The sequence below is a fragment of the Bombina bombina genome, chromosome 6 (assembly GCF_027579735.1).
Source record: "Bombina bombina isolate aBomBom1 chromosome 6, aBomBom1.pri, whole genome shotgun sequence".
NCBI classification, from domain to species: domain Eukaryota; kingdom Metazoa; phylum Chordata; class Amphibia; order Anura; family Bombinatoridae; genus Bombina; species Bombina bombina.
The window spans coordinates 341068801-341197200 of record NC_069504.1 but is presented as its reverse complement, the minus strand read 5'-3'; the positions used below and the strand labels follow the sequence as shown (position 1 = coordinate 341197200).

The window sequence follows — 128400 nt, the reverse complement described above, 5'->3', positions numbered from 1 at the left end:
TGATCCCAAGAGATGGAGTCGAAGGCTTTTTCTGCATCGATTAAGATTAGGGCAGCATCCGATGTTGGGTTTTTATGCAGACAGGACTGGTTTAGAATTAGTTGTAATTTCCGTAAGTTCCGTGTAGCAATCCTGCCTGACATAAACCCAACCTGATCCTTATGTATCAAGAGCCCGATAAAAGATTTTAAGCGATCAGCAATAATACTCATCAGGATCTTATAATCACAGTTAAGGAGCGATATCGGTCTGTATGAAGATATCTGCTCTTTGTCCTTACCTTTCTTAAGGATAAGAACTATTTGTGATGCGGCAAAGTATCTAGAACATATTTTTTTATCCAGATAATAACTGTTAAAAAGAGAGGCCAAAGTTTGTCCAATGTCATCTGACAGTATTTTATACAATTCTATAGGAAGCTGGTCAGGCCCAGCAGCTTTGTTAGATGTTGCTTTCTTTATTGCATTTAGTACTTCATTAGGAGTAATTGGGGCATTCAGCATTTCTCTTTGGTCATCCGATATTTTAGGTGTTTTAATCTTGTGCCAAAAATTATTTTTACTCAATGTATCTATTTTCTCTTCCGAATAAAGATCTTGAAAATAATTTATAACTAAGCTGGAAATGTCCTCACTTTTAACAGTTCTACCAGAAGTAGATTTAAGCGCTTCAATCATGGATTTCTTTTCTTTTGATTTAGTTAGATTAGACAAGAATTTCCCTGCTTTCCCTCCATGTCTATAATAGAAAAACCTGGATCTAAGTGTATCTTGAGCGCTTTTTTGTGTTAGAAAGATTTCTCTTTCTTTTTTAACAACTTGATACGCTTCCCAGAATTTTCTTGATGGGTCACTAATGTACGTATTATAAGCGTTACGTAACTGGTTAGCAAGTTGGTTATCCCGCATTATACTTTTCTTTTTTTGGATAATTAAGTATGCTTTAATCTCGCCCCTAATTACAGCCTTAAATGATTCCCATAATGTTTCAATGTGTATATACGGGGAGACATTTATATAAAAAAACTCTTTCCATTTTATTTTCAACCATGCTTTAAATTTAACATTGTCTGCCAGATGTCTTGGGAAGAAAAGTCTGTTGTTAGACGGAAGTTGGATCTGCTTTAATATGATAGATAATGTTAAGATCGCGTGATCCGATATAACTATTTCCTTAATATCTGTAGTCATGTCTAGGCTTAACATATTTTCAGATACAAAAAAATAATCTATTCGAGACATTGTTTGGTGTGCTTTGGATTCACATGAGAAGCGTCTTACATCTGGGTTATGAATGCGCCAGATATCCTTAATGTGAAGTAGTCTGATAAAGTTTTTGAAAATTTTAGACTCCTGTTTGCTATTTTTATTCAATGAGGGTTTAAGCCTGTCTAAGGTCGGATAGACAGTTAAATTAAAGTCCCCTGCAATAATCAGATTTTTTGAGTAAAGATGCAATAATTTCCTCTGGAGATTATCCCAGAAATTTTCATCCAGGTTATTAGGGGCATAAATATTGCAAAAGTTAAAAAGCGTACCTTCTATCGTTACCTGCATAATAAGGAATCTTTCATCTGGGTCTAATTCGGAGCTTAAGATGTTATATTGCAATTTTTTATTAAAAAGGATTGCCACACCTTTTTTCCTGGCTTTACATGGGGTACCCACTACTGCACCTATCCATCCTACTTTAAGTTTAGTAAGTTCTGTTTCTTGTAAATGTGTCTCCTGTAAAAACACTATGTCTGGCTTGTATCTATTTAAATGAGAGATTATTTTTTTTCGTTTTTGGGGTGATGTGATACCGCCGACATTCCATGTTGCTAGATTAAGTTTAGGAATCATTAAAGTAGGGGTCTAGGGTGTATAAAAGGAGAGAATGCTGGTCCTGACTCCTCCTTGACACACGTGGCGCTACGTTTCGCAGGGTTGTGGCCACTCCCACGTGATGCCACTTAGTACCGGGAAAATGACTCTGAGTGAGACTGAGAGAGAGAGAAGATTTAAGAAGCAAGCTGCCACTGTGTCCCTGGAGCTTTATATGCAAAGGTAAAGCACTTTAACCAGCACCTGAGGTTTATTATAAGTAGTATTAAATTAGAAAGAAAATATATACTAAGGTTGGGATTCACAACCTTAGTATATCTTTTCTTTCTTATTAAATAATAGGAAAGGGAGAATGTGTAGTGTGAATAAAGTTAGTGGCTTGTCAAGAGACTGCTAGCGATATTGGGTGATGTTATGGAATAAATAAAGTCTGAGTGAAATACTGGATGTGTATCTGCATCTGTAAAATAACACACAGCACTATACAAAGACACAGAAGTGACACTGGCACATGGGTATAGCCAGAGGAAGGCTGGATATAGGATCAGTGGTATCTGTATCACCGTATAATAAAATCCAGCGCTATGTAATGACACAGTAGTGACACTGGCATATGGGTATAGCCAGAGGAGGGTTGGTTATAGGATCAGTGGTATCTGCATCAGTATAATAACACCAAGCACTATATAATGACACAGTAGTTACACTGACACATGGGTATCGCCAGAGGAGGGCTGGTTATAGGATCAGTGGTATCTGCATCAGTGTAATAACATTCAGCACTATATAATGACACAGTAGTTACACTGACACATGGGTATAGCCAGAGGAGGGCTGGTTATAGGATCAGTGGTATATGCATCAGTATAATAACACCCAGCACTATACAAAGACACAGTAGTGACCCTGGCACATAGGTATAGCCAGAGGAGGGCTGGTTATAGGATCAGTGGTATCTGCATCAGTATAATAACACCAAGCACTATATAATGACACAGTAGTGACACTGGCACATGGTTATAGCCAGAGGAGGGCTGGTTATAGAATCAGTGGTATCTGCATCAGTATGATAACATCCAGCACTATATAATGACACAGTAGTGACACTGGCACATGGGTATAGCCAGAGGAGGGCTGGTTATAGGGTCAGTGGTATCTGCATCAGTATAATAACACCCAATACTATATAATGACACAGTAGTGACACTGGCTCATCGGTATAGCCAGAGGAGGGCTGGTTATAGGGTCAGTGGTATCTGCATCCTTATAATAACACCCAGCACTATATAATGAATAACACCCAGCACTATATAATGACACAGTAGTGACACTGGCACATGGGTATAGCCAGAGGAGGGTTGGTTATAGGATCAGTGGTATCTGCATCAGTATAATAACACCAAGCACTATATAATGACACAGAAGTAACACTGGCACATGGGTATAGCCAGAGGAAGGCTGGTTATAGGATCAGTGGTATCTGCATCAGTGTAATAACATTCAGTACTATATAATTATGTTTTTAAGCTGAAGTCTCATTTAGGATCTCCTGAATGAAACTCTGTCACTATGAGTTTGGTTTGTTGTAGCTGGGTGGCAATGTAATTGCCTATTTTGATGAATTCCATTGTTAATACTGGGAACCTCCCTGTGATTGGAGAGAATTATCTGGCATAGTTCCCAACTGTCCTGTTTTTCCCAGGACAGTCCTGTTTTTTGGCTCCCTGCCTTTTAAGTGTGTCCCTTATTCTATTTAGTCTGTATTTAGTTAAAGGGACAATCTGGTCAAAATTTAAATGCACAAGATGAATAACATATTTGAATAGAAGCATATTTGCAATCTATTGGGGAAATGCTTCTATTAAACAATATCAGTGTTTTAGTGTTAAGATTTTTTCTGCATGATATTCTTAATGTACCAGCATTTTAAATACTACAGCTGCTCAGAGCACCAGTGGGGTCTGTATCATATCAGCAATTAATACAGGTACCTTAGGCTATCTGTGCTTAAAATGCTGGTGCACAGTGCATACTTAAATACACTTTAGAAGCATTTTTGCTCATACATGTATATTACAATAATGCTTCTATTCAAACTGAAATGCATCCATGTGGATTCCAATTTCGGCTGGAATGTCCCTCTAATGTTGTGTGTAGTGCAGTGCTCCTACCACAGAGGGTGCTGTGACATGATTTAACTTCATTGTCTTTAGTCTAGTTTTTATTTAACCTTCTTTATCTGTGCTGAGTGCTTATCTGTTATACTGAAGTTTAACAATTCACAAAAATACAGATTTACTGTGGCATTTCTATGTCTATTAACCCATTGCCCACAATTACTGCAGCAGCAAAGATCAAAAGTGATTATTTACCTCATTGTTTACCTTTGAAAAAACCACAATGGCGAAACGCATCAGTGGCGTCTCTGCTCTCTCTTTTTAATGATCAAAAACTAACTCTATGACTTATTTAGAAACCTTTTAGAGGCATTTAATGATAACTTAAAACAACTTTTCACTAACATTATTACCTATAGTCATCCTATGCACCTTAATTTGATGGTTTATACATGGAGATCATAAGGTTTTGATTCTCATATCCCTTACCATATTTGCCTCTAATCTCACTTAGAGTACGCTTTTGTGTTTTTAATTTTCACTTAATTTTATTGTTATGCCTAATAAAGGTTAAAGGAACACTGAACCCAAATTTTTTCTTTTGTGATTTAGATAAAGCATGACATTTTAAGCAACTTTCTATTTTACTCCTATTATCAATTTTTTTTTCATTCTCTTGCTATCTTTATTGGAAATAGAGGGCATCTAAGCTAAGGAGTCAGCCAATTTTTGGTTCAGAGCCTGGACAGCAATTGTTTATTGGTGAGTTGCAAGTTGCCAGAATAAAATCAGCCAATATAATTTCAGTAGCTCTCATTCTATTGGCTGATTTTGAATGTCTGATGTCTTCAAGGATGGACCCACTCCGCACCGCTGGGATGAAAATAGAAGACGCCGCCTGGATGAAGATAAAAGATGCCACCTGGATGTCCGGACTTCAGAAACTGTGAGTGGATCTTCGGGGGTTAGGATTAGTTTTTTTTTAATCTTTTTGGGTGGGTTTGTTTTTAGATTAGGGTTTGGGCTTTATGTAAAAGAGCTGAATGCCCTTTTAAGGCATACAAATGGGTAGCTTAGTTTTTTTGTTAGAGTTAGGTTTTTTATTTTGGGGGGTTGGTTGGGTGGTGGGTTTTACCCACCACCCAGGTAAAAGAGCTGATTTCTTTAGAGCAATGCCCTACAAAAGGCCCTTTTAAGGGCTATTGGTAGTTTATTGTAGGCTAGGGTTTTTTTTTTATTTTGGTGCGGGCTTTTTTATTTTTATAGGGCTATTAGATTAGGTGTAATTGTTTTTATTTTTGATAATTTCGTTTGTTATTTTTCGTAATTTAATATTTTTTAATTTTTTGTAATTTTAGACTTATTTTTTTTAGTAGTGTTAGGTTTTTTATAATGTGTAATTTAGTTTTTTTAATTGGTAGTTATTTTAATTTTAGTATAACAGTTTAGTATGATAGTTTTGTTATGTTAATTGTTAGTTTAAACATAGGTTTTTTTAATTTCACAGCTATGTTTTTATTTATTTTAAGATAGGGATATTGTAATTTTAATTTAAAGTTAGGGGGTTGTTAGGTTTAGGGGTTAATAGTTTAATTTAGTTTTTTGCAATGTGGGGGGCTGGCGGTTTAGGGGTTAATAGGTTTATTTAGTGGCGGTAATGTGGGAGGCCAGAGGTTTAGGGGTTAATAACTTTATTTAGTGGCAGCGATGTTGGGGAGCGGCAGAATAGGGATTAATAGCTTTATTATAGTGTCAGCCATGTTGGGGTGCAGGGGAATAGGGGTTAATACCTTTATTATAGTGGCGGCGATGTCGGGAAACGGGGGAATAGGGGTTAATAGCTTTTATTAGTGGCAGTGATGTTAGAAGTGGCAGATTAGGGGTTAATAACTTTATTTAGGTGTCGGCGATGTCGGAGGCGGCAGATTAGGGGTGTTTAGACTTGGGGTTTATGTTAGGGTGTTAGGTTTAAACTTAACTTTTTTTCCCCCATAGACATCAATGGGGCTGCATTACGGAGATTTTCATTCCACGATCGCAGGTGTTAGTTTTTTTTCTAACACTCTCTCCCCATTGATGTTTATTGGGAAAGCGTGCACGAGCACGTCAAAGCAGCCTTTGGATTTTGTGCGGTATGGAGCTTATCGCAACCATATCGCACACACAAGGAGGCTTTACAGAAACTTGTAATGGCAGTGCTATGGAGAGTGAAATAACGCAACTTTTTTTGCATTCATTTTGCACTCTCTATAGCGCAACACTCGTAATCTAGGCGAGTATGCTTTATCATTTTTAATAATTTTAATTTTATTTTTTAAAAGATTTTATATGTAATATTTTAATAAAGCACCTTAAGAATAGTAACGGCTAGATTACGAGTTTTGCGTTAAGGTAAAAAAGCAGCGTTAACAGATCCTAACGCTGCTTTTTTACGCCCGCTGCTATTACGAGTCTTGCAGGTTTAGGGGCACCGCACACTTCTTTGGCCTTACCGCAAAATGACTTACGTAAACTTTGTAAAGTTTTTTTTCTATGGGACTTCCATAGCGCCGGTATTGCGAGTCTGTCCTGGGAGGCCAAAAAGTGAGTGGTACACCCTCTACCTCCAAGATCCCTAACGCATTCTAAAGTCAGTAGTTAAGAGTTTTATGGTACAACGCTGTAGCATAAAACTCATAACTAAAGTGTTAAAAAGTACTCTAACACCCATAAACTACCTATTAACCCTTAAATCGAGGCCCTCCCGCATCACAAATACTAAAATAAAATGTTTAACCCCTAATCTGCTGCTCCGGACATAGCCGCCACTATAATAAACATATTAACCCCTAAACCGCCGCACTCCCGCCTCGCAAACACTAGTTAAATAATATTAACCCCTAATCTGCTATCCCTAACATCTCCACCACCTACCTACATTTATTAACCCCTAATCTGCCATCCCCAACTTCGCCGCCACTATATTAAATGTATTAACCCCTAAATCTAAGTCTAACCCAAACCCTAACACCCCCTAACTTAAATATAATTTAAATAAATCTAAAGAAAATTACTATAATTAACTAAATTATTCCTATTTAAAACTAAATACTTACCTAAAAAATAAACCCTAAGCTAGCTACAATATAACTAATAGTTTCATTGTAGCTAGCTTAGGGTTTATTTTTATTTTACAGGTAAGTTTGTATTTATTTTAACTAGGTACAATAGTTATTAAATAGTTATTAACTATTTAATAACTACCTAGCTAAGATAAATACAAATTGACCTGTAAAATAAAACCTAACCTAAGTTACACTAACACCTAACAATACACTATAATTAAATAAATTAACTAAATTAAAAACAATTAAATTAAATTAAATTAGCTAAATCACAAAAAACCCCACTAAATTACATAAAATAAAAAACAAATTACAGATCTTTAAACTAATTACACCTAATCTAATAGCCCTATCAAAATAAAAAAAGCCCCCCAAAATAAAAAAACCCTAGCCTAAACTAAACTATCAATAGCCCTTAAAATTGCCTTTTGCAGGGCATTGCCCCAAAGTAATCAGCTCTTTTACCTGTAAAAACAAAATACAAACAACCCCCCCAACAGTAAAACCCACCACCCACACAACCAACCCCTCAAATACAATACTAACTAAAAAAAACTAAGCTCCCCATTGCCCTGAAAAGGGCATTTGGATGGGCATTGCCCTTAAAAGGGCAGTTAGCTCTTGCAGGCCCAAACCCTAACCTAAATAAAACCCACCCAATACACCCTTAAAAAAACCTGCTCCGCGTCGGAAGGATGAAGATAGAGCTAACTGCCCTTTTAAGGGCAATGCCCATCCAAATGCCCTTTTTCAGGGCAATGGGGAGCTTAGGTTTTTTAGTTAGTATTTTATTTGGGGGGTTGGTTGTGTGGGTGGTGAGTTTTACTGTTGGGGGGTTGTTTGTATTTAGTTTTTACAGGTAAAATAGCTGATTACTTTGGGGCAATGCCCTGCAAAAGTCCCTTTTAAAGGCTATTGATAGTTTAGTTTAGGCTAGGGGTTTTTTTATTTGGGGGGGGGGGCTTTTTATTTTGATAGGGCTATTAGATTAGGTGTAATTAGTTTAAAGATCTGTAATTTGTTTTTTATTTTCTGTAATTTAGTATTTTGTTTTTTTGTGATTTAGCTTATAATTTAATTTATTTATTTGTTTTTAATTTAGTTAATTTATTTAAATGTAGTATAGTGTTAGGTTTTATTTTACAGGTCAATTTGTATTTATTTTAGCTAGGTAGTTATTAAATAGTTAATAACTATTTATTAAAGGGACAGTCTAGGCCAAAATAAACTTTCATGATTCAGATAGAGCATGTAATTGTAAACAATTTTCCAATTTACTTTTATCACCAATTTTGCTTTGTTCTCTTGGTATTCTTAGTTGAAAGCTTAAAGGGACAGTCTACACCAGAATTTTTATTGTTTTAAAAGATAGATAATCCCTTTATTACCCATTTCCCAGTTTTGCATAACCAACACAATTATAATAATATACTTTTAACCTCTCTGATTATCTTGTATCTAAGCCTCTGCAAACTGCCCCTTTTTTCAGTTCTTTTGACAGACTTGCAGTCTAGCCAATCAGTGCCTGCTCCCAGATTACTTCACGTGCACAAGCACAGTGTTATCTATATGAAATATGTGAACTAACACCCTCTAGTGGTGAAAAACTGTTAAAATGCACTCTGAAAGAGGTGGGCTTCAAGGTCTAAGAAATTAGCATATGAACCTCCTAGGTTAAGCTTTCAACTAAGAATACCAAGAGAACAAAGCAAAATTGGTGATAAAAGTAAATTGGAAAATTGTTTAAAATTACATGCTCTATCTGAATCATGAAAGTTTATTTTGGCCTAGACTGTCCCTTTAACCTAGGAGGTTCATATGCTAATTTCTTAGACCTTGAAGGCCACCTCTTTTCAGAATGCATTTTAACAGTCTTTCACCACTAGAGGGTGTTAGTTCACGTATTTCATATAGATAACATTGTGCTTGTGCACGTGAAGTTATCTGGGAGCAGGCACTGATTGGCTAAAACTGCAAAAGAACTGAAATAAGGGGGCAGTTTGCAGAGGCTTAGATACAAGATAATCACAGAGGTTAAAAGTATATTATTATAACTGTGTTGGTTATGCAAAACTGGGGAATGGGTAATAAAGGGATTATGAATCTTTTAAAACAATACAAATTCTGGTGTAGACTGTCCCTTTAACTATTGTACCTAGTTAAAATAAATACAAACTTGCCTGTAAAATAAAAATAAACCCTAAGCTAGCTACAATGTAACTATTAGTTATATTGTAGCTAGCTTAGGGTTTATTGTATATGTAAGTATTTAGTTTAAAATAGGAATAATTTAGTCAATTATAGTAATTTTCTTTAGATTTAGTTAAATTATATTTAAGTTAGGGGGTGTAAGGTTTAGGGTTAGACTTAGATTTAGGGGTTAATACATTTAATATAGTGGCGGCGACGTTGGGGACGTCAGATTAGGGGTTAATAAATGTAGGTAGGTGGCGGCGATGTTAGGGATTGCAGATTAGGGGTTAATAATATTTAACTGTTTGTGAGGCGGGAGTGCGGTGGTTTAGAGGTTAATATGTTTATTATAGTGGAGCGGTAGATTAGGGGTTAAAAAATATAATGTCTGTCAGGGGCGGCAAATTAGGGGTTAATAAGTGTAAGATTAAGGGTGTTTAGACTCGGGGTTCATGTTAGTGTGTTAGGTGTAAACATAAATTTTATTTCCCCTTAATGGGGCTGCGTTACTGAATTTTACGCTGCTTTATTGCAGGTGTTAGACTTTTTCTCAGCCGGCTCTCCCTATTGATGTCTATGGGGAAATCGTGCACAAGCACGTAAGACCAACCCACCGCTGACTTAAGCAGCACTGTTATTGGAGTGCGGTAAGGAGCACAATTTTGCTCAACGTTCACTTTTTGCCTTTTAACGCCGGGTTTGTAAAAACCCGTAATACCAGCGCTGCAGGTAAGTGAGCGGTGAGAAAAAAACTGCTCGCTAGCACCGCATAGCTTCTAACACAAAACTCGTAATCTGGCCGTAGTTTTTTATGTGTGCTAACCCAACCGTGTTAAGAATTGAGAAACGCAATGCGCAAAAGCATATTTTATATTCCTATGTTCTTCACATAGAATATAATGTTTCTTTTATTATTAAATATATATTTCTATATATATATATATATATATATGTATGATACTGTTCATGTAAAATACACACACACACACACATATATATATATATATATATATATATATATATATATATATATATATATATATATATATAGGAATAGATATGCAGGTATGGGCTTATGAATGATGTGATGTATTCAGAAAGAGCACAATAGGTGAATAGTGTCTGGGCTGCTGTTGTCAGATATATGAACAGGGCTGCTGACACATTTATATGCATTTGATAGAATAGAAAGCAGAATGCCATACAGATTTAAATTACTGACTGTTTGGATGATCTTGATCTTTTATTCTTATTTACACCAAATAAACACTATGGAAAGTAAATTTACATAGATGTTTTTGACAAATGAATACACAAGTCTCACAGTTTGATTTTATTGTATGAAACTATATGGGTCATGTTGTTTATATTACTGATCACCATGGTAACCACCTTTTGGCGCAATTCTTTTGTTGGGGTGGGGTTTATTATGCTATATATTGTTTGTATTCTCACTGTTCATTTGGTCTGAGGAATGGGCTACAGGCTCTGAAACCTCACTATATAAAAACTTTTCATTACAAATCTAGTGAGTGCGGATACTTTATTTTATGGATTAACTTTCTCTTCCTGACACCCTGGCAGTTGACTCCTGAGGTGAGAGTGCAAATCCACTTGGGACTTTTATATATAGAAATAGAAAAAAGGACATTCCTGCAAGGATTGTTCCTGCATATGCTCACCTTGTTCCAGAGACCAAGCATACTTACCTTGTACCTGCATATGCTCACCTTGTTCCAGAGACCAAACATACTTACTGGATACCTGTGTAGGTTCACCTTGTTCCAGAGACCAAGCATACTTACTTTGCACCTGCGTATGCTCACCTTGTTCCGGAGACCAAGCATACTTACTTGATACCTCTGTATGCTCACATTGTTCCAGAGACCAAGCATACTTACTTTGCACCTGTGTATGCTCACCTTGATCCAGAGACCAAACATACTTAACTGATACCAGTGTATGCTCACCAACCCTGTTCTAGATTCAAAGCATACTTACCTTGCACCTGTGTGTGCTCACCTTGTTCCAAAGACCAAGCATACTTATCTGATACCTTCGTATTTTCCCCTTGTTCCATAGACCAAACATACATACCTTGCACCTGCATATGCTCACCTGCCAAGCAGACTTGCCTGATACCTGTGTATGCTCACCTGGTTCCTGAAGCTGTACCTTTCTGGTATTCTGTGACAGTCTCAACAACAGTACCCGCTGGGTATCCTGTGTCTGGTCAGTATCCTGTGTCTACTAAACCCTCGTCAGCCTTCCTCAAATCAGCTGTGCCTGATGTACTTACTTGGTACCCAGTGACAGTCTTACCAACAGTACCTGCTTGATATCCTGTTCCTGCTGAGAAACCTGTGTCTACCATACCAGTGACAGCCTTCTTCAAACCAGCTGTACCTGCTGTACTTATCTGGTATTATAAGGCAGTCTCACCCTTTACTGCTAAATTCAAGCACCCAGTGTCCATTTGGCTTTGTTACGGCAACCTACTTAATTATTCTGAACTTTGAATAGGACTTTAGTGTTCTGCATTGGGCCTGTGTTCAAACTAACAGTTTCTGTGACATTCAAATTGAACTACTAACTGTTCTTTTGCATGTCACTGTACTTTTAAATGTATTTTTGATTTTTTTTTTGTGACACTTTTTATTCAAGCGTAACAGTTAAAGGGACATTGTACACTAGATTTTACTTTGCATAAATGTTTTGTAGATGATCTATTTATACTGTATAGCCCATCTGGTAGTGTTTTTGAGAAAATGTAAAGTTTGGCGTATTTTTTAAGAACATTGTGCTGATTTTCAAACTCCTAATCAAGCCCTACAGTGCCAGATGTATACACTCGTTTACAGAATCCTGCAGGCTCCTGTTTATGTTATCTGTCTTTACATATGCAGGGAAGGGGGAAGGGGTAGTGTCTGCTCTTCTTGTTTGCCCACCCCCTTTCAGTGGGTGTCCTATACTACCTCATCAACAAAACTGAACTGGGATCTTTTAAGTACATTTTTTTTTTTTTTTGAGGTAGCAATGATAAACTTACAATGAAGTAAGTACATACAAATAGCAATATGCCTATACATATGCAGTACATCTAATGTCAAACATCTAACAAGTGTAATATGTGAGACCAGAGCTTATTTTAGTAAGTCCAAACACAATAGATAGCGGTCTCTAAGTGTCCACTTAAGGAACCTCTTTTAACAAGCAAATTCAAGAAAAACAAATAATTAAGACTATTAGGCCTCTGCAACATCCTATGGCCCTGGAACCCCCCAGGCCAAGTGGGCTGGTGTAAACCAAGGTAAGTTACACTAGTCGTTCTCATACTAAGTGATACTAACCCACGCATCGTCCTCCTTTACCCCCTTCCCAGCTCTTAAACCCAATGGGATTAGCACAAATTCGGAGTTGGGAAATAGGCTACAGTTACATTGACGATATATCATATAGCTTTTAATGAAGGCCCTAGAGCCTTAGAAGTCCAGGGAACTAGAGAAAAGTCACATTATGATTAACTTATATTTTAGAAAATTAGAGGTAATAATTACACACCATCCAAAAAACCCAGAGGGGCCCCAGGGCACAGAGAGACCGCAGGGTTATAATGAATTATTGGTAGTATGGAGGGTATTCTGAGGTGACAGAGCAAATATATAGAGAGAAGAAGAAAAAAAAGGGGGGAGGAGAAACCCCCCTCAAGTTATATTTAAACAGTTAGGGAACAGTTTACCTTTCCCGATAGATAGAAAAATATTTATTCTGATGAAGCTTGTGCTAAATATCGCCCTAAGGATTCCAAAAGAGTTGTGAGAAGCAATGCAGGCAGCACAACTGGATGTAGTAAAATGTAAAAAACTTTTATTCCATCATCTAAAAATAATTGTACAAGCACAGATACAAGTGTTACCCAAACACACAGGGGAAAGACTGCCTTCCGACGCGTTTCCTGCTCAGACTGAGCACTTCATCAGGGATGGCAGGTGTCTCCCTTACACACTATTTATTGGGCTTGAGCCACTTAACCCTTAATAGGTAAAATTCAAATGTTCAGTCTTATCTCTTCAACAAATGTTGTTACTGAACAAGGGCAAAATGTGTTCAACTCCAACAAATATTACAAATTCTAACATAAGTGTTACATAGGTTACTTCAATATTTACATTACATACAATTTATTTGTTATTTAAACAAAGAGGGAAATTGCAGAACAAAAAATCATAAATACTCTAAACTTTTCTCAATTTTACAAAGAGAACTTTTGAAATTAGAGGAAGATTTTCATAAAGAGTATGTTGATATTTACCCTCCCTGCGGTGAGTAGGACCGGGATAACATTAAGTTATAGTTTACTATTACTTCAACATTCATTGTATTACCGGTGTGGGTACTGTGTATTGTGGTTTCATTGCTGGCCATCTATGCTATTGGGAGCATTCCAATTCTGAAAATACACGCTGATATAATGGACATCACATCTGTTATTATACTATGGTAGTGGGTGCCGTTCTTTTCAACGAGGAATCGCTATTAAATTGATTATACTAATCTACCATTGTGTTGCACCACTGGGGATTACCCATATTCATAGTATATGGTGATTACACCTGTCTTGGACATTGTTGAAATATCAGTTACACATTACTCCATAGGATCCATTGTTGTTGCTTTTTAGAGTTTGGTGTATGAGTGTTGGTTGTTTTATACTAAATATCGCCCTCTTTCCCACTCCTCCCAAGCCACAACCACACCAGTCCATGAAGTCCCAGTCGACCTTCAGATTTTAAAGAACATTCTTCCATTTTATGGATATACTCCACTACCTCTCGTACCATCCGAAAGGAGATCTGAGTGGCTCCCAGCCAATTCCTTGCTATGACCAGTTTTGTGGCCAGGAGGATAACAATACACAATATCCTATCCGGTTGAGTTAATTTCCCTAGTCCTAAATGTTGTGTGTCAGTCTTTGGACAAGGTTTAATTGGACCAATACCCTGGCCACCTGCTCCCAAACCATCCTCAGCTTACTACAGCTCCACTAAGTATGTATGTGGAACCCCTTCAGTCCACATCCTTTGACCTCTTGGGAAAAAGTTTATGTAATTTGACCAGGACCCTGTGCCAGCGCAATAGCAATTTAATGAAAAGCTCTTATAGAGTGATACAGTAAATTGCAGTTTTCGTAACTTGTATGGCTTTCTGCCATTCTATCTCAGCATGAGCATGCCCCATTTTCTTCTCCCACTCCAGAATATGATACGATTTCACGAACCCCTCAGAATTCAGCAACACTTGATAGTGTAATGTTAGAGCTCTACCAGCAAGCCATCTACTTTCCCATTGTGTCATGTCTCTTAGTTGTTCATTCAGGAACCCCCAAGCCAGTATCATGGATATTAGTCTAAAATATTCAAAATGGTGTTTCTTGGGTATATCAATATTTATGAGTCTCTGGGCTGAGGTCACTAATTTCCCCCTACAAACAAGTCCTGGATTTTTTCTAGGCCCCACGAGGCCCATCCTCGGGGGGGGGGGGGTGAATCTGGGAGACAGCACCTTAATTGAATCGGCAGGGGATGGTTGCAGTGCAACTTTTGCTAAATGTCTAAGTTCCCTCCAACTCTTAAAGCACGCTTGAAGAACAGAGTTATCTATTCCCACTAGAACATCTGCGTGTTGTGGGATCCAAATAAGATCTTCCAGAAGCTTGTTCAAGCTGCCTCCATCTTGTTTCCTCTGATGGTTTCCACCATACTGCTATGTGGGACAACATTGCTGCTTTATAATATGTATGTATATTAGGGGCCATGAGTCCCCCACTTAGGATAGGCATCTGTAATTGCTGCATCGCAATCCTTGGAGGCTTGCCATGCCAAATAAACTTATTAAGTACAGTTTGGAAATTATTTAATATATAGCTTGGGATCAACATCGAGATGCATCGGTCGGAAAAGGTAAGTCACCTTGGGCAACAACATCATTTTCACAGACTGTATTCTCCCCATCCATGATACCTCGAATCTTGACCACTTATTAGTAAGGACCCCAAATTCCTTAAGAAGTGGGTCATAATTAGCTTGTATGACCACTTTAGGGTCAGAAGAGAGGAACACCCCCAAATGTTTCAATTGACTAGTAGACCATTTGAACAGATAGGACTTCCTTAAGCTCGATAATTGAGTCGGAGAAAAATTCAAGGCCAGAGTCTCTGTTTTTGTGTAGTTGAGCTTATAATAGGACAAACCCCCGAAAGAATTGCAAAGACTGCTGGCAAGGATGTTTCTGGGTCTTTAACAAACAGCGTGAGATCATCTGCAAAGTATCATGTATCAGCAGACCCTGTACAGCATCAGACTCCCTGATTTTAGCTGCCAGTGGCTCTATAATCAGTACAAAAAGGAGGGGGGACAATGGCCAGCCTTGCCTGGTCCTGTTCATAATGTCAAATGGTTGCAAACAGAATCCCCTACCTCTAACCTTAGCTGAAGGGTTTTAATATAAAGCCATAATTGCCGTAATCAGGTGTGTCGGAAACCCAAAGGTTCTTAACACTTCTTCCATGTACTCCCACTTCACCCTGTCAAATGCTTTTTCAGCATCTAAAGACAGGGCGACCAGTGGGAGCCCCAGGGATGTTGATTCAGCAAAGATATTTAGCAATCTATGTGCATTGTCCGTTCCCTGTCTGCTTTGGGTAAAACCCACCTGGTCTAGGTGTAGTAATGAGGGAAGAACCCTACTCACTCTATTTGCCAATATCTTTGAATATATGTTTACATCAATATTAATCAATGATATTGGTCTGTAACTCTCGCATAAACTCAGGTTTTTACCTTGCTTAGGGATGGTCACAATTTCGGCTTCTAGGTATTCTTTGGGGAAATGTCGTCTGGAAGGCCAAATTAAAAACTTCACCTAAGGTGGGGCTGATTACCGTTGAGAATTTTTTAATAAAAAATGGAGGTGAAGCCATCTAGCCCTGGAGCTTTGTGTAGTTTCTATTCTTTAATCGACTGAATCACCTCTTCAATGAAAATTGGGGCAGATAATAAATCTCCTGCCTCATCCGGGACCTTGGGTAAATTTAGATCATGTAGAAAGCTCACAATGTCCTCCTTAGAGGTAATCTGTCTCTGCTCTGAAGAGGAGATCTGATATTGGTGGATATAATAATCCGCACAAGCATCTCTGATATCTCTGGGAGAGTATCATCTCCCTTCTCCCCTTTAGATATAAGCAATCCTACTCATCAGAGTCCTCTGACGTAGTCTATTTGCTAACATTTTTCTGTACTGTTTCTTCATGGACTGTAGTTTATCTAGTACCGAGGGGGCAGGGCAATTCTTCATAAGCTTCCTAATGGCCGTATATTGACTATATAGTTGAGCTAGGGTTTCACCCCTGTTCTTCTGTTTCTCTCTTAAGTAAGATGCCTCTCATGTAGGCCTTGAAGGCCGACCATACTGTTTGTATTGATATTTCTCCATCTACATTTATCCTTAAGAAGTCTTTCACTTCTTTAGTCCATTCAGGCATGTAAACATCTTGTAGCAGGTGTTCCTGCAAATGCTATCTCCTAGGCCCCCCCATGGGTAGCTGCTTGATCTAGGCTAACCATGACGGCATCGTGGTCTGACCACATACACTGTAAAATATTGGAACTATGTACCTTCTGTAACATCCATGGGTCACAAAAGACATAATCCAATATGGAAAAGGAAGAATGTGGGGTGGAATAAAACATATGATCACATGCATCTGGGTGTAAGGCTCTCCAGATATCATAAAAATCAAACTGGGTCATTAGTTTTCTAAATCCCTGTGACATAGCATCCCTGTTTCTTTCTCCCGCCTGAACTTCTGTGCTCCTCCTATCTTTCTTGGGGTCCCACAACATATTAAAATCCCTTGCCATAAAAGCACAGCCTTGTTGGACCTTGTCTACTATTTGAAGCAATTTCCTGAGGAAGCTAACCTGATTTGTGTTAGGGAGATAGACGGCAACCAGGGTATATAGTACACAATTTAAAAGGCACACACATATCACATACCGTCCAGCTGGGTCGCAGTCAGTGTAGATATGATCATATGCTTCTTGAATCCCAATTAATATTGTTACCCCCCCTAGCCTTTTTATGAAATGTGGATGAAATATAGACTGGGTAAAAATTTTATTTAAATCTAGTTGCTCCCTCATATATCCAATGGGTCTCTTGGAGGTACGCTAAGTTAACATACTGTGTTTGGAGATACTTTAGGATCAAGCTCTTTTTAGTTGGTGAATTTAGGCCCTTGGTATTTAAGGTTTCATGATGGGGTCAGAAGGGTGGGGAGTCCGGGAAGAAAGAAAGAAAAAAAAAGGGGGGAGGGGGAAATTAGATATAACTATAAAAAGTTAATAAAGTGGAAAAGTCAAAAGCTCTGTCGTCTCGGATATGGCAGAGACTACCTAATTCTGCCTTTATATGCAGAGGGCTTAAGAAGTCCCCTAACTGCAGCTTTGTACAATGGGGGAGGGTCTTAAACTGATCCGAACTCCCCCCCCCCTGGAAGAAATAGAAAAATTTAAAACATAAATATGGCAATAACATAATAATAGATATATGCAATATAGTGAATAGACAGTCAGATATAATTCTAAACAGTCTATATATATTAAAGACAACATACATTATAACAGTCATAAAGTGCAAAACCATTTCTTCTCCTATAACCTAGTTTAATATCTGGAGATATCCTCGAGGGACAGCCCCATGGGCCCACCAGATTGGAGAAGGAGTGTTCACTTCCTTGAAAACTTGCTCTAGCCATAAAATTCCAGGTAAGCTTCCCCAAGCCCACCCCAAAGGACATCAGCCTCTAACTGGTGTACAGTCATATCGTGTATAATATCCATTTTTACTGCAGTGCCATCACCTGCCCAAGGAGCACCCCCACCCCAAGGGCAAAGGTATTAATCATAGAAAAATAGAACCATCAGTCCCTAGTAGCGATCCACGAGCAGGCGGCAGCACCCAGAAAAATATTGGCATATAATCTAAGGTTTTCTGCCTTCTGCTAGCTTCAGTTGTAATTCTTGACCAGTCTCTTTGCAAACTCATAATATATGTGCAGAACCTATTGCAAACAATACCTTCTGAGATTAGCTCGTCAGTGTTCCCACCCAGACACCCAGCATTGCTCTCCCAATTAACAACTGCATGTTATCAATCTTGGCCAATTGGGGCTTGACATCTCCAACAACATGTGCCCCCAGGTTGAGACACCCAAGCATCTCCTAACCTAAACCTCAACTGGAGGATAATGTAAATAACTAATCCACCACCTATCCAGGGTGTATCCACCCAAGAAGTACAGGGGCAAGGATTATTACAGTCCATGTCCAGGTGGCGGCACACAATACACTACTAGCACATATTATTTGAAAACTACTAGTATAGGTATAAAACATAGTATACAAACTTAAATTCACATTTATGATTAATCTTTTTGTAAACTGATAACACATGTGTAAGGCACAGTAAAAAGTAGATCTGGAGATCATGTCATCAGTACTTCCTCCCGGGCACATGGTGCCAATCCCCAGAAAAGCAGAGATATAGAGCCCATTTCGCACAATGGGAGTTAGACACTACCAGCATCATGTGTTCCTGGGCGCAAGCACACGGCCAACTATCATCATAATCCTCAACTGGAGGATTGCAAAAGTAACCAGTAACAATATCTAACTATATTAAACTAAAACCTTTCAAGCGGTAACTTGATCATGGGACGTCCTACACATGAGTCATAGGATAACGGAAGTACTTCTCAGGGTACCAAGTACCATTAGCCTTCTAATGTCTCATCACCTTCAGGAATTTAAATGTAGGTTGGCAGGGTTCAAATCTGGGGTAGCTGCTCGTAGTCCAACATTTGCTCCTTGCTAAGGGTTTGGAATGTCCGGACCATTATTAGGTAACCCAATGTTGGGCCTTCTTGGAGAGTCTGGGGGATCATGCTCTTGTGGACCTAAGTGTCAGGTTTTCAAGGGCTCCTGCCCTTGACTGGGGGTCAAGATGGCATGTTGGACCCCATCTTTGGTGACAATCAGCTTGGTTGGGAACCCCCATCTGTATCTAATTTGGTTGTCCCTCAGAACTCTACTGATTTCAGAGAAGCTCCGCCTCTGCAGCAAAGTAAACAAGGAGAGATCTGGAAATCTGGAAACAAGGATACACCTCTAAACTGTCCGTTTAGTTGCGGGTGATCGCAGCATAGCTCTCATTAATTTATCTTTATATGAGAAGTAATGAAGGTGAGCAATGATATCCCTTGGCTTTCCCTGGGGGGAGATTTCTTGATCTCGCAGTTCTATGAATCCAGTCTATCCTTCCAGTATCACCAGCAGCTCGGCCCAGAATGGTCTGGAATAGACGCATAGCATACTCTTCTAGCTCTTGTGGAGGTATTGACTCCGGGATTCTTCTTAATCTAACGTTGTTTCTCCTGGAGCAATCGTCCAGGTCTGCTAGTTTCTCTTCAAGAGAGGAGACTTGGTCTGCTAAGCTCTGTGTATGACTAATCCAATTAGCATGGTCTACCATGAGGTCCTCCTGTTTCCTTTCTATTATGTCAGTACGTTCATTAATAGTGGAAATGTCTCTCCTCAGGTCCTCAAATGACCTCTCTAGCTTGTCTAAACATCTCATAAGAGTCTAGTTTTGATTCTCAAACATGTGTTGTATAGAGTCCAGAAGCAAAACAGAAGCCTCTCCCTGGCTTCTTCCATGGGTGGCTAAGTTTGGATGCCTGCCTTCAAGATGTTCCTCTGAGATATCTAGCAGAAAGGAAAGTTCATCATCAGATCTGTTGCTATCATGGTCTCTATGAGACTGAAAATTGTCCATCACAGTCTTTTTAGCCCCCAAACTTCCTTTCTGTTTTTTTCTTGCTTGTTACGACATATTTGTAGGGAGATATTTGCTATAAAGGTGAGCAATCTCCAACAAAGGGCTGAAGGTATTACAATTTTATCTTCCTTTCAAGACTGCTACAGAGTAGTGCCTGACTGTCAGCTTCGGCTCCAGGAGGTGGGGGAACAGGACACCTTACATATCTAGCATTTTAAGGCAAGGACACAGCACAGTACCACAATGTTAAATGGGCCTGATATAGACTTGTCACATATCCCAAAGTTATCTACTCACTGAGTAACTTGTCTCTTCTATGGTGGTCACGATTGGGTAGATATTGTGTCTCTCTCCTGGGGAATGTGTCACCTTATGACGATGTGGGAAAAGGGTAGTGGGGGTATGACCCACTAGCTGCCACCTAGCAGGAAAGGGAGAAGAGCAGACACCATCCACAGCTTGTGGCGATATAGCTACACACAGTATGTTTTTATGTCGCTTCTTGGTATTATGTTTTGCAGGGACAGTCTATGTAAGCAGGGGAAAGCCTAGCAGAGTACAGTTTTTTTTAGTACCATATACTTGGCACTGTTTCTCAGTATGAGGCCCACAAGGCCTATATATAGCTTACACAAGCTGTTACTAATATAGTGATAAAGCTGAGGGAATTGTAAAGCTGCAGAGGTAATATGTCAAATGCACATACACAAAGTCATTCATGAATTTTTTGCTTATGGTGGCAAAAGTCCTCCCAGAAAGAGTATCTCCTAAGTGTGTATGCAAGTTAAGGCAGCGTGGATGGGCGTTGGCCTTTTCAAATTTTCAGGCCTTGGTGCGCCAGTAGTACAGGGGATATCTGCAGTGGCTAATAATATCCTAAGTATATGCCCCCATTAGCATCTAAAATGCCCCTTCTGTATACTCACTGCCCGGAGGCTGAGTGCAATCTTGTTGCTGCTTATGGTGTTATTGGTCTCCCTCTCAAGGCTCTGCTCCTCTAGGCCTCACCTTACGATAGCCACTCTATCTCCTGCTCACAATAAGATTGCAGGGCCTACACTTGCAGTGGAGTGGTGAGAAAAGCTTATCATCTGCCCGCACTTTCGATCACATATTCTCCTCACGATACCGACCCAGCTCTGGAGCGGAGCCCCGACCCTCCAAAGCTAGATCACTATTGATGTCCAGACCTTCCGTGAGTTCGATATGCTGCCACACAAACTAGCGGTATTTGGGAAGGACTGACTTGTACCTAGGCTATGGCAGCGTAAATCACTATAGAGACCAGTCTAATCCTCCGTTAGGCAAGGCTGTGTCAGCAATGCAACAGAGTTTGGCTGAGTAGCATGTAGGGCCATCTACTTATTGCCTTGCACAACCTAGTGTCATGACAGGGAGAGGATTACGGCTCAATGTCACTACCTTAAACCTTCGGTCTGATGATCTGAGATGCACATGATGTTGATATGTCTCTAGGCTTATAAGGTGGGTCAAGACCCTTTCTCTTAATGTCTATCTTGTGGTTCAGGATGCCATGTGGGTAGAAAGATGGTCGCTCCCCTCTTGCATAAAGTAGGAGTAGATAGTATAATTGAGAATAGAAGGCTCCACTTGCCAATCTCGGACCTCTTCTTGCTAGCTGACCCTGATGTCGTGTCCCGGAATATAGTAGTCACAATCAGCTAAATATTTAAAGGGACAGTCTAGTCAAAATTTAACTTTTATGATTCAGATAGGGAATGCAATTTTAAACAACTTTCCAATTTACTTTTATCATCAAATTTACTTTGTTCTCTTGGTGGTATTTTTGAAAAGCTAAACCTAGCTAGGCTCAAACTGATTTCTAAAACCGTTGAAAACTGCCTTAGCTCAGAGCATTTTGAAAGTTTTTCACAGTTAGACAGTACTAGTTCATGTGTGTCATATAGATAACATTGTGCTCACTCCCGTGGAGTTATTTAGGAGTCTGCACTGATTGGCTAAACTGCATGTCTGTCAAAAGCACTGAGATAAGGGGGAAGTCTGCAGAGGCTTAGATATGAGGTAATCACAGAGGTAATATGTATATTAATATAACAGTGTTAGTTATGAAAAACTGGGGAATGGGTAATAAAGGGATTATCTATCTTTTTAAACAATAAAAATGCGGAGCTGTATAATCGTGCGACCGATCAGACTCACGGTTTGCTCCGCCCCCCCCAAAGTTTTAAAAAGGTTTAATACTGGATTTTTAGATCAGCATCTGTGCATACTCTTCTTTATAGTAGAGTCTATTGCATGCAGTTATATGAAAATTGGTGTATACTGTCACTTTAACCAGAGCTTTGAGGTTTTGATATCCCAAAGTGCGTTAAATGCAATTGCACTCAAGTAAATGCATTTACTTTCAATTTGTAATACGCGTGTTACATCTGACTTGTGCAAACACTTGCGATTAGCCCAATATCGCTCATGTGCAACAGTATCAGGCCCATAGTAACACTATGGGGCATATTTATCAAGCTCCGTATTGAGCTTGATGCCCCGTGTTTCCGGCGAGCCTGCAGAAGTTGTGAAGCAGCAGTCTAAAGACCGCTGCTCCGCTGCTACATAACCTGTCCGTCTGCTCTGATGCGGTGGACAGACATCGGCAGAAATCAACCTGATCGAATACGATTTGGTTTGATTGACACCCCCTGCTAGCGGCTAGCAAATCTGCAGGTGGCGGCATTGCACCAACAGTTCACAAGAACTGCTGGTGCAATGATAAATGCTGAGAGTGTATGCTGTCGGCATTTATCGATCTGCAGCAGACATGATCCACAATATCGGATCATGTCCGCTCGCACAATAATAAATAGGCCCCAATATGTTTAAATTAAACTTAAATTGACTGGATAGAGCATGACAATTAAAACAACCAATTTACTTCTATGATCATTTTTGCTTAGTTCTCTTGTTATCTTTTTTTAAAGCATAACCTAGGTGAGCTCTGGAGTGTGCATTGTCTTAAGCCATCTGGTAGCAATGTGTTAAATAATGTTTATAGCAATGCTATACATAGTTGCAAACACTGCTGTCATAGAATGCTACAGACACTCTATGACAATTATATATAATATTGTTATAAACAATGTTATAGTTGAAAACACAGTTGCCAGACGGCTAATACACATACTAACACATAAATATACGTATTTGTATATAAGCATATACTGTACATATATATAAACTGGGAACACACAGTTCCCATAGAGCACTATTCACTGCTGTTTTTTTCTAACACCCACTCCCACCAACTTTAAAGCCCTAAAACTGCCTACTGCAGTTTTTTTTATTTAAAAAACAAACCCTTCACATTATTTTAAAATAAAAAACTATAATGTCCTCTATTTTGAGGGCATTTGGGGCACTTTTAGAAAATTAACCAGAGATTGGATCTTTCGTTAATTTTCGGAGTGCAAATTGTTACAGCGAGCTTGTGGTAGCAATAATCAGCCACTTGTAATGGCTAGTTAATTATTGAGCTTCCGCAAACGGGCAAATAATTTAGCGCTCCACTTGAAATCTAGCCCATGGTTTTTGGTTTTAGAAAGCTTTACAGATATTATGGGTTATATAAACTATGCAAGACCAAATATTAGTCTAGGGGAAGGTGATTCTATACATGAGAATAAAGCAGATTTACCTTATTCATTCACCAAATGTTACGCATTCACTACTAACAGATAAAGTATATTAATAAAAGAAAAATCTTTTTTTTTGTATTCACTAAACAATATAATTGTTATATTATGTTATAAAATATGCAACGATAATATGGAATGATACACCATGTAACAAAAAACCATAAATGCCAAAAGTCAATTAACACTAACATTTGTCTTAAAGGGACATGAAACCCAAACATTTTATTTCATGATTCAGATAGAGAATACAAGTTTAAACACATTTCTAATTTACTTCTATTATCTAATTTGTTTCATTCTATTAGTATCATTTGTTGAGGGAGCAGTAATGCACTACTGGTTTCTAACAGAACACATGAGTGAGCTAATGACAATAGGTATATATATGCAGCCACCAATCAGCAGCTAGAACCTAGGTTCTTTGCTGCTCCTCAGCTTTCCTAGATAAACCTTTCAGCAAAGGATAACAAGAAAAAGAAAGCAAATTAAACAATAGAAGTAAATTGGAAAGTTGTTATATTCTCTATCTGAATCATGAAAGAAAATATTTGGGTTTCATGTCCCTTTAAGTACCAAATGGAATTACAAAGTCTCACACTTTATGATCATTTCAATATACACCCCAAGCCTTCCTTTGTAGTGTCAATGCAAAATATGAACTTAAAGGGACATGAACCACCTCATTTTTCTTCCATGATTAGGATAGAACAAGGAATTTTAAATAACTTTCCAATTTACTTCTATAATCAAATTTTCTTTGTTCTGTTCATTAGTGATGTCCCGAACTGTTCGCCCGCGAACGGTTCACAGCGAACATAGCTTGTTCGCGTTCGCGTTTGCGGGCGAACACATGGCGATGTTCGATTCGCCCCTATGTGTCATCATTGAGGAAACTTTGACCCTGTATGTCACAGCCGTCTGACACATTAGAGCCAATCAACATCAGACACTCCCTCACAGACCCTCCCAGCTACTCGGAATCCGCCATTTTAGGCTCATAACGACCTTGCTTTCTTAATGAGAGGACGTGTTGTGTTTTTGCTCCTGACATTAATAGGAAAAACATAGCTAGGCTAGTGTATTTAGTGTCCACTACAGTCCAGAAGGACTCCACTCATCTCTGCTGCAAGGACAGCACCCCAAAAAGCCCTTTTTAGGGCTATATTTCGTGCCGTTTTTTTTTTTTTTCGTATTTTTTTTATTAGCATTTGCCTGGCTTTCAGCCTGTGTGTTTAAGGCTCACAGCATATGCTGTGATTACTGCCACCACTGATATCTCCCTAACAACATTAGTTTAAATTTAACTAACCAAAAATTTTAATTATTTTGCTAGTGTAATTTTTTTTCATTTTCTATCAGGCCTGTGTCACAGAGCATATACTCTGGTTCATTGCTCTGTGCCAGCCACCAGTGTTAATATCCGTTTATAACATTATTTTAAATTTAAAATTTTTTATTTAAATCATTTTTCTAGTGTAATCTAATTACATTTTCTATCAGGCCTGTGTCTGTCAGGCTCACTCAGCATTAATATACCTCTTTTTTTTTTCAGTCTTTTGGTTAATTGGTCTGTGCCAGGCAGCCACCACTCATATCTTCTTTACCTTAATTTAAATATAAAAAGGACACTAAATATTTCTAAGGACACTAAAACTAGGACATCTGGTTACCCTGTACATTATAAGATCTATGTATCTTGAGTTAAATATTGTTAAAGGAGCAGTATACTATAAAAAATGTTCTCTTAATGTGTCAATTTGATAACTGATGTTTTAAAGCACGTTATTGCAAACAATTTGGCAATGTTAGTTGATTTAGGCCCTTTATGGGTTAAAAGCAGACTCTGCATAAACTATGTAATTTTCCATGGGAGTTTTGACATGGATCCCCCTCCAGCATGCCACAGTCCAGGTGTTAGTACCCTTGAAACAACTTTTCCATCACTATTGTGGCCAGAAAGAGTCCTTGTAGGTTTTAAAGTTCGCCTGCCTATTGAAGTCACTACTGTTCATATCCTTTGTTGAAAAGCAGGAGCATAAGCTCAGAAGTGTGCACATGTCTGCAGCACTATATGGCAGCAGTTTTACAAGAATGTTATTCATTTGCAAACAAAGAATAGCATGAGAAGAAAGAAAAGTTGATAATACAAGTAAATTGTAAACTATTTTTAAAAAAATTGCTCTAAATCAAAAAAGAAACATTTTAGGGGCGAGATTACATTTACGGCGCAAGCTTCAGCACAAATGCTGAAACCCGCGCTGCCCGTTATTTCACCTTGCACATCGGTGTATTACATATATGGCGCTGGCAGTTCATAAATAAAATACAAAATTTCTGGAGTCGCCAGTGACTTACGGCACTTTAGAAACTGCCGGCGCCTAAGAAAATAAAAAAAAACAAGCAAATCTCCTGTAAAAGTGTAACAGGCATCCCGACACATAAAACCCCTATATCCGCCATCAAACCCACATAGGAACTAATTATAAAAGTATTAACCCCCGAAACCGACAACCCCCAAAACGCAATATGCCTAATTAAACTAATGAAACTATTAACCCCTATATCCACCATCAAACCCACATCGCAACTAATAATTCAAGTAATAACCCCTAAATTAACCCCTAAATATGCTAACCCCAACATCACAAACTACCTAATAAATGTATTAACCCCTAATCCGCCATCAAGCCACATAGCAAAGACCCTATTAAAACTATTAACCCCTAATCCGCCATTAACCCAAATAGCAAAGTCCCTATAAAAACTATTAACACCTAATCCGCCAAAACCCACAATGCAAATATCTAAATAAATTACAAACAATTAAAATAAAAAAACTAACATTACTTTAAAACTAAAAAAATTAAACCTAATCCCTATGAAAATAAAAAAGGTCCTCAAAATAAAAACACCCCCTAATCTAATGCTAAACTACCAATATCCCTTAAAAGGGCTTTTTGTAGGGCATTGTCCTGAGTTAAACAGCTCTTTTGCAATGAAAACAAATTATAAGTCCCCCCCCCAACAGTAAAACCCACTACCCACCATGCCCCCCAAAATAAATTAACCTAACACTAAAAAACCTAAACTACCTATTGCCCCTAAAGGGGAATTTGTATGTGCATTGCCCTTAAAAAGCTCTTTTACTGCCCTTAAAAGGGCATTCAGCTCTTTTAAGAAGGCCCATAACCCTAATCTAAAAAAAACAAACCACCAAAATTAAAAAAAAGCCTAAATCTAACCCCCAGGTTGGTACTAACGGGTACTAACGGTACCCGAAGTCCGGCTTAGAAAGTCCTGTTCCAGGTGGTGAAGTCTTCTTCCAAGCGGCGACTGGTTCCTGAAGTCCGGCGGTGAAGCCTTCTTCCAAGCGGCAACCGGTTCCTGAAGTTCGGTGGTGCAGTCGTCTTCTAAGCGGGGACCTCTTCTTTATTCATCTTAGACCAAGCCGGAGTGAAGCGGAGATGAGCGCTGAGCAGGACCGGTGACCGCAGAGTCATGGAGTGTGGAGGATCCTCTTTGTACGATCGCCACGTACACTAAATAGTGAATACAAGGTACGCGATTTAAGATGGCGTCCCTTGAATTCCTATTGGCTGATTTGATTCTTCAAATTCAAATCAGCCAATAGGATGAGAGCTACTGAAATTCTATTGGCTGATTTGAACAGCCAATACGATTTCAGTAGCTCTCATCCTATTGGCTGATTTGAATTTAAAGAATCAAATCAGCCAATAGGAATTCAAAAGACGCCATCTTTAATCACGTACCTTGAATTCAGTATTCAGTGTATGGCGGCAATCGTACGAAGAGGATCCTCCATGCTCCATGGCTCCGCGGTCGCCGGTTCTGCTCCGCGCTCATTTCATCTCCGGCTTGGTCTTGGATGAAGAAAAAAGAGGTCCCAACTTGGTAGAAGACTTCACAGCCGGACTTTAGGAACTGGTCGCTGCTTGGAAAAAGACTTCACCACCTTACTTCAGGAACCAGTCGCCGCTTGGAAGAAGACTTCACCGCCTGAAACAGGACCTTCTCCGCCGGACTTCAGGAACCGTGAGTACCAACCTGGGGGTTAGATTTAGGCTTTTTTTTAAATTTTGTGGGGTTTGGTTTTTTTAGATTAGCTTTATTCTTAATGCCCTTTTAAGGGCAGTAAAAGAGCTGAATGCTCTTTTAAGGGCAATGCCCATACAAATGCCCCTTTAGGGGCAATGGGTAGTTTAGGTTTTTAGTGTTAGGTTTATTTATTTTGGTGGGTTCGGTGGGTGGTGGTTTTTCTCTTAGGGGGGGACTTAGAATTTTTTTTCACTGCAAAAGAGCGGTTTTACTTAGGGCAATGCCTTAAAAAAGCCCTTTAAAGGACTATTGGTAGTTTAGCATTAGATTAGGGGGTGTTTTTATTTTGGGGGGACTCTTTTATTTTCATATGGATTAGGTTTAATTTTTTTATTTTGGGTAATCTTGTTTATTATTTTATGTACTGTTAGACTTTTTTTAATTTCTGTAATTTTAACTTAATTTAAACTTAGTTTTATTTATGTTTAAAGTAATGTTAGGTTTTTTATTTTAATTGTTTGTAATTTCGTAATATTAATTTAGGTAATTGGGTTTAATTTAGGGGGTGTTAGGTTAGGGGGCTTAGTAATTTAATAATTTTAATTTAGTAATTTAATTAGTTTACGTTGTGGGTTTTGGCGGATTAGGGGTTAATAGTTTTTATGGGGACTTTGCGATGTGGCTTAATGGCTGATTAGGGGTTAATACATTTATTAGGTAGTTTGCGATGTTGGGATTGGCGAATTTGGGGGTTATAACTTTAATTATTAGTTGCTATGTGGGTTTGATGGCGGATATAGGTGTTAATAGTTTAATTAGGCATATTGCGTTGTGGGGGGTTGTCGGATTTGGGGTTAATATTTTATTATTAATTATGATGTGGGTTTGATGGAGGACATAGGGGTTAATATACTTTATTAGTTATTGCGGTGGGGGATTGCGGTTGACAGGTAGATAGATATTGCCCATGCGTTAGATGTTAGTTAATATTTTCAGGCAGTTACAGGAGTTACGGTGCTCACATACTCAGTGCAAGGCTTGCTGTGGCTGCCTTTGTGTGGCGAGGTGCAAATGGAGTCAAATTTCTCCATTTTCGCCACGTTAGTCCTTGCGCTGAATATGTGATACCGATTTGCCAAGCGGTTCTATGTTAGCCTATGTGAGTAAAAATTGCGGCCGACGGGTGAAATATACGTGCTGTATATGTGATACCAAAATCGCGTAAAAACCGACGGCGACGGCTTTTGCGCGGCGCCGCCGCATATGTAATAGAGCCCTAGTTCTCACTTCCCTTTAAGGCACTTCAATGTTTTTTGATTATCAACACTGCCAGATAACCTTACTTAAAATCTACAAAATTAGAAAGAAAAAAAACAGCCAGAGATACGCAATGAATAACTAAAATAATTCACAGTATTTTAATTACCTTATGATTGTTAAATTAAAGCATTACCATTTGCTATGTAATTGAGACACTGAACATTATTTTCACATAATTTATGCTTCGAAATGCACTTTTTCTCTCATTTTTTTTCCACTCTAAGGTCTATCAGTGACATCTTTCCTTTCATAGTTAAGCAGAAAATTGTCCACTGCACTGCACAGATTGTCCAGCTCATCTTTTATGTTATTAAGTGTATTCTTGATTTTTTGTGGGGAATCCAGAACTTCGACACGGCAAGTGAAGGGATCATAATGGAGCGAGAAGGATTTCTTCATTTTCATTGCAAATTGCCTTTACAAGGAGAGAAACAGAAATAAAAATGAGAAGCTGATTTTCAATCAAGTCAATTAGCTGTATCAAAGATTACTGCATGAAACCATTTCCTCTGCCCTTCAGATATGTGACACAGAGAATGCTGAACTCACAAATCTTAAAATGAAAATAAATTGAACTTTCCTTTTAAAGATCCCACTGCATTTTTATTTGTTCTCTTGCTATCTTTTTTTGAAAAAGAAGGCATCTAAGTTTATATTTTAAACAGAACTCTGGACAGCACTTTTTTATTGGTGGATGAATTTATCCACCAATCAACAAGGACAACCCAGGTTGTTCACCAAAAATGGGCCGGCAACTAAACTTACATTCTTGCATTTTAAATAAAGATACCAAGAGAATGAAGAAAATTTGATAATAGGAGTAAATTAGAAAGTTGCTTAAAATGTCATGCTCTATTTGAATCACGAAAGAAAAAATTTGGGTTCAGTGTCCCTTTAACTAGATCTAGAGATATATTCTAGTTCATTTGAATAAGTGTGTAAATTGTCTCATATTGCTTTGCCCTGCATTAACATTGTATTTAGACAATTGGACTGTGGTATCCAAGCACACCAGAAAACGCTGAGAGAAGATTTTTAAAATACTTTTTGGACTTTTCAAATTCAACAGCTTTCACAACTTGAAAACACATTTTGTTGTTTTTCAATGTATCTAAGCTGTTTGAATGGCTTATTTCAAAGTTAAAGATTTTTATACATGCTCAGGTTATAAGTTAATAAAAAGAAAATATATATCAAGTCACACTATGAGAGTTGTACACATTTAAAATGTTTTATTACAATAAAATGCTTTGATTTCAAACGATAAGTAGAAAAGTACAAATAAAATATGAAATGGTTAATTGGATAAGTCAAATAAAGCATTAAAACAAACCAATGTGATTTTCCTATGCTTCTTTTGAGGCAAAAAGGCAACTTTTGTAACATGCAAATCCTTTAAATCAAATAGTTGTTTTAAGCAGCAAAATATATAACCTATAATTTTAACATGCTTCCTGCATTCATTAAGAATTATACAGAGCTAGATTAGAAGTGAGGCGCTAAATATAAATTTGATGAAAGCAATATTTGTGCTCCACTGTGTAACACTGTGTAATACCAGCGCACGATAATGTGTGCTGGTATTACAAGTTTTCAGCAATGCAAACGCAACCTCGCGTTAGCATAACTGGGTAGCATTGTGCTCACGAGAGCGCACTTCTATAGGCTCCTATGGGAGCCTAGTTCTGATGCCGTCAGAGCACGCAAATGGAAAATGGATCACTTTAGGGCAGTACCCTACAAAAAGCCCTTTTAAGGGCTGTTGTAATTTATTTTAGTGTTAGGGTTTAGGTGGGTTTTTTTTTTTTGATTTGTGTTAGGTATAATGGTGGGTTTTTTATTTTGGATACTGTAATTTACTATTTTTTTGTAACTAACGGCTAGATTATGAGTTTTGCATTATGAGGGGTGCGGTACTAACTTGCACATTATTGTCACCGCTCACTTTCCTACAGCGCTGGAATTACAGGTTTTTACAAACCCGGCGTTAAAAGGCAAGAAGTGAGCATAGAGCATAGAGCTCCATACCGCACTCCAATGCCAGCGCTGCTTAAATCAGCGGTAAGCTGGTTGTATGTGCTCGTGCACGATTTCCCCATAGACATCAATGGGGAGAGCCGGCTGAGAAAAAGTCTAACACCTGCCAAAAAGCAGCGTAAATCTCAGTAACGCAGCCCCATTGATTCCTATGGGGAAACACATTTTATGTTTACACCTAACACCCTAACATGAACCTTGAGTCTAAACACCCCTAACCTTACACTTATTAACACCTAATCTGCCGCCCCCGACATCGCCGACACCTGCATTATACTTATTAACCCCTAATCTGCCGCCCCCGACATCGCCGACACCTGCATTATACTTATTAACTCCAAATCTGCCACCCCAACATCGCCGACACCTGCATTATACTTATTAACCCCTAATCTGAAACCCCCAACATCGCCGACACCTGCATTATACTTATTAACCCCTAATCTGCCGCTCTGGACATCGCCGCCTCTATAATAAACATATTAACCCATAAACCTCCGTACTCCCTCCTCGCAAACACTAGTTAAATATTATTAACCCCTAATCTGTCGCCCCTAACATCGCCGCCACCTACCTACATATTTAACCCTTAATCTGCCGCTCTCAACGTCGCCGCCACTATACTAAATATATTAACCCCTAAATCTAAGTCTAACCCTAACTCTAATACCCCCTAACTTAAATATAATTAAAATAAATCTAAAGAAAACATACTATTAATAACTAAATAATTCCTATTTAAAACTAAATACTTACCTTTAAAATAAACCCTAAGTTAGCTACAATATAACTAATAGTTACATTGTATCTAGCTTAGGTTTTATTTTTATTTTACAGGCAAGTTTGTATTTATTTTAACTAGGTAGAATAGTTACTAAATAGTTATCAACTATTTACTAACTACCTAGCTAAAATAAATACAAATTTACCTGTAAAATAAAACCTAACCTAAGTTACACTAACATCTAGCCTAACCCTACAATTAAATAAATTCCCTAAATTAAATACAATTAAATAAATTTAATACAATGTCCTAAGTTACAAAAACACCTCACTAAATTACAGAAAATAAAAAACAAATGACAAGATATTTAAACTAATTACACTTAATCTAATAGCCCTATCAAAATAAAAAAGCCCCCACAAAATAAAAAAAACCCTAGCCTAAACTAAACTACCAATAACCCTTAAAAGGGCTTTTGCAGGGCATTGCCCCAAAGAAATCAGCTATTTTACCTGAAAAAAACAACCCCCCAACAGTAAAACCCACCACCCACACAACCAACCTCCCAAATAAAACCCTAACTAAAAATACCTGTGCTCCCCATTGCCCTAAAAAGGGCATTTGGATGGGCATTGCCCTTAAAAGGGCATTTAGCTCTATTGCGGGCCAAAGCCCTAACCTAAAAATAAAACCGACCCAAAAAAACGGCTAGGATTGAGCCAATAGGATTGAGCTTGCATTCTATTGGCTGATTGGAACAGCCAATAGAATGCGAGCTCAATCCTATTGGCTGATTGCATCAGCCAATAGGATTTTTTCAACCTTAATTCCGATTGGCTGATAGAATTCTATCAGCCAATCGGAATCTAAGGGATGCCATCTTGGATGACGTCACTTAAAGAGATATTCATTCTGGAAAAAGACGTCGATTGAAGACAATGCTCCCCGCCAGATGTCTTCAAGATGGAGCTGCTCCGTGCCGGATGGATGAAGATAGAAGATGCCATCTTGATGAAGACTTCTGCCCATCTGGAGGACCACTTCTCCCGGCTTGGGTGAAGACTTCTCCCGGCTTTGTTGAGGACTTCTCCCGGCTTCGTTAAGGTTGGATGTCGGATCTTCAAAACTGTAAGTGGATCTTCAAGGGTTAGTGTTAGGTTTTTTTAAGGGTTTATTGGGTGGGTTTTATTTTTAGGTTAGAGCTTTGGGCCGCAATAGAGCTAAATGCCCTTTTAAGGGCAATGACCATCCAAATGCCCTTTTCAGGGCAATGGGGAGCTTAGGTTTTTTTAGTTAGGGTTTTATTTGGGGGGTTGGTTGTGTGGGTGGTGGGTTTTACTGTTTGGGGGGGTTGTTTGTATTTTTTTTTCAGGTAAAAGAGCTGATTTCTTTGGGGCAATACCCTGCAGAAGCCCTTTTAAGGGCTATTGGTAGTTTAGGCTAGGGTTTTTTTTATTTTGGGGGGGCTTTTTTTATTTTGAAAGGGCTATTAGATTAGGTGTAATTAGTTTAAATATCTTGTAATTTGTTTTTTATTTTCTGTAATTTAGTGTTTGTTTGTTTGTTTGTTTTTGTAATTTTGGTAATTGTATTTAATTTAGTTAATTGTATTTAATTTAGGTAATTTATTTAATTGTAGTGTAGTGTTAGGTGTTATTGTAACTTAGGTTATGTTTTATTTTACAGGTAAATTTGTATTTATTTTAGCTAGGTAGTTAGTAAATAGTTAATAACTATTTAGTAACTATTCTACCTAGTTAAAATAAATACAAACTTGCCTGTAAAATAAAAATAAAACCTAAGCTAGGTGCAATGTAACTATTAGTTATATTGTAGCTAGCTTAGGGTTTATTTTATAGGTAAGTATTTAGTTTTAAATAGGAATTATTTAGTTATTAATAGTAGGTTTTCTTTAGATTTATTTTAATTATATTTAAGTTAGGGGATGTTAGGGTTAGACTTAGATTTAGGGGTTAATAAATTTAGTATAGTGGCGGTGACGTTGGGGGCGACATATTAGGAGTTAATAAATGTAGGTAGGTGGCGGCGATGTTAGGGGCGACAGATTAGGGGTTAATAATATTTAACTAGTGTTTGCGAGGCAGGAGTACGGCGGTTTAGGGGTTAATATGCTTATTTTAGTTTAGAGGGGGGTTAGGTGTTAGTGCAGTTCTAGTTTGCATTGGGAGGTGGCGTTTTAGGCCTTAATTTATTGAGGCACCTAGGGATACCACTTGTTAGGGGGTCCTACCTTCTGGGAGGAATGGGAGACCCTTAAAATCTGCTCCCCTATTCCTCCCAGAAGGTAGCACCCCCAAACAAGTGGTATCCCTAGGTGTCTCATGAAATTGTCTGCAAGATACTAAAAGGGCGACTTGATCCCCTGCACTCTGCTTGATCGGCACCCCTTTTAAGAAGCGGCGGACCGGGACTCAATTCCGGTGATGAGTTCTAGAAATTTTTATTTCTGTGTCCCTTTAACCTCAAAATTTCTCCTGTAAAACACAGACTGTCACCCTCCTAACTGCACAGTCTCCTCTGATTGGTTAAACAGTAGCCTGTGGTATTTAGAGCTGTCCTCAAGTCCCGCCAGCAGGCCAAGTCTTCAGCAGGGTTCCATCAATTTGATCAAACCACCTTTGTTCAGCAGGTATATTCTAAAATCCCAGCCTGTTAGATGAAACTGATGACAAATTTTATCACCATTGAAGGAACATTGTTAATTTTATGACATGTTACTCACCTGAGTTTAGCTTTGGAATCTTCAAAGCTTTCAGATACAAAATAAACTGGTTGAAAGGAATTGTCCTGATATGGCTGAATTGCGGCTACTTCAGGGTCAAAGGGCTTAAGTTCTGGCTTGTTTGATAATGCATACTGTAATCAAATAGATAATTTGTGTTTATGCTCACAATAATAACATAATATTTTTTGAGAGTTCAGTGGCTTCACATATGTGATGTTTTGCATGTTATATATGTATGCAGATCACTGTGGGCCTGATAATCTGCTCTGGCGAGATTATCTAAGAGGTTTTGTCCATACTGTGAGGTCCCTCAAATAATTGTAGAAAGGCAAATTTAGCTTGAGAGCTGTTTATTTCCTTATACAGAATTCTGAATATTAAAATAATGCTCAAATATGAGCCCAAAAAGATTTGCAAGATTTCTCTCCATGCCAGCGGGTTTTTGGTCATCAGATTAAAAATTTTGAATGTTACTAGCAAACTACATTTAAAGGGATGTGCATACGGACTATTTTAGTATATAAACATGTTAAATATATGTTTTGCATGAGGAAAGTTTAGATCATTTTCGGCTAGATTACAAGTTTTGCGTTACGGTTTTAACACTGAAAAAATGGCCTTTCAGCATATAAACAGTAACGCAGCCATTACAAGTCATGTCGGTATAGCTATACCGCAAGCATTTTAGCCTGTAACACAACGTCAATCCCACACTCAAAAAAATTATGTTTTTGCGTGGGATTTCCTTAGCGCCGGTATTACAGGTTGTGCGGTGAGGCTAAAATGCTTGCGTTACAGCCTATACCGACAAGATCCATACCATCATCTGAGAGCAGTAATTATGAGTTTTGTGTAACAAAAATGTTTCACAAAACTCATAACTAAACTGTTACAAAGTACACTAAAACCCATAAAATACCTATTAACACTTAAACCGAGGCCCTCCTGCATCGCAAACACTATATTAAACCTATTAACCCTTATCTACCGCCTGCCCACATCCCCGCCACTAAAATTATTAACCCCTATTCCGCCGCTACCCGACACTGCCGCCACTAAAACGAAATTATCAAAAATAAAAACAATTACACCTAATCTAAAAGCCCTATAAAAATAAAAAAAGCCCCCCAAAATAAAAACACCCCCTAGCCTACAATAAACTACCAAAAGCCCTTAAAAGGGCTTTTGTAGGGCATTGCCCTAAAGAAATCAGTTCTTTTAACTTGAAAAAAATACAAAGACCCCCAACAGTAAAACCCACCACCCACCCAACCGCCCAAAATAAAAAACCTAACTCTAACAAAAACCTAAGCTACCCATTGTTCTGAAACGGGCATTTGTATGGGCATTGTCCTTAAAAGGGCATTTAGCTCTTTTACATTGCCCTGAAAAGGGTAATCCGTTTTTAAAAAAATGCCCAAACCCTAATCTAAAAAAAAGAACCCACCCAAAAATGTTAAAAAAAAAACTAAAACTAACCACCAAAGATCCACTCACAGTTTCTGAAGTCCGGGCATCCATCCTCATCCAGGCGGCGAGAAGTATTCATTCAGGCAACATCTTCTATCTTCATCCTGGCGGCGTTTTCTACATTATCCCACAAAAGTGAGTACACCCCTCACATTTTTGTAAATATTTTATTATATCTTTTCATGTGACAACATTGAAGAAATTACACTTTGCTACAATGTAAAGTAGTGAGTGTACAGCCTGTTTAAGAGTTTAAATTTGCTGTCCCCTCAAAAAAACTCAACACACAGCCATTAATGTCTAAACCCTTGGCAACAAAAGTTAGTACACCCCTAAGTGGAAATCCCCTTAGGGGTGTAGAGCTTTTGAAATCCTATTGGCTGTTCAAATAAGCCAATAGGATGAGAGCTACTAAAATTCTATTGGCTGATTTGAATAGCCAATAGAATTTCATTAGCTCTCATCCTATTGGCTGTTTGGAACAGCCAATAGGATTTCAAAAGCTCTCATCCTATTGGCTGATTTGAATTTCAAGAATCAAATCAGCCAATAGGAATGCAAGGGACGCCATTTTGAAAAGGCTCCCTTGCATTGAAGATCCAGTGTACGGCTGTGACCGTATGAAGAAGACGCTCTGCGCCGGATGAAGATAGAAGACGCTGCCGGGATGAAGAGAGAAGATGCCGCCAGGATGAAGATAGAAGATGCCGCCTGGATGAAGACTTCTTGCCGCCTGGATGAAGACTTCTCGCCACCTGGATGAGGATGGATGTCTGGACTTCAGAAACTGTGACAGGATCTTCGGGGGTTAGTGTTAGATTTTTCTTTACTTTTTTTTATGTTTTTTTTTTTAGATTAGGGTTTGGGCTTTTTTAAAAGAACTTAATGCCCTTTTCAGGGCAATGTAAAAGAGCTGAATGCTTATACAAATGCCCTTTTCAGGGCAATGGGTAGCTTAGGTTTTTTTAGAGTTAGGTTTTTTATTTTGGGGGGTTGGTTGGGTGGTGGGTTTTACTGTTGGGAGTCTTTGTATTTTTCAAGGTAAAATAGCTGATTTCTTTAGGGCAATGCCCTACAAAAGGCCATTTTTAAGGGCTATTGGTAGTTTATTGTAGGCTAGGGGGTGTTTTTATTTTGGGGGGCTTTTTATTTTTATAGGGCTATTAGATTAGGTGTAATTCTTTTTATTTTTGATCATTTTGTTTATTTTTCATAATTTAGTGTTTGTTATTTTTCATAATTTAGTATTTTTTATTTTTTGTAATTTCAGACTTAAATTGTTTTAGTAGTGTTAGGTTATTTTTAATGGGTAATTTAGTTCTTTTAATTGGTAGTGTTTTTAATTTTAGTATAATAGTTTAGTATAATAGTTATGTTAGGTTAACTGTTAGTTTAAACAGGTTTTTTTAATTTCACAGGTAAGTTTTTATTTATTTTAAGATAGGGATATTGTAACTTTAATATAAAGTTAGGGGGTTTGTTAGGTTTAGGAGTTAATAGTTTAATTTAGTTTTTGCGATGTCGGAGGCTGGAGGTTTAGGGGTTAATAGGTTTATTTAGTGGTGGTGATGTGGGAGGCCAGAGGTTTAGGGGTTAATAACGTTTAAAGGGGTAAATTAATGTTTGTCCCTTTAAGCTAAAACGTATTAATTAATTTTTTTAACTAACACAAAGTGCCTGTTTTTGCTCAACTCATCCCTGTGCCCAGAACACACACGGACTTATTAGGAAAATGCCTTCAGCTCTGTTGATGAACAGTGACACACCACCAGGAACAATTGTTTTACTATGCACAGAAACATATTTAAAACATTAAAAATTACCCCCCCACACACACACAATATGGATATTATTTTTTATCGTTTGCCAACCTTTTCTGTAGTTGTCCAATGTGGGCCAACCTAAGAAGATGCTGTATATTTTAGAACTCTGACCTGACAATATGCTACCAAGTTAAAGATTGAGCATTGCATCAGACCTTATCTGGCCACAACAAAGGAGCAAAGATAATTAAGAGGAATGAGAGAGCCAAAGCAATGCATTTACCCTATGAATATGACAATATTTATTTTTATACAAATCTTTTGTAATATATAAAAGTATATAAAAATGACGTTAATGTCCCTTTAAAAACAACACACACTTGTGGCCATTGTATTTATCTTGACCACAAGGTGGCAGCCATGAACCATTTAAATGGAATCTTACAATGAACATACCTTGTAAGATGCTTCACACAAATGGGATCCCCCCCCCCCCGTTAAACAGATGTAACAATCTTATTTTTTTCCTTTTAGGATAAAATTTAATAAAACATCTTATAAAAGCTTGCATGTTTTTGTGATACATAAATACAAATATTTTGAAGGTGTGTTACCTTAGTTATAATTAGGCATTACAGGGCCTGGATACACCAACTGGTTATTTTTTAGTTGAGTTTGCAAACAGGAAACTATGTAGAAGGTATGAGAAGACAGAACTGAACAAAGTAATGAGCTATAAGTAAAAGGTTTTTGTGCACGTAGTGCGTTTGTATGTGTGTAGTGTGTAGTGTGTGTGTTTGTTTTGTGTGCAGTGTATATGTGTAGTGTGTGCTTTTTTTTTTAAAGTGTGTTTGTATGTGTGTAATGTGCTTGTATGTGGGTAATGTGTGTGTTTTTGTGTGCACTGTCTGTTTGTGTGTGTAGTGGGCTAGTATGTGTGTAATGTGCTTGTATGTGTGTAATGTGTATATTTTGTGTGTAGTGTTTGTAAGTCTGTAGTGTGTGTGTGTGAACTTTGTCTTTAGTGTTTGTGTGTGTAGTGTGCCTGTGTGTGTGTAGTGTGTTTGTATGTGTGTAGTGTGCTTGTATGTGTGTAATGTGTTTGTGTGTGTAGTGTGTTTGTATGTCTGTAGTGTGCTTGTATGTGTAATGTTGTGTGTGTGTAGTGTGCTTGTATGCTTGCAGTGTACTTGTATGTGGGTAGTGTGCTTGTATGTGGGCAGTGTGATTGTATGTGTGTAACATGTTTGTGTGTGTAGTGTGTTTGTATGTCTGTAGTGTGCTTGTATGTGTAATGTGTTTGTGTGTGTAGTGTGTTTGTATGTGTGTAATGTTTTTGTGTGTGTAGTGTGCTTGTATGTGTGTAGTGTGCTTGTATATGGGCAGTGTGCTTGTGTGTGTGTAGTGTGCTTGTATGTGGGCAGCGTGTTTGTATGTGTGTAGTGTCTTTGTATGTGTTAAGTGTGTTTTTGTGTGTAGTGTTTGTGTGCGTGTAGTATTTGCACTTGTGTGGGCATCTAATAGTATAATTAATGGTCAATACCCTAAAACATTGCTTTCTTTTGTAAGACCCTGGATATATATAGGCTGATTTCGGATGATCATGAATGGATTTGTAGGTTGGAGCTGGGCCCTTTCATTTACACCATTTCATTGTAAATAACTATGCTATAAATAAACATTATTATGATGCACAGGCACATATCTTAATTTATAACCAGCAATAATAATGGCTGATAACTCAGATGTACCCTACCAAGAACAACATACGCTAAAACATGTATAGGGCTATTACCATGGCTGAGTAGGGTACATAGCACAAGGTAGGTTACATAGCACAGGGTTGGGTACATAGCACAGGGTAGGGTACATAGCACAGGGCAGGGTACATAGCACAGGGTAGGGTACATAGCACAGAATAGTGTACATAGAACAGGGTAGGGTACATAGCACAGGGTAGGTTACATAGCACAGGGTAGTTTACATAGCACAGGGTAGGTTACATATGACAGAGAAGAGTATATAGCACAAGGTAAGTTACATAGCAAAGGGTTGGTTACATAGCACAGGGTATGGTACATAGCACAAGGTAGGTTACATAGTAAGGGGTAGAGTACATAGCACAAGGTAGTTTATACAGCACCGGGCAGGGTACATAGCACAGGGTAGGGTACATAGCACAGGGTAGGGTACATAGCACAGGGTAGGGTACATAGCACAAGTTAGGATACATAGCACAGGGTAGGTTACATAGCACCAGGTAAGTTACATAGCACAGGGTTGGTTACATAGCACAGGGTAGGTTACATAGCAAGGGGTAGAGTACATAGCACAGGGTAGTTTACACACCACCAGGTAGGGTATATAGCACAGGGTAGGGTACATAGCACAAGGTAGGATACATAGCACAGGGTAGGTTACATACCACCAGGTAAGGTATATAACACAGGGTACGGTACATAGCACAGGGGAGGGTACATAGCACAGGGTAGGTTACATAGCACAGGGTAGTGTACATAACACAGGGTAGCCTACATAGCACTGGGTAAGGTACATAGCACTGGATATGGTACATAGCACAAGGTAAGTTAAATAGCACAGGGTAGATTACATAGCACAGGGTAAGTTACATAGCACAAGGTAGGGTAAATAGCACAGGGTAGGGTACATAGCAAAGGGTAGGGTAGATAGCACAGGGTAGCGTACCTAACACAGGGTAGGGTACATAGCACAGGGTAGAGTACATAGCACAGGGTAGGGTATATAGCACAGGGTAGAGTACATAGCACAGGGTAGAGTACATAGCACAGGGTAGGGTATATAGCACAGGGTAGAGTACATAGCACAGGGTAGGGTATATAGCACAGGGTAAGTTACATAGCACAGGGTAGGTTACATAGCACAGGGTAAATTACATGGTACAGGGTAAGCTACATAGCACAAGGTAGATTACATAGCACAGGGTAGGGTACATAGCAAAGGGTATGGTATATAGCACAAGGTAAGTTACATAGCACAGGTTAGGTTACATAGCACAGGGTAAGTTACATAGCACAGGATAAGTTATATAGCACAGGGTAGGGTACATAGCAATGGGTATGATGCATAGCCTGCAGAGGGTAAACATTTACAGTAAGATAAGTCTGTGTGCAGCAGCTACTATGTATAAATATAGCTACAGAAATCACTTGATAACCTAGTTTGCCTATGTCACAAAGCTTACTTGTTATTACTTTGTATGCTCCTAACACTGACTAATAAGAAGATTTAATGCATCAGAACTAAACTGACTCCTTTATTATGGTGACACTTAACCTTTGCAGTAAGTTAGACCTTTAACCTATATATATCACAACAGAAATGGGCATCTTGTCATACGTAACCACAGTTTAAAACACAGACCCTTATGACCTGAAAATAAGCAAATACGATCAATGCAATCTATAAGTTATTTAAAGCTGTAATCAAAATAAAGCAGAACAGAATAATCATTTACATATAGAAAATGACAAATTTACATTAATGCTTTAATTCAAGTTCTCAAGGAAATATATATATATGAAATATAAAGTATGTATGTGTCTGTGTCTGTGTATCTCTTGTGCATTGGTAACACTGTATATGGTTTTTTTCTGGGTAAAAGCTTCCAGTAGTGCATTGCTACTCCTTTAACAAAGGATACCAACAAATTAACAAATTAGATAATAGAAGTAACTTGAAACGTTGTTTAAATTGTATGTTATATTTCAGCGTTTCTTAAACTTTCCTTGGGGTCGCTTACAATTTGTTTGGGGTTCCAACAAGATTTGATAATATACTGTGCATAGTGAGACAGGAGAGCAGGAGGGGCTCCTAGTACAAAGGCTAAGTTGCAATTACTAACCAGTGCCGAACCTACTCAACAGAGGGCCCGGGTGCAAAAATTGTTTGGGCCCTCATAAAGTACCTCAGTAATAAGCAATAATAATAATATGCATAATGTTCTGTATTATGATTCTGATGATAGATAGAACCTGCACTAATAAAATGCTTCTCTGTATTAGCAAAGGACACTTTCTGTACATGCGTATGAGTAGACTCACTGCTATGGCCCCCCTCTGCTGCACCAATGGTAGTTTCTCCCCTGTTACTAACCAAACAACAGTAGTTGGTACACTTCTGCTTGTTCAAATGTAGGTTTTGTTTGGCTAAACGTCTTCAGCTCTTCACACAGCCTTGCGCATAAAATAAAATGAATGCAGATACAATATTTATGTGACACCCAGGCTTTGTGTGTGTGTGTGTGTGCTACAGATGCTTAGGATGTGTCACTTGTAATAGTCTGACAACTTTACAATTGTTCTGTTATCTCTACAAGAACAAAAACTTATTTCTGAGACTAACATGTACCACTACAACATAGTTTACCTCCACCATTGTCCATGTGGGCGGTTCTACGTTGGAAAAACAGTTGATGACCTGAGAACACACGTGGCCAATCATAGAATGGCTATTAGAACGGCCATTGAAAACAAGGCTTCCGAACAACCTGTGGCAAGACACTTTATAGAAGTAGGACAAGGTGTCTGATTTAAGGTATACAATCATAGATCATGTGCCAGTTCCATCGCGTGGTGGTGACAGGGCAAACATTTTATTACGGAGTAAAGCAAAGTGGATCTATACCCTGAGTACTCTGGTGCCCAGAGGACTGATTACTCCTCCCCCAATAAAAACACCCCCTAACCTACAATAAACTACCAATAACCCTTAAAAGGGCCTTTTGTAGGGCATTGCCCTAAAGTAATCAGTTCTTTTACCTGGAAAAAAAAATCAAAGACCCACCAACGGTAAATCCCACCACACAACCAACCCCCCAAAATAAAAAAACCTAACTCTAACAAAAACCTAGGCTACCATTGCCCTGAAAAAGGCATTTGTATGGGCATTGCCATTAAAAGGGCATTCAGCTCTTTTACATTTCCCTGAAAAGGTGTGAGGACTTTGGTTTACTTCCCCTTTAAGTCTGGTTCTCTCCCTATATAAGGCTTCTCCTTCTATCTGCCTTTGCTGGTAAATTGAGTTAGTAGTTTTCAAGCTACACCTCGGCAGCTCTCTTTGTTTTGTGGAGGATCTTTGGGAATCTCACCTTCTCATCAGCCTGGTTCCTCAACTTGTCCCCCTGGTTTGGGTTCTCAAATCCTGCAGCCGTATACCTCTGGATTCTCTCTAACACAGTAAGTCTCATTGAGACCGTTTTCGCTGACGTCATCAGCTACAGCCAGTACCGCTCACAAATTACACTGAGCTTCTCACAGAGCAAGACGCTTCCAGCTTGCAGCGTGCAGACCGCTTCACAAGGTAACAGATTGTTTGCATAATGCTGCACATTGCTTTATGTAATCACTTGTCAGCGTAACAAACTGTTATAATAACTGCTTCTAAGGTAATCGCTTGTCTGCAAAAACGGACTGTTACAAATTGCCACAAGTAAAGTTCCGTTCAATATATATCTCTGTATATCTTGAACTTTTATTTTGGCAAATAGCAAGTCACACTTGTATCTGAGGAATTTTCGAATCCGGTTACCATTGTGACACATACCAACCTTTTCAGATTGTTAACCTTTTATTAACTGCCATAGTATTTACAGCATCTCTTAAAGTGGAATTAATCTCTACAAAGTTATTCTTTACAAAAGGACATTCAGCTCTTTTACCTAAAGCCCAAAATCCTAATCTAAAAATAAAAAAACACCCAACATTTTTTTTAAAAAAAAACTGAACACTAAACCCCTGAAGATCACAGTTTCTGAAGTCTGGACATCAATTCTTATCCAGGCGGCGAGAATTCTTCATCCAGGTGGCGTCTTCTATCTTCATCCCTGCAGCGCAGAGCGGATCCATTCTTGAAGACATCTGGCGCGGGGCGTCCTCTTCATATGGTCCCCACTATACACTGGATCTTCAATGCAAGGGAGCCTTTTCAAAATGGCGTCCCTTGCATTCCTATTGGCTAATTTGATTCTTTAAATTCAAATCAGCCAATTGGATGAGAGCTACTGAAATCCTATTGGCTGTTCAAATTTTGGGGGGCTTTTTTATTTTTATAGGGCTATTAGATTAGGTGTAATTGTTTTTATTTTTGATAATTTCGTTGTAATTTTAGACTTAAATTTTTTTAGTAGTGTTAGTTTTTTTTAATCTTATGTTACGTTAATTTATAGTTTATACTTAGGTTTTTTTAATTTCACAGTAAAGTTTTTATTTATTTTAAGATACGGATATTGTAATTTTAATATAAAGTTAGGGGGTTGTTAGGTTTAGAGGTTAATAGTTTAATTTAGTTTATGGTGATGTGGGGGGCTGGCGGTTTAGGGGTTAATAATGTTATTTAGTTGCGGTGGGCTCCGGGAGCAGCGGGATAGAGGTTAATAACTTTATGTAGGTGGCGGCGGTGTAGGGGGCGGCAGATTAGGGGTTAATAAGCATAATGTAGGTGGCGGTGGTGTCGGGACGGCAGAATAGGGGTTAATAACATAATGTAGGTGGTGGCAGTGTAGGGGGCGGCAGATTAGGGGTGTTTAGACTCGGGGGTTATGTTAGGGTGTTAGGTGTAAACGTTACTTATAATCTCCCATAGGAATCAATGAGATATCGGGCAGCAGCGAACATAGCTCTCGCTGCTTTCAGACTCCCATTGATTCCTGGTATTTTTTGTAATTTTAGACTAAAATTTCTTTAGTAGTGTTAGTTTTTTTTAAATGTTATGTTAGGTTAATTTATAGTTTATACTTGGGTTTTTTTAATTTCACAGTAAAGTATTTATTTTAAGATAGGGATATTGTAATTTTAATATAAAGTTAGGGGGTTGTTAGGTTTAGGGGTTAATAGTTTAATTTAGTTTTATGCAATGTGGAGGGGCTGGCGGTTTAGGGGTTAATAGGTTTATTTAGTGGTGGTGATGTGGGAGGTCAGAGGTTTAGGAGTTAATAAATGTATTATAGTGGCGGCGTTGTCAGGGAGCGGTGGAATAGGGGTTAATAATTTTTATTAGTGGCAGCAATGTCAGGGAGCGGTGGAATAGGAGTTAATAACTTTTTAGTGGCGGCAATGTTGGGGCGGCAGATTAGGGGATAATAACTTTATTTAGGTGTCAGCGATGTCGGGGCGGCAGATCAGGGGTGTTTAGACTTGGGCCTCTATTTATCAAGCTGACAACCGCAAATACGCTGGAATTCCGCAGCGTATTTGTGGCGAGCCTGATTCGCCGTAGTTATCAAACCCTACAGACCGGCAAAAGTAGAATTTAGTGACGTAACATAAGATCCGCCGGACTCAGTCCGACACAGATCGATGCTTACATCACTACAGATGTTCCGAACGCAAGTTCGGCACAATCTGACTACTTTTGGTAGTCTACCAAAACAACCAGGTACACTCGCCACTATTCCGGCCCAGCGTACCTGGTTTTAAATCCGCCGTCCTGGAGGCGGCGGATGCCATAGGAATGAATGGGAGTCGGAAAGCAGCGAAAGCTCATGTTTGCTGCTGCCCGATATCCCATTGATTTCTATGGGAATGTATACACCTAACACTCTAACATGTACCCCGAGTCTAAACACCCCTAATCTTCACCCCCCTACACCGCCGCCACCTACATTATACTTATATCCCATAAACCGCCGCTCCCGGACCCCCCCGCAACTAAAGTTATTAACCCCTAAACCGCCGCTCCCGGACCCCACCGCAACTAAATAAAGTTATTAACCCCTAAACTGCCGCTCCCGGACCCCACCGCAACTCTAATAAATGTATTAACCCCTAAACCACCGCTCATGGAGCCCACCGCCACCTACATTATACCTATTAACCCCTAATCTGCCGCCCCTATACCGCCGCCACCTACATAAAGTTATTAACCCCTATCCTGCTGATCCAGGACCCCACCGCAACTAAATAAATTGTTTAACCCCTAAACTGCCGCTCCCAGAACCCACCGCCACCTAACTTATATTTATTAACCCCTAATCTGCCCCCCTACACCGCCGCCACTATAATAAACATATTAACCCCTAAACCTAAGTCTAACCCTATCCCTAACACCCCCTAACTTAAATATAATTTAAATTAATCAAAATAAATATTCCTAGCATTAAATAAATTATTCCTATTTAAAACTAAATACTTACCTATAAAATAAACCATAAGATAGCTACAATATAACTAATAGTTACATTTGTATCTATCTTAGGGTTTATTTTTATTTTACAGGCAACTTTGTATTTATTTTAACTAAGTACAATAGTTATTAAATAGTTATTAACTATTTAATAACTTCCTAGCTAAAATAAATACAAAAGTACCTGTAAAATAAAACCTAACCTAAGTTACAATTACACCTAAAACTACACTATAATTAAATAAATTACCTAAACTAAATACAATTAAATAGTTAAAAAAACACTAAATTACAGAAAATAATAAAATAATTACAAGAATTTTAAACTAATTACACCTAATCTAATCCCCCTAATAAAATAAAAAGCCCCCCAAAATAATAAAAATCCCTACCCTATACTAAATTACAAATAGCCCTTAAAAGGGCTTTTTGCTGGGCATTGCCCCAAAGTAATCAGCTCTTTTACCTGTAAAAAAAAAGACAATACCCCCCAACATTACAACCCACCACCCACACACCCAACCCTACTCTAAAACCCACCTAATCCCCCTTATTAAAACCTAACACTACCCCCTTGAAGATCACCCTACCTTGAGATGTCTTCACCCAACCGGGCCGAATTGCTCCACGAAGCCGGGCGAAGTCTTCATCCAACCGGGCAGAAGAGGACCTCCAGACGGGCAGAAGTCTTCATCCAGGTGGCATCTTTTATCTTCATCCATCCGACGAGGAAATGCTCCATCTTGAAGACATCCGATGCGGAGCATCCATCCAGACCAACGACTACCCGACGAATGATGGTTCCTTTAAATGACATCATCCAAGATGGCGTCCCTTGAATTCCGATTGGCTGATAGAATTATATCAGCCAATCGGAATTAAGGTATGAAAAATCCTATTGGCTGATGCAATCAGCCAATAGGATTGAGCTTGGATTCTATTGGCTGTTCCAATCAGCCAATAGAATGTGAGATCAATCCTATTGGCTGATTGGATCAGTCAATAGGATTGAACTTCAATCCTATTGGCTGATTGCATCAGCCAATAGGATTTGTTCTACCTTAATTCTGATTGGCTGATAGAATTCTATCAGCCAATCGGAATTCAAGGGACACCATCTTGGATGACGTCATTTAAAGGAACCGTCATTCGTCGTGTAGTCGTCGGTCTGGATGGATGCTCCGCGTCGGATGTCTTCAAGATGGACCCGCTCCGGATGGATGAAGATAGAAGATGCGCCTGGATGAAGACTTCTGGCCATCTGGAGGTCCTCTTCTGCCTGGATTGGATGAAGACTTCGGATCGTCTGGAGGACCACTTCTGCCCGGTTGGGTGAAGATGTCTCAAGGTAGGGTTATCTTCAAGGGGTTAGTCTTAGGTTTTATTAAGGGGGGATTGGGTGGGTTTTAGAGTAGGGTTGGGTGCGTGGGTGGTGGGTTGTAATGTTGGGGGGTATTGTCTTTTTTTTACAGGTAAAAGAGCTGATTACTTTGGGGCAATGCCCCGCAAAAAGCCCTTTTAAGGGCTATTTGTAATTTAGTATAGGGCAGGGCTTTTTATTATTTTGGGGGGCTTTTTTATTTTATTAGGGGGATTAGATTAGGTGTAATTAGTTTAAGAAAATTGTAATTATTTTTTATTTTCTGTACTTTTGTGGGGGGGGGGTTTGTACTTTAGTTAATTTTATTTCATTTAAATTAATTTTACTTCATTGTAGTTAATTTATTTAATTTATTTAATTATAGTGTAGTGTTAGGTGTAATTGTAACTTAGGTTAGGTTTTATTTTACAGGTATATTTGTATTTATTTTTACTAGGTAGCTATTAAATAGTTAATAACTATTTAATAACTATTGTACCTAGTTAAAATAAATACAAAGTTGCCTGTAAAATAAAAATAAACCCTAAGCTAGCTACAATGTAACTATTAGTTATATTGTAGCTAGCTTAGGGTTTATTTTATAGGTAAGTATTTAGTTTTAAATAGGAATAATTTAGTTAATTATAGGAATATTTATTTAGATTTATTTAAATTATATTTAAGTTAGGGGATGTTAGGGTTAGGGTTAGACTTAGGTTTAGGGGTTAATATGTTTATTATAGTGTTGGTGGTGTAGGGGGGCCGATTAGGGGTTAATAAATATAATGTAGGTGGCAGTGGGCTCCGGTGCTTATCGCTCCGTACTTGGTGTGTGGCTTTTTGACAGCTTTTTTGATAATTTTGGAGAGCGTATTCAGGTCCGCGGCGGCAATGTTAGGCGAACTTAGGCGAGCGTATTGGTGCCGTCGAATGCAAGAAAGTCGATGGCTTGATAACTAAAGGCCTTGGGGTTTATGTTAGGGTGTTAGGTTTAAACGTAACTTTTTGTTCCCCATAGACATCAATGGGGTTGCAATACGGAGATTTTTCATTCCGCGCTTCAGGTGTTTTTTTTTTCTAACACTCTCTCCCCATTGATGTCTATGGGGAAAGCGTGCATGAGCACGTCAAATCAGCCCTTGGATTTTGTGCGGTATGGAGCTTAATGCCACCATATCACACGCGTAATGGCAGCGCTATGGTTCGTTTTGCACCTTCTATAATTTAGGTGACTGTGTGCTGTGCATTCTGTATATATCTTCTGAACATATAAGATGAGTCAGTTAAGTGTGAGATAAGCAGCACTGACCTAAGTTGTGTGTACACTAATTATTTCTCTGAATACTAGATCAGCAGTGTATACCAAGGGCTTACTGAGGGGGGGGTAGGGGGGCAATTGGCCCCTGGCCCCATCTATAGACAGGGTTGTTGCTTTTTGCTTTTTTTTCTCCCCCCAGTCACCATGCCGTATGTAATATAGTTAATTTAGTTCCTAGTTTAATGTAATTTTAGCATAATAGTTAGGGTAGGTTAATTAATATTTTAATATAGTTTATTTTAATTCTAAAGGTAAGTTTTAATTTATTATAAGATAGGGATGTTGCAATTTTAATGTAAAGTTAGCGAGTTGTTAGGTTTAGGGGTTAATAGCTTAATTTAGTTTATGACGATGTGGGGGGCTGGCGGTTTAGGGGTTAATAGGTTTAGTTAATGGTAGTGATGTGGGAGGCCAGAGGTTTAGTTGTTAATACATTTATTTAGGTGGAGGCGGGGTCCGGTAGCGGTGGGATAGGGGTTAATAGTTTTATTTAGTGGCAGCGGGGTCCGTGAGTGGCGGAATAGGGATTAAAAACTTTGTTTAGTGGTGGCGGGGTCTGGGAGCTGAGGGATAGGGGTTAATACATTTATTTAGTTGCTGCGGGGTCCGGGAGCAGTGGAATAGGGGTTAATAACATTATGTAGGTGGCGGCGATGTCGGGGCGGCAGATTAGGGGCTTATGTTAGGGTGTTAGGTGTAAACATTACTGGTTTTCAAGCCTAGAAATCAATGGGATATCTGGCAGCATCGAACATGAGCTTTCACTGCTTTCAGACTCCTGTTGATTCCTATGGCATCCGTGGCCTCCAGGGTGGCGGATTGAAAACCAGGTACGCTGGGCAAGAATAGCATACTGGTTAACTATTTGATAACTTTGAAAAAGTGTCAAATAGTGCCGAATGTGTATTCGGAACATCTATAATGACGTAAGCATCGATCTGTGTCGGATTGAGACCGGCGGATCATATGTTACGTCACAGACTTTAGGCTTTGATAACTAGGTCAGATCAAGCTTGCAACAATTACGCTGCAGAATTCCAGCGTATTTGCGGTTGATGGCTTGATAAATTTCCCCCTTAATGTGTGTGAGCAGCTTAATGTAAAAAGAGCTTAATGTACTAAATATCACCTAAACATCAATCAATTGCCTTGAAACTTGGCACAAACTCAGTTTTTCACTTTACAAACCTATCCTACAAGTTTCATGGATTTTGGTTTCCCACAAGGCAAATGAATGACATTAAGCTTGTTTTATGGGGAGCTTAATGTGGCTTAACGTACAAAATTGAACTTAGATGTTAACCCAAACTGCTCACAATAGATTAATCTTTCTATTCAAACATATTCTGAAAATTTAAGGACATTTGATAAAACGTACCAAAAGTTATTCACATTTAACAATTTTCTCACAATCCAAAAACATTTAATGTCAGCAGCTTAATGTAAAAAGAGCTTAATGTACCAAAATGTGCCTAAACATCAATAAATTTCCTTGAAACTTGGCACAACCTCAGTTTTTCTCCATCAAAGTCTTTCCTAGAAGTTTCATGGATTTTGGTTTCCCACAAGGCAAATGAGTGACATTAAGCTTATTTTTTGGGGGGCTTAATGTAGGTTAGCGTAGAAGAATTAACTTAGATGTCAACCAATTTCCCCAAAACTTCACAAAACACAATAATCTATCTATTCACACATATTCTGATAATTTCAAGACAATTGGTAAAACATTCCAACATAAATTTACATTTAACTATTTTTTTACAATCTTAAAACATTTAATTTTAAACGGCTTAGCATAAAAAGAGCTAAATGTACCAAAATGTGCCTAAACATGAATCAATTGCCTTGAAACTTAGCACAACCTCTTTTTTTCACTATCCAAGCCTATCCTTGAAGTTTCGTGGATTTTGGTTTCCCACAAGGCAAATGAGTGACATAAAGCTTGTTTTTTAGGGAGCTTAATGTGGCTTAACGTACAAAATTGAACTTAGATGTTAACCAATTTCCACCAAACTTCCGACAATACAATAATCTATCTATTCAAACATATTCTGATCACTTCAGGACATTTGATAAATCAAACCAAAAGTTATTTACATTTAACTATTTTTCTACAATCCTAAAACATTTAGGGGCCAGTTTAGCAAAGCTTCAACTGATTATACAATGGAATCCACTAGAATCTTGCATTATATCTGACACAAATTAAATCCACCATAATTATCAAAGCGTCAAGATCGTCAAATGTTGAAATGTTTGACATAATATACGCTCCCGCGATCTCAATCCGATGCAGATTGATGCTTGCGTCTTCCCAGATGTTTAGAATACACATTCGACTCTATTTAACCCTTTTTCCAATTTACCAAACATTCAACAACGGAATAGACGTAAGCATACCTATCGTTCAAACCGCCACCCTTGAGGCTGCGGATGCCAGTCTGAATACACAGAAAGGTTATGTTCGATGCTGCAAGACGATGAGGCATATTAGATAATAAAAGTAAATTAGAAACTTTATTAACATTCTATATTCTTTCTAAATCAAACAATATTATTGCTCCAAATTTGGTGCAAAGCAGTGTTAATTTTGACGGCAAATTTCAATTTTGTCTTAGTTTTAGTCTTTTGACTAAAATGACATTTTAGTTTTAGTCGTATTTTAGTCATCTGAATTGTTTTAGTTTTAGTCTAGTTTTAGTCGACTGAATCTCCAGTAGATTTTAGTCGACTAAATCTCCAGTAGATTTTAGTCAACTAAAATCTAAGGGGTTTAGTTAAAGTGTAATGCATTATTTAAGCATTTCTCTATCATTTGCAAACTGATTACATACTCCAGGAGTAAACATAATACCTGTTATTATTTATGGTATTAAGGTTTAAACCTGCAATACAGACATAGATTTAGCCGTTGTGATATGTAACATCTTTATTAAACTTAAAATTAAATAAAACCAAGTTTCATAAACAAACAGAAGTGCAACTTTAAAATATAAAAAAAACAAAACTGTAAACTGTATTGGCTGTATTGCACATATTACCCAATATAAAAACTTTAACAGTTCTCTGTTAATAATTAAAACAAGTATCAAGTAACTTAACACAACAAAAAGTTTCTGCAGCTAGCACAGGCACAGCATAACTTAAACTCATATTCGTGGGTTATGCTTATTTCAATAGGAAGAATCAATTGATTGTTCACAGATTCGAAAAAGTTTTGGCAACAATATTAGCACTGCTCTAGAATTTCCAAACTCATTATATACTCCTGGAGTAAAGGTTTATTAACCTGTTTTTATTTATGGTATTAAGGTTTGAGCATGCAATACAGATTTAACAGATTTAACTGTTGTGGAATATAACATGTCTATTTATCTTAAAATTTAATAAAATTAAGTTTCGTAAATTTTACAAAAGAGCAGTAATTGCATATGGATTGATTATAACAACTTGCATAAAATGTTTTTGTCAGCAAATTTTGATTTAGTTTTAGTCATGTCTTTTGACTAAAATGTCATTTTGATTTAGTTTTAGTCATAGTCTTTTGACTAAAATGTCATTTTAGTTTTAGTCGTATTTTAGTCATCAGAATTTCTTTAGTTTTATAGTCATTTTAGTCTAGTTTTAGTCGACGAAATTAACACTGGTGCAAAGTATTGCTTCAATTTTGATGCACTAGTAGATATAGGGATAAAAATTAAATACATTACTCCTAATGAATTATGTTACATCTTTGTCTATCATTACAAAGCAAGGAGACAATATTATTGCTCCGTACTTGGTGCACTAGTAGATACAGAGATAAAAATGAAATAAATACATAACATAATATAGCTAACTTCCTTTTATATTTTTTTTATTTTTGGATAAATCTATATGCACCATGTTTAACCCCTTAATGACCACAGCACTTTTCCATTTTCTGTCCGTTTGGGACCAAGGCTATTTTTACATTTCTGCGGTGTTTGTGTTTAGCTGTAATTTTCCTCTTACTCATTTACTGTACCCACACATATTATATACCGTTTTTCTCGCCATTAAATGAACTTTCTAAAGATACCATTATTTTCATCATATCTTATAATTTACTATAAAAAAAAATATAAAATATGAGGAAAAAATCGAAAAAAACACATTTTTTCTAACTTTGACCCCCAAAATCTGTTACATATCTACAACCACCAAAAAACACCCATGCTAAATAGTTTCAAAATTTTATCCTGAGTTTAGAAATACCAAATGTTTACATGTTCTTTGTTTTTTTTGTAACTTATAGGGCCATAAATACAAGTAGCACTTTGCTATTTCCAAACCATTTTTTTTCAAAATTAGTGCTAGTTACATTAGAACACTAATATCTTTCAGGAATCTCTGAATATCCATTGACATGTATATATTTTTTTTTAGTAGACAACCCAAAGTATTGATCTAGGCCCATTTTGGTATATTTCATGCCACCATTTTACCGCCAAATGCGATCAAATACAAAAAATCGTTCACTTTTTTACAAATTTTTTACAAACTTTTGGTTTCTCACTGAAATTATTTGCAAACCGCTTGTGCAATTATGGCATAAATGGTTGTAAATTCTTCTCTGGGATCCCCTTTGTTCAGAAATAGCAGACATATATGGCTTTAGCATTGCTTTTTGGTAATTAGAAGGCCGCTAAATGCCACTGCGCACCACACGTGTATTATGCCCAGCAATGAAGGGGTTAATTAGGGAGCATGTAGGGAGCATTTTGGGGTAATTTTAGCTTTAGTGTAGTGTAGTAGACAACCCCAACTATTGATCTAGGCCCATTTTGGTATATTTCATGCCACCATTTCACCGCCAAATGCAATCAAATAAAAAAAAAAACGTTAACTTTTTCACAATTTTAGGTTTCTCACTGAAATCATTTACAAACAGCTTATGCAATTATGGCACAAATGGTTGTAAATGTTTCTCTGGGATCCCCTTTGTTCAGAAATAGCAGATATATATGGCTTTGGCGATGCTTTTTGGTAATTAGAAGGCCGCTAAATGCTGCTGCGCATCACGCGTGTATTATGCAGGGTTAATTTTAGCTTTAGTGTAGAGCTCAGCCTCCCACCTGAAACATCAGACCCCCTGATGCCTCCCAAATAGCTCTCTTCCCTCCCCCACCCCACAATTGTCCCCGCCATCTTAAGTACTGGCAGAAACTCTGCCAGTACTAAAATAAAAGGTATATTTGGGCTTTTTTGAGTTTTTTTTTTAGCATATTTACATATGCTGCTGTGTAGGATCCCCCCTTAGCCCCCAACCTCACAGATCCCCCACCAAACAGCTCTCTAACCCTCCCCCTCTGCCTTAATGGGCGCCATCTTGGGTACTGGCAGCTGTCTGCCAGTACCCAGTTTAGAACAAAAATGTGCTTTTTTTTTAAGAAAAATCCCTTTTTCTGTAGTGTAGCTCCCCCCACACCAAGAACAACCCCCCACCCCTCCAAGATCCCTTTTACTAAAGTTTATTTGTTTTTTAATTTGTCCCTTTTCCCCCACAGTTACAATCTAATTTTCTGTAGTATAGCGGTTCCCACCCGCTCCCGCCCCGTGCACGCGCCCGCCCGCCACCCTCTGTGCACGCGCGCAGCGCCCGTGCGCGCCCCCGTCAGCTCCGGCCCCGATCCCGCCCCCCTCCACCTTATACGGCCCATCGATGGCCGCCCACCCGCCTCCCAAGTCAGCTCCCACCCACCAACGTTACCGGCCACCGATGTCCGGTGCAGAGAGGGCCACAGAGTGGCTCTCTCTGCATCGGATGGCCATGCAGGGTTATTGCAGGATGCCTCCATATCGAGGCATCACTGCAATAACCGGAAAGCAGCTGGAAGCGAGCAGGATCGCTTCCAGCTGCTTTCCACACTGAGGACGTGCAGGGTACGTTCTCAGGCATTAACTGCCTTTTTTCTGAGGACGTACCCTGCACGTCCTCAGTCGTTAAGGGGTTAAGGCATCTAATACAAGTCCCACTCTCTACTTTGCACCAAATTTGATGCAGCACTTTTCACACAAAATATGACGCAATATTCCTAGACAACCCACACACTAGTGAATTTTTCCACCACTTTTTATTGGGATATGCATAATCACATGATTTATTACATCAGCCAATCAAATTTAAATATACATTGTATAGTATCACTAACGAATAAAATTGCTCGCTACTTGTGTCATTGATCACTCATCAGAACTTGTAAGTGCCATTTGTTACATTGTGTATTATAGTTTGAAATTATGTATATGTGTAATTAGTATTAAAGATAAACATTGATGCTGAGATTAGGACACACAGTGGAATATTTTAGACAATGATTTTAAAATTTGAATGATGTTTGATTCAATATAATCTTAAACTGATAGCTCAAAGGGATAGCCCACCTAACATTAAACTGTCAAGTATCAGATACAGCAAAAATTAAAATCACCTCTTTACTGTCATGCTATTTTCAGTGTATTTCTTCCTTCTCTTGAATTTCATTTTCATTAAGAAATGTCATCTTATATGCCAGCCGATTTTATAACAACTGTGTAGGGGTGGTTTTTTAAACTAGATTGTAATCAGGAGGGGTTTCACAGGTACAGAGAGAAAACTGGCCCAGCTCTTAAAATATCCATTGATTGTAAATAAATACATATGATACCCTGATGACATGTTATATTCGCAATTACAATATTCCTGCTCAGAATAATAATAAATTTACACTATATATATATAGTGGTAGAAATAAACACAGAGATATGAAAGACAACATTGTTTAGAACAAAAAAAGGAATTTAGGGACATGTAAATATGTTTGCAAAAGATTTCTGACATAATACAATACACATTAATTTATGTGAAAGTATCATATAACAAATAAATATAAAAATAACTTTCTATGAGATATGGTTTGTTGAGGTATAAATCAAGCTATTTCTGAGACATTAACAGATGATAAATAAAATATTAGCTTTAGAGAAATGTGCTTGTTCATAAACAGTAATGAAATGGTATAAATAAAGTTGGGAAAAAACAGAATAACCGCAACATTGATGATTGTTAGTTAACAACAGTCCGATCCTCATCGCACCGTACTTGATGCACGTGTTTTTGACATGTTTTTTGATAAATAAGGGCATAGTATGTTGATCCGCGACAGCGATGTCTGGCGATGTTTGGCGAGCGTATTGACGCCAGCGAATGCACCGAGATTGACACTTTGATAAATAGTTAACTGCGAATAACTTTTGGTATGTTTTATCAAATGTCCTGAAATTTTCAGAATATCTTTGAATAGATAGATTATTGTATTGTGGGAAGTTTGGGGGAAATTGGTTAACATCTAAGTTCAATTTTGTATGTTAAGCCACCAAAAACAAACTTAATGTCACTCATTTGCCTTGTGGGAAACCAAAATCCATGAAACTTCTAGGATAGGTTTGGAAAGTGACAAACTGAGTTTGTGCCAAGTTTCAAGGCAATTGATTGATGTTTAGGTGAATTTTGGTACATAAAGCTCTTTTTACATTAAGCTGCTCACATTAAGGGGCCTACCTATCAAGCTCCGGATGGAGCTTGAGGGCCTGTATTCGATCGGATTGATTGACACCCCCTGCTAGTGGCCAATTGGCCGCAAATCTGCAGGGAGTGGCGCTGAACCAGCAGTTCACAAGAGCTGCTGGTGCAATGCTGAATGCGGAGAGCAATTTGCTCTCCGCATTCAGCGAGGTCTGTCGGACATGATCCGCGATGTTGGATCAGGTCCGACAGGCCTTTAATAAATAGGACCCTATATGTTTTAGGATTGTAAAAAAAATAGTTAAATGTGAATAACTTTTGGTATGTTTTATCAAATGTCCTTAAATGTTCAGAATATCTTTGAATAGATAGATTAATGTATTGTGGGAAGTTTGGAGAAAATTGGCCACATTAAGCTCCCCAAAAAACAAGCTTAATGTCACTTATTTGCCTTGTGGAAAACCAAAATCCATGAAACTTCTAGGATAGGTTTGGAAAGTGAAAAACTGAGTTTGTGCCAAGTTTCAAGGCAATTGATTGATGTTTAGGTGAATTTTGGTACATTAAGCTCTTTTTACATTAAGCTGCTCATATCAAGGGGTCCATTTATCAAGCTCCGGATGGAGCTTGAGGGCCCTTGAAACTTGGCACAAACTCAGTTTTTCACTTTCCAAACCAATAGGATTGAGCTCTCATCCTAGTGTTAGATTTATTTAAGGTTTTTTTTGGGTGGATTTTATTTTTAGAGTAGGGTATGGGTATGTAAAAGAGTTAAATGCCCTTTTAAGGGCAATGCCCATACAAATGCCCTTTTCAGGGTAATGGGGAGCTTAGTTTTTTAAGATAGGCTTTTTATTTGGGGGTGTTGGTTGGTTGGGTGGTGGGTTTTACTGTTGAGGGGTGTTTGTATTTTTTTTTCCAGGTAAAACCGCTGATTTCTTTGGGGCAATGCCCCGCAAAAGGCCCTTTTAAAGGCCATTGGTAGTTTATTGTAGGCTATGTTTTTTTTTTATTTTGGGGGGACTTTTTTATTTTGATAGGGCTATTAGATTAGGTGTAATTCATTTTTATTTTTGATACTGTGGTTTGTTTGTTTTTGTAACTTATTGTTTGTTTTTTGTAACTTAGTCTTTGTTTGTTTTTGTAATTTAGTATATTTTAATAGTAGATTAAAATAATTTTAGTAGGGTTAGTTTTTTTTTAATATGTAATATAGTTAATTTAATTGCTAGTTTAATGTAGTTAATAGCTTAATTTAGTTTATGGCAAAATAAGGAGGGGTTAATAGGTTTAGTTAGTGGTATTGATAAGGGAAGCCAGAGGTTTAGGGGTTAATACATTTATTTAGTTGCGGTGGGGTCCGGAAGCGGCGGAATAAGGGTTAATACTTTTATTTAGTTGCAGCGGGGTCCAGGAGCATCAGAATATTAGTTAAATACTTTTATTTAGTTGCGGCGGGATCAGGAAGCGGTGGAATAGGGGTTAATACTTTTATTTAGTTGCGGCGGGGTTCTGGAGCGGCGGAATAGGGGTTAATAACTTTATTAAAGTTGCGGCAGGGTCCAGGAGTGGCAGGATAGGGGTTAAACACTTTAGTATAGTCGCAGCGTTTAGTGACAGGGTATAAATAAAGTTGGTAAAAAGCCGAATAGCAGCGAGATCGATGACTGTTAGTTAACAAAAGTCCGATGCTCATCGCCCCGTACTCGGTGCGCGGCTTTTTGCTGGCTTTTTTTTAAAATATGAAGAGCGTATTCAGGTCCGCAGCCGCAATGTTAAGTGAGCGTATTGGTGCCGTCGAATGCAACAAAGTTGACGGCTTGATAGATATCCCACTAAATGTTTTAGGATTGCAAAAAAATTGTTAAATGCGAATAATTTTTGATATGTTTTATCAAATGTCCTGAAATTTTCAGAATATGTTTGTAAAGATAGATTAATGTATTGTGGGATGTTTGGGGGACATTGGTTAACATCTAAGTTCAATTTTGTACATTAAGCCACATTAAAGGGCCACTAAACCCAAAATCTTTCTTTCATGATTTAGATAGAGCATACAAATTTAAACAACATTACAATTTACTTCTATTATTTATTTTGCTTCATTTTTTTAGATATCCTTATTTGAAGAAAAAGCAATGCACATGGGTGAGCCAATCACATGAGACTTCTATGTGCAGCAACCAATCAGCAGCTACTGAGCATATCTAGATATGCTTTTCAGCAAAGAATATCAAGAGAATAAAACAAATTAGATAATAGAAGTAAATTAGAAAGATGTTTAAAAATGCATTCTCTTTCTAAATCATGAAAGAAAAAATGTGGGTATCATGGCCCTTTAAGCTCCCCAAAAACATTCTTAATGTCATTCATTTGCCTTGTGGGAAACCAAAATCCATGAAACTTCTAGGATAGGTTTGGAAAGTGAAAAACTGAGTTTGTGCCAAGTTTCAGGGCAATTGATTGATGTTTAGGTGAATTTTAGTACATTAAGCACTTTTTACATTAAGCTGCTTACATTAAGGGGTCTATTTATCAAATGTCTTGCGGACCTGATCCGACAGTGCGGATCAGGTCCGCAAGACAGCGCTGAATGCGGAGAGCAATACGCTCTCCGTATTCAGCATTGCACCAGCAGCTCTTGTGAACTCCTATTGCAACGCCGCCCCCTGCAGACTCGCGGCCAATGGGCCGCCAGCAGGGGGTGTCAATCAACCCGATCGTACTCGATAGGGTTGATTTCCGGCGATGTCTGTCCGCCTGCTCAGAGCAAGCGGACAGGGTTATGGAGCAGCGGTCTTTAGAACGCTGCTCCATAACTTGTGTTTCTGGCGAGTCCTCAGACTCGCCAAAAACACGGGCCTTCAAGCTCCGTTCAGAGCTTGATAGATAGGCCCCAAAATGTTTTAGGATTGTAAAAAAATTGTTAAATGCGAATAACTTTTGGTATGTTTTAGCAAATGTCCTTACATTTTCAGAATATGTTTGAATAGATAGTCTAATGTATTGTGGGAAGTTTGGGGAAAATTAGTTAACATCTAAGTTCAATTTTGTACGTTAAGCCACATTAAGCTCCCCAAAAAACAAACTTAATGTCACTCATTCTACTTGTGGGCAACCAAAATCCATGAAACTTCTAGGATAGGTTTGGAAAGTGAAAAACTGAGTTTGTGCCAAGTTTCAAGGCAATCGATTGATGTTTAGGTGATATTTGGTACATTAAGCTCTTTTTACACTAAGTTGCTCACATTAAATGTTTTAGGATTGTAAAAAAATAGTTAAATGCGAATAACTTTTGGTATGTTTTAGCAAATGTCCTAAAATTTTCAGAATATGTTTGAATAGATAGATTTATGTATTGTGGGAAGTTTGGAGAAAATTGGTTAACATCTAAATTCAATTTTGTACGTTAAGCCACATTAAGTTCCCCAAAAAACAAGCTTAATGTCATTCATTTGCCTTGAATGACTCATTCTACTTGTGGGCAACCAAAATCCATGAAACTTCTAGGATAGGTTTGGAATTTGAAAAACTGAGCTTGTGCCAAGTTTCAAGGCAATTGATTGATGTTTAGGTGAATTTTGGTACATTAAGCTCTTTTTACATTAAGCTGCTCACATTAAAGGGCCATAATACCCAAATGTTTAAACACTTGAAAGTGATGCAGCATAGCTGTAAAAAGCTTACTAGAAAATATCACCTGAACATCCCTATGTAAAAAAGAAAGATATTTTACCTCAAAAAATCCTCAGTAGCCACCTCCCATTGTAAAGGATTTCTAAGCAGCATATTAGTGTGTCTGTCCCGGGACAACTGAAGGGATGAGCATTGTGAACTCTCATATTATTTCACCAATCAGGTAAAGGAAGCTTACTATGAAATCTCATGAGAGTTAAGTCGAATCTCATGAGATCACAGTAAGAGTGCATGACCTCAGCACTGCTGATGCTGATTGGCTGCTGTTCATTTCTTCATTTTTTTAATTTTTTTACCTGCAGCTGGGAGCAGCTGAGTATAACTTTTTACACAGAACTAACTCTACTGAGCTGAGGAGATTGTGAGGTAAAATATCTTCCTTTTTTACATAGAGATGCTCAGGTGATATTTTCCTGTCAGCTTTTTACAGTTATACTGCATCAGTTTCAAGTGATTTAGCATATGAGTATTATGTCCCTTTAAGGGGCCTATTTATCAAGCCGTCAACCGCAAATACGCCGGAATTCCACATCGTAATTGTGGAGAGCTTGATTCCCCTTATTTATCAAAGCCTACAAACTGGCAAAAGTTGAATTTTGTGACGTACCATACGATCCGCCGGTCTCAGTCCGACACAGATCGATGCTTACGTCACTACAGATGTTCCAAATACAAATTTGGCACTATCTGACTACTTTTGCTAGTTAACAAATTCCTAGCAGGTACGCTCGCCACTATTCCGGGCCAGCGTACCTACTTTTCAATCCACCATCCTGGAGGCGGCGGATGCCATAGGAATCAATGGGAGTCTGAAAACAGCGAGAGCTATGTTCTCTGCTGCCCGATATCCCATTGATTCCTATGGGAGATTATAAGTAACGTTTACACCTAACACCCTAACATAACCCCCGAGTCTAAACACCCCTAATCTTCCGCCCCCTACACCGCCGCCGCCTACATAAAGTTATTAACCCCTATCCCGCCACTCCCGGAGCCCACCGCAACTAAATAAAGTTATTAACCCCTAAACCGCCAGCCCCCCACATCGCCATAAACTAAATTAACCTATTAACCCCTAAACCTAACAACCCGCTAACTTAATATTAAATATTAACTCATCCCTATCTTATTATAAATTTAAACTTACCTTTAAAATTAAACTATATTAAACTATTAATTTATCTACCCTAAATATTATACTAAAATTACATTAAACTATATTAAATTACTAATTAATCTACACTAACTATTATAATAAAATTACATTAAACTATGTTAAAATAAAAATTAATCTACCCTATTATACTAAAATTACCTTAAACTATATTAAAATAATAATTAAACTACCCTAAATTTTAAACTAAAATGACATTAAACTACAAATTTAAATAACTATATTCTATATTTAAACACCTAACCCTATATAAATAATTTAAATCTACACTTAAAAAATTACTAAATTACAAAAAACTTACAACTAAGTTACCAAATATAACAAAGACTACACAAAAAAGTAAACACTAAGTTACAAAAAATAAAAAAGAAATGATCAAATATTTAAACTAATTACACCTAATCTAAGGGCCCTATGAAAATAAAAAAGCCCCCCCAAAATAAAAAAAAATCCTAACCTACAATAAACTACAAATAGCCCTTAAAAGGGCATTTTGATGGGGCATTGCCCCAAAGAAATCAGCTCTTTTACCTGTAAAAAAAAATACAAACAACCCCCCAAACAGTAAAACCCACCAGCCACACAACCAACCACCCAAATAAAAAGCTAACTAAAAAAACTAAGCTCCCCATTGCCCTGAAAAGGGCATTTGGATGGGCATTGCCCTTAAAAGGGCATTTAACTCTATTGCGGCCCAAAGCCCTAACCTAAACATAAAACCCACTCAATAAACCCTTAAAAAATCCTAACACTTACCCTTGAAGATCGACTTACTGTTTTGAAGATCCGACATCCATCCGAAGCCAGGAGAAGTCTTCATCCAAGTGGCAAGAAGTCCTCCAAGAAGCCGCCGAGATGTCTTCATCCAAGCCCGCAGAAGTCTTCACCACAGACGGCATTTTCTATTTTCATCCATCCAGCACGGAGCGGGTCCATCTTCAAGACATCCGACGCGAGCATCCTCTTCTTCCAACGCACTAACGAGGAATGAAGGTTCGTTTAAAATGACGTCATCCAAGATGGAGTCCCTTAGATTCCGATTGGCTGATAGAATTCTATCAGCCAATCGGATTAGGTAGAAAAATCCTATTGGCTGTTGCAATCAGCCAATAGGGATTGAACTTCAATCCTATTGGCTGATCCAATCAGCCAATAGGATTGAGCTCGTATTCTATTGGCTGATTGAAATAGCCAATAGAATGCGATCTCAATCCTACTTGGCTGATTGCAACAGCCAATAGGATTATTTCTACCTTAATTCTGATTGGCTGATAGAATTCTATCAGCCAATCAGAATCTAAGGGAACCTTCATTTGTCGTTAATCTGTCGGAAGAAGAGGATGCTCCGCGTTGGATGTCTTGGAGATGGACCCGCTCCGCGCCAGATGGATGAAGATAGAAGATGCTGTCTGGGTGAAGACTTCTGCAGGCTTGGATGAAGACTTCGGCCGGCTTGTTGGAGGACTTCTTGCCGCTTGGATAAAGACTTCTATCGGCTTCTGGATGTCGGATCTTTGAAACTGTAAGTTGATCTTCAGGGGTAAGTGTTAGGATTTTTTAAAGGGTATATTGGGTGGGTTTTATGTTTAGGTTAGGGCTTTGGGCCGCAATAGAGCTAAATGCCCTTTTAAGGGCAATGCCCATCCAAATGCCCTTTTCAGGGCAATGGGGAGCTTAGTTTTTTTTAGTTAGCTTTTTATTTGGGGGGTTAGTTGTGTAGGTGGTGGATTTTACTGTTGGGGGGTTGTATGTATTTTTTTTTTACAGGTAAAAGAGCTGATTTCTTTCGGGCAATGCCCCGCAAAAGGCCCTTTTAAGGGCTATTTGTAGTTTATTGTAGGCTAAGGTTTTTTTTTTATTTTGGAGGGGCTTTTTTATTTTCATAGGGCCCATAGATTAGGTGTAATTAGTTTAAATCTTTGATAATTTATTTTTTATTTTTTTGTAACTTAGTGTTTATTTTTTTGTGTAACTTAGTATTTGTTATTTTTAGTAACTTAGTTGTAAGTTTTTGTAACTTAGTAATTTTGTAGTGTAGATTTAAATTATTTAAATAGGGTTAGGTGTTTAAATATATAATATAGTTATTTTAATTTGTAGTTAAATGTAATTTTAGTTTAAATGTTAGGGTAGATTAATTATTATTTTAATATATTATACTAAATTAAGGTAATTTTAGTATAATAGCTAGTGTAGATTAATTAGTAATTTAATATAGTTTAATGTAATTTTAGTATAATATTTAGGGTAGATTAATTAATAGTTTAGTATAGTTTAATTTAATTTTAAAGGCAAATTTAAATTTATCATAAGATAGGGATGAGTTAATATTTAATATTAAGTTAGCGTGTTGTTAGGTTTAGGGGTTAATAGGTTAATTTAGTTTATGGCGATGTGGGGGGCTGGCGGTTTAGGGGTTAATAACTTTATTTAGTTGAGGTGGGCTCTGGGAGTGGCGAGATAGGGGTTAATAACATAATGTAGGTGGCGGCGGTGTATGGGGCGGCAGATTTGGGGTTAATAAGTATAATGTAGGTGGCAGTGGGCTCCGGCAGCGAATGATAGGGGTTAATACATTTATTAGAGTGGCGGTGGGCTCCGGGAGCGGCGGTTTAGGGGTTACACATTTTAGTATAGTGTGTGTGTTTAGTGACAGGGTATAAATAAAGCTGTGAAAAAGCCGAAGAGTAGTGAGATCGATGACTGTTAGTTAACAACAGTCCACTGCTCATCGCCCGTAGTTGGTGCGCTGCTTTTTGACTGTTTTTTTAATAAATATGGAGAGCATATTCAGGTCCGCGGCAGCGATGTTAGGCAAGCGTATTGGTTGCCGGCGAATGCAGCACAGTTGACGGGTTTGATAAATAGGCCCTAATGTTTTAGGATTGTAAAAATGCAAATAACTTTTGGTATGTTTATCAAATGTCCTGAAATTTTCAGATATGTTTGAATATATAATTAATGTATTGTGGGAAGTTTAGAGAACATTGGTTAACATCTAAATTCAATTTTGTACGTTAAGCAACATTAAGCTCCCCAAAAAACAAGATTATTGTCAGTCATTTGCCTTGTGGGACACCAAAATCCATGAAACTTCTAGGATAGGCTTGGATAGTGGAAATCTTAAGTTGTGCAAAATTATGCAGCACTTGATTAACATTTGTCCACTTTTATACTCATTAAGCTACATTAAGCCATTTTCACATTAAATGTTTTAGGATGTCCCGTGTGTTTGTGTATGAGTGAGTGTGTGTGTGTGTGGGTATGTATTAGTATATGAATATTTGTGTGTGTTTGTGTGTGTGTGGGTATGTATGAGTATATGTGCATTCATTTGTGTTTGTGTATGAGTGGGTATGTGGGTGAGTGGGTATGTATGAGTATATGTATATTAGTGTGTTTGTGTATGAGTGAGTGAGTGTGTATGTATGAGTATGTGGTGTATATGTGTGTGTGTTTGTGTATGAGTGAGTGAGTGTGTGAGTATGTGTGTGTGTATGTATGAGTATGTGGTGTATATGTGTGTGTTTGTGTATGAGTGGGTATGTGTGAGTATATGTATATTAGTGTGTGTTTGTGTATGAGTGAGTGAGTGTGTGTGTGGGTATGTATGAGTATATGGTGTATATGTGTGTGTTTGTGTATGAGTGAATAACTTTTTTTCCATATTTTGATTTATGTGATGTAGGCACATAACTAGTTTTGCACCAATTCTAATGTGAGTGCATTTTAGTCACTTGGTCAAAAATTGCCAAACTCTTTGCACACTGCTCAAAAAATGTCAAGGTACATTGTGTACAGAATACACACAGTGAGTGGGTGTTGCTCATCACCACATGTGAGGGGAAGCCTAAATGGAAGGCCATGAAATCTAACCATTAATGATTAGCAATCCCCTCACTTCTGTGTTATATTGATGTATATATATATATATATATATATATATATATATATATATATATATATTATATATATAAATTGCATGCCTGTCTGACAAGGGGTTTGTTTTGGACTATACTATTATAATGTGCGTTGCGCAAAAATTTTAATGTAAAAAGGGTCCCAGGTTAAAAAGGCTTTAGAAGTTCTGCTCTACCTGAATCATTAAATAAATATTTTGGGCTTCATATGCTCTTAATGGGACTTCAGCATCAAAATATGAGCATTATTCATCAGTAAGAGCAGCAACTAAACATGGTAAACATGATATTTGCATGGAAACTGGTTAAATGAAAGCTGTTTAGAATAATATTACATTACAGGAAATAGATGTTTGTGCGCTACTTTTTCAATCGCTCATTAGCTGATAAGAACAGCTTTCACAGTTATTCTGACTAAAATTCTAACAAGATTCACAAGTTTATTTTTTTCATCTGAGGAAAAATATAGAATAGGTAATGACAACTTATAATGAAATAAAATTATTAAAAACAAAAAAATAAAATGCATCCAACGTATTTCGTTTGGAAGTGAATCTTATTTGAAATGGTAGAAAACAAGGGCTCAACTGTTTAATTTTTTAATTTACTGAGCATTTATCCCCTTGGATGTCAGTAACACACAAATAAAGGATTTTTATCTCTTTGGCTTCCAGTAACACACACACAACAGTAATTTCACCCCTTGATTACCAGTAGCACACTCAGAGCAATTACACCACCGGGGCTGACAGTAAAAACACAGATCATCAAGTTTACACCAGTGACTCCACAAAATACACACAGACTATAAAATAAAAAATATACTCCTTGGCTGCCAGGAACTCAAAGATAAGTACCTGCACAATGCTGTGCCTTTCTGGGACATACTTGTTATGCATAAAGGCATAGGAGACTTAATTAAAATGTCACTCAGGGGACACTGGACATTTAAAGGGACATTTCAGCCAAAATTGGAATCCACATGGATTAATTGCAGTTTTGAATAGAAACATTTTTTTAATATAAATAAATTAGCAAAAATGCTTCTAATAAAACATAAAGCTGATTCAAAAGTATATGTAAATATGCACCGTGCACCAGCATTTTAAACATAGCATTTGCTCAGAGAGCCATCTGGTAATGACTCAATTTGTTAATTGCTAACATGATACAAGCCACACTTATGCTTTGAGCGGCTGCAGTATTTAAAATGATGTGGCACTGAGAATATCTAGCTATGCTTCACATGCACGTGCAGATAAAAAATGCTAACACTAAAACAGGGATAACTTTTACTAGAAGTATTTTTGCTAATATATATATATAATGCAAATATGTTTTTATTCAAAGATGTAATTTTTTACTGGAATGTCCCTTTAAGAGTTCAGTACTTTTGTATAGTTTTTACTTAACAGCCTAGAGAAAAACTGAATTGTCCAAATTAATACTGCACACCTGGCAAAGTGTTATTTTGTTTAGATAAACAAAATGCAGTTTGTTAAGCTACTTATATTAGGGACATAAGTTGGGGGTGCACAACTGCCTCTCCACCCACGGGCCTTATGACTTAGCCACAAACCAATGGAAGGTAAAAATGTATATGTCTACCATAAAAAAATTATCATTCCAAAATAAGATATCTGTAAGCACTGGAGTACTGGCACTAATTTACAATTAGTATATCACACCCACTCCCCAAATATTTCCTGGAGACATTCCAAGAGGTGGGACAGTAAAAAGGGCCCACCGGTATTTTGTAGGAAGTTCCACCTCAGAAGGGTTGTGGTTATGGATGGAGCTGGGCATGGTCACAGGCGGGCAGTGGGCTACCTGGTTTGGTTGTGTGCTTTTCAGGGCGAGCTGTGGGGATGAATGGGTGGGCCATGGGAGTGACTTACACTTTCCCTAAAAACTGCAACAATAAACTGCTGGGGGCCAGAGCTCCAAGTTCACCAGAACTGCTTGTGCAATGCTGCCCCCTGCAGATCCTTGTTAAATCTACCCCTGTATGTCTGCTGCCCAGGTGCATCATTGTGCAATGATTTCCTCGTCACCCATTGCTCTTGCGCGACCAATTGCACAAAAGCAGTGCATGTCAATCACCCAGAACAACCCTGTTAGGGGTGTTTTATCTCCACCACCTCAGAGGCTGCTCTGCAAGGGATACAAGCAGCATACACTGCTATGTACATTGAGCCCATAATATAACATTTGTGACATTTTAATTAGTTTGCTTCCAGTCCCAAGAAATGTAGTGTGGATGCCAGTATTGCCTAGTAAGATGTGCTTATTACATGTTTCCAGGGCTAGTGTTCAGTGAGCACATACAAATGGTCTTGATTTATATTAGTAGATGTCCCTGCATCCTGAACTGCTGAGTTGCAGATTATATATAGGGTAACTTCGATTTTACCTTCATAAGTTCAGACTGACAGAAGTTAAAATTTCAAAGTTTATCCAATGGACAAAATAATAAAAATCTTTATGCAAAAAATATGAAACGTTATAAAATCAACATAATAATAAATACAATCAATCCAATTCAGATTATTTATAGCAGTAGGTTTATGAAGCAGCATTCACAGGTTTTTAGGCTATGCCGAGTAGGCTTGCTCAGCCATATTTTTAAGAAGCAGAAACTGTTTATTTTGCCTCTCCGCCACCTGAGAGGGGGCGAGATCTATCACCACGACACTAGCTTGTTCGAGTAACTGAGATGCCCCGCTCTAGTGCAATCGTTTACTCTGGAGCAGGGGTGACATTGACAAGAAACCTTTTGTGCAATGCAAAACTTTGTCATGTAATGCAGCATTGCAGGTCAGGTTCGCTACTTGACCATATCTGCAATGAGAAACTGCTCCCATAATGTTTTTAAGAGAAAAAACTTAACATATAGGGGCCGATTTATCATGTGCCTTGTGGACATGATCTGCTGTAGTGATCATGTCCGCCAAACATCGATAAATGCAGACAGGATACACTGTCGGCATTTATCATTGCACAAGCATTCTTTGTCCAATGCTTGTGCAATGCTGCCCCCTGCAGATTTGTGGCCAATCAGCCGCTAGTAGGGGGTGTCAATCAACCCGATCGTATGTGATTGGGCGGATTGTTGTCCGCTGCCTCAGAGGTAGCGGACGGAGCAGCGGTTTTAAGACTGCTGCTTTTTAACTTATGTTTCCGGCGAGCCTGAAGGCTCGCGTGGAAACAGCTGCATATAGCAGCATTCGGGGCATAATAAATCAGCCCCATAGGATAAACATTTCCTAAAATAAATGTATGAAGCCAAAGAGAGGATTATGATACGCTATATTGCACAGCACTATCAAGTTAAGGGCCTCGCAAGTACATCTCACTTAGCCCATTTATGACCTGTTCAGTTTTAGATAACCTAATCCAGAGACAATAACACAGCGAAATAAAATATTTTCAATTCCAGTCCTGAGGACACACTAACAGATTAGATGTTTCTGATATTTTTACTAGAGCCCAGGGGAAATAATCAGCAGATGGGTGCGAGCAGGTTAGTAACCATAGTTACTGATCAGCTGATTATTGCATCTGGGCTCTAATTCAGATATCATGAAAACCCGGCCCGTTAGTGTGCCTTCAGGACTAGAATTGAGAAACACTGAAATAAAGTATGTTGTAGCTGGGTGTATTATTGCAGCACTATTTATCATCATCAAATCCTTGCTATTGTAGTTAATGCATCTTTAACCCCTTACAGTCACCTTTCAACATGAATTGTGACTGTTAAAAGAAAAACCTGATGGACATGTAACTTAGGCATACTTGCATAGGCACAGGGTGCTCCCAAGATATTTTAAATTATTAGCCCTGGGCAGATACAGAAGGGGTGATTAGTATATTATGGATAAGGAAATGTGTTAAGTAAAGTGCATTACTGTAATAACAAAACTGGTCACTGTGAAAAGTGATAGATAATGTTGTACAGTGAGATACCACAAATACTGTATTATATGATACTTTTACTTGTTTTAACTTCACTACTGAGATATAATCATTTATTTTAAGTGGACGCTAAACACCTTATAATTACAAGATATTTCTGTCTTGCTATAGAGTAAGATATCAGGAAGTTTAAACTTTTTAGAAACAAATTATTTTTCTCCAATTGCATTTCAATAGCTAAGCTCAACCCACTATTTGTCTAATTTAGAGGAACCAATCCAGGTCTGAGTCAACTGATTAACAAGTCTAGCCACAGTCATCATGTTAGTAGAAAGTTCATTGTTTAACATTTGTTATGTGCTAAAGCTCATTAGTGAAAGATATGTAGAAGTTTGCAGTTTTCCATTTCTAAGTATTAGAAAACGCACAATTGCCAGATCTAGATTACAAAAAAGGGGGCAAAATAATTAATAAAAGTATAGTGCAAAGCTATTTTACATATTTAAACATTTTATATAACAATCTCAGGGTATTTACTGTCTCTTTAATTTCTAAATCTAAAAAGATAAATCTTCTTTGTTACCGTAAGTTCTCCATATGAGGACAAGAGTCCTGCTCCATAGGCTTTGATGGATCCAGTTTGCTTGCACAGCCCAAACTCTATAGTGAACCAGTACAGCTATAAGAGAAAAAATAGTAAATAAATAATAATAAAACTGTATCTTGGTTATTAAAGGACTTAAAAACTTTAAAAAGTCTGTCTTACATATGAAGTAGAACAATTTATTCTATTATAAACAATATAGCTTTAGAGATACATTTCATAGGAGTAAGTTTAACTGGTACAATCATTCTTTGAAGGGAATAACTTTCTATCATGTTAGCAAGAATATCAGGAGATAACATAATATCCTAGAACCTATTTAAACGGACAATGCACTGTAACACTGATTTCCCCTAAATGTGTTTTGTGGTTTTTAGCAAGTATAAAATAAAGAAACCAGGTGTTTTATTTGTTGGATATCCGGGCAGGGAAGGTTCTACCAGCTGTTTGTCTGGTAAAAACTCCAAAAGTGAGACAAGCAGGTTTACATTAGATTCAATTATATCTTAAAGGCACAGTTTACTCAAATACTTTCTCCCATTTAATTTGTTCCCAGTGATCCACTTTACATGCTGGAGTGTATTAAATTGTTTACAATTATTTCCTTTACCCTTATATTGGCATTTGAAATAATTTATTTAGCCTGTAGTATCCCCACCTATTCTAAAAGTTTCTGGCCTTAGGGCCAAGCTATAAACTGTGTAAACACAGCTAGTAGAAGAAATTATACTCCCAGTGGGGTATAGAAGAGATAAGGTAATAAAATGTTAATTTTCTATTGTTCTCTCCAAGTATTGGTCTTTGTTTTACAGACAGATATAAGATAAAGAAGCATGTTCGATGTTACATATAGCTCGACCCAAAGATGCTTGGGAATACTCTTTAAAATATACAATCTTTTTTGAGCGGATGTATAACATCTGCTTTTAGAAAATGGTCGGCAAACTATTTAAATTTTTTGATTCAGGCAGTGGACCCGGTTATTAAACACATTAAATCCTTTGACTCTCTAGTTACAGAATTCAGTCTAGATAAAAGATCCTTCTTTGTCTACATACAAATTAGACATTTATATTACAAACAGAAACCTTTGGAAGGAGATGTTTGGACACTGGGTCCACTGGATAATATTATTATCACTCAGTAGATTTTCTTCAGGTAATCACTCTATCTCGTATATATATATAGACTATTAGCTCTCAAGGGGGCAAATTCCAAAGTAAATAATCTCTTCCATATATGGAAGCAAGATATTCCTGGAATTGACTTGGATTTCATTCAAAGAGCTTTGAAAGGGTAAACAAGTTTTGAAGCAGTATGGCAATAAGAGAGTCCCATCTAAAACTGCTTAGTAGAGCTTATCTGACACCCAGTAGAAAGGGAAAATGGAAGGGGGAATCGGCCTGTTATAGATGTAAATTCCCCGCAGCAGATCTATTTCATGTCTTCTATGCATGCCCAAAAATTAACAAATTATGGAAACAAATAGAGTTCTGGCTAAATAGATTCTTGCCAGCCAGAATATCCCTCAAGCATTTACATATTTTTTTCTGTTTCATGAACAAAGGCAGAATATGTTTCTGATTAATACCGTAATTCTAATAGTCAGACAGATGATATTAAGATCTTGGAAGGATAAAAATGCCCCAAGCATAGCTTCTGCTATATACAATATAATTTACCAAATGGCTCTGGACCAGAACGACCCATTCATTTTTGAAGAAAATAAATTTAAAAAAATATATGATAAAATGGGAAAAAGTAATTTTAGGTCAGCCTAAAGAGGTTCAGTTGCAGCTACTGGGGTATTTCCGTAATTCACCAGTTATTTTACAACTACTATTATCAGATAAATACCCCGAGTACTGGAGACGGCATCTCTTCTGAGGGTTGGGGAGAGGTGGATCCCCGGGAGGAGTAGAGAGAGATTATTCTGATTTTTTTATTTTTGTTTATTTTTTTTATTTCGAGTATAACTTTAAGATTAATAAAGAAAACAGTGCATATTTATTTGACCTAGAGGTTGATCTTAGGTTGAGATTCCTAGATTTATTGTTTTTTTCTTCTTTCTGTACATATGGATAAAGAGAAAAGATATGTGAGGTGTAACACTGTTATATATATATATGTACATTGTTAGTTTTGTTTCTTTTCTTAGTCTTTTCTAGTTTTTTTCTTTTCCCTGTCTTGATTTAAACAAAAACAATAATAAAAATATATTCAAAAAAGTAAAAAAAAAAAAAAAAAAGCATGTTCAGTATATGTGATAAAGTAATGAGATCTGATTATACCTACAACTTCAATCTATTTTATTAGTTTGTGGCTTCAAAACACAAAATCAGCTATTTAATATACACAAACACCTTAAAAAGAAAATTCTCATACATATTATACTCTGCAGTTGGGAAAAAAAGTAATTGGAAACACATTAAAGGAAAAACACTTTTACAGTATACTGTCCCTTTAAAATGGGCGTGTACAATACTATAATTTTGTGAACAGAAGCACTTATTGGTTACAAAAATAAAGCAGTAAATAGTCTTATCTTGAACTAGATCTCTGAAGAATTTGCTCTTTCTTATTCTTATTTTATCTGTAACTGTTCACACAAATACCAATATTTTAAAGAGTGGAAATTCAAAATAACACATTAGTATCAATCTCTAACACCTCCAATGAAGTTTTTTTTTTTCTGTTAGTTCTTGTTTAAATAGCTTTTATATAGCCAGTGCTGTTATATGAATGACATTTTTTCAGTATAGGTGTCTGTTTCAACATGCAAAAGTAGCTATTTTAAATGACAAAAAAAAAGGTAAATTAGCTATTTGTGAACCATTAATACATGGATCAATCAGAACACATTAAAAGGGAGAAAATTGTACAGTATGTTTTCACTTCAACATTAGCATTGTTTTCTTGATGGGGATAATAGAAGGACACATTATAAAAAAAAAACTAATTTCATAAACATAATTTCTTTTTATAGATATAAACAAACATGATATTTGATATGAAGGAGACACAGATCACTTTGACTGAACATGTAGAATAGAAGATGCTAGAAAACAAATAATAAAATTCTATGTGGAAACTCCTGTCATCCATCTTTGTTATATAAAAGACCACTATATATAGTAGAACTGCATAATCAACACATGCATAATAAAAGACACTGCAAAAGCATTTGATCTGAATTTTCTCACAAATTTCAGTTATTTTTGTTTTTCGTTCACCTGCGTCATATGACAGTCAACAGCCAATCACAAATACATATATTCTGTGAATTTTTGCACATGCTCAGTAGGAGCTAGTGACTCAGAAAGTGTTTATATATAAAAAAAAGACTTCACATTTTGACAATGGAAGGGAATTGGAAAGTTGTTTATAATTTGGTGGTCTATCTGAATCATAAAAGTTTAATTTTAACTTTTGTGTTCTTTTAAATAAGTAGATACTCAGAGATACTAGAGAATTAGAGGTGTGTTCTACTGGCATATTGGTTTTAGAGTTCATGATGACAATTTCATTATCAGCTATATGGAGCATATATATAAATAAACATTTGCTGCTAAAAAAAAACCCTCTTTTTTAATCTTTTTGCTACACTTTGTAAATAATGCAGGGGATATTATCATTAGCATACAAAGGGCTGATTATCACTCTTGTCACCTTCCTTCCTATACTAGGAAATGGGAGGAGGAACTCCAAAGTAGTTTTCAAATAAGGAATAGCGCCTAATATTAAAAAATGTAAGTAAATCTTCATCCTCAGTTAGTTTAAGTGAGATAAACCTTAAATTGCTCTGTTGAAAGTACATGACTTCATCTAGTTTAGCTTCAATATTTCCTACAATGCAATCAGCTTGTTGGAGGGGGGTGGGCATGAGGGAAATCTCTTGAATATCTGGTGGTAATGCTCTATATTACAACCATTTTGGATTGCTGTTTTGAAATAAATCTAGAGGGTGATTTCGGTTATGATACTATTGGATCCTGCAATACTATTGTTTAATAAGACCCCTCCAATAAAAGGTCCTTTACAGTCCTCATTGCTGGGCATAATTATACATTTGCTAAACAACAGATTTCCAGGTTGTGGAAAAAGCAAGCAGTCTGTTTAGTGAAAGACTGGGTATAGCAAGCAGCCAGGGTGATACAATTAGAGAAATACCAGTATTTGCTGACTAAGCACATAGATGACTATTGTTCTATTAAATTCATATAGGGACAAATACATAGAAACTATATAAATGTATAAGTGTAACATTTCTTATGTGGTTTTCTATCTTTATCTGCTTATTTTTGTTACTTAAAAAGAAAAGTGATTGGGCATTTTGCATAAATGTTTTGTAGATGATCCATTTATATAGATTGTTTTTGTAACAATGTATAGTTTTGCTTATTTTTTAATAACATTGTGCTGATTTTCAGAGTCCTAACCAAGCCCCAAAGTATCAGATGAAGGGGGTCAATTTATTAAATGATTCACTGTAGCATTTGTTGTGAAATGCTTGTGCAATGCCGCCCCCTGCACATTCACAGCCAATCATCCCTTAGCAGGGGGTGTCAGTTATCCCGATTGTATCGGATTGGGACGATTGCAGTCCGTCTCCTAAAAGGTGGCAGAGAAGTTAAGGAGCAGCGTTCTTACGACTGCTGCTTCTTAACTTCTGCTTCCGGTGAGCCGGAAACTACAGGCGTAGATAGCCACATCCGCTGCTTATTAAATCTACCCCATAGACTCAAGTATACAGACTCCTGCTTGCTCCTGTTTGTGTAATGGCTATTTTCATATGCAGGGGAGGGGGAAGTCTCTGCTCTTCCTGCTTTCTCAGCCCATTCCGATGGGTGTCCCAACCTAGTGCTAAACTGGGAGCTTCTAAATAAGTTTTTAAAAGGTTTAATACTTTCTTTATAAGATTCAATAAAACTTTGCCAAAAAATAAAATCTCTCATGTGTTTCAAAGGTTTTCAAGTGACGTCATGCATGGTTTAAGCAGCATTCAGAGCAAGTGCGGGTGCACAAATCTTACCTGTGTACCTTGCAGGCCTCAAAGTTCAAAAAAATAACATGTGGCTTATTATAAGAATGTGAGTGCCTGTAAATACTGGAACCATCAGTTTCTGGATGGCTACAAATCTGGATGGCTACAAAATGGCCAGAAAGGTCACTGTGTATCTTAGTAAACATTGAAAGTAACTCCTTATGATGTGTTTATCACTTAATTTGTTTACACTTACAGTTGATAATTTTTCAATATCTGCATCAGATGCTCCAAGAGAGGCCAGACCAATATCCTAAGGAAAAAATAAATAAAATAATAATATATTTTTAAAAAAATGATCCAATGTGAATCTTTTAAAATATCTGCTACTAACTTAAGCTTATAGGTTTCTTGCTTTGTACAAGCTTATTTCTTGATTTGATTATTTTTAATAATGCTTTTACTTTTGGTTGTGTTTGACTTGATATTAACAAGACCAATTTGAAAGAAAATAACCTCCCATGACTAAGCGATCTTGATTGGACATCTAGTAGTCACGTGACTAAGAAGTCTCAGCCTTTACAGCAGTACGGTCACTCACAATCTATGAGGTACCTTACAGCTATGCACAGTAAAAACAAATGCATTTGAAATAAATTCCTATCACCATTCTTTAAGAATTATCAAGGATGAACAAGGATGCCACTATAAGATTGGACTTTAGATATCCTAATCACATCTACTAAACGGACATAACTTGTGCACATGCACTATCTATCGGCTAGATTTAGAGTTTTGTCGGTAACGACCCGCGTGGCTAATGCTTGCTTTTTTTCCCCCGCACCTTTTAAATACCGCTGGTATTTAGAGTTCACAGAAGGGCTACGTTAGGTTCCAAAAAGGGAGCGTATAGCATATTTACCGCCACTGCAACTCTCAATACCAGCGGTGCTTACGGACGCGGCCAGCTTCAAAAACATCCCCCATAGGAAACAATGGGGCAGTTTGAGCTGAAAAAAAACCTAACACCTGCAAAAAAGCAGTGTTCAGCTCTTAACGCAGCCCCATTATTTCCTATGGGGAAACACTTCCTAAGTCTGCACCTAACACTCTAACATGTACCCCGAGTCTAAACACCCCTAACCTTACACTTATTAACCCATTAATCTGCCGCCCCCGCTATCGCTGACCCCTGCATATTTTTTTAACCCCTAATCTGCCGCTCCGTACACCGCCGCAACCTACATTATACCTATGTACCCCTAATCTGCTGCCCCTAACACCGCCGACCCCTATATTATATTTATTAACCCCTAATCTGCCCCCCACAATGTCGCCGCCAGCTACCTACAATAATTAACCCCTAATCTGCCGACCGGACCTCACCGCTACTATAATAAATGTATTAACCCCTAATCCGCCTCACTAACCCTATAATAAATAGTATTAACCCCTAATCTGCCCTCCCTAACATCGCTGACACCTAACTTCAAGTATTAACCCCTAATCTGCCGACCGGACCTCACCGCTACTCTAATAAATGTATTAACCCCTAAAGCTAAGTCTAACCCTAACACCCCCCTAAATTAAATATAATTTTTATCTAACGAAATAAATTATTTCTTATTAAATAAATTATTCCTATTTAAAGCCAAATACTTACCTGTAAAATAAACCCTAATATAGCTACAATATAAATAATAATTATATTGTAGCTATTTTAGGATTAATATTTATTTTACAGGCAACTTTGTATTTATTTTAACCAGGTACAATAGCTATTAAATAGTTATTAACTATTTAATAGCTACCTAGTTAAAATAATTACAAAATTACCTGTAAAATAAATCCTAACCTAAGTTACAATTAAACCTAACACTACACTATCAATAAATGAATTAAATTAAATACCTACAATTAAATCTAACACTACACTATCAATAAATTAATTACATGAAATACCTACAAATAAATACAATTAAATAAACTAACTAAAGTACAAAAAATAAAAAAAGCTAAGTTACAAAAAATAAAAAAAATAATTACAAACATAATAAAAATATTACAACAATTTTAAGCTAATTACACCTACTCTAAGCTCCCTAATAAAATAACAAAGCGCCCCAAAATAAAAAAATGCCCTACCTTATTCTAAAATTAAAATAGAAAAGCTCTTTAACCTTACCAGCCCTTAAAAGGGCCTTTTGCGGGGCATGCCCCAAAGAATTCAGCTCTTTTGCCTGTAAAAATAAACACAATACCCCCCCCAACATTACAACCCACCACCCACATACCCCTAATCTAACCCAAACCCCCCTTAAATAAACCTAACACTAAGCCCCTGAAGATCTTTCTACCTTATCTTCACCACACCGGGTATCACCGATCCGTCCAGGCTCCGAAATCTTCATCCAAGCCCAAGCGGGGGCTGGAGTAGGTGTAATTAGCTTAAAATTGTTGTAATATTTTTATGATGTTTGTAATTAATTTTTTTATTTTTTGTAACAGCTTTTTTTTATTTTTTGTACTTTACTTAGTTTATTTAATTGTATTTATTTGTAGGTATTTCATGTAATTTATTGATAGTGTAGTGTTAGGTTTAATTGTAGGTAATTGTAGGTATTTTATTTAATTAATTTATTGATAGTGTAGTGTTAGGTTTAATTGTAACTTAGGTTAGGATTTATTTTACAGGTAATTTTGTATTTATTTTAACCAGGTACAATAGCTATTAAATAGTTATTAACTATTTAATAGCTACCTAGTTAAAATAATTACAAAATTACCTGTAAAATAAATCCTAACCTAAGTTACAATTAAACCTAACACTACACTATCAATAAATGAATTAAATTAAATACCTACAATTAAATCTAACACTACACTATCAATAAATTAATTACATGAAATACCTACAAATAAATACAATTAAATAAACTAACTAAAGTACAAAAAATAAAAAAAGCTAAGTTACAAAAAATAAAAAAAATAATTACAAACATAATAAAAATATTACAACAATTTTAAGCTAATTACACCTACTCTAAGCTCCCTAATAAAATAACAAAGCGCCCCAAAATAAAAAAATGCCCTACCTTATTCTAAAATTAAAATAGAAAAGCTCTTTAACCTTACCAGCCCTTAAAAGGGCCTTTTGCGGGGCATGCCCCAAAGAATTCAGCTCTTTTGCCTGTAAAAATAAACACAATACCCCCCCCAACATTACAACCCACCACCCACATACCCCTAATCTAACCCAAACCCCCCTTAAATAAACCTAACACTAAGCCCCTGAAGATCTTTCTACCTTATCTTCACCACACCGGGTATCACTGATCCGTCCAGGCTCCGAAATCTTCATCCAAGCCCAAGCGGGGGCTGGAGTAGGTGTAATTAGCTTAAAATTGTTGTAATATTTTTATGATGTTTGTAATTAATTTTTTTATTTTTTGTAACAGCTTTTTTTTATTTTTTGTACTTTACTTAGTTTATTTAATTGTATTTATTTGTAGGTATTTCATGTAATTTATTGATAGTGTAGTGTTAGATTTAATTGTAGGCATTTTATTTAATTAATTTTTTGATAGTGTAGTGTTAGGTTTAATTGTAACTTAGGTTAGGATTTATTTTACAGGTAATTTTGTACTTATTTTAACTAGGTAGCTATTAAATAGTTTTTAACTATTTAATAGCTATTGTACCTGGTTAAAATAAATACAAAGTTGCCTGTAAAATAAATATAAATCCTAAAATAGCTGCAATATAATTATAATTTATATTGTAGCTATATTAGGCCTTATTTTACAGGTAAGTATTTAGCTTTAAATAGGAATAATTTATTTAATAAGAGTTAATTTATTTTGTTAGATTTAAATTATATTTAATTTAGGGGGGTGTTAGTGGTTAGACTTAGCTTTAGGGGTTAATAAATTTATTATAGTAGCTGTGAGGTCCGGTCGGCAGATTAGGGTTTAATACTTGAAGTTAGGTGTCGGCGATGTTAGGGAGGGCAGATTAGGGGTTAATACTATTTATTATAGGGTTAGTGAGGCGGGAGTGAGGCGGATTAGGGGTTAATAACTTTATTATGGTAGCGGTGAGGTCCGGTCGGCAGATTAGAGGTTAATAATTGTAGGTAAGGTAGCAGCGACGTTGGTGGCGGCAGATTAGGGGTTAATAAATATAATATAGGGGTCGGCGGTGTTAGGGGCAGCAGATTAGGGGTACATAGGGATAACGTAGGTTGTGGCGGTGTGCGGTCGGCAGATTAGGGGTTAAAAAAAAAATATTAGAGCGGCGGCGATGTGGGGGGGCCTCAGTTTAGGGGTACATAGGTAGTTTATGGGTGTTAGTGTACTTTAGAGCACAGTAGTTAAGAGCTTTATTAACCGGCGTTAGCCCATAAAGCTCTTAACTCCTGACGTTTTTCTGCGGCTGGAGTTTTGTCGTTAGATTTCTAACGCTCACTTCAGCCAAGACTCTAAATACCGGCGTTAGAAAGATCCCATTGAAAATATAGGATACGCAAATGGTGTAGGGGGATCTGCGGTATGGAAAAGTTGCGGCTGCAAAGTGAGCATTAGACCCTTACCTACAAGAATCTAAATACCAGCGGTAGCCTAAAACCAGCGTTAGGAGCCTCTAACGCTGGTTTTGACGGCTAACGCCAAACTCTAAATCTAACCGTATGTGTTTAACAAACAGTATTTTTTTGCATTTCATTATTTTTTCACATTTAGTAATTTTGCATATATAGTATTTTGCTGTTTTTAACGAACGAGGAATACTATTATTGTTGTTTTAGTTTGCTAATATATTTTAAATTAATATTTGTTTTTATATATGTATTATATTTTCTGAGACCGGAATCTTGTGTATTTTTACAGCAAACTTATTCATAATTATTGTCTATTTACACCATATTTAGTCTCATAGGAGTCTTTTTACATACTTGATATTCTCACTCCTTTTTTATTTAATATATCAGTTTTGGCTCAGTCTTTTGAGCTCTTGCCCTAACCCTATGCACTCATTCTGATCAGTTCACATTTAGGAGCCTATTTATTAATGTGCAAGCGGACATGATCAATATTGCGGATCATGTCGCTGCACATCGATAAATGCCGACAGCATACGCTCTCTGCATTTATCATCGGCCGCTAGCAGGGGGTGTCAATCCACCCGATCGTATTCGATCGGGTTGATTTCTGGCGAATGTCTGTCCCTCCGCCTCAGAGCAGGCAGATAGGTTATGCGAGCAGCGGTCTTTAGACCGTACTGAGCTTGATAAATATGCCCCTTAGAGATATTAGTGTGAATACTTGGGTATAGCCATACTGATTAATTACAGCTATCACACCAACCCACACTATCTCATATTGACTTGATATTATACCTACACTACTTTCAAACAGCACATTAAGTTTCAGCGTTGATTCATTTTGCGCTTGTTCATTAGATAAGATTTACCTGTGAAAACTGTGCAAAATTCTTTGTCTGCTAACATTGGAATATGGCCCAACAATTCATGACAGCAGTCACTGAAAAAAATAAATAAAAATAATAATGCTTCAAATATTTTGTATTTTAAAATAACATATCTGTGCCATTATTTATACAGTAATAATATACTGAGTGTAGACAGTTCTGAAATCAGCAGTAATTAATTATCATTTAGATAAAGACGTTACAGTGAACTAGGGCATTAGGTAGAACTAAAATATCTGTAATTTGACTCATCTACCAATAAAAATATGATACTCCTCTTTGGACATAAATCATGTTCCTCTATCAAATAATGTTCTTATGGATCTCTAAAGGTAACAGTCTAACAAGAAACACACCACAGAATTAAACATATACAAATTATATACATATGACTGTAAGTATGATAGGGCCAATTAATGATTATTAAAAATAATTGAATGATGCATATCTTTAAAGTAACACACTAACTATTCTGGCCTTGTCACGCTAAAGATTTAGTATGCCATGTTATTTTTTGTACAAATAAAAAGCATTAGTGACTGCTATTTTACTTGGTAAAAATCGGTTTAGACCGAGCGCCAAGGATGTTAACCTCAAGCTTGTATACAAAGACCTCCTAGCTGTCCTGAATTAAAACTATCGAATAGTTGGGAGTATACAGTGCCTGTAGAGGCAGAGGTAGTAGGAGACAAATATGTGATCGATATGGAAAAAACTGAGTCCTGAGGTGATATAGATGTAGTGGATGTAATTTATTACATGGGGGTATGAGATATGCAAACTGGTTAAAAGATGAGATGAAATTACAGAGCATAAAATCCTATACAATATACATAAAATTTAAAAGCTGAATTTATAAAAGTAAAACCAACAATAGGTTAGATGATGGGTCAACAAATGGTCAAAAATAAATAGTCAAATTAAAATTGAGTGTACCAATCGTGGATCCATATTGGGGAATGGTGTCCAATATATGTGATAGTAGACCAACACAGGGAGTAAATGTCAAAATATCAAAGTGTCAATAAGTTCTCAAAGTAATGTGATATCACAATAAATCATCCAAAAGGTGAGAAAAACATGAAATGAAAAGACTGGCGTGCAAAAATAAACGAACAACAGCAAAAATAAAATAACGAGTGAGTGTCTTGGTGAAACAAAATAATATATATATTAAGAATGTGTACACAAAAAAAGGTCAAAATATATATAAAAAATAATATATATAAAAGAAGTTAATAATCCTCCAATGTGGTCCTTTGGTGCTCTCTATCCTTGTAAAACAATAAAAATCCTAGGAAAAAAAAAAAAAAAAAGACATAGTGTAGATGTACAAAAAATCAAAGCTCTATAAAATGTGCTTACCAAATGTTGACGCGTTTCGGCCTATGCAAGGCCTTTTTCAAGACATTGCATAGGCCGAAACAGCGCGACATTTGGTAAGCACATTTTAATAGAGCTTTGATTTTTTGTACATCTACACTATGTCTTTTTTATTTATTTTTTTCCTAGGATTTTTTATTGTCTTACCAAGGATACAGAGCACCAAAAGGACCACCACTGGAGGATTATTCACTTTCTTTTATGTATATCTTTTTTGTATATATTTTTTATCCTTTTTTTGTGTACACATTTTAATATATATATATATATATATTATTATATATATTATTATATATATATATATTATATATAATTTATTTCACCAAGACACTACTATTTTTATTTTTTGCTGTTGTTCGTTTATTTTTGCAACGCCAGTTTTTTCACTCATGTTTTCCTCACCTTTTTGGATGATTTATTGTGATATCACATTACTTTGAGAACTTATTGACACTTTGACATTTTTACATTTTACTCCCCTGTGTTGGACTACTATCACATATATTGGACCACTATTCCCCAATCATGGATCAACGATTGGTACATCAATTTTAATTTGACTATTTATTTTTGACCATTTGTTTGACCCATCATCTATACCTATTGTTGGTTATACTTTTATAAATTCAGCGTTTAGATTTTATGTATATTGTATTGATTTTATACTCTGTATTTTGTCTCGTCTTTTAACCAGTTTGCATATCCTCATACCCCATGGTAATAAATACATCCACTACTCTATATTCACCTCAGGAGTTTTTTTTCCATATCGATCACATATTTGTCTCTAACTAACCTCTGCCTCTACAGGTGCTGTATACACCCCACTATTTGACTGCTATGTTACCTCAGTTTCCCCTCTATTTTCAGTCAGGTAGCCTGGGATAACACAGTAAATGTAATATGGAGAGGAATAAAAAGAAAGGGCAAGATTACAAGTGGAGTGCAAAATATCACTTTTGCTAAAGAGATATTTGCGCTCCACTTTGTAATACCAGTGCACGCAAATGTGCACTAATATTACAGGTGAGGTACAATGCAAATGTGACCTTGCGTTAGCATTGCACAAAAGCGTTGCGCTCATGACAGTGCCCTATCATAGGCTCTAATGGGAGCCTCGTTCTGATGCTGTCATACACGGGGGGGGTAAGTCGCACAGTGATAGGCAGCAAATGTAAGTATATATATACAGGCATACCTGAAGGTTTAGATAATGGTTAGCATTTTTTAGCAATAAAGTATTTTTTAATTAAGGTATGTACATTGTTTTTTTTAGACATAATGCTATTGCACACTTAATAGACTATGGTTCAGTGTAAATATAACATATTTTTTTTTTAATTTCAAAGCTTTATTTCGTCTTTTTCGAAAAACAAGAACATCATAAGAAATGCGGAACCCAAAGGTTCCCTTGGTAGTTTATTCTAGATAAGGCTCTTTTTTATTTTTTTTTTTTTTAAAGGGCATTAGAATAGGAATAATCATTTTTTTTAATAATTTAATTTGTTTTGTTTTTGTAATGGTAGGTTTTTTTATTTTTGTAATGGTAGGTTTTTTTACTTTTTGTAATGTTAGATTTTAGTGTAAGGCAGGTTAGGTTTGTATTTGTTTTAGCTAGGTATTTAGTAAATAGTTAATAACTATTTATTTACTAACTAGTCTACCTAGTTAAAATAAATACAAAACTTGCCTGTGAAATAAAAATAAAACCTAAGCTAGCGACAATATAACTATTAGTTATATTGTAGCTACCTTAGGTTTTATTTCACAGTTAAGTTTGTATTTAATTTTAAATAGGAATTATTTAGGCCTAGATTTGGAGTTCGGCGGTAGCCGTCAAAACCAGCAGTTAGAGGCTCCTAACGCTGGTTTTGGGCGCCCGCTGGTATTTGGAGTCAGTGATTAAAGGGTCTAACCGCTCACCCTTTCCAGCCGCGACTTTTCCATACGCAGATCCCCCTACGCCATTTTGCGTATCCTATATTGTCAATGGGACTTTCTAACGCCGGTATTTAGAGTCGTTTCTGAAGTGAGGCGTTAGAGCTCTAACGACAAAATTCCAGCCGCCATGAAAATAGCAGGAGTTAAGAGCTTTCTGGCTAACGCCGGTTTATAAAGCTCTTAACTACTGTACCCTAAAGTACACTAACACCCATTCAACACCTATGTACCCCTAAACCCGAGCTCCCCCCACATCGCCGCCACTCGATTTAAATTTTTAACCCCTAATCTGCGGACCGCCACCTACGTTATACTTATGTACCCCTAATCTGCTGCCCCCTAACCCCCGCCGACCCCTGTATTACATTTATTAACCCCTAACCTGCCCCCCTCAACGTCGCCGCCAGCTACTTAAAATAATTAACCCCTAATCTTCCGACCGCAAATCGCCGCCACCTACGTTATCCCTATGTACCCCTAATCTGCTACCCCCATAACACCGCCGACCCCTATATTATATTTATTAACCCCTAATCTGCCCCCCCTCAACGTCGCCGACCCTGCCTACACTTATTAACCCCTTATCTGCCGAGCGGACCTGGAGCGCTACTATAATAAAGTTATTAACCCCCTAATCCGCATCACTAACCCTATCATAAATAGTATAAACCCCTAATCTGCCCTCCCCTAACATCGCCGACAGCTACCTTCAATTATTAACCCCTAATCTGCCGAGCGGACCCTCACCGCTATTCTAATAAATGTATTAACCCTAAAGCTAAGTCTAACCCTAACACTAACACCCCCCCTAAGTTAAATATAATTTACATCTAACGAAATATAATTAACTCTTATTAAATAAATGATTCCTATTTAAAGCTAATTACTTACCTGTAAAATAAATCCTAATATAGCTACAATATAAATAATAATTAATATTATAGCTATTTTAGGATTAATATTTATTTTACAGGCAACTTTGTAATTATTTTAAACCAGGTACAATAGCTATTAAATAGTTAAGAACTATTTAATAGTTACCTAATTAAAATAATAACAAAATTTATCCTGTAAAATAAAATCCTAACCTAAGATATAATTAAACCTAACACTACCCTATCAATAAATTAATTAAATAAACTACCTACAATTACCTACAATTAACCTAACACATCACTAATCAATAAATAAATTAAACACAATTGCTACAAATAAATACAATTAAATAAACTATCTAAGTACAAAAAATAAAAAAGAACTAAGTTACAAAAATAAAAAAAATATTTACAAACATAAGAAAATATTACAACAATTTAAAACTAAATTACACCTACTCTAAGCCCCCTAATAAAATAACAAAGCCCCCCCAGAATAAAAAATTCCCTACCCTATTCTAAGTTAAAAAAGTTACAAGCTCTTTTACCTTACCAGCCCTGAACAGGGCCCTTTGCGGGCATGCCCCAAGATTTTCAGCTCTTTTGCCTGTAAAAGAATAAATACAATACCCCCCCCCCAACATTACAACCCACCACCCACATACCCCTAATCTAACCCAAACCCCCCAAAAAAAAACCTAACACAAAGCCCCTGAAGATCTTCCAACCTTGTCTTCACCAAACCAGGTATCACCGATCCGTCCTGGCTCCAAGATCTTCATCCAACCCAAGCGGGGGTTGGCGATCCATAATCCGGTCCAGAAGAGGCTCCAAAGTCTTCCTCCTATCCGGCAAGAAGAGGACATCCGACCGGCAAAATCTTCTCCAAGCGGCATCTTCGATCTTCTTCCATCCCGGAGCGAAGCGGCAGGATCCTGAAGACATCCAGCGCGGAACATCCATCCGGACCGACGACTGAACGACGAATGACTGTTCCTTTAAGGGAACGTCATCCAAGATGGCGTCCCTCGAATTCCGATTGGCTGATAGGATTCTATCAGCCAATCGAATTAAGGTAGGTATTTTCTGATTTGGCTGATGGAATCAGCCAATCAGAATCTAGTTCAATCCGATTGGCCCGATCCAATCAGCCAATCAGATTGAGCTCCGCATTCTATTGGCTGATCGGAACAGCCAATAGAATGCGAGCTCAATCTGATTGGCTGATTGGTTCAGCCAATCGGATTGAACTTGATTCTGATTGGCTGATTCCATCAGCCAATCAGAAAATTCCTACCTTAATTCCGATTGGCTGATTAGATCCTATCAGCCAATCGGAATTCGAGGGACGCCATCTTGGATGACGTCCCTTAAAGGAACAGTCATTCGTCGTTCAGTCGTCGGTCCGGATGGATGTTCCGGCGCTGGATGTCTTCAGGATCCTGCCGCTTCGCTCCGATGGAAGAAGATCGAAGATGCCGCTTGGAGAAGATGTTTGCCGGTCCGGATGTCCTCTTCTGCCGGATAGGAGGAAGACTTTGGAGCCTCTTCTGGACCGGATTATGGATCGCCAACCCCCGCTTGGGTTGGATGAAGATGTTGAGCCAGGACGATCGGTGATAACCTGGATGGTGAAGACAAGGTAGGAGATCTTCAGGGGCTTAGTGTTAGGTTTATTTAAGGGGGGTTTGGGTTAGATTAGGGGTATGTGGGTGGGTGGGTTGTAATGTTGGGGGGGGGGTATTGTATGTTTTTTTTTTACAGGCAAAAGAGCTGAAATTCTTGGGGCATGCCCCGCAAAGGGCCTGTTCAGGGCTGGTAAGGTAAAAGAGCTTGTAAGCTTTTTAATTAGAATAGGGTAGGGAATTTTTTATTTTGGGGGGCTTTGTTATTTTATTAGGGGGGCTTAGAGTAGGTGTAATTAGTTTAAAAGTGTTGTAATATTTTTTCTTATGTTTGTAAATATTTTTTTTATTTTCTGTAACTTAGTTCTTTTTTATTTTTTGTACTTTAGCTAGTTTATTTAATTGTATTTATTTGTAGGAATTGTGTTTAATTAATTTATTGATAGTGTAGTGTTAGGTTAATTGTAGGTAGTTTATTTAATTATTTTATTGATAGGGTAGTGTTAGTTTTAATTATAACTTAGGTTAGATTTATTTTACAGGTAATTTGTTATTATTTTAACTAGGTAACTATTAAATAGTTCTTAACTATTTAAGAGCTATTGTACCTGGTTAAAATAATTACAAAGTTGCCTGTAAAATAAATATTAATCCTAAAATAGCTATAATATAATTATAATTTATATTGTAGCTATATTAGGATGTATTTTACAGGTAAGTATTTAGCTTTAAATAGGAATAATTTATTTAATAAGAGTTAATTTATTTCGTTAGATTTAAATTATATTTAACTTAGGGGGGGGTGTTAGTGATAGGGTTAGACTTAGCTTTAGGGGTAATACATTATAGAAATAGCGGTGAGCTCCGGTCGGCAGATTAGGGGTTAATAAATTTAACATAGGGGTCGGCGATGTTAGGGACGGCAGATTAGGGTTTAATACTATTTATGATAGGGTTAGTGAGGCGGATTAGGGGTTAATACATTTATTATAGTAGCGCTCAGGTCTGCTCGGCAGATTAGGGGTTAATAAGTGTAGGCAGTGTCGGCGACGTTGTGGGGGGGCAGGTTAGGGGTTAATAAATATAATATAGGGGTCGGCGATGTAGGGCAGCAGATTAGGGGTACATAGGGATAACGTAGGTTGCGGCGGTTTACGGAGCGGCAGATTAGGGGTTTAAAAAAAATATGCAGGGGTCAGCGATAGCGGGGGCGGCAGATTTAGGGGTTAATAAGTGTAAGGTTAGGGGTGTTTTAGACTCGGGGTACATGTTAGAGTGTTAGGTGCAGACGTAGGAAGTGTTTCCCCATAGGAAACAATGGGGCTGCGTTAGGAGCTGAACGCTGCTTTTTTGCAGGTGTTAGGTTTTTTTTCAGCTCAAACAGCCCCATTGTTTCCTATGGGGGAATCGTGCACGAGCACGTTTTTGAGGCCGGCCGCGTCCGTAAGCAACTCTGGTATCGAGAGTTGCATTTGCGGTAAAAATGCTCTACGCTCCTTTTTTTGAGCCTAACCCAGCATTTGATTAAACTCTCGATACCAGAGTTAAATTTATGGTGCGGCCAGAAAAAAGCCCGCGGAGCGTTAGCAGCCCTTTTACCGCCGAACTCCAAATCTAGGCCTTAGTTAATAATTGTAAATTTAATTTAGAAATAATTTCATTATGTTAAAGTTAGGGGGTGTTAGGGTTAGGATTAGGGTTAGGGGTTTACGTTAGGGGTTAGGTTTAGGGGTTAATAACTTTATATAGTTGCGACGATGTTTGGGGAGCGGTGGAATAGGGGTTAATAACTTTAGTATAGTGGTGGCAATATCGGGAGCGGCACATTAGGGGTTAATAATTTTAATTATGTGGCGGCGATATCAGGAGTGGCAGATTAGGGGTTAATAACTGTAGACAGGCATCGGCAATCTCAGGGGCAGCAAATTAGGGGTGTTTAGACACTGGGTTCATGTTAGGGTGTTATGTTTAAACTGTATTTTCTTTGTCCCCATAGACATCAATGGGGCTGCATTACAGAGCTTTTGTTTCTGATCACAGGTGTTACACTTTTTTCTTGCCGGCTCTCCCCATTGATGTCTATGGGGAAAGCGTGCACGAGCACGTCAAAACACTGTTTGTTTTTGGTGCGGTATGGAGCTCAAAATATCCATATTGCCTGCACAAGCCGGGGTTTTTTAAACTTGTATTGGCAGCACTATAGGGGGTTAAATAACGCAGCTTTTGTTGCGTTCTTTACTTTCCCTATAGCACTCAAAACTCATAATCTAGGTGATAATTAGACTAGAAATACTATTTTGAATTTGAATGTGTACTTTTATTAAACATAGTTGTAGACTAGAAATACTATTTTGATTTTGAATGTTAACATCGATTTTGAATGTAGCATTTGAATTTGAATATTACATTTAAAAAGCAAAATATTAGACTAGAAATACTATTTCGAATTGAATGTGACATTTGAATGTGACATTTGAATATTACATTTATTAAACACAGTTGGAGACTAGAAATACTAATTCAAATTTGAATGTTGCATTCAAATTCGAATGTCACATTCGAATTTGAATATTACATTTTGAAATTTAATGAATACATAGCTAAACATTCTATTATTCGAACAAATATTTTCGACATTTTATTGAAAAATTTGAAAACGAAAATTCGAAAATAGAATGTTATATAAACATTCAAAATTCGATTTGAATGAACGAATGTATCAAAATTTGTTTTAAATTTCAAATTCTTAGAATCACTACTAATATGTATATATATATATATATATATATATATATATATATATATATATATAATTTCAGTGTATATTTTACAATCTGGACTTTGTTTGTATGTGGAATAAATTTAGCAATTTAAAAGAGAGGGCTGGAATTGAGGATTCCCTGACTGTGTCTAAAGCTTTCTCATAACTCTCATTTGTATCTATAAACATCTTAAAGGGACAGTCTAGTATAAATTAAACTTTCATTATTCAGATAGGACTTTTAATTTTTATTAACTTTCCATTTTACTTTTATCATCAAATTTGCTTTTTTCTCTTGGTATTCTTAGTTTAAACTAAACATAGGTAGGCTCATATGCTTATTTCTAAGCCTTTGAGGGCTGCCTCTTATCACATGCTTTTTAAATCTCTTTTCAACACAAAGAAACAGAAAGTACACGTGGGCCATATAGCTAACACTGTGTTCAGGCACAGGGAGTTATTTAAGATCTAGCACAAAACAATGCTAAATTTAAGACAATAGATAATAAACAGTCACATTCATGTGATCAGGGGGCTGGAAGAGGGTTCCTAGATACAAGGTAATGACAGAGGTAAAAAGTATATTAATATAACTGTGTTGGTTATGCAAAACTGGGGAATGGGTAATATAAAGGGATTATCTATCTTTTAAAACAATAACAATTCTTTGGTAGACTATCCCTTTAAACCTGAAGGTCTCACTGACTTATTTCTCTAGCTGTACACTGGTGAAATGTGCTTAAAACTCACTCTGTCAGGAACATAATTTACAATAAACAAGGGAACTAAGCCAGATTGGCCTACCAGGAAACCAGGAGATTTCCCGGTGGGCTGCAGCAGTAGTGATGGAAAGCTGCAATTTAACGTGGGTGATTAATGGATGCAATTGGGTTGTAGGGAATTTATATAACCACAATCTGGCACTTTTTATACAAACTAATATAATATAATTCTGATATAAAATATTGGGGGAAGGAGTATCCCAGTTATCTCCTTTGAGAAGAATGGGGTGTGCACATTAGTCAACAGAAAATAGGGCTGGTCTAAAATTTTCCAGGGCTGCTTTTTACTCCCAGTCCATCCATGAAAAAGCAAAAACAAAGAAATGATGGAAAGAAAGAAAAAAAAAAAAAAATAATAGCAGAGATTATTTCTTCACCTGCCCTTTACATGATAGGCAAATAAACTTGCAACTTCATTTTACAAAATTGACTGATGTTTGTGCACTTTGAGGTAGATTACAAGTGGAGAGCAGGGTGCATTATCTTTTGTGGGGCCTTGAGGAAAGAATACTGTACAATTTGATATTACAATTGTATGGTTATATATTTTTATGAAAGCATCTTAACAGGAAACGTTTTTAAAGAACTCTGTACTTTTAGTAGATAGCACAGGGAGCGCTATTAGTGCCCTGTGAGTGAGTTGTGTTGTGCTCAAGCGCAATCCAAAATACTGCTCTAAAATGTAGTGCTTTTTAAGACCAGAAGCAAATAAATCATTATTATATTTAATAGTATAGCATAGAATTACATGACCAACTCCACTACTTGCGTACCATCAGCTTAGTGCTTCATTGACTTAGTGCCCAAGTAATATCCAGCATGAATTTTACTGTGGTTCACCATAGAAGACTGTTATGTGAGGGATTTAAGGCAATCCCATTATCCAACATGCAGATGTTATCGCTTTGGATTACTAACACCAAAAATAGAAGTGCTAATTATTGCATTCAATGAATGTTAGGGCATAAAAGTGCTAATATTTTTATTCTCCACTTGTAATCTTGTACTTTATGTATATTTTTCTTGATTAGCAAAACGTTTTACTCACGGTTCTGGTGAGTGCATGGCTGATGAGGGGTGTCTTATATACTGTGTGCTTGGAAATACTCGGAAAGCAAGACATGCAAGGAAATCCCGAGCAGAAAGCAGACCTGCTGCTGGTCTAAGGGTAAACCCAGTTCTATCTGCATAAGACAGTGTAAAATATAAAATGTAAATAGTTTAACACCAATTATAAGTCATTGACCACGTATCATTAGCTTTGTAGCAAAACCTATAAAATAAAAAAATAGGTTAAACAAATAAGGGTCGATCAAAGATCAGCAATTTACTCCAAAAAATTTTTTTTTGCTTGCCCATCATTTTTTTTTTTTGAGTGATCGCAATACAAAAGAGATCATTGCATTAAAAACTTGTAGCCGAAAATGTCTTTTCAACAGAAAATGCATTTCTGTGTGTTAAGTACCTGTTTTTGGGATGGAAACTGGGAGACCACCCAAACGGACAAATACAATGGCCCTTTCACACCTCTTAAGGGGTCTTTTGAATTAACCCCTTTGTTCACTGTGGAAGGGAAATTCTCGTTTAGATGTGCAAGATTAACCTATTGCAATCTGATTCTATCCTCACCAATGCTTAACCATCTGATTGATCAACGGTTATATTGTCACTTTTCATGTTTGACAAGTATTGCATTTTACAATATTATCTTTATTGTTTGTAAATGCAGATGAAGACTACAGTTTCTATTAGCACTTATGTTATTTTTAAAAGTACAGAAGATATTCAAATGAGATTGGGCCTTTGTGACCAGGTTTTTATAAGGCCTATGCTATTGTTCTCATGTTCATGAAGGTGCAATCCTAGGTGTAAAGGAGTAAATAATGTAGGCGCAAGTACTTTTAAATGCACTGTTGTGACCGTGTTTATACTTAGTGTGCATGAAGGCGAGTCCCCTGTAAAAACCCAGTCACAAAGGTTCAATTTTTTTTAATATCTTCTATATATGTAGCATGTTTGTGAGGAGGTGGTTTCACAATGTACAATTTCAGTATTGATAAAATCTGGTATAAGAAGATTCCATAAGTTCTTCTAATAAAAACCGTGTAGTCTCCATCTTGTTTTAATATCAAGCCAGACTGGAAATTGTGTTTTTACAATTATTAAATATGAATATTGTTAAAAGAAATACTTGTGAAATATAGTAAGTGACAAAATAGTGATGGAGCAATCGTGCCCAGTATGCCCTTTGTGACTTAAAACATTCACAGAATGAGATTACTCCACTCTTAACTGTACAGGATACCACATACATACTTAGCATATATTTCAGTACATATGTATATGAAGTTATATAAATGTGTGCCCTGGTCACTGTAGATGGACTATACACTAGTGATGAATAAAGCTTTAATTAATCAATACCATGTATGCAAATTCACCTCTACAATGTATCTTGTGACCATTTTAAAGTGTGCTGCACACGTGCAATATAATAGACTGTTTTTAAGTATACTTGCAAAGATATCCAAAATTCCATTCCTGTGCTTTATCAAGTGTCTTGAGGTGTCAAATTTAAAAAGTCAAAACTGCTCATGAAAAGGTGTCTAGAAAATGGATTGTGATCATAGAATTGTAGGCCCTATAGTAAAAATAGGGATTTTAGCAAAGATCTCAAAACACGATTGTGGGCGTGGAAAATAGCCGAAAACACACTATTGTGAATTGAAAAATGTCTTCTTCGTTTAGAGGAAGATGCTGAGAAGGCCTTGGCCAATAGATTGTGATCAAAAGCATAATAGGCTAGGGTCAGTAATGGAAAAATTACCTTACAAATTAAATGTCATTTTTGCCATAGATGGTCCTTTAACTCCATTTAAATCAAACATTGTAACTAAAATGTGAATAAATAAATATAGAAACAAAAAAGGCTACTTTTTGATTCAGTGCGATCAAAATAACAGATTTTCATCTTTTGCCCACTTTCGCAAACAGGTTTTCAGGTTTCTTGATAAAAGCCCTATTTCTTCAATAGGGCTTAAAAGTTCTTGGCAATCACAATACATTTTCAAATCACTTTTCAAACACACTTTTCACTATTCAAATTTGGCACCTCTAGGCACTTGATAAGTCTTTGAAAGGGAATTTTGGACATATTTAACACTATTTCATGGCTATTTGCAAACAGTCTATTATCCTGTTCATGTTCAAAAAATCCCTATTGAACAGGCTGTATACAGTAAACAAGGATGGTATTAAATAATATTTATTAACATAATGACTGGTGAGGCTAAAGAGGCTAAAGACGCTCGAGGGAGCCTAAGTAAAAACCATATCGCACTTGCACTGCAGTTAGCCCAACACTTGTAATCTAGGGGATTGTTTGTTCAAGCACCATTTCTATTTTGGTGTGAACTGTAAACAAGATGGTGATTACTGGTTTCTATGCAGAGGACCTTATCTGCCTAGGAAACCCTAAAGCAAGATTGCATCTTTGTGACTGGGTTTTTATAGGGGACAGAGTTCCATGCATCATCCACGTTTACGACAGTGCCTTTCAAAGTGCTTACGTCTACATTATTGAACTAATAAACTGGAACTAACGTTCATGACCGTGAGTTCAAAACTGTAGGTGCAGGTACTTTGAAATGTACTCTTGTGAATTTGAGTGTGACTTTTAATCGACTGTTAAAGATCAAAACACCCCATTTATAGATGTTGTTGTCCTGAAGTCACTATAGAGGTATGCCCATCATGCCAATGTACCTATCGCATTCATGTGGTTAATGAATTTTGAGAATAGATTCGATGGCAATCAGAGGATAATAACACACATGTAAATGAGTATTTTCCTTGCACAGGGAACAAAGGGCTAACTTGAATAGACCCCATAACCCTAAGAGGTGTGAATGGGCTTTTATATTAGTTAGTTTTGGGAGAACTCACAGTTTCTTTTTCAAAAAGAGCTACTTAGCACACGGAAAGTCCTTTCTGGAGCTTCCCAGTTGAAAACTTGTTTGTGGCTGCCTACTTTTAACAAACAAAACCATATAGCATTGTGTTCACTCGAGAAACTTGGGAACCAATTCTGTTGGAAAGCAAGGCCATAGTTTATGTTGATTGCATAAACTATGCAGTGCAGCTTTTTAGCAATTATTAAATAATTATTGGCGTACATTATTGTTGTCCTCAACCTCTTACCTTTTAAAAAACATGACACATCCTGAAGCTGTGGTATATTTTCTTCTCTGAACCCACAGTGCTTCTCCAGCTGTTGAAAAGCGTCTAAGTACTGCTTGCATGCAGAATTAGGATATAAACTGACTAACATTTTATAAACTTGTCTCCTATAGGAAAACAAATAAAGCATAGTGAACATACTGAAATAAATTGCCTTGACAACAATAAAAAATATAAACTGAAAATCATGTTAATAAATTTAAATAAAATGTGTTGCAATTTTTGTACTGAAAAGTTAGAGTAAATAAGTATAAGCTGCAAATATATAGATCATAAAATTGCTTACATTAAATTGACATACAAGTCATTTTTATAGTTGCACTAAAAAGAGGATATTTTAAATCTATTACAAATATTGTTTAATTAACAAGTCATGTTTTTATATATAATGAACATACTTTTATGTGAATTGTAATACATAATTTGGAAAAATCTCTAATTTATCGCCCTCCGGTAAACAGGCAAAATCGCGCATTTATGGGCGCGCAATATATAACAAGCAAAAGTGGCTGGTTGTTGCTTCCGCAAGCTTGTGGTAGCAATTAGAGCTCCAAAAATTAACCAGAGGTCAGACCTTCAGTTAATTTTCAAAATATCCCCCAATTGTATTTTTAAAGGGGTTTAAAGTTGTCAGGTGTGGGGTGTTAGAAAGAAACCAGCACTGAAAAGTGCCTTTACATTGCGGTCTATGGGGACTGTGTGTTCCCTGTAATACTAATTATATGCGTTTATGAATATATACATATATACGTATGTGTTAATATGTGTATATATCAAGAAATTAGGCAGACAACTCAGGAATCAATTTGAATCAAGATTTCTTTACTGTAGGCAGCAGCACATACAGAGCAACGTTTTGGGGTAAATTACCCCCTCCTCAGGCTCAATACAAACAAATGCCAAATGTACATCTTATATAGCCAAATAGACCCACCCCCAATTAACAATTATGACATCATTAAAGAAGAAAACACACCCCTTGTGCAATATTCAATTCATAACACTAACAATCAATCTCATTTATAGTCTGATATTTAAGCATGACAAATCACATCTTCTCATGCTATGTATGCATATGAGTTATAACTTCCAATAGATTCTAAACAATAAGATAATCTCTCACTCTCTGCTAATCCTTTAGACGCATACCATACATATTTCATACATTTGAGATATTTATTGTTTTGTTATTAATATTTCTTATTTTGTTTTTTGTTTTTTTATTATTTCTTTATTATTGTTACTTATCCTCTCTCTCTAACCTGAAGAGTATTAAAACAGACCAGCCAAATGATATTCTCTATTAAGCCCTCTAGGATGTAGTGTGATAAGTCTATGTATCCACATAGCTTCTTTTTTTAGCAACATCCTTTCCCTGTCAAAGCCAATAGAGCTTTTTGAAACAGAGTCAAGCACCATAAATCTCAACTGATTCACCTGGTGTCCCCTCTCAAAAAAATGAAAGGGGACAGGAAGGTGTCTCATTTTGGAGTTCCTAATAGTAGACTTATGTTGGGTGAGTCGCTCCTTAACACTCTGTGTCGTCTCACCGACATATAATAGTCCATACGGACACTTAAGAGCATACACCACACAGGATGATTTACAAGTAAAATGGCCCTTAATATGAAAGACTTTTCCTGAATAGGGATGACTTATTGTGTTACCCTTAATAATGCTATTGCAATGAGAGCAGTTAAGACAGGGAAAAGTCCCATTCTCAATAGGTCGAAAAACCCTTTGTACATTTTTCATGGACTTTACCTTAGCCCTGACTAATTGCTTACCAATAGAATTACCCTTTCTAAAAGACGAAAAAGGTGGAAATTTAAACTCCCTATTTTCAGGCATAGAATCCCTTAACATAAACCAATTCTTACAAATCACTTTATGTAATTTGACACTCATATTACTAAAATTAGAAACAAAGGCCAATTTCTTAGTCACATCTCCATTTTGCCTAGGTTGAAGATTGATAGACTCTAATTCCCCACAAGAACAACCTCTTTCTTGAAACCTCTTGCGCATCTCATCTAAGCGCAATGAACAGGTTAAGGGGTCTGAGACTATCCTCTTCACTCTAAGCAATTGAGATTTTGGTACACTCTTAAAAACTCTTGGCGGGTGATGGCTTTGATGGGACAATAAAGTATTCTTGTCAGTAGGCTTTCTAAAAATGTCTGTCTCAAAATGGTTCCCAGCAGCATAACAACAGTGTCTAGGAAAGCCACACTCTCAGTATGATAATTAGCAGTAAATTTTACTGCTGGCACCTTATTTTCTATTCTTAAACGGAGTGCCTCAATGGATTCCATGTCGCCCTGCCAAATGATAAACAGATCATCTATATAGCCACCAAGCCAAACACTTATGAAACTCAGGATCAATATATATCACTTGTTCCTCCAATTGATCCATGTAAAGGCAGGCATAGGCAGGAGCAACATTTGAACCCATTGAGGTACCCGTAACTGCAGAAAGAATCTGTCATCAAAAGAAAAATAATTGTGAGTTAACACTAGTCCTAATAACTCCATAAAGAAGTTAATTTGTCTATCAGAGTATTTGGCTGACCGCATCAGAGAAGACCAGACACTGTTTAAACCATCAGCATGGGGGATTATAGTATACAGGCTACTTACATCCCAAGTAGTCAAAATGATATCCTCTGGTAGGTCAGTCAAACTTCTGATTTTACTCAGAAAATCGCTAGTGTCTTTATATATATTTATATATTTAAATTTAAATCTGCTGCACGACTTAGCCTCTTTGCTGCACTAAGTTCTCATGCAATGTCTCACGGCATGAGAACGAGACTATCATTAGAGCCTATCGAACGTCGCGTTCGCATTGCCAGTCCCTTCAAATACCAGGGCACAATTACATGCACTAGTATTACTAGTGAACGCAAATATTGTGCTCGCAAAAGCAAACCTTTAAGCTTCACACGTAATCTGGCCCTTAATGTTTTATTTGTTCTGCTAAAGGTAGTGGGTCTTATTAAGTTTCTTCTTCTGCAATCGGGGCCTGTACATAGAACAATCACAATCCCCTTATTATTTTCAAATAAATGTAAGCTTAAGTGTCCATAGTGGTTCCTGCATTTTCTCCTCTCTTTGGAGACTGTTCAGATTAAATTATGTACAGTGATTCCGGCTAATAAGGCATCACTGTTTCTCAAACTAAATAATAATATTGAATCTCTTAAGGGGATCTTCAGGCCTGGGAAAACCAAAAGCTATTATTTGAAATCGAACAAATATTTTATACCAAAGTTAATAAGGCTGAAAAAGTCATTTCTTCTAAACTTAAATATCATATGTCCCTTTGCCAAAATGATTATGGATGTACATTCTCAGCCCCATCGTAAACAGCTTTAGCTTGTTCTTGGTTCTTCTGCATACTCAATTTTTAATGGTACATAACAGGGATACCACTATCCCTTCTTCTGTTTGTTCTGCTTATGGAGACCTCATCAGTTGCATTAAGGTAGCATCTGGATATTTATTAGGCATTATGTTGCATAATACCCTTGAAAGGAAGACCTCTTTGTAGAGAATATCACAATTATCCACGGACATTATTACCAATTCTTTTTTTCTCTAATATCATAATTTGTCAAAACAAGTTTTTACAAAGTTTACAAAGTTAATTATTGTAATTATGACTATGTGCTTTGTGTTGAACACAATAGTATTTTTGTCCCATGACTAAACCCAAATTATCTCAACAAATTTCTCATTCACGATTACTTCATTCATTGAGGGCAGCCATCAAAAAATGGGCTTTCCCTGAATTGTCTTGTATGAGGTGTATAGCTGTTCTAATGATACTTTTTTTAGCCTTAACTTATTACCTTCAATGTCTTCTCATCTCCATTTGTAGACTCTTACTACTAAAATTTCAAAGTTTTCTTTTCTCTTATGTTTGCTGAGTTAAGAGACAACACACTTTGCTTACTATTCTTTAATAACCAATTCATTCAGGGGTGTTGGCTATTATAATCCAGCCATGTTATCTTAGATCTCAGCTTTGTGGTAATATAGAGAAAACTATAGATGTAGGAAACTACCTACTGGTTTTGTTTTACAAGCGTTAATCTGGATTCCCTCTCATGTAAGAATGGACATGAGAGACAGCTAGCTTTAAAGTATATCATGTCTGCCATATAGTGAAGCAATATGAGTTATATTAAAAGGTTTTGTTGCATTGATATAATTTTCCACAATTTTCAAAGATCTTTAAAGCTAACTCCCCTCTGTGTTGATGATATTGTGAGGCAGTAGGTACTCATTTGGATTTATGATGGCAATGCCTTGGTATGTATATACTTTGGAATGATGCTTTCCAAATTTGCTCATCTCTAACCAGTAGCTTATCTGGTGCTCCAAAGCTGGGCTTCTCCATAATGACAAATAGGACATACAAAAACTGCAAGTATATTCATGCATTAGTCTCTAGTTTCCAAATTAGCAATTGCAAAAGTAATTAGCAATTAGTAATTAAAAATAAAAGTAATTAGCTACAGCCTTTAACACCTCTCAAACAGAAATTGTTTCTAATTTAGAATACTTCCATTAAATACAGGTCTATGTTCTTTAATTCAACAGATAGGTTTGGGAGCCCTAGAGGACCTATAGAGAAAGACTGACAAGAGGTGATTAGTTAATTTCTCTCTAGGATACTATATTTTTCTGGGAGAAGACTAAGGGCTCGATGATATAAACTTCGCCTGCTCAAAGCCACTTTTTCTCGCTGACTCTCGCAAGGCTGCCCCGGTGGAATGATAGTTAAAGAGGGGCAGCCCCTGCGAGTGGCAAAATGGCTCCTATTAAAAGTATTAGAGCTCGCCGGATAGGGACACTTCGTTCCTTAGAGCGAAGTTAGCAGGGAGCAGGGGGAGCACATTAAAATTAAAATCCTGCAGCCAATATAACTCACATTATGCTGCTTTCTGCATTGAGCATCTTATATTCGCCTATATTTTCGTATATATGTGTTTATCTATTAGGGTTATAATTATTTTGAGTGTTTTGAGAAAAGCTCACAACCTTTTAGTTGGCGAGAAAAAACTGTGATATCTACAGTGAGAAAATCTTTATTGAATTACACTGGGATTAGAGAGACATTTTCATATACGCCCATGGAACGCCCATGTTACGCCCATGTTCAGTCCATTTTACGAAAAAACAACAATTACGCTTTGCATTTTGTATTTATAAGTTCAAATTTCTGTGTGATTTTCGCACAGCCAGTGTAATATAATTACGATTTACACTATGCATATTTATTTTGATTTATTCCTGTGTAAATAACATACAATTTTAACTTTTTTTAACGTACGATTTTTGGTGAATAATTTTGTTACGGTTTTTGATGCACCTTAACAATGCATTCTTTTCCTGCTTATTTTTGTGTGAATGGTTCAAATATTTGTTTTGTATCATGTTTAAAATACGAATTTTGTTGTGCACATTTCACATGAAAATGCAGTACACGCCCCTTAGCGAGACACCCTGTTTTCAGAGTAAAAAGTGGCTTTAGATCATTCCACCAGGGAAATAGAAGGACTGGCGAGCATTCTTTAGTAATTTCGCCAGCCCAGAGAGCTTTCAATCATCGAGCCCTAAGAATCCTGGACTCTGAACTTTCATCTCCTCCATCTGACTGGGGTGGGGAGCAAGGAAATCTATATTTTTATTAATTTGCAGTCAAACTGCTTAGTGGCACATTTTAAAGGAACAATGTGTTACTTTCAAAACACAGAATAGCAGTTGGTAGGAAAACGTAGCTATTATAATGATAATAAAGTATAATTATTTGTTTAATTCTGTATTTTGTGTGTGATTATTTTTATCATTCTGCTGCATTAGGATAGGGTTTTTTGGGAGATTTTTTTTTTTTTAAATTAAGGGCCTATTTTTCTAAAAGTATTTTCTTCTTTTTATTCTAGGGTGTCTTAGGTTAACTGTGGGGATGTGGGTATATTATACATGTATATACAATGTTTTATCTATATGTATTTCATTGTATAATGCAATAATATGTATTTTAATTCTTGTCGTGATTTTAAAAAGCTTTTATTTCCTTTTTGCGTGTTTTTGTTCTTTTTTTAGGAAGAAGGCTTCATGTTTGTAATATTAATATGGCATAGAAAACAGTAGCAGCAACTTTCTAGTTTAACCAAAGTAAAACTAGCAAGTTGTGGCTACTGTCTTGTATGACACATATTGACATATTATTATCACAAACACAAAATTTTCTTCCTAAAAAAAAGAACAAAAGACACAAAAAAACAAAACCCTTTTTTAAAATCACAAGACTTAAAATACATATCATAGCATTATACAATAAAATGCATATAGATAAAACATTTAGGTTTAACTAAACACATATCCAAATGAATGACAACATTCAACAGTATTCATTTGTTTTCTTTAAATTACCATTAAGGGGTTAAATATTAACCCTAACATGCTGGATAGCTGCATAAACCGGTCCTCTTCCCATAGCCCTGGGTGTACAAATAGGAGGTTTAGCTGGACGCCTCCCAGGGCCTGAGCTAAAGGAGAAGGTACTCTAGGACAGTCCCTGCCAGAAGCCATGCTAGGCCTCCTATTAACGCAGCAGGGGGTCTGGGAAGAAGAGGACTGGGTAAGCGTAGCTCTCGAGCACGGTAAAGATATAACGCTACAGGTGAACTTTGCAGCTTTAGAAGATTTACATTTGTTTAACAAAAATAAATGTAAATGTTCTAGGAATGTTCAGTATTTTTTATTTTAAAATGAAACAAATACTGAATAGTGCAGCCATTGAATATTCAGGGAAAAAGAATTTTACCGAATATTTGTTTTAAATATTTTAACCATTTTTTTTGGGCACTGTACAAGTCTAATACCCACATCCCCACAGCTCCTATAGGTTTAATACATTTATTTATTTTTGTTCTTTATAAACACATCTCATTTGTCAGAACAGAAAGGGTCAGGCCACTTTCTTTTAAAATATCGCCAAACTCGCTGATTGCGAAACTGGCAAAACAAAAAAGGCAATTTTTCATGGGTCTGATGTTGTTTTTATTATCAGGGCCTAAAACCGCAAATCAACTAATCCCTACATTTGGCTAGGTTATGAGTGGAGTGCAAAATTGCACTTACACTAGCTCGATTTTTGCGCTCTATTCATAATACCAGCACACGCAATTAAGCGCTGGTATTTTAAGTCCAGCGCAATGCAAACTTGAGCTCGCGTTAGCATTGCATAAAAGCTTTGCACTCAATGGAGCACGCTTCCATAGGCTCCAATGGGAGCCTTGTTCTTATGCCATGAGTCACGACATGAGAACCTAGCGCAGCAATGGGGGCATGAATATATACATATATATATATGTATATTCACATATTAACACATAAATATATATTTCTATAAGCATATACATATATATTTACAGGAATAACACAGTCCCCATAGACCACAATGTAAAGGCACTTTTCAGTGCCATTTTTTTCTAACACCTCACACCCGCCAACTTTAACCCCTAAAAACTGCTTTGTGCGGTTATTTTTTTTAAAAAGCTACATTTTTTAAAAAAACAACAACAACAATACTCTTAAATTTGGGGCCAATTGGGGCACTTTTGGAAAAATAACCAGAGATCTGATCTCTGTTTTTCTGAGCGGTAATTGCTACGGCAAGATCGTGGTAGCAATAACCAGCCACTTGTAATAGCTGGTTATTTATCACGTGAGAAATTAGTGCTCCACCTGTAATCTAGCCATAGTGTTCCATATCATCTAGGGCCCCGCAATTCATTGGCTGCATGATACAAGCCTTGGATGTGTATATCCAGTTCCCTATCTCTTTAATGAGTTTTAGACAAAAAAAATCTTCCAGTAATGATGTTTTGTTTATTTTATATTACATATGGCAGCTTAATCATTTTCAATATTTTACTGAGCTTGTTCAAATAAAGTTAAAAGTATATTTTATAAAAGCTTAGATCATTCTTGGATAAAACAAGTTAATAATCTGCTTTTAATTTCCCTTTACAACCAACAACTGGTGGGAAAAACACATTGTATTCGTTTGATAGACTCTCTATGTGGCCTTTAAAAATGTTAGGGTTGAACACTCTCCAGCTTATACTTATGTTCTTATGCAAACTTCCATTTATACAGTATTTAAAAAAAAAAAAAAAAAAATTAAAATTGTTTTCACCCAGTTCAACAACACAAGGAAAGGAGACACAGGGTTAAAACTTTATGTAAAGGATCATAAATAGCTTTTTTATTTATTTAGTTTCTTACTTTTCATAATATTTCATGAAACAAAGAAGTTAAACACATAGGTAAAGTCCTGCTTAGGTGTCACACGTAGTGCAGTTCCCAAGCAGAGCACAGACAGTGATTTGTAGGTTGTGTGACTTTTGACTGGATCACCAGCTGATTCCCTGCTCAGAAAGTGCAATGTTTGTAGCACCTGAGCATTAATTAAAGGGACACAGAACCCAAATTTTTTCTTTTGTGATTCAGATAGAGCATGCAATTTTAAGCAACTTTCTAATTTACTCCTATTATCAATTTTTCTTTCTATATTCTATTGCATTCTCTTTCTATCTTTATTTGAAAAATAAGGCATCTAAGCTTTTTTTTTGGTTCAGAACTCTGGATAGCACTTTTTTATTGGTAGATGAATTTATCCACCAATCAGCAAGAACAACCCAGGTTGTTCACCAAAAATGGGCTGGAATCTAAACTTACATTCTTGCATTTCAAATAAAGATATCAAGAGAATGAAGAAAATTTGATAATAGTAAATTAGAAAGTTGCTTAAAATGTCATGCTCTATCTGAATCCCGAAAGAAAAAAATTGGGTTCAGTGTCCCTTTAAGGGACATGAAAGTCTAAACAGAGCAAGCAATTTACTTCTATTGTCAAATTTATTTTCTTCTCTTGCTATCTATTTTTGAAATAATAGCCAGGTAGGCTCAGGAGCAGCAATGCAGTACTAGGAGATAACTGTTGATTGGTGGCTGCACACACATGCCTCTTGTCATTGGCTCACCAGATGTGTTTAGCTAGATCCCAGTAGTGCATTGCTACTCTGATGCAGACTTTAAACCACACGTACTGTAGTTTTCTTTTCTTTTTTTCCACGTCTATGTCCCTTTAAATTAACTTTCTTTCATGTAATTGGCAAGAGTCCATGAGCTAGTGACGCATGGGATATACAATCCTACCAGGAGGGGCAAAGTTTCCCAAACCTCAAAATGCCTATAAATACACCCTCACCACACCCAGAATTCAGTTTTACAAACTTTGCCTCATATGAAGGTGGTGAAGTAAGTTTGTGTTAAGATTTCTACGTTGATATGCGCTTCTCAGCATTTTGAAGCCCGATTCCTCTCAGAGTAAAGCGAATGTCAGAGGGACGTGGAGAGTATTACCTATTGAATGCAATGATTTTCCTAACGGGGGTCTTTTTCATAGGTTCTCTGTTATCGGTCGTAGAGATTCATCTCCTACCTCCCTTTTCAGATTGACGATATACTCTCATATACCATTACCTCTACTGATAACTGTTTCAGTACTGGTTTGGCTATCTGCTATATGTTGATAGGTGTCTTTTGGTAAGTATGTTTTTTATTACTTAAGACACCCCAGCTATGGTTTGGCACTTTATGCATTTATATAAAGTTCTAAATATATGTATTGTACTTATATTTGCCATGAGTCAGGTTCATGTATTTCCTTTTGCAGATTGTCAGTTTCATATTTGGGGAAGTTAATATTGAGAAATATTTTTCTTACCTGGGTTTTATTCTTTTTTTCAATTGACTACTTGCTTCAAATTGCGGGCTGACTTAGGCTCATGGGTGCGCTAAATGCTACTCTTTATTGCATCATTCTTGGCGCGAAAGGCACGTCCGTTGACGCAAGTTCGTCATTTCTGGCGTCGTAATTGACGCAGGGGTTCACAGAGGGTTGCGTCGTTAGTGACACGAGTGTGTCATTTCCGGACATGGTTGGCGCCAAAAAAATTTTCAGTTACGTTGTGCGTCATTCTTGTCGCCAAACTTTTTTTCATTATTTATTGCCCCATTGCTTTTGCCTCTTGCCTTTTTCTCTATCAGAGGGCTATGCTATTTGCATTTTTCCCCATTCCTGAAACTGTCATATAAGGAAATAGATCATTTTGCTTTACATGTTGTTTTTTCTCTTACATTTTGCAAGATGTCTCAATCTGATCCTGCCTCAGAAGTTTCTGCTGGAACATTGCTGCCTGACATCGGTTCTACCAAAGCTAAGTGCATTTGTTGTAAAATTGTAGAAATTATTTCGCCGAATGTCATTTGTAACAGTTGTCATGATAAACTTACATGCAGATAGTGTATCCATCAGTAATAGTACATTGCCAATTGCAGTTCCTTCAACTTCTAATGTGCATGATATACCTGTAAATTTTAAAGAATTTGTTTCTGATTCTATCCTGAAGGCTTTGTCTGCATTTCCACCTTCTAATAAACATAAAATGTCTTTTAAAACTTCTCATTCAGTTGATGAAATTTCAAATGACCAACAACATAATAATGTATCCTCTTCTGATGAGGATCTATCTGATACAGAAGATCCTTCCTCAGACATTGACACTGACAAATTTACTTATTTATTTAAAATAGAGTATATGCGTTTTTTATTAAAAGAAGTGTTAATTACTTTGGATATTGAGGTAACCAGTCCTCTTGATGTTCAGTCTAATAAACGTTTAAATGCTGTTTTTAAACCTCCTGTGGTTTCTCCATGGGTTTTTCCTATTCCTAAAGCTATTTCTGATATGATTTCTAAGGAATGGAATAAGCCAGGTACTTCTTTTATTCCTTCTTCAAGTTTTAAAAAATTGTATCCTTTACCAGCAAAATCTATAGAGTTTTGGGAAAAAATCCCCAAAGTTGATGGGGCTATTTCTACTCTTGCTAAACTTACCACTATTCCTATGGAAGAGAGTACTTCCTTTAAGGATCCTTTAGATAGGAAGCTTGAATCTTATCTATGGAAGGCCTATTTATATTCAGGTCATCTTCTCAGACCTGCAATTTCTTTGGCTGATGTTGCGGCTGCATCAACTTTCTGGTTGGAGAATTTAGCGCAACAGGAATTGGATTCTGACTTATCTAGAATTATTTGCTTACTGCAATATGCTAATCATTTTATTTGTGATGCGATTTTTGATATTATCAAAATTGATGTTAGATCCATGTCTTTAGCTATATTAGCTAGAAGAGCTTTGTGGCTTAAATCTTGGAATGCTAATATGACATCTAAATCTAGATTACTATCTCTTTCTTTCCAAGGTAATAATTTATTTGGTTCTCAGTTGGATTCTATTATTTCAACTGTCACTGGGGGAAAGGGAGTTTTTCTGCCTCAGGATAAAAAACCTAAGGGTAAATCTAAGGCTTCTAACCGTTTTCGTTCCTTTCGTCAGAATAAGGAACAAAAACTCAATCCTCCCCCCAAGGAATCTGCTTCCAATTGGAAGCCTTCCTCAAATTGGAATAAATCCAAGCCATTTAGGAAACCAAAGTCAGCCCCTAAGTCCGCATGAAGGTGTGGCCCTCATTCCAGCCTAGCTGGTAGGGGGCAGATTAAGGTTTTTCAAGGATATTTGGATAAAATCTGTCCAAAATCAATGGTTTCAGAGCATTGTCTCTCAAGGGTATCAAATAGGTTTCAGAGTAAGACCTCCTGTGAGAAGATTTTTTCTCTGACGTATCCCAGCAAATCCAGTAAAAGCTCAGGCGTTCCTGAAGTGTGTTTCAGACCTCGAGTCTTCAGGGGTAATCATGTCAGTTCTTTTTCAGGAACAAAGTTTGGCATTTTATTCAAATCTATTCATTGTCCCAAAAAAGGAAAATTTATTCAGACCAGTTCTGGATCTGAAAATTTTGAATCGTTATGTAAGAGTACCAACTTTCAAGATGGTGACTATAAGGACTATTCTGCCTTTTGTTCAGCGAGGACATTATATGTCCACAATAGACTTGCAGGATGCATACCTTCATATTCCGATTCATGCAGAACATTATCAGTTTCTGAGATTCTCTTTTCTAAACAAGCATTACCAATTTGTTGCTCTTCCATTTGGCCTAGCAACAGCTCCAAGAATCTTTTCAAAGGTTCTGGGTGCCCTACTCTCTGTAATCAGTGCAGTGTTTCCTTATTCGGACGATATCTTGGTACTAGCTCAGTCTTTATGTACTGCAGAATCTCATAGGAATCAACTAGTGTTGTTTCTTCGGAAACATGGTTGGAGGATCAATTTACCAAAAAGTTTCTTGATTCCTCAGACAAGGGTCACCTTTTTAGGCTTCCAGATAGATTCAGTGTCCATGACTCTGTCTCTAACAGACAAGAGACGTTTCATATTGGTTGCAGCCTGCCGGCACCTTCAGTCTCAGTCATTCCCTTCAGTGGCTATGTGCATGGAAGTTTTAGGTCTCATGACTGCAGCATCGGACGCGATCCCCTTTGCTCGTTTTCACATGAGACCTCTACAGCTTTGTATGCTAAACCAATGGTGCAGGGATTATACAAAGATATCACAATTAATATCCTTAAATCCCAATGTACGACACTCTCTGACGTGGTGGATAGATCACCATCGTTTAGTACAAGGGGCTTCTTTTGTTCGGCCAACCTGGACTGTGATCACAACAGATGCGAGTCTTTCAGGTTGGGGAGCTGTTTGGGGATCTCTGACAGCACAAGGGGTTTGGAAATCTCAAGAGGCGAGATTACCAATAAATATTTTAGAACTCCGTGCAATTCTCAGGGCTCTTCAGTTTTGGCCTCTGTTAAACCATTAATTTGTTTTCAGACAGACAATATCACAACAGTGGCATATGTCAATCATCAGGGTGGGACTTACAGTCCCCAAGCTATGAAAGAAGTATCTCGGATACTTGCTTGGGTGGAATCCAGCTCCTGTCTAATCTCTGCAGTGCATATCCCAGGTGTAGACAATTGGGAGGCAGATTATCTCAGCCAGCAGACTTTACATCCAGGGGAGTGGTCTCTCCATCCAGATGTATTTTCTCAGATTGTTCAGATGTGGTGTCTTTCAGAGATAGATCTCATGGCCTCTCATCTAAACAAGAAACTTCCCAGATACCTGTCCAGGTCCAGGGATGTTCAGGCGGAAGCAGTGGATGCGCTGACACTTCCTTGGTGTTATCAACCTGCTTATATCTTCCCGCCTCTAGTTCTTCTTCCAAGAGTGATCTCCAAAATCATCATGGAACAATCATTTGTGTTGCTGGTGGCTCCAGCATGGCCACACAGGTTTTAGTATGTGGATCTGGTTCGTATGTCCAGTTGCCCGCCTTGGCCACTTCCGTTACAGCCAGACCTACTATCTCAAGGTCCATTTTTCCATCTGGATCTCAAATCATTAAATTTGAAGGTATGGAAATTGAACGCTTAGTACTAAGTCATAGAGGTTTCTCTGACTCAGTGATTAATACTATGTTACAAGCTCGTAAATCTGTCTCTAGAAAGATTTATTATAGAGTTTGGAAGACTTACATTTCATGGTGTTCTTCTCATAAATTCTCCTGGCATTCCTTTAGAATTCCTAGAATTTTACAGTTTCTTCAGGATGGTTTGGATAAGGGTTTGTCTGCAACTTCCTTGAAAGGACAAATCTCTGCTCTTTCTGTTTTATTTCACAGAAATATTGCTATACTTCCTGATATACACTGTTTTGTACAGGCTTTAGTTCATATTAAGCCTGTCATTAAATCAATTTCTCCTCCTTGGAGTCTTAATTTGGTTCTGAAGGCTTTACAGGCTCCTCCATTTGAACCTATGTATTCTTTAGACATTAAACTACTTTCTTGGAAAGTATTGTTCCTTGTGGCCATCTCTTCCGCTAGAAGAGTTTCTGAGCTATCTGCTCTTTCTTGTGAGTCTCCTTTTCGGATTTTTCATCAGGATAAGGCAGTTTTGCGGACTTCTTTTCAATTTTTACCTAAGGTTGTGAATTCTAACAACATTAATAGAGAAATTGTTGTCCCTTCCTTATGTCCTAATCCTAAGAATTCTTTGGAAAGATCCTTACATTCTTTGGATGTGGTAAGAGCTTTGAAATATTATGTGGAAGCTACTAAAGATTTCAGGAAGACTTCCAGTCTATTTGTTTTATTTTCTGGTCCTAGGAAAGGTCAGAAGGCTTCTGCTATTTCCTTGGCTTCTTGGTTGAAACTTTTGATTCATCAAGCTTATTTGGAGTAGGGTCAGGCCCCGCCTCAGAGAATTACAGCTCATTCTACTGGATCAGTCTCCACTTCGTGGGCTTTTAAGAATGAAGCTTCAGTTGATCAGATTTGCAAAGCGGCAACTTGGTCCTCTTTGCATACATTTACTAAATTCTACCGTTTTGATGTATTTGCTTCTTCTGAAGCAGTTTTTGGTAGAAAAGTTCTTCAGGCAGCTGTTTCAGTTTGATTCTTCTGCTTTTGCGTTAAGTTTTTTTCTTTCAATTATGAAAATAAACTTTTTTTTTGGGTTGTGGATTATTTTTTTCAGCGGAAAATGGCTGTTTTTATTTTATTCCCTCCCTCTCTAGTGACTCTTGAGTGGAGATCCACATCTTGGGTATTGCTATCCCATACGTCACTAGCTCATGGACTCTTGCCAATTACATGAAAGAAAACATAATTTATGTAAGAACTTACCTGATAAATTAATTTCTTTCATATTGGCAAGAGTCCATGAGGCCCACCCTTTTTTTATGGTGGTTATGATTTTTTGCATAATTATTTCTAAATTTCTTTTGTTGATGCTTTCTACTCCTTTCTTTATCACCCCACTGCTTGGCTATTCGTTAAACTGAATAGTGGGTGTGGTGAGGGGTGTATTTATAGGCATTTTGAGGTTTGGGAAACTTTGCCCCTTCTGGTAGGATTGTATATCCCATATGTCACTAGCTCATGGACTCTTGCCAATATGAAAGAAATGAATTTATCAGGTAAGTTCTTACATAAATTATGTTTTTTCTGTAATTCCGCCCACCATTTCCCTTAATCAGAAGATTTCCAGCTAGTCACAGTCAGTAAAGTTATTATAATGCATTTATTTGCAGTTGTTATCAGTTAAAGTCAATTAGGGACAAATATCTAGCAGTGTTAGCCTGAAAGGGTCAGCAGGGTGCGTTTTAAGTTCAGAGTAGAAATTGCTCAATTTTTAGAGCTAAATTAGATGAATAGGGGATAAAATAAATAATGAATATGTACTGCAAAGTAGTTTCATCATGCATAACTAAACATTTTATAAAAACATATCATTGTGTTTACTGTCCCTTGAAAGGTTTAACACTAAATACATTCTATAAGTATAGTATTGTGGTTATCCCCAGCCTCCCTCTAGTCATGGGTGTCGCCATATTGAATTTTGAATTCTATCTTTAACTACATTCCAGTGCCAACCTGTTTGCACATGTGCAGCAACTCTCCTTCCATTACCTGCAGTGTAACATAGGATCCAAAATGGCAGCGATTAGAGGGAGGTGGACAAATGTATTTAATGTTTAGTGTCCCTTTAAGAAGCAGATTATTGTAAAGTAGTAAAGTTTTGTATTGTGTCATTGTATTTATACTATTGTAAATTTTGTTTTACAGTTTATAAATTAATTGATACTAACTTTTTTTTATTAAAGGGACATTTCAGATATAATGCACATAGATTTATTACATCTTTGAATAGAAACATATTGCAATATAGTTGAATTGGCAAAAATGCTTCTAGTAAGAGTTATCACTGTTTTAGAGTTAAACATTTTCTCTGCACGTGCATGTGAAGTATAGCTAGATATTGTCACTTCACCCACATTTTAAATAATGCAGCTGCTCAGATAATCAGTGGGGCTTGGGTCATGTCAGCAATTAACAAATTGAGTCATTACCAGATGGTACAAGCACCTTAGGCTCTCTGAGCAAGTGCTGTGTTTAAAATGCTGATGCACGGTGCATACTTAAATACACTTTTGAAACAGCTATAGCTTTTATTAGAAGCATTTTTGCTAATCCATGTATATTACAAAATTTCTTCTGTTCAATACTGAAATGCACCCATGTGGTTTCCAATTTTGGCTGGAATATCCCTTTAAATACCCTACCCACTTTACCTTACAAAAACACTATTGGAACGATAAAAGCTGCAGTTTCAATTGTATATGGATTATATAAATATGTAATACATTTTTTTCTTACCATGTTTCATTTTCTTCAGGGGTATATTCAATTCTTGGCAGGGGTTCTCCACTGAAGAAACAATAATAAATAACTAGACTTAATTTAAAGATAGCCTGCATGTTTTTATTTTTCATTATTGTAATAAGGAATATCATAGAAACAAATATGAACATCTTAGATGTAAAGCACTGGTTTGGTTTTCAAACCTATCATCAGGCCTCCCCAACAGGTCAGATTTTAATGTTTACCTTGGATAAGAGCAGGTAAAATAACCATGTTTTAAAAAGAGAAAATAAATTATCTATAGGGGGCGTGCATACATATAGTCATTGATGTTAGTCCAGAAAGGGAACACTTTCCCTAAATGATCAGATGCACCATAAGTCTCGCTCTCACTCTGCTCTTATAGTAACCAAATCATCTAAAACAACAAGAAAACAATAGAAGGTGCTTCCTAGTGCAGCACAGTTTCACCCAATGGGAAATACATGATATGAGGACAATGTACTCACAAAAGATGCAGCACTATAAATGTGCTTATTCTCGCCTGCTGGGATCTCTTTGTGTCCCAGTTCACTGGTGCCAGGTGTGGAGTCAATTACTCCCTGCTATTATTTATGTGAAGCGTATTCCATCTGAATTTTGCTGGACTTTAGCGCCGAAGAATGGAATACAATGTCCTAACCGTGTGGCTTTCCTGAACCCACTGGCGCTACCCTGATGGGATTGCAGTCAGGAGGGCGTGCCTAGCACCATAGGGACGCCCCCCTGACGCAATCCCATCACAGTTGTTCCGATGTAGACACGTTAACACTGGCACAAAAGGGTTAAAATAACCATGTTTACTAATTAGATGATTGTTTCACCTGTGCTCCAGTGCAGATATCCACAAAATCTGGCCTGTTGGGGAGGCCTGAGGACAGGTTTGAAAACCAGTGATGTAAAGCACTGTGTATAAGTGTGAGGCCTACAGCTACTGACATCACACAGGGATTTAAAAAAGGAAGTCACACCAAGAATCTATGGTAATTATTAGCCATCCCGTCTGTACTCTATGATGTTCTAGGCTATCATTGTGTGATATGGCACAATTCATTAATGCAGCATCCTCTATTTTTTAAAGTTTCCTTCCAACATCCTAAATAATTCCCATAGAGATGTTTCAAAACATTTACTCTGTCCTTATTTACCCCTGTCCTTGTCTTGGGCATGTAGTTTGAATGTAAAAAAATGACTGCCTTAATCCAAAACTATCCCATTATAAAAGAAACTTTTCAGGTATGGTCTAGACAGATACAGAAAAACACCTCGTTCTCTAGTATCCCATCCCCTCTCACACCATCACTCTCCAATCCTGACTTCTTGGTGGGGAATTCTCCACCAAACAATTTAAAACTAGACATCCATGGACTTCTCCCGGTCTATCTGTTGACGGAGGCAACAAAAATAATCCCAATGACACAAATGCAAAACTTGGAGAACGACTTCTTCGCTACCTCACCAACCAGCCCTTACTATATCTCTTTTGTATGCTATTTTGAACTCACCTCCAACAGACCACCTTCCTTCTTACACACAAAAATGGCCAAAAGACCTTGCGGGGCAAGTATCAGTAGAGGAATGGAATAAAATTTTCCACAACATAGCCAAATCTTCTCACTCGGCCTCCCTGCTGGAAGTCAATTATAAACTCTTAATGAGATGGTATTTGACCCCGCAACGCCTACAATACATCTTTCCCCTGACATCTAACAGATGCTGGAGGAAGTGCAACCAAGAGGGTTCCATGTACCATATTTGGTGGTCATGTCCTAGTATTCAGCCGTTTTGGTGCTCCATAACTAAGGAAATTAGCAAACTCCTAGGACGAGACATTCCTCTAGATCCAGTAGTTTTACTCTTCCATGATATTCCCAAAATGCAATCTAAGGCCCACACTAGGCTTCTACACATTGCATTGAATAGTGCTAAGCAAGTCATTCCTCGGAAATGGAAACAGGAGATTACTCCTACGACTGACGAGTGGCTTGCTCAGCTTTCGCTAAATATATGACTAGAGAGGTTTCATTACTTCTCCATTAACCAATTGGATTTCTATTGCGAGATTCTCTTCCTATGGGAATCCAGACCCTGCAGCTAATTACCAGGAGGACGCAAGATAACCTAACACCCTTGATAGGGGTAAGCCCATACTGTAATTTTAATATCCCTCAGCAAACTTTATTTCACTTCACTCAGGAACACGTGTATTTGACCTCTTCTCTTCTTTTTCTTTCCTCTTCCTTTCCTTTGTTTGTCTATGCTTCTTTTTCTTTATGTCCTGCTAAACACTTGCAAAATTCATATTGACAATTCTCTATGTAACCAATATTGATAATTGTTGTTTGATGGCCTTTCTAGTCCATTTCTTATTGTATTATTTTGTTTAACCCACAACAAATGTAAGAACTGAAACACAGGGATTTCGATGATTGCCAACAGACTTATGTTGTGAGTGTTTTATTCTCTGCTTGTAAATGTTTGAAGTTATTTCAATAAAGCTTTTTCAAAACTAAAATAAAAATAAAAAATGACTGCCTTGCAAACAGATGACTAGTGACACCTTTTTGAGAAATGAAGAGCCTACAGTAATGATTGAAGGTGCTTAGGACCCCTCTAAAACTGCTAATGGATCTTGCTAAAAAGAAGTTCCTGATCATAATGTGACACTGTGGGCTTTATCCAGTCATTTCCAGGGTGTACAGTTGAGCAATGTGCTGATCATTTATCTTTTAATAGTTTTCTATACTACACTTCACTCAGGTTCTTGGTAAACATATAATTTTTTTCTAGTCACATCTAAATTATGCAATGTTAAACTATAAGGGTTGATTTTATGACTGATCTAAAATGTGTTTGCTATAAATAAATATGTATTATCTACGGAACTATTTTATGTTAATATCATGCCTTTACCTGAATTTATTTGTTCCTTAAAATAGTAACAATCTAAACTTTTTGCCTTGAGTGGGTTTATGCACATTTAAAATACCAATTAAAAAACACAACATGCTTGTTGAAATATAACTCACTCTCGATAATTGAAAGCCAGCTCAGAAAAGTAAGCTCTGCGATTCTTGTATTCTTGGTCAGCAAAACCCTAACAGAGAAAATAATAAAAATGAATAATAATAAATATTATATAAATGGATAATAAAAAAAATTACAGATAATTTAAACTTGCTTTTAATATATCTTAGACTGTATTAGGTAATGTTAGAATTTCTCAGATAAAGAAAGTAATAAGTAATTGTTTAATTATTCCACACTTACATGAAGTAGCTTGTTTGTGCTAATTCTAATTAGGGGATAATGTTTTTTTTTAAATCTGAAAAATGTATTAACACAAAATTGTAATTTAATGTCTTATAGTTATTTTTGTAGGTACGTTCTTAGATATCCTTCTCAACTGAAATATAATCTAACCCTATATGTTCTGTGTATTATAAGTAACAAAGCAAAATGTTCATATGTTATTTACTCACAGGATGGTCTTTATCAAGATCTGGTTCAAATTTAATAACCAGGTGATGGCACATGTCCAGGTCTTGTAATTTCCTTGGGAAAGAAGGCACTGTTTGGACAAAAAGTAAAAAAAATATCATTATACTAGTTTAAATCATTTTTTGGTCTTATGCAAATTTTCTCTATTTGTGAGCCCTTGTCATACTTTTGTTTTAAATTAGTATGGACAAACTTATCTATTACATTGTTACTATTATATTGACTCAATTCTGGTTCATTTCTCATGTACCATCTTTTAACTGTAAGTTTACGAATAAATTTATGAGCATCAATATATGTGATAAACTTATCTAATTTTGTCATAGGTGCGAATGTAAGACCTTTATTTAATATTTCTTCTTGGGATGTAGTTAGAACTTTTTAACTTAAATTGAAAATACCGTTATTTCCCTTTTTTGTCTCATCTATATTTTCTTTGTCTTTTTTATTCCCCCTAAGTCCTCCCCTCTTTCCTCTCTTTCTGATGATCTTCTTTTTCTTCCTTACCTTTGGGGTAGTTGTTTTGTATTTGTTGATTGGCCTGATTCTAAAAAAGAACCCGGAATTTGAGTGTCATTCAGATGTTTTGTTTTTTCTTTAGCTTTTTGACCCAATGTAATATTGGGTCTGTCCTTATTATATTATCTGTGGTTGATAATACTCTGAATCTATTTGATATAGAGATTTCATCTGTATTATATTTTCCTTTATTTTGATTGACATATGTAGATATGTTTCCAATCTTGGCCTGTATTATTCCTCAAATATCTATTTCCATAATTTTGTTGCCTCCAATTATCCCTATTATCATTTCTATGTTGATACACTACATTTTTATCATCATAATTCCTATAGTGATTGTCTCTATGTCTATTATTATAGTTATAATTATTATAATAATTGTAGTAATTGTAGCCCCTCCTATTGAATTGCCTATCATTATTCAAGTTTCTCTGATAGCCCCCATTGTTCTGATAGTGATTAGCACTGTTCCAATCACTCTGATAATTCCTTTGATCAGGGTCATTCCAACAGTGCATATTGGGATTTCTATTGTTTCTCTCTTTAAAATCCCTATTTTGCCCTTCTCTATGTACATTATGAGATTGCTGATGGTAATGATCTACTCTTTCCATTACTACGATCATCTTTAACTGTTTTAGTCTTTTCATTATATCTCCATCTGTGGGAGATGTATTTATCTGAATTTATCTGAATCTGATTTATTCTCATGTGACAAATAGTCCTCACTGTCCCTTTCAAGTTTTCTAATTTTCATTTCTAAAATATCCTCCTTAGTTTTGTCCATCAGTTTTTTAATGTCTTTCTCTTTATTTTTATATTCTTCAAGGTCTTTGTATTCACTATTTTTTTGTTCTGGAGTTTTGATCTCTATTTCTATTTTTTTCAAGATCTCTCCTCTATATTCTTTAACTTCATTAGATTGAAGGATGCCTCCTCTAGTATATTATTCCATTTGATCTTAAAATCAATATTTTCTGTTTTAAACGAACATTCCTTTTTTATTCTTAGTCCCCTTGGGACTCTTTTATGTTTCAAATATGCTTCAATGAAGATGTATTCTGTTCTATGTTTAAATTCTGTTATCAGTTTATCTTGTAGCTCTTTCATCATATCTACTAATAGATAGAAACATAGAATTTGATGGTAGATAAGAACCAAAAAGGCCCATCAAGTCTACCCATATTACATGTTACTTTTTCCTTAGGATAGCCTTATGTCCCAGGCATTTTTAAATTCCTTTACAGTCTTTGTGTTTACCACCTCAAATGGAAGTTTATTCCATGAATCCACTACCCTTTCTGTAAAAAAATGCTTCCTCAAATTTCTCCTGAATCGGCTACCCTCAAACTTTAGATAGTGACCCCTTGTTTTGGAATTTATTTTTTTGTGAAAAATGCTTTCAGCTTCTATTTTATTAAGTCCCTTCATATATTTGAAGGTTTCTATCATGTCACCTCTTTCCCTTCTATCCTCTAAGCTATACATATTTAGATCATAGAGTCTTTCTTTGTACGTTTTATATTTTAGACCATGTACCATTTTAGTAGCCCTCCTTTGGACAGCTTCTAGTTTACTTATATCTTTCTGAAGATATGGTCTCCGGAACTGTACACAGTATTCCATATTTGGTCTAACTAATGATCTGTAAAGTGGCATAAGAACCTTGCTATTTCTGCTACTAAAACCTCTTCCAATGCAACCAAGCATTTGACTGGCCTTGCTGGCTGTACTGCTGCATTGTGTACCAAATTTTAAATCATCTGAAATAATAATTCCCAAGTCCCTTTCTTCTTTAATTACAGTCAGTAATGTACCATTGAGACTATAATTGGCCTTTGGGTTTTTGGATACTATATGCATAATTTTGCTCTTGGTAATATTAAATATCAGATCCCATTTATTTGACCAGTCCTCTAGTTTTTTAATATCACAGTTCATTTGATCAACTCCTCCTGGAACATCTACCCTGTTACAATTTTTTGTATCATCAGCAAACAAGCAAACCTTCCCCTTAAGCCCACTTCCAATATCACTTATGAATATGTTAAACAGAACAGGCCGGCCCAAGAACTGACCCTTGGGGAACACTACTAGTAACTGATGCCTCATTTGAATGTACTCCATTAATTGAAACCCTCTATTGTCTATCTTTAAGCCAGCATTCTACCCACTTAACAATCTTAGCCCTCTATTCCAAGGAAATACATTTTGTGAATAAGTTTGTTGTGTGGGACGGTGTCAAATGCTTTGCTAAAGTCTAGATATGCAACATCTACGGCTCCTCCCTTGTCTATTACATGGTCAAAGAAATCAATTAGATCTAATTTTTCTGCAGTTACTCTTACCTCTTTCTCTATATTGTCATTAGAGAGCATATTATAAATATATTTATACAGATTAGTTCTATACTCAAAAACATTATCAATAATTATTGCTTCTGCCATCTTTCTCTGCTGCTAAATGGCTAAACAAGGGAAATTATGTTACAATTCTAAAACACAACAAATGCCACAGCGCTAAGAGAAAATTGCAAACAAAGCTGCTGTATATATAGAGGAATCCCTTATTCCTCAGTTAGTCAAAATGGTAAAGGGGAGATTATAGAAACTGTCGAGGGAATACCTTCTCCAGATTTACGAATAATTAAATACAGCTGCGCTGCCTATATGGCAACTTAATGAGTGCAGTACCTGGCTAAAGTATAATACCCTTGGTATGAATATACTTGGATTAATATAATTAGTATATTCAATGGATTTAAAATGGATTAAAACATATAACATTATTTAATTGATATGTTAAAAATTAAAAATCTAAATTTGCCAGATAATTTTACAAACGAAGCGGTGGGACATCAGAGGATCCAGACAGGCGGAGGAAAACTGAACCTACGGCAGTCGGTGTAAGTAAAAGTGTGCACCTTTGCCATTTGAACTATCTTCGTCTGTTAAAAAGGATCTCTTTGTCTCCTCTTCTTGTCTTCCACGTTTGTAGCTTGCAGCTTTTATAACAACAAGCCTAACAAGCCTGAACTCACTAACAAACTGCTTAACCACTTACGGCATATCACTTGTCCGCTAAAGTTCCCATCTCAAATGGACTATATTGGTTCTGTCTTTTTTTGGATTGAATATCCACACACTATATTTGGGAATTCATTTGGATGTGCTAAATGTAATATCAGTTTTATGTAATGTGTTATCCATAATATGATTTTTAAGAGGAGTTCCATATGATATGTTTTCATATATTGTGATCAATGTATGCATGTAAATTGTTAGTTCAAATTATGATTTTTAATTTTTAACATATCAATTAAATAATTTGATATGTTTTAATCCATTTTAAATCTATTGAATATACTAATTATATTAATCCAAATATATTCATACCAAGGGTATCATACTTTAGCCAGGTACTGCACTCATTAAGTTGCTATATAGGCAGCGCAGCTGTATTTGATTATTAGTAAATCTGGAGAAGGTTTTCCCTTGACAGTTTCTATAATCTCCCCTTTACCATTTTGACTAACTGAGGAATAAGGGATTCCGCTATATATACAGCAGCTTTGTTTGCAATTTCCTCTTAGCGCTGTGGCATTTGTTGTGTTTTATGATATAGCATGTAGCAGGGTCATAACAACATTACAATTTAGCTCTACCAATTTTTGAAAAGGTAAATTACAGGAAAAGCTGACAAACAAAATAATAGTAATGAATGTAAACTTGATATTTTTACTTTGCTTTCCTATATGATTAAGAGAACCAGTCAAATTATTTAAATAAATACTAGTTGTTACTGTTATCCAACTAATGGCAGATGTTATTGACCTTACAAGGATGAAATAATACAATCCCAGTGCCTAGAATAAAAATGCTGAACACAATATATATTCAGCTTTCTTAATTATTGTCTTAATAACATTATTATTATATAAAAAATTGTTTCACAGCTTACTGTTCATCAGAAGGACTGGTGATCCAATCAGGAGCTGTATATGCCTATATCACTGGTTTTCAAACCTGTTCTCAGGCCTCCCTAACAGGCCAGATTTTTTAGGATTACCTTGGATGAGAGCAGGTAAAATAACAATGTTTACTGATTAGCTGATTATTTCACCTGATATCCTCAAAATCGGATCTGTTAGAAAGTCTTGAGGACAGGTTTGAAAACCAGTGGTCTATATCCACCAACAAACCACTGAATCCTGCTCAGGAACAACACCTGAAGGTGTTGGGTGCACAACTTTAACTGCCTTTTTTACCAGCGGTTTAAAAAAATAAAATGTTCCAATTAAATATATTTGTTACACTAGAATGTCCCCTAATGTATGTGAGCACAAGTGAGTTAATTAATTATTCACATATAAGGATGTGCACATATAAAAATGTGCATACTGAGATATTCTTACAGTGATATCATTTCAAAGGACATAAAAATGCACAAAGAAATTGTTTTAACATGTTAGCACATTTTATCTTTGCACTATAGATTGTAGAGAGGTGAAACACATAGTTAAAGTCAGCTAAAGAGAACCAATCCATTACTGGGACCTGTCTGAACACGTGGCAAGCCAATAACAAGATTCATATGTGCATAGCCTCATACCAGCTATCTTCCAGTAATGCATTGCTGTTTCCCACTGTTCCCTCTGAGGCCAGTTTTGTGAACGATAGAGTAAGTGATTGGGGGTGATAGGTGCGCTACTGATAGCTGAAGGTATACTAAAAGTATAAACGATTTTTTATCAATAAAGGAATTTTTAAATTATGTGAAATATATGTGGTGAGTAGCAAGGTGAAATATTTAGATTGGAATAAGAGTTTCCACAAAAAAACTGAAACTATATAGTGTTCGTATCTATATCAACATATTATCTAACACTTTAGAAAGATATAAAGAAAGAATTTGTATACCCACAGTGGCTATACAAATTCTTTCTTTATATCTTTCTAAAGTGTTAGATTTTTTTGTGGAAACTCTTAATCCAATCTAAATATTTCACCTTGCTACTCACCACATATATTTCACATAATTTAAAAATTCCTTTATTGATAAAAAAATCGTTTATACTTTTAGTATACCTTCAGCTATCAGTAGCGCACCTATCACCCCCAATCACTTACTCTATCGTTTGTTGAAAGACGGAAGGATCTTTCTAATTTTAGGTGTTTGGTAACTAACCTCTATTACCAGCGCACTACTAAACCCTCTCTATTCACAATTACAGTTTTATGAATGGTCCAGCAATGAAACAGTTAATTAAAGCAATTAGCAATCACTAAACAATGCAGACTGCAAGGTGTGGTTCCTTTATTAACTGTATCACTGCTGGACTCCTGAGCATTCCTAGGTATGCTTTTCATAAAGGATGCTAAGACATCAAAGTAAATGTAGATTTAAATTGAAAGTCTCTTAAAACTGCACGTTCCAGGTGAACCATAAAAACCGTGTTCTATCTGACTTTTAATTTACATTTACTGCTGTTTTTCTAACCTAAAAAATAAATGTAAATAATTATTCTTGTATTGAGATCATGATGTTGATTGGGGTATTTTTTTTTTCATCATTCTATTTTACTATTCAATATTGTCATATTATAACTACGTAAAGTGGGAATTACATCTATTTTAAATAAGCCATTTTAAGATTTTTTTTTTAATAAGAAACCCAATAAATTAAACCTGAAACAAAATAATTGTAAGTTTAAATTCACTTCTTACACTTTTCCTCCTTGACAGCTTTCACATCTTCAGCGACCTTTTTTAAAGAGCCCATCAGATAGCTGAAGGAAGCATTGGGAATTTCACATCTAACGAAACATTGCGAGCTGTCAGTTTGGTTTTTGGAGAGCCTCTTCACAGTTCTTGTTTCAACGTGATAGATATGAGCTGCATATTGCTGCAGAAATAACAGAGACAAACAGAGTGAGGTGAGTATCTGAGAAATACAAAATGTATTTGCTAACAACTTTGAAGATATTGACATAACTCTCGTAGTCGTAATAATTATACTTCATTAACTTCTTATACTTGTATTTACATACACTGGTTATTTGTAAAACATTTATTTCACAAAACATTCACAATACACCATTCAGTTTAACTAACACGTGGCACAATATTTATTTATTTTTAGCGATCGCGAAATTTAAATTGTTGCGCTTGTCGGGTTGCGTTTGTATTTGTAAGTTCCAAGAAACCTTTTTTGCGATAGCATTAACCCGAATAGCATGAATAACCTAACTTAATTTTTCACGTGTGCGTGCATGTATTCTCACATAGAAATTAATGAAAAAAAACATTGCGCAAACAACATAGCATATTCGCATTAGCAAATGTGAAATATTTACAGTAAATACATAGTTAAAATCTTTATTAAATATGAATATTGCATAAATATGTTTTATCTTGCGTCCATCTTCTTAATGGCCACGGGCTCTAATGAACTTATATATATGTCTATATGTGTATACATATATTAATGTTTTTATATGTGTATATATGACTGTAAATACATATATACACATATAAATACATTCATTTATGTACAAATATATATATATATATATATATACATATATATATATATATATATATATATATATATATATATATATATATATGTGGAAAAAGTAGAATGCCACCAGCCTAAAATAATTCAGGTAGGTAGTAAACAGTACTTTAAAGTTTGCGCTATGGATAACAAATAATGGAAATCAAAAAGCAGCTATCACAGTTGCTTTGTAGTGTAGATAAATCAAACAGGAAATACCTAAACTCACTTCAAAGAAATATGAGTATAGAAAGGAATATGATAGCGCTAAAAGAAATAACCAATAAATGTTCAGCAAGTCTCTTATTACACTGATCTTTTAAAACAGTGGGTGGTCACAGCATGAAATAAAAACAGGAAAACAACTCCAGTAGATATCCCACTTACTAGAGAGAACCTCAATAATATGAGGTAATCTACCGCCTTGGTGAGGGAGAAACCTCCGGTGTGTCAATGGTAGTGAACTTCCTGGAGTATGGAATTTCCGTCAAGATGAGGGTGTATGGAGTCCTCTCAGTAAACGAGTAGTATTCATGCAGTACCCAGCTCCTCTTGCTATCAGGGTAGGTTGTTAGTGGATATTTGATAGGAGCGTGACAAACCGTTCTCACAGCTGGTCCTTTCATATATATATATATATATATATATATATATATATATATATACACACATATAAATACATTCATTTAGATGTACAAATATATATATATATATATATAAACAAATACATCTTTAGCAATGTATATGTATGTCTCAATGTTAAAGCCATTTGCCTGCCTTTTCTTTTTCTTTTTTTTTTTCTTTTTTATTTACTTTTTATTGAAGTTCAATTTACGGCATACAAACAACATTTGTCAATGCAGTCAATACAGAAAGAAAGAATTGGTAAGACAGTTCCAACTGTACATATCAAAATTATAGAGCATTAATTAAACAAACAATAAACATTCTATTTGCCTGTGATGCTGAGAGCCTTCCAAACAGTAAGTGGGGTCGCTTTTGGACCTCACACAATGAAAAAGAGGATAAAGCGTTAGAAGGCTACCTTAGACGTTAGGGGACCTCTTTTGGATCCCAAGCAGTGAACTTCAGTTTTCTTAAATTATGAACCTATAAAATTACAAGCTTAAATTAGGTTGATAGGTAACATATGTAGTGACAACCATAATGAAGGTTTTATTCCCAAATGAAAATAACATGGTGAAACAAACAGTCATAGACTCTTCTGGAAAATCATGGTAATCAGCCCAGCTGAATCAAATATAATAATTAGAGTCACTACTGTGGTAATATGGATAAGTAGATGCTAGGGAGATATTTATATTGTGGCATGTACAAGATAAGCCGCGCAGTTAGCCCTCCTAAATTAGGAGGTATATTATGGGGGGGGGAGGTGGTAAGTTGAGTACCGTGGTAAGAATATATAGTGTGGGAGACCATTGATATGTAGGGTGACTACTATAAATAAATAAATAAATAAATAAATAAATAAATAAATAAGGCAACCCTCAGGGGTTTATGTTATATGTTGGTAACTAAAAAGTTTAATAGTTACTATAGGAACAGCAATTAACTGCTAACATTGTGCGTGGAAAATGGACCCTCTCAGAGTTTTTAACAAGATAAATAGGGTAGAGGATTAAAGCTTATGGAGGCTCACCTGGTGGGACTGTACAGGGTGATAAAAGATAAAATAGCCCTGTATACGCCATACCCCTTTATAAGTATATATCTGTGGGCACAGGCCTATAATATCTGCATAAAGTAGTAGAATTATAAGCATATAATACAATAGTTGATAAGGGGCTGAAGAATGCCATTTCTATTTTTATTTTTATAACTGAATAAATCAAAGTCCTAAGTGCAGGCACATCAAATCTGCCGTGCTAAAGAAAAAACTGCATCTCTGTAGCACAGTTGCCTTAAGTCCTAGCTCCTGGGCATGGGCCCTATACCCAGTGAGAGCTCAGACATAATGGGACAATAGGGTACTAGGTATGCACTCTTCGAATATTTTAGTATTAGTCTTTTAGTAGTATAATACAGAGTGTCACACTACGAGGAAATGCTCACTAAACTATATATTAGGAAATGTTGACAGACTTTAAGGGAGACTATGGCAGCAGTCCAATGGTATCTAAATAAGAATATCCTAGATTGCATCATAGTATGTTGAACTAGGCTTCTCCCATCCCCTTATACCATAAATGTAAATCAGTGCATAGTCTCAATAACCTGTGGACCTAGATGCAAAAACTCCTGAGGGCAATGGCTCTCACTTTTTTAGCAGTATTAGGCGTATAATATGAGAAAAATTAAACATCGAACACTTATTAAACTAATGTGAAATAAAAAATTGGGAGGTAAGAAATCCTAAGTTGCCAGAGCTAAATAATGAAGAATTATGTGGCTACGTTCTCAGCGTAAAACAGATTTAAACCGTTGTACAACATATATGTCGAACAGAGAAATTAGCTGGCAGTAGCCAGTCCACAGAGCGTCCATATTAAGTGTCCAGAATTACGCCTGAAACGTGTCTCAAGTACCAGGCAAATTGGAGTCTCAATGCTTTTAACCGACACCTTCTTTTTGGCGAATCGGGGGGATAGAGGGCCCCACAACAGATTTAACTTTGTAAGGTAAAATAAATACGGGAACAGTTAGAAATACAATATAGGTAGCATTCCTAGATCCTTACCATAAAATACAATATATACATTGCTTGTGCAAGCTGGTGTGCGCTGTGGTGTAAAGCTATGGCTTTAATATTTCCACTGAGCTGTACATTTGTGAAATATAGGCGTCACGCCGCCCCGGCCGCAGGCAGTAGTGCGCCATGTCTAATAGTTACACCAAAGCTCCAGGAATATGTGTAAAGGTCAATACTCAACTTTTAAACTTAGAGATAAGTAGGGAGATAATAGTTTAGCTGTACTTTAGTAAACGTGATGAACCGAATTTTAAAGCAAGAACTAGATATACACTTTTGAGAGCACAAATTGTTTTGGCATATTCACTATTAATAGCAAAAAAAACTGTAAGAAAACAGATATATCTTGCGCATCTCTAAAGATAATGTAAATAGGTTAAGTAGGAGCTATTCTGCATATTAAACTTTAAGTAACAGTTTGTTAGCATAGCATAATGTAATATAATGTAGATGGATACCTAGATTCAAAAGTCATATCCAACAGAACAATATAGAGTTCAGCTCACGTAGTAGGCTTTAAATAACAGTTTGTTAGCAGAAGATAATGTAATTTAATGTAGATGGGTAGCCTAGGTTAAAGAGTTATAACCAACAAACAATGCAAAGTGGAGCTCAAATTTTAAGTACAAACATAGTTAATAAACATATTGAAGCGATTAACTGAGACATAACAGTAAAGCCCAGAGCAAACCAACTGTAAAAACCGGTATAGTATGACTATAGTATTCTCTGATAATGAGATTTGCACAGCTAAGATAGAATGTCCGCTTTTACACAAGGACCCTCCTAGCAGTTAGTAGTCTGGGTGAGAGAGAATGTAATGGCGCGGCATACCATAGGAGTAAGTCCTTTACCCCACACCAGAACGTAGAGCTGAAGGTAATCTTTGAGCCAGCCGTAACGGACATCTGCCGAAATCACCCTTCTTCTTGCAGGGCTCCAAATGCTGAACCAAGTGAGCGGTCAAGTCTCCTAAAACCTCTCCCGTGGTGTATGAGTGGTACAGCTTAATGTCGCGCCTCAAGCAAATTCCTAATGCCGCTCCGTATCTGCGGCCAGAACCATGCACAGAAGGGCTCCCAGCAAAAGAAGGGGTGGAGGATCTCCGCCGATCCAAAGATACAGCATCCACACTAGCTCGATATGTATAGATGACTGCGGGTATGTAGTCCTGTCCTGCATTGTGAGCTCCGCTTCCCCGCAAAGCCTGGCTAGCAGGCATAGGGCCATGTAGTGGTGTGGCAAGGAGCTTAGGTAGAAGCGTTACCAGGAGCCTGTAGGAGGCCTCAATATAGCCTAAAGCTATCAACTCATAGTCTGTCTCGGCCGCCATTTTTCCTTTCAGAGAGTTCTGGGCCACAGCTGATATGTGTACCGTGGCTGTTTCAGCAATTCGATTCAGGTAGCTTGGTACAAATAGTAAGCCAGCATGTGGGTTATGTGAGCTGCTAGTCCCGCTGTAACAATCACATATCTTCCATGAGCTGCGCCAGCTGTCTCCATCTGCGTGGTTGCGGTATAAGGCTTAAACTGGAATCGGCTGTGATATAGAAGTTCTCATATTTGGTTAGCAGGATACTGTGTGAGGAAAACTAGTAGGGCTCTTCAAACAAACTGTAAAAAAAGCATGTTAACTTATATTTTTAACCCTAATGTCTAGTTTTAGGGCCAGAGCTCTTGCAATGTACGTCTGCTCGCTTAGGTAGTTGGCTCCGCCCCCCCTGCCTTTTCTTTTTCTAACACTCAAGCTCTCCAATCTTTGATCCCTTATAACTTTTTTGTGCAATATTTTTATTGAATAATTTTTATCAGACAGTGTTAATATGAGTGTAAGCATAGTAATATATTTTTTATGTGTTTTGTGCAACTCATTTGTTTGGGGAAAACAGTTAAATACAGCTCTGAGATTGCGGTAAGGATTGAAGTGTAAAGGGCAATTTCACTTGTAATATCAACGCCGTTTGTGCCTCACTTGTAATCTAGCCCACAATTGGGTTATTCTAGGTAAGATTTATGAATTATTACTATTTTAAAAAAACAAAAATGTAAAGCCTGCAGTTTGCAGTACAGTAGTTGAATTGACATGGTGGAAAGTAATGGTGTTATAGGTAATTCCCCTGGTATACAAATGATTATATTTTAGTTGTGCACCTTTATAAAAATAGCTGATAAATAAATAAAGAGCTTCTTAACATTAAAAGCAACATTAATGAATAATGAAAATATTGTGTACAATTTTGCTGAGGATATACAGTGGATATAAAAAGTCTACACACCCCTATTAAGATGTCAGGTTTCTGTGATGTAAAAAAAGGAGACAAAGATAAATCATTTCAGAACTGCATATGTTTTTCCTAATTTTTTTTCTACAGCAAAACAAACTGATTTTAGAAAATAATATAACAGAATGCTATAATAGTTGTGTATGTAAACCCCATAACATTATTTAACAATATGCTAAATTTATATACAGAACTCATATACTGTACATAGGACTGTTTATAAAATAGCATAAAATCTAAATAATTTACTGTTATTGGTTTGTGTATTGATGTGTGAATGTATGTTTGTAATGAAAAATATTAATTAAAATTAGGTAAAATAACAAAACATTAAATCTATCTATATACAAATCTATCTATCTATCTATCTATCTATCTATCTATCTATCATCTATTATCTATCTATTCTATCTATCTATCTGTCATCTATCTATCTATCTCTGTTATCTATCTATCTATCTATCTATCTATCTATCTATCTATCTATATCTATCTAGCTATCTATCTATCTATCTATCTATCTATCTGTCTATCTATCATCTATCTATCTCTATTATATATCTATCTATCTATTCTATCTATGTATATATCTATCTATCATCAGTCTGTTATCTATCTATCTACCTATCTATTCTATCATCTATCTATCTATCTATCTATCTATCTATCTATCTATCTATCTATCTATCTATCTATCAGCAGTCTATTATCTATCTATCTATCTATCTATCTATCTATTCATCTATCTATATATCTATCTATTCTATCATCTATCTACCTATCTATCTATTCTATCATCTATCTATCTATCATCAGTCTATCTATCTATCTATCTATCTATCTATCTATCTATCCACCAGTCTATCTATCTATCTATCTATCTATCTATCTTTTTTATCTAACTATCTATCTATCTATCTATCTATCTCTATTATCTATCTATTCTATGTATCTATCTATTATCAGTCTATTTATCATCTATCTATCTATCTATCTATCTATCTATCTATCTATCTAGCTATCTATCTCTATTAACTATCTATCTATTATATCTATGTACCTATCTATCATCAGTCTATTTATTATATATCTATCTATCTATCTATCTATCTATCTACCTATATATCTATTCTATCATCTATCTATTTATCTATCATCTATCTATCATCTATCTATCTGTCTATCTCTATTACCTATTCTATCATATATCTATCTATCTATCTATCTATCTATCTATCTATCTATCTCTATCTATCTCTGTGTAATTCAGATTTAATATTTAATTGTTTCATTTGCATATTAATATACACATGTTTAATAAACCTGTTTATTACAAATATTAAATAAAATGATGTAATTGTTTTTTTAAACACTTAATTTATACAGCTACTGTTTGTCTTCCCTTGATATTAACAGACTGCAGGAACGGTACCTCAAATATGCTCAGGTTATTGGAGATCCCATAGGTGCTGGAGTGCCTGATGGTAAATCTAAAGCTCCAGGGACAGCTCCCTTCTCTGTGATCTTCACTGTCTGACAGAGACAAATTTGCAGCAGATTCCGAGGCTTCTTTGTCTTTTCTTGCATCCTCTATGAGGCTTTGCTTTCTGCTTGGGAAGTGATCACCCTGGGCAGCTCCCACTTCAGACTTCATTGAAGACCTGCTCTGCGAGTATCTTCTTGATGTAGAATTCTCGTTTTCCTAGCAATTGCTTCACTACTGAAAATAACCTCCTAAATGCAACTTTAATTTGCTTGAGCTGTTTACATGAAATTGGTAGAAATTGATAATACTTTACTATAATTTAAGATACTTGATTTGACCTTATCAAAACGGGAACATTAGCTTGGACAGATGCGAGAATAAATGGAACTGGTTGCCTGAACAAGCAGATTTTTTCTGGAGATTATATAGACAATTTTGAAAATGACCTTATGAATATTCATTCAGTCGTGTACATTGTCACTCATTTTTCTAATTGTTATATACTTTCTCTTTATTCATTCATTTACGTCATTAGGTCTTTATTTATCATGTATTTCCTTTCAGCTTAGAATAAAAAGTTATCACATTGATAAATTATTCATGTCTACATTACTAGGTATTAAAAAAGTATTTCTTTAAAAAAAAACCTTGTTTAATTTAATATAGATTTGTTTATTCTGTAACAAAATAAAATGTTTAAATATAAAATAATAAGCATGATGCAGAAATATTTCAACATGAGTTTTATATTTTTGAGAGTGAACATCAGATTAGTAATTTAGAAGCTGTCATTTTTTTCTCTCTTCATATTTGGGTTTCTAGATAATTTTCTAAAATCAAATGATTGCAGAACATTACATAGAAAATGATCTTGCGCCGTCTTTAAGGTATGAGACCTATCCATGGTGCTGAACTGCTGCCAGAGATATCGCTACTTTTCAACCATTGTCATATCGTATTGTTATTTTTTCTATAAACAGTGTATATTTGTTTATCCACATTTTGGCATTTAATGCCTAAAAAAAATACTCATTACCTAAGTGACTATGATAGATGGTCTGATGGCTGTCAAAGTGTTAATATAAAGAATCCCCCCTAAATTATATTAATATTTTTAGTTAATTTTGACATAGTAAAATTAAAAACTCTAAGAGTAATTTTTATTTTATAGAAACAATTTTACTTTCCCTTTGTAGAAGCAGGGGTATATTTTTTTCACCATAAGAAAATCAATATTGCTTTTGTTTAAAAATATAACTAAATCTAAAACACATTTAGGGCTAGATTACAAGTGGAGCGCTAATTTATTGCGCGTCCCTTAAACGGGCAGATTCGCCCTTTAATGGTCGCGCAATAAATAACCAGCCATTGCAAGTGAC

General features: G+C 36.6%; 1 protein-coding gene across 1 annotated transcript; it reads right to left on the bottom strand.

Annotated features, from left to right (window-relative positions):
* Positions 1-29401: 29401 nt before the first annotated feature.
* Positions 29402-127189, bottom strand: LOC128664421 (tyrosine 3-monooxygenase-like). Its single transcript, XM_053719252.1, is given in 13 exon segments — positions 29402-29597; positions 34687-34820; positions 69574-69669; positions 74835-74891; positions 80048-80065; positions 80067-80118; positions 90481-90616; positions 93633-93778; positions 109939-109989; positions 112992-113059; positions 113445-113533; positions 119712-119889; positions 126968-127189. Coding segments are annotated over 13 exon segments (1443 nt in total).
* Positions 127190-128400: the final 1211 nt, after the last annotated feature.